General features: G+C 41.1%; 1 pseudogene; it reads right to left on the bottom strand.

Annotated features, from left to right (window-relative positions):
* Window positions 1–39,340: 39,340 nt before the first annotated feature.
* LOC148149915 (uncharacterized) lies at window positions 39,341–122,549 on the bottom strand (annotated as a pseudogene).
* Between the last annotated feature and the right edge of the window lie 21,630 nt (window positions 122,550–144,179).

The following is a 144,179-nucleotide window of genomic DNA, read 5'->3' as shown; positions in this document are numbered from 1 at the left end:
TGTTTTTCTGTGCTATGGTCACGGAATTTGCTGGACCTGAATAAATTCTTGCCAAAAGGAAGGATCCTATGGCAGGATTGAAATTCGAGTAGGTTAAGCAGGTGTAAAAGGTTAAATAATAGTGCACAATGAATGCAATCAAATTGGAGTGAAAATTGTGAAATCAAAAGTACTATTATCTGGATTTGTGAGTTGTCCATAATTAATTTGAATTCATGGCACAAAGATAAATGCATGTGTTCTGATGGTCAATGGGTGACCTTTTCCCTGTAATTATTGGCAATTAAAAATTACAGGTCAATTGATGCTTCAAAATTCAAGCAAACTGGAAAAGAAGTTGGGTGGGAAATTCTACTAGTAAAGGCAGAAGTAAGGACTGTAATGAGAGAGATCCTGGCTTAGAAGATCAGGAAGTGGAAAAGTGGAATCAGAATAGTTCTAGGTAGAAAATAATGAGGCATAAAATATCCATGGGAATAGTTTACGGGCCCTTTAAGTGTAGCTGTACTACTGGATAGTTTAGCCATAGGGAAATGGTTGGAGCATTGGACATTAGAAATGCAGCAGTTACAGGGAACTTCAATCATCTTTTAGGCATTGACAAAACTGGTCTAGACGATAGGTTTATGGAATGCATTTGAGACAATTTGCAAAAACAATAAATCATGGAAACAGTCAGATCTATTGTCCAATGAAATATGGTTAATTATCTCATTAGCAGATTCTCTGAGGTAGAAGGATCGTAACAGGATTTCACTGAGTAGAAGAAATACTCTAATCTGAGTCATAAACTTAAATCAAGCCTATTCCATAGGACTGTGATGAGAATTGGTTTAAGATAATTGGGCATGAAATGAGAAGGTATGGCATTTGATAATGACACACAATTCTCAAAGAATATGCATTGCTTATTAATAACAGTTCCAGAAGGTTGAGGAAAACTCCATCCTCCTTTTACTAAAGAGGCTATAGATATAATTATAGTGAAAAAGAACCTTTGAATGTTGCCAGAAAGTAGAGAGCCCAAGGATTGGGATTATTTGTATACTTGGGATTTAAAAAATGCTACAGGAAAAATAGAAGGTGGGTAAACTAGTAAGACAAAAAGAAGTAGCTTCTAAAAGGTCCTAAAAAATTGTATAATCATCCTCAGAGTTACAAAAGTAAATGTGGATCCTTTAAAGACTTAGGCAAGAACAAATTTAGAGGTGAATAAGGAAATAACATAGAACAAATATCTTGTATCTCTTATAGGTGCAAAACCTGTCAAAAGAGAGAACAACAAATGTAATGAGAGTGAAAAACTTGAAATTATTTCATATCTTTGAAGAAAAGGTGAAAAAAGAAATAAATGACTAAAAAACCGACATCACCGGCACTTGATCCAGTTCTGTACCTGAGGAATCTAGGGGAGGTGACTGAGTGGCTGCACTACTTGAGATCTTCCAAATTCACTGTGGATTTTTGAATAGTATCATGGATTGGAACAAATATTACACTATTTAAGAAAGATGGGGGAGCAAATATAAGAAACTGCAGACCATTTAGCCAGACATTAGTCACAGAAAAAAATTCTGGAAACTTAATTTATGGAAGTGCTCAGAACAGTCAGAAAGTTACATTGAGTAGAACCAAAATAGTTTTATGAAAGGGAAATTGAGCTCGAGAAATTTACCTGCATTTGTGTTTTTGAGGAAAGGGTTAGCAAGGTAGACAAAGGGAAGCCAATGGATTTTCAAAAAGCATTCAATAAAGCACCACATGATGCATTAGCCAAGGTTCACGGGATTAGGCATACAATAGCATGAATAGAAGATTGACTAAAGGACAGAAAACTGCAGGAATAAACTGATCATTTTCAAGTTTTTACGCTATTATTGTTGGGAGCTATAGCAATCAGCACGTGGCTGTATGATTTTTGCAGCCTGTCTTCATGATCTGACATCATTGACATCCTTCCACTTGCATATGTTCATGGACCTGCAGTGAATCAAATCCATTGAGAATAAGGTAGCTCCTCATGGTACACTTTGGCTGATGGTTGACCAATTTTTGAGATGTGTGTTCTGCTGCAAGTATTGTGTGAAATGTAATTATTAGCATCTTCATGAGTGATTGTTTTTTTAGATTAGATTCTCTACAGTGTGTAAACATGCCCTTCGGCCCAACAAGTTCACACCGACCCTCCGAAGACCAACCCACTCAGACTCATTCCCCTACATTCACCCTGACTAATGCACCTAACACTACAGGCAATTTAGCATGGCCAATTCACCTAACCTGTGCATCTTTGGACTGTGGGAGGAAACCAGAGCACCCGGCGGAAACCTACGCAGACACAGGGAGAATGTGCAAACTCCACACAGACAGTTGCCCAAGGCAGGAGTCGAACCCGGGTCCCTGGCGCTGTGAGGCAGCAGTGCTAACCATGTTTTTATTGGTGCTGGTTGTAAATCCCCTTGGGCTATTGATTGTCATGGCAATGCCAGCTGGCACACAGGTGATGCCACTTACCTCTGTCATCAGTCTATGCTTGTTTGCTATGAAAGTTGATGTTTCAAGCCTTCGTGTCATGTGAGCATCTTTGAAGAGGAGCAGTGATTGTCTAACTGAACCTTTGTTTCTAGTTACCTTGCTGTACAGGAAATTATTGGGTAAACATCCAATTTCTAATCATCTGAATGTAGCTGCTGAGTCGTCACTGGATGATTGCCAACATGCTTGAGCAATTCGTCTTTGAGGTGACTGCTGCACTCATTTTGTCCTTCCATGAGATGCCCAGAATACGACAGACAATTGTATGAAGGTTGTTGAGTTTCCTTTTTTGATAACTGAAATATTCCATGTTTCACATAATGTTCCAAGGTGCTGAGCATAGAGTTCTCAAACCAGAATCTTGGTCTGATTTTACTTCATACACATTTTGTGTCTGCCAAAGGTGATAGCAACTTTCCCTATGTGTGTATCATGTTCTGCATTAAGGAACATTGCCTTTGTGGATCTGAGGAAGCAAAATGTGCTAGTGCTTCCAGAAAGGTTGAGATGTGACACACTGGTCCATAATTATGGTTTTCTTGATGCTGATAGTAAGGGAGAGCAAGTTACTGACATGCATTATCTTTATGATGGGCACTGTATCAAAGTTTTCTGACTATATAACACTACAGTCAGAAAAGTGGGTGAGATCAAAGCCCGAGACCCTACACCGTAGGGCCATCCTCCCACACACCTCCTCGAACCTTAGTAAGAGTCTGTAAACTGGGTACATTTTCAGGTTTTTTTTCCTTCTTGTTTGGTCCTGTGCGGGCTTTCAGAATAGCGGGATATGAATGTTAGGGCAGTTGCATGTTCCTCTTGCAGAATGTGGGAGGTGAGAGACACTTCATATGTCTCTGCTGACTACATCTGTGGGAAGTGTACCCAACTCCAGCTCCTTGAAAACCGAGTTAGGGAACTGGAGCGGGAGCTGGATGAACCTCAGATCATCGGGGAGGCTGAGGGAGAAATTGAGAGGATGTACAGGGAGGTGGTCACTCCTCAGACACAGGATAAGGGCAGCTGGGTTACAGTCAGGGAGAGGAAAGGGAACCAACAGATAGGGCAGGGATCCCCTGTGGCCGTTCCCCTCAGCAATAAGTATACTGTTTTGGATACTGCTGGTCAGGACAGCTTACCAGGAGAAAGCCAGAGTTGTCAGGTCTCTGGCTAGGGTAGGGGACTCAATAGTTAGACGGATTGACAGAAGATTTTGTGGTCAGGAACGGGACTCCTGGAAGGTATATTGCCTCCCTGGTGCCAGGGTCCGGAATATCGCCAATTGGATTTACAGGATTCTTAAGGGGGAGGGTGAGCAGCTAGAAATCGTGGTACATATTGGCACCAATGATATAGCCAGGAAAGGGATTGAGGATCTGAAAAGTGATTGCAGAGAGTTAGGTTGGAAGCTGAAGAGCAGGACGAGTAGAGTAGTGATCTCAGGTTTGCTACTGGTGCCATGAGATAGTGAGGTGGGGAACAGTCAGCAAATGCAGCTTAACACATGGCTGCGAGGCTGGTGCAGGAGGGAGGGCTTCAGATACCTAGACCATTGGGATACCTTCTTGGGAAGGTGGAATCTGTTCATGAAGGACGGGTTGCACCTGAACTCGAGGGGCACAAATGTTCTGGGTGGAAGATTTGCTTGTGTGGTTCAGTATGGGTGGAAGTCAGGAACAGCAAGGGAGCAGCCACCTCATTGGGGGTTTTCTACAGACCCCCTAATAGCAGTAGAGAGATTGAAGAACACATAGGCAGGCAGATTCTGGAAAAATGCAGAGGCAGCAGGGTTGTAGTTATGGGTGATTTCAACTTTCCCAATATCGACTGGAACCTCCTAAGTGCAGATGGTTTGGATAGAAAAGTTTTCGTATGGTGTTCAGGAGTGTTTCCTTACTCAGTACATAGACAGGCCAACGAGGGGAGAGGCTATTTTGGATTTGGTGCTCGGCAATGAGCCAGGACAGGTGTCAGATCTCGCGGTGGGAGAACACTTTGGTAACAGTGATCACAACTGCCTAACATTTACCATAGCCTTAGAGAGGGAAAGGAGCAGTTACCGAGGGAAGATATTTAACTGGAGAAAAGGAAATTATGACGCTATCAGAGAGGAATAGGGAAATACAGACTGGGAGCAATTGTTCCACAGAAAGGACACAGCAGGAATGTGGAGACTGTTTAAGGAGCAGTTGTTGCGAGTGATGCACACATTTATTCCTCTGAGACAGATAAGAAGGGGTAAGATTAAGGAACCTTGGATGACGAGAACAGAGGAGCTTACGTAAGGTGGAGGAAGCAAGGATCTAGCACCGCTTTAGAAGATTACAGGCTTGCTAGAAAGGAGCTCAGAAATGGACTGAGGAGAGCTAGGAGGGGGAACGAAAAAGGATTAGCAAGAAGGATTAGGGAGATCCCAAAGGCATTTTACTCATACGTGTGGAATAAGAGAATGATCAGGGAGAAGGTAGGGCCAATCAGGGATAGTGGGGGGAACTTGTGTGTGGAGTCTGAGCAGATAGGGGAAGCTCTAAATGAGTTTTTTGCTTCAGTTTTCACCAAGGAAAGGGACCTTGTTGTAAATGGGAACTTTGAGGAACTGGGATACAGGCTTGACCAGATCAAGATTGATGAAGTTGATGTGCTGGAAATTTTGGAAAACATTAAGATTATAAGTCCCCAGGGCCAGACCAGAGGTAGGTTCTTTACGCAGAGGGTTGTGAATGCATGGAATGCGTTGCCAGCGGTGGTGGTGGAAGCAGAGACATTGGGGACATTTAAGCGACTGCTGAGCAGGCACATGGAGAGCAGTGAGTTGAGGGGTGCGTACGTTAGGTTATTATATTTTACATTAGGATTAAACCTTGGCACAACATTGTGGACCAAAGGGCCTGTTCTGTGCTGTACTTTTCTATGTTCCATGCTCTATGTTCTACATGATGTATGAGGAGAGAACAGTGGATGTGACCTATATGGACTTCAGTAAGGCATTCAATAACATTCCATATGGTAGGCTGATTAACAAAGTTAAATTGCATGAAAAACGGGAGAACTAGCCATTTGGATACAGAACTGGCTCAAAGGTCGTAGACAGGGCGGTAGTGGAGGGTTGCCTTTCAGACTAGAGGCCTGTGACCAGTGGAGTGCCAAAGGATCAGTGGCATCTTTTCATCATTAATATAACTGATTTGGATGTGAACATAGGAGGTATAGTTAGTAAGTTTGCAGACACCAAAATTGGAGGTGTAATGGACAGTGAAGAAGATTACCTCAGATTAATCAGATGGACCAATGGGCCAAGGAATGGCAGATTAAGTTTAATTTAGATAAATGTGAGGTGCTGCATGTTGGAAAGGTAAATCAGAGCAGGAATTATACACTTAATAGTAAAGTCCTCATGAGTGTTCCTGAACAAAGAAACTTTACAGATTCATAGCTCCTTGAAAGTGGAGTCACAGGTAGATAGGATAGTGAGGAAGGTGTTTGGTATGCTTTCCTTTATTGGTCATAACATTGAATATAGGAGTTAGGAGGTCATGTTGAGGTTATACAGGACTTTGGTTAGGCCACTTTTGGAATATTATGTGCAATTTTGGAGTCTCTCCTCTTGGAAGGATGTTGTGAAATTTGAAAGGATTCAAAAAAGATTTGCAAGGATGTTGCCAGGATTGGAGGGTTTGAGCTATAGGGAGAGGATGAATAGGCTGGGGCTGTTTTCCTTGGGGCGTCGGAGGCCGAGGGGTAACATTATAGAGGTTTATAAAATCGTGAGGGGCATGGATAGGGTAAGTAGACAAAGTCTTTACTCTGGGGTGGGGTGTCCAAACCTAGAGGGCTTAGGTTTAGGGTGAGGGGAGAAAGATTTAAAATGGACCTAATGGGCAACATTTTCACACAAGGGATGGTGTGTGTATGGTATAAGTGGTCATAGAAGTTAGTAGAGGTTGGTACAATTACAGCATTTAAAAGGCATCCGGATAGGTATATGAATAGAAAGATTTTAGAGGGATATGGGCCAATGCTGGTAAATGTGACTAGATTAGGTTAGGATATCTGGTCAGCATGGATGAGTTCCCTGCTGTAAATCTCTGACTGATTCTGAATTCAATTCATCTTGAATAATAGTCAATTAGAACTAAATTCATCTTCCCTTTGATATCAACCATATCCTTTTCTCACATTTCCAATAGCCTTTCCTGACTTTTTGATGAAACCATTGGCTTCTTAGTCATGTTACTAAACCCTACATGTTTGATATGACAAAATGTAATTTTGTGTCTCTTCTCAAATGTCTGATAACCAATTGGTTTGTTGTAATCTTGCTTTTGCTTTATGATCCTGAGCCCCTGTGGACTTTCTTTGAGGTTTCTCTTCATATTGACTTTAATATAACCATTCCATGGTCATACACTCATGAATCTTCCACTATTGTTAAATGTCATTTATGCTTGTGGTTCCTTTCCAGCACTTGGCCAGCTGCACTATATTTCAACTATGCTTGAAGCAATGTCTGTCTGACCTTTATATTCTCCTTGTCAGATTTTTGAGCTGCATGAGTTTGTCTGACTTTTTCTTCAGTTGGCAGCAAAGTATTGGTTATTCCTTTAGAATAAGAATCCACAGCCTGAATTTTATGTTTTTCTGACTGAGTCCAAGCAGTACTGATGTTCTTGGACAGATATTTCCCAAGATGCATGGCAAGCCTTCTGAGCAAGATGGCATTCAAACTCACCTCACTAACCCCTATTTTGTCCTCATGGCATCTGCCATGCCTAATCTGAACCCATCTTAGCACATGCTTTCCCCGAAACAACTCATCAATCAGTGGATATCTGCTGAAAGACAAATCCCTAGCACCCACACCAATTTTAAAGACCGCTGTGCATGTGGAAGGGCACTGGCATTCTGAAGCTGCCCTGCTCAGACAAGAATGTTCCCAGAAGATGCCAGAGATAGGGCAGTTGGTACTGTGATTCTCTGACCTCTGAAGCTCCTGGTCAAGGGGATGTAGTGAAGCAGAAGTGTCCTCTTCTTGGATGACCAGCAGAGGAAGCCATGACATTAAACCCTAGCATCCAAGTCCAAAGTTATCACCCAGTTTAATGCTGGTTCCATGGTCTGGATGAATGGACAGCAGTGCTATAAGAATGTTACTGACTTTCTCCACTGTGCCCGGGTAAGTGCTAGACTCTTCTTTCTGTTATCTCAAACTCACTCTATCTTTGCTATTTCACCCACCTCCTACCAAACCTCATGCTCTGCCACTCTCAGTATTGACAACAACACAAGTGGTTAGCACTGCTGCCTCACAGCATCAGGCTCACAAGTTTGATTCAAGCCTCGGGCGACTGCCTGTGCGGTGTTTGCACATTCTCCCCGTGTCTGCCCGGGTTTCCTCCGGGTGCTCTGGTCTCCTCCCACATTCCAAAGATATGCGGGTCAGGTGAATTGGCCATGCTAATTTGCCCATAGTGTTAGGTGCATTAGTCAGAGGGAAATGGGTCTGGGTGGGTTACTCTTCCGAGTGTCAGTGTGGACTGGTTGGGCCGAAGGTTGCCTGTTTCCACACTGCAGAGAATCTAATCTTCCCTCATATGCTCTCATACCTGTAACTTCCCACATTACCAACCCTGCAAGGCTTTTATGCTTGTTCCTCACAATTTTTTGTTAGCCTGCATTAAGACTAACAGCTTGGCCACCCATTTTCATCTCACTCATTCCTTCCCTTTCTCTTACAGAGGAGACAAACCATTACAGGGCAGAGAGCCTGTAGAGGTGGAGTAGTGCCTAGCATTAGGTTCATCTCCCCATACTAGGACAGAATTGTTGCCATCGCAGGAGCAGACTGAGATCCATGTCCTACCAACTGAATAAGTATCACTCTTCATTCCACTGCAACCCCCTCTATCAGTGTCATTCATTGCACCTCATTGGAGATGACTTCTTCTCCCCCTTGGGTATTGCAGCTATCTCCAGTAGGTCTTGGCAGTGAAATATTTGGCCCCCGCAGAAGCCACTCCTCAGCCCCTGAGGATGACAGTACTGAGGCCTCCGAGGGAGCAGAAGGTGATGCCGACTCTACACACTCAGCCACCCATACCACCTCAGACACTGTCCCCTTGCTGTGAATATTCAGCTCAGAAATTGTGATAGGACAACCTGATGAGAGCTTCAAAGTGATAGCTCTGCAGCTAGCCAAGGAAAAAACTCTAAGGCTGCTAGCACATGGAGGACTGTCAGAGACCAGTCATCTGTTCATCCCCAGGAGGACAAGACTTGTCTAGTGTCAGCAATCGGAGGCCATCAAATCCATCAGCCTGTACTTGAATAAAGACTGCTCTGAGTACAATGGATCATGCATTCATCACCACTATGCTGAACATGTCTAGATTGTGATAGGCTAAAGCAATAACAAAAGAAAACTTTTCTTCAATTCTTAGAAAACTGTAATCTATTTGTAACTCCAATATTATTCCTGGCCTTTTTTATGAGCTGGTTAAGGCTTGCTAAGTTCACGATTAAACTTTCTAACTTGATTTACCATGCATAAGAAGAACAGCACATCAGTGGACCATTAAAGATTGCCTACAACTCTCCAGTTTGGAAGGACAATGAAGCCAGACTCAGAAATATATAAGTAAACAATATTTTAGTAGCTTCTTAGCAGAGCAGCATAGAGTAAAAACAGGACTGGAAGATTTTCTCTCTATATCTCTACTTCCCAACATCTTGAAAGTCAACATCAGTGATTAAACAATTTGGAAAAGAAACATGCATTCATTCAGAAATTAAGGATTCCACAAATGTTTTCTCTGACTGAAGACACAGACATCAATTAAACAACCATGATCTCAGATTCAAATTTAACAAGTAAACAACTCTGAGAACTCTTTAAATTGCAGCTTTCTATTCCTAGTTTCCTCAACCCCTCCTCTTTTTGTAAATTTATCTGTGTTTGTGTGTTGGTTGTCACATTCAATTATTTTTCTCAGGTTTAGTAGGTCAGTAGTCAGACGACTCCAGGTTATAGCGCGACAGATTTATTTGAATTCACAAGCTTTCAGAGCTTTGCTTTTTTGTCAGGTGAAGTAAGGGAAAAGCACACAGACACAGAATTCATAGGCAGACAGATCAATGGGCAGAGAGATCAAAAGATCATGCAAATGGTGTGAATGGAGTGTCAACAGTTTGAATAATAGGTGTGTATGAGTGATCAAGAGTGTCAGACAGTGTGAGTAAAGTGTCAACAGCTGAATAACAAGCAAAGGGATAATCTATAATCCGATTAAATAGGCAGAGAGATACTTACAAAATATTAAAAATAAGGTGGTGCTGGAAACAAACCAAATGACTGGAATAACATTATAGGTATAAGAGTCATATGCTGAAGGTTTAACCAAAATAATACATAATCCAAAACTAAGGCAGAGAGATCATGACAATTTGTCAAGGTAATGGTGTCAACACAGGACAATGAGGAGGATTTTACAGATCCAGAACAGTACAGTGGGTTACATATAGTGTGACATGAACCCAAGATCACGGTTGAGGCCATCTTCATGAGTACAGAACTTTGCTATCAGTTTCTGTACTCGACAGTCCTGCATTGCCGTGTGTCTCAAAGGCCACTGCGGAGGATGTTTACCTGAAGATTGGATGCTGAATGTCCTTGACTGCTGACGTGTTCCCTTACTGGGAGGCATCATTCCTGTCTGGTCATTGTTGCACACTATCCATTTATCCGTCTGCTTGGTCTCACCAATAATACCATGCCTTGGGGCATCCTTGCCTGCAGCATATGAGAACATTAGCCGAGTCTCATGAGTATCTCCCATGTACGTGGTGTGTGGTGTTCCCGCCAATGATCTGACATGTCTTGTTATGGCAGGGTTGTGTGGTGTCCTGAAGGCTGGGTAGTTTGTCATCAGGAGATGCATTATCACCAGATTCATCACTTTACTCACACTGTCTGATTCTCTTGATCACCTGCAGAGACCTATTATTCAGCCTCCACTCACTCACACCATTTATATGATTTTTTTATCTCTCTGCCTGTTGAACTGTCTGCCTATGAATTCTGTACCTGTGTGCTTCACTCTAACTTTATCTGATGAAGGGGCAACACTTTGAAAGCATGTGATTTCAAATAAGCCTGTTGGACAATAATGTTGTGTGAGTTCTGACCTTGTTCACCCCAGTCTAACACTGGCACCTCCACATCAGGTTTAGTAGGCAATAAAATTCCCTTTCTTTCAATCAAGAAAGCCTTGTAATTCCTTTCTTAATTTTGACAAGTGCAATGTTTTATTTAAGTGTGATAAAAGCTGCATATCAAAAAGAATCAGAAATCTCTGTAGTCACCAAATGAGTGGTTTAAAGTGGGGAGCTGATTTACCCTTCCTCATTTGGTCATGACAAAATTCAGATTCTTTACATTAACTTCGACCTGATGTGAGATTATAAATCTGCAAATCAGAATGTTGAGCATTCAACTCTCTAATGTGTCTAAGTTCTTTTATTGTTGAAGTGACTTTTTCATTGATCTTTGATTCCACGAGTAAATAAAACAGTAAATATACAAGAAATATTGCAATAAAACTTGTCGTGCATTTGAACATATGGAGGAATATTTATCTACCCAGTTCTAATTAACTTTCATTCAAGAACACTGGGATGAATGATCTGTTTTGTTTTACAGAATAGTTTTATGATTGATCTGAAAGTATTCCCTTCGAGTAAATTCACATCAATACTACTGCAGAACAGCAAGAGTTATGCAATTGTTGTTTCTGCACAATCTTTGATATTAACAAATTGAAACAGTTAATGCACTGCCTATATTTTATATATATCGTATATCATGAGAATGAAATAGTGCTTGCAGTTCTCTCGGAGTCTATACATGTAGTCACTATCAATAAGTTGTAAATATACAATGTCACAAAGAACAAACTATAGTTGCTACAAACTGTTTAAGAGGATTTGACTCATCCAATTATAATGTTTTATAGGCAATTTGAAATAATGGACTTCAAACCACACAAATACTTTAATTAAAAGACAGTAACTAATCCTTGGACTCTACATCATTTGGGTAATATCATAAGATATTAGATTAAATTCTTAACAAATAAGGTGAAATTGCAAAGCAAAATCAATGTGCAATTGAACACAACATAAATGAACTTATAGGTTACATATCACCATAATTAAACAGTCACTTCAGCTTGTCTATTTATGAAACATGCATCCATGCCCGTATTATGTTCTTGACTGTTCCTGGCTGACCTCACATCATCCATTATCTGCAAACTTATGATCAAAACCTCCCTGCCGATAACTGAACTCTTGTTTACTCATGTTCACAAATCACGCTTGTGGTTGCTAACTTACCTTATTTCCCCGGTAAGCACTGATTCAATTTTAAAATTCTTATCCCACTTTTCAAATTCCTCCATGGCCTTGCTCTTCCCTAACTCTATAACCTCCTTGAAACATGTAACTTACTGAGATGTTAATGTACATCAAAATCCTGGTATCTTGCTCTTTGCAGATTTTAAATCTAATCTCTATAGACCTTTGACCACCTAGGGCTTAAACTACTTCTTTGGAAAGCATCATTTTCTCTCTGCCTTATTTTACTTCATAGAAAGTGATCCTAAAACTCTGCAAGTTGAATTTTCCCTTTTTTCTCACAAAGTGCTGTTTCAAGTGAGATTCATGATGGCAGTTCTGCCATGGCCCATGTTAATTTTCTTCTGCAATCTTCTGCTCTTCATCTCATTAATTATAATACAGGCCTCTTTTGAGTTAATCTCCTGAAATCATGTGACAAATATCCACTCCCTTCACCACTGATGCTCAGTAACAGCAGTATGAGTTGTCTACAAGCTGCACTACAGATATTCACCAAAGATCGTTAGACAGCACCTTCCAAACCCACAAGGGTAGCAGATTCATTGAACACTACCACTTGCAAGTTCCTCTTCAAGCCACTCACCATCCTGACTTGGAAATATATTGCTGTTCTTTCATTGGCACTGGGTCAAAATTCTGGAAGTCCTTCCCAAAGGGCATTGTGGGTCAAGCTACAGCATATGTACTGCAGCTGGTTCAAGAAAGCAACTCACCACCACCTTCTCAAGGGCAACTAGAGATGGCCAATAAACAATGTTGGCCAGCCAGCGACGCCCACATTCTACAAGTGAATTAAAAAAGTGAGGCGGAACTGTTTGCCAGTGCCAGGAACTTCCAGTGTTCATGTTGCTGGTGCTAGTTCTAAACTCCAGCTACACATCACTTTGGATTCTACGATCCAGGAACTTCACAAGTTGGTGCTTTGACCATCATTTCGAAGGACATGGTCTAGGGAGGAAAGATGGTCACTGACCTCAGCAACAGGGACTGGAGATGCTAAAGAATGGGCGAGTGGAAAATGGGGTAAGTATCTTTCCTGCTGATGGAAAATGATGCCACACCACAAACTGAAGAAGGGTTACATCCAAAACATTGACTTCTCCACCTCCTGATGCTGCCTGGCTTGCTGTGTTCTTCCAGCCGCCTCTTGTCTACTTTGGATTCTAGCATCTGCAATTGTTTCATCTCCAACACCACCAAACGCAGCCAGCCATGACCTTACAGCTGTCCCACTCAGTGTAGTGCCCTAGGTTAAGAGAATGCACTACAGCGTCAAAAGGTGAATGAACTGCTCTGCTCCACAAGTGTAAGTTGGTTCATCTTCTCTCTGCTACCTCATAATCAGAGGACTGCCACTCACTCTGTCACTGCAAACACATCTCACCAAGAATTATGGAGTAAAGTTCTCAGGATTACATAGAGTATGTGCACTCAATGGCTCTCATCCACCTCATCATCCCAAGCTGCTAAACATTCCTGATCTCTCTGCCTTCCTTCATAACTGCTCAGGACAACTCACTGTGTTTCGTCTCTGCAACGCTACTAATGGCTCTCCCATCACTTTCCATCTGGCTGCAGAATCTTTTTGATTCCATGCAGGAAAGAATGTCTCTCTGGACAGGGCTTTGAGGGTGACCAATGACAGTGAATGGGGGGGGGGAAGATATTGTGGTTGATGGGTTAGTGGGGAAGGGTCATGTGAAAGAAGTAAGATTCCCCTCACCATGTTAGGAGAGAAGGTTTGTTTTGGCTGGAAAAGAAGGCAATCACTCATGTTGGAGGCATAAATCTCCATGGTACTATGTTACACTAGTCCCATTATCACAATACTTAACCTGAGCAAACTTTTATCTTTTTTATGCAACTAATTTCTTCTCTTCACTTATAAAGGCACAGGTAGAGCCCTGACAGCCTCTGTCCTGAGGAGGCCAGCACTGGAGACAATTTGCTCAGCCTACATCTCGGAGGAGAAAGTTATTCCACCCCCAGAGAATGCCTTCATCCACTCCCTCCACCACCTCAGACTTTCCACTCTGTGGGTTCTCTAATAGCTTGGGAGGATAAGGTGGGTGACTGCTATTGAGCGCACATGCTCTATCATAATCCTGAGGACAATCTGACCAGCCCATCATTACCACATCTTTGTCATTGACCAAGGAAGACATGTTCCACTCAAAGAACATCCAGAGGCCAGGCACCTGCTCAGTCCCAGGAAGAAAATAATCTCAAGAACATAAGAACAAGGAGACGTAGGCAATTCAGCACTATGAAGCTGTTCCACCATTTTATACTATTTTGACTGCTCTCATCTCAGCCTCAATTCTACTTTCCTTTCTGTTCTCCATTATGCTTCAATCCATTACTAATTAAAAATCTGTCTTTCTCCTCTTTAAATTTACTCAATATCCCAGTATCCACCACACTCTGAGGTAGTGAATTCTGCAGATTCATGACCCTTTGAGAGAAATAATTTCTTCTTATCTCTGCTACACCTTATCCTAAAACTATGACATCCCCTTCTAGATTGTCCACATGAGAATCATTCTCTCTACATCTACTCTGTCAATCCCGTTTAACATCTTATATACCTCAATTATGTCTTCTTTCATTTTCCTAAACTCCAGACATTATAGGCCTAAACTTCTCAAAGTCCCTTCATCAAACAAACCCCTCACCACTTGACAATCTAGAATCAATTTAGTAAACATTCTTTAAACTGGAGATTGCTATTCTCTGGCACTTGTGTGCCACAAATGTTACTTACCACTTGTTAGCCCGAACTCAGTTATTGCCCAGGTCTTGCAACATAGACTACTTCAGTATCTGACGGTGAGGAATGGTAATGAATGTTGTGCTGAGAGTCCTCATCATTGTACAGCTTCTTCTTACAGAGAGTTGTGTTGTCCACTCCCATTCATAACTGGATGTGGCAGGACGGCAGAGCTTAGATATATTTTTATGTCGATTATGCCATTTAGCACACCAACAGTCCTTTTGGTAGCTTCACCAGTTGGCAACTCATTCTCAGGTATGACTGGTGCAGCTCCTGGCATTCCCTCCTATACTCTTCATTGCCCCTTGTCTTGATGGTACTGGTAGAGTGAGTTTTATGCCAAGCTGTGAGGTTGCAGATTGTTTTTAAGTATAATTCTGCTGTTTCTGATAGCCCTTAGCATTTCATAGATACTCATCTTCAGTTGCTAGATCTGTTTGAATTGTATCCCATTTGGCACAGTGGTTGTGCCAGATAATGTGATAGATGGTATCTCAATGTGAAGGCGAGACTTCATCTGTACAACGACTGTGTATCAGTCACTTTTATCAATACTGTCATACATAAATGCATACGCACCAGACAAAGTGGTGAGGATAGACCAACCATGTTTTTCCCTTCTTTGGTTTCCTTGCCACCTGCCATAGCTCCAGTCTAGTAGCTATGTATTTTAGGACTTGACAAAATTGGAATGTAGTGGTGCTGTTGAGTCACCTTTAATGTTGAGGATGTTGAGGTCCCTCACACAAGCTATATTCTGTGCTTTTGCCATCCTCAGTGCTGCCTTCTAGTGGTATTCAACATGGAGGAATTTTCTGAGCCAAGGTGGGAGATATATACCTTAATCATCACGTTTGATCTGATGCCTTGAGGCTTAATGGGATTTTGAGTCAATTTTGAGGAATCCACAGGCAACACCCTCCTGATTGTTATACCACTGGGTCACCGCCTCTGCTGAAGATGGTGATGTCTGGGACATGGTGAACAAGGCATGATTCCATAAACATGACTATGTTGCTTGACTAGTCTGAGAGACAGCTGTTCCAGTTTTGGCACTAGCTCCCAATTGTTGGTAAGGAGGATTTTGCAGAGTTGACAATGGCAGGTTAACAATTGTCATTTCTGGAACCATATGTTCCAACTGGTTTTATTCCATTTTTGAGACTTTTTGTTTTTAATGCAACTGAATGACTTGCTGAGCTGCTTCAGAAGGCTGTTAACAGTCAACCACATTGCTTTGTGTCTAGACTCACATGAAAGCCAATAAGTTTTCCTCCCTAAGAGGCACTAGTGAAAATCTCTTTATGGCCATAATCAAACTTTTACTTATACATTTTATTGAATTCAAGTTTCACTCTGGACTGTTCTGAGGAAGGATCACTCAACCCGAAACGTTAACTCTGATTTCCCTCCATAGATGCTGCCAGACCTGCTGAGCTTTTCCATCAATACCAGGTTTTGATTCTGATTTTTCCAACAATTGATTCACGGTCATCATTAGATTCAGAATTATAACACTTTTATTGAATTCAAATTCCACCAACTGCCATGGCAGGTTTCCTCATGTCCACATAACATTATCTGGGTCTCTGGATTAAGAGTCCACTGGTACTAACACTAAGCTATTGCCTTCTGTCATTTTACCTGCTATTTAAATTGCTATTTCATCCCATTGCTCTAATGAAGTTGATTCCAGCTTTGTTATCTTTATAAAACTAGTTTAGTGCTCAATTTGGGAAATCTCCTCTGCATTGCCATGAAATCTTTCTAAAGTGTGGTTATTTTTCTCAGAAAAACATTAAAATCCATCCTGAAATGAAGTAAAAAACCAGTTTACTCTTGTTAGGGTTTTTATATAAAATCAGCTCCCAACAACATCTGAAGGTCAATACTGGCTAAGGAGTAATTAACCTTAATTTGTACAAGTTTTGAAAGTTTCCCATTGTCAGTATGTATCAGTCTTACTTAATAACTATTCAAGTACTTAAGTTTCAACAAGCAATCATTTTTCAGACAACAATAAAAAAATTAGATGTGACATTATTTTCATTTCAGTTCCTTTAGAATGCAAAGAGTTAAACTCTCAATGTATAAGGTTTTTGTACCTCAAGGTCTAATTCATATTCTCTTTCATCTGTAAATTCAACAAAGGCTGTAGCTGTACAACATTTACATACATTAGCCACTTTTCAGCTGCACTTCACCCGAAGTTAAGTGGTAGTATAATAGCAGCTCCAAGCAAATTCCTAACAAGTCTGTGCAATACTCACGTAATTCAACTTTGTCAATAAACCTTACTCTTTCACCTTCACTTTTATAACACCTATTCTCTACTCTTAGCCTCCTCTACAGGATAAATTATCCTTTCAAAATCCAGTCTCCAAAACCCCTTAGCCAGTTACCAAACATGATGTTGACAACTCTCTATAATTATTGCCAGCTCTTTTGCTCTCACTTCTAAAAGCCTGTTTGTTGTTCACTCCATAATGAATTTGTCCAAACCTATCTTTCTAACTTCCTTCAGCTGTATATCTTCAAATGGATTATTCCATGTTCACTATCCCCTCAGCTCCATCATTGGCCTATACTTCTTCAGAAACTATGTGTAACATTTTCATCTGCATCTTCTTGATATTAATGTGGAAATCAATGAGATGAAAATCAAATGAGTCCTATCAAGGACTGTTGACTTGCCATACCAAATGAGAATAATAGTGGTACTTTATTCAAGAAGCACCTGAAAGCTGAATGACAATATGACTTACATTGAAAAATTATGTTATACATCAGCATAATCAGATTTAACACGTGAATATTTAGCAATCATGTAGTACCTTCCATGATCTCAGCTTTGGGTCTGTACAAGTCAGATCCAAAGCTGAAATCTGGCATAATAACTTATATTTTGTTTTTAAGTTTAATGATGTGGCCTCTCATTGAAATGCAAACATGCAATGCTCCGACTTGATTTTAAACAATAAAACAGAAGTGGCACGGTGGCACAGTGGTTAGCACTGCTGCCTCACAGCGCCAGAGACCCAGGTTCAATTCCCGCCTCAGGCGACTGACTGTGTGGAGTTTGCACGTTCTCCCCGTGTCTGCGTGGGTTTCCTCCGGGTGCTCCGGTTTCCTCCCACAGTCCAAAGATGTGCAGGTCAGGTGAATTGGCCATGCTAAATTGCCCGTAGTGTTAGGTAAGGGGTAAATGTAGGGGTATGGTGGGTTGCGCTTCGGCGGGTCGGTGTGGACTTGTTGGGCCGAAGGGCCTGTTTCCACACTCTAATGTAATCTAAAAAAAAGAAGCTTATTAAATGCTTTCAACCAAAATCTTTACATTGATGCAGCAATTCCTAACTTCTGAACTCATTTCTCTAGAAGAAATTGTTTTAAATATCGCACTTCCACCAGGACTTTTACAAAGTCAAAGTTCCTCTGTCAAAGTTAAGTGTGGTCAACCAGAAGAAATTCCATAAAAATTGAACCTGTTTTCTGGCCATGAATCTGCTTTCCTCTTTCTTCATCAGGTAAATTTGCACTTTATAGCCACACACCAAGTCAAAATCGATCTATACAATTTTTGTTTTCTGTTTCTCATGTCCTTTTCCTTTCATTTTCTTTGTAAAGTGATCTGAGATGTTCTTGTTTATGTCACTTTCCTATATGCAGAAATAATGAAGTAATGTCAGATGCAACACAAGTGGGGGAGGTAAGAATCAAATTCCTCTTGTCACAGAGCAGTCCATTTGAAAATTTATTTTGACTTAAATCACTGATTTCTCCAAACAAGAAGTTAGTTGACAGATGGTACATTAGCTGCCTGTAACACAGGCAGTTTGTTAATGATAATGTAAGGTATTCCTTCACACCCTTCAATTGCAAAACTATTTGAGCAATGCTTTTCTCTGGTTTATCACACATGGTAATGATTCAAAGTTAATGGTCTCTAATTTTCACTTAATCAGATCCAGGTTAAATGGTTTATCACCAACCCTAAGGGACTGGTAAAATGAAACAGGGAATTTGTGTTCGTAAACCAAAGCAAAATCGCAGAGCAAATCACAGTGGATTTGTTCTTTCAAAAAATAATTTGGGGCAATGGTTTAAGTGTTTCTATAACCTAATTTTAATTTAATTAGTTTAATTTCATTAGTTTACACGATACATGCTTCTTGTATTGCCTGTCATACTGATGGCAATTAAATAACATTAACTTTCAGTACAGTCTGATCCAAATCCTGATTATTTAGAATTTTCAAAGTAACAATAAAACATGTTTATATCGAGTCTTAATAGCCTTAAATAGCTCATTTATAAAGTTAAGGACTTCCCCCATTTACTTCATGTCAGGCAGAATCCAATAAATGAAGGTCGATATCTCACACATCCATTTTGCAAAATGTTTGGCATGTACCATTGATTTCACACAATACTGATAGAAGCTGAAAACAGCTACGTTCACAATTATATTACATTCCCTCGATTTATCATTAGTCACAGTATTCATGAAAAATATCATTTTGCCCTTAGTATTGCTTTAATTTCACCTGTGAAAGAAAAGAATGTCATATGGTGATCATTTATCTTGTTTTTGTGCATTTGATACTTGTCATTTTTGTTAAATAAATTTAAAAATGAGTTCTGGCATTGCTTACTTGTTTTGCTTGTAGAATGTTTCTCCTTGCTACTGATAAATAAATAGATCTCTCAGAAAGATAATGAGACTCCCATCTCATGTCTGATATAAGATCACAGAAACTAGCTCTGCCTGTTCATGTCATGCTATTAAATTCTATTTGCCATACTTCAAGCAACCAGCGTAGCTGAACCTAAGCAGGCGTTTTCTAGATTGTTATCTTCTGTCCCTGTACTTCATAGCTGCCAGTATCAGTGATATGTTAGAAGTAAGATTTGTGACACACACAAAGCTTACATAATAGATATAAAGGGTTACAAATGCAGTTTTAAAGATACCAAATTTCTCAACCACCATTAAACACATGCTTTGAGATCTATAATCATGACATAAATTGTTTCTGATAATTCATTCACACTGAATCCAGACTGACATTGAAACATGATCACAAACTGCTAGAAACAGAATAGACATTATTTTGTTCACTCAAATTGCAGCTCTCTTGGCCAGCAAAGAAGAAGCTGGATTCAGCTTTCCTCCTGGAATGTTCTCGGATTGATGATCTGAAGAGGGTAGGCAATAACGCAAGGGAAGTCTGGAGGCACTTCCTTAAAATCTTTTTCTACAACAGGAGGCTTTCTGACTGTACAGCAGGAGAGCTCCAACCAATGCCAAAAGTACTGACTTTCCTGTTCCACTGTTACAAATGACAATTCATAAGGACTTGACAAACAAGTTTGGGCATTCTGACATCCAACCAGATATTGGAAGGTTCTCGGAAAAATTCAACAAATTTGCAACCATGAGGAAACTCAAGCCACAGTTTGGGTTGCTACCATGAAAGCTGATAAAAAAACTCTACCTCCAAAATATGACACAGCCTTTAATGTGAATCTCAATGTAACAATTGAAATCATCTTGTGAGGAATTCGTATACATTGTCATGAGCAGCTTGTAGATGGATTGATGTACTTTCATTTATGAAATGTTATTGCAATTTTAAAGTAATAATTATTATTAAGCATGTAAATCCATATACAATATATGCAAGGAGAAATTGTCCTTGGACTATGCTTAGGCACAATGGATTGCATTGGATTTGGTGAATATTAAGATGGATTAGAGTGTACAAATGTAAATAAACTCTCTCAGTTAATTTTAACAATGGGAAATCAGTTTGTTTGTTTGGGGCAACTTTCAAAATCACCACCAATCCAAAATTTTGGAGATCTCAGATGAATCTCCATTACAATTACTTCATTTTTAGATTCAAGTTTTTGTAGTTTTTCTTTAGTGCTGAACACAAAAACCATGTTTTCACAGATTGCTGCATTGCATGTGAATTATAACAAGATTCTGTGCACAAAAGGACCCAACAGTTAGCATTCATTTTGCAAAGAAAGAACTTCTTTCTCTGGATAGTGTTCTCTGGACATACATGTAGGGTTTCTTTTATGTCACACTACACTATACCACGATTATCAATATCTATCATGCCAGACAGTTTTGTAACAGAGTAAAGCAGAAGAATGATAATAACTTGTTATGATGTTATGTGGTCATCACCAGAACATTTAGTCTGATTTTAGATCATTTGCAAGCCATTTTGTCTGACTGTTATTCATTGTAAAGCTTAGACTTTATTATCAAAGCAATAGAATACTTAGCATTTTCACACAGACAAATGATATTAAATATAGTCTTCAAATAGAACAGGAGCATTTTTGTCAATATTTAATTTATGAGTCTTCATCTGAAAACCCAGGATAAAACGTTATCAATATAAACTTATTTATTCATTCTGCGATACACAAAGAAAACACATTTTAGACAATTGAGTTCTCACTAAAAAGGTACACTTCAAGATATTGTGGTGCACTACATTCCTTGAACAATGCACTACTGGGAGTGAATGAAGTTGCTTTGCTCATTATGTTGAGGAATGGTAATTATAAATAAATGAACAATTTACATTCTTTTCCTACCCAGTGGAAAAGTACTAAATTATGAGATCTGATTATGTACATGTTAAGTGTTCAGAGATCTTAACAAAATGAAACCAACAATGTGCCTAGAGTTAACTTCACCATTATGAAATTCCCATTTCCACACAATTAGCTATACTTAAAGGATTCAAATTAGATTTTCAATTAAGACCAATTCTAGTTAAATTTACACCACAAATCCAGAGGAAATTTGCAACTGTTTAAATTCATGTCAACTGTGACAAGTTTCTTTGGAATGGATTAATATATTAAACACTAAAATATACAGTATTCCATCATTTAGTGTTACTGCCAATATCATGAATAAATAGACAGAAAGAATGTTACAAATGTCAGGTTTTGTAATGCAATTACATTTTGGGGTTGTCACTTTAATTAAAGGTAAATTGTGGTTGTGAAGATAGCCTTGAGATTTACTCCAAACTCTGCCTGACAACAAAGAGTAAGGGCAGGGTGCCAAATCTTGATAGCCAAAACAAAGGCAACAGCAACTGGGCTGAATTTCGATCTCCAAGGTTTTGGACAGAGAGAAAAAGAGGTTTGATAGGAACACAAAATGCTGCAGTAGGTATGATCAACACACAGAAGAAGATTACAAATTTTCAGTGAACTATCAGGCAGAACTTTGGAGGAAAGATAATCTCTGGTTGAAGGTGCAGATCCACAAATACCTAAAGACTGGAATATTTGCCCTATCAAAGTTGGAGGAGAAATTGCTGGAACTGAAAGCTGGTCAGAAATCCACTAAGCTGTCTGATGTTCAGAAGCAGCTTTCCTTGCTCTGTCAGTTTCTGACAGTTATTTTCATACATATTTTATTGGCTTTAGCTTATTGCTAACCAAATATGTTATTCTTCAAAGTGATTGGGCGAGTGATAATTTCATGGGAATTACATTGATGCAGAGACTGAGCATGATAATGATAAATTAAGGTCCATTGAAATAAGGAATTCTTAAGGACTGTGCTGGGTCCTGATGTATGCTGGTCCTTTTTTGTTTATAGCAGTGTTACACAATGCAACAATCTTCATACTGTGTTTAAAATAATGACAGAAATAGATTGCAGATTTCTCTACACCAAAAGTATCCAAGTGATAACCCAGAAAGGATGATCATTATTTTGTGACTTCTGCAGATGGTATTGTGTTAAGGTTTTGGCTCTGTATAGTACCTCTGGCCATGGCATCATTTCTTATTAATTGCTCACTAAAGCATGCCCTTCAGAAGCAGAAGTAGGTGTGAGAGCATTGGTCAGTAAACAGCTGTCCCTCATTGCTTGAGGCAAAGCCCTGATCTGCTTCTCTGTCTTTTCTTTGAACGAATATGAGTGGTTGAACAAAGCATGAAACTTTTTATAAAGACTAAGGTATGTGGAATTCACCTATGTCTGCAAATGATACACTGATACACTGAAAAATAAATGTTTCTAGTATATATATTTTGTCACTAGTAATGGAAAGTACCTTGTGCTATATTGCAATTCTATTTCCTTTTGGTCTGTTATCCCACTCCGTTAGTCCAATCCCTCTTACACATGTTACTTCTCTTTCAGTACCTGACTTGACATTGAATTGCTCCATTATAATGTATATTTTGCAGACTTTCATCTGTTTTAATTTCACAGTTCTTCAATTTGACTGGTTAAGCAGACACACATTAGCCTGCCCTTTTAATCAAACATCCAATAACCTATTTTTTCACTGTGATATCATCAGCTAGTGCTTCCAGCAACTTGCTGCACCAACAGTGTAAATGAGTAAATCTAACTAACTTTAGATTCAATTCATTACCCTCCTGTAACTTACCCTAACTTTAGTCTGAGTGCAGAGGCAGAAAAATCTTGGTTTTAAGTTTCACTGCAACATTCCCAAAACAGTCCTTATGGGGCAAGGTGTATATTTTAGATAGAGTCAATATTTAAAAGTAAGTTGGATGTTAATACATTCAACAGATCTTGAAAATAATTTGTTCTTGAACCATCAAAGCAATAAGCTGCCTTAGATTTGATAAAGAAATGAACCAGAGCACATCAGGACCAAGATACAGGAATGTTCACAGCAAGAAGGACAGCCTCAACTCCAGTTCAACCAGCTGTAATCGGGTTAGTATAAGCTTTTTAACATCTTGTGCTCCCAAAACTTATTTTAGACTAGTGTGTGGGCATAGACATTTACGAACTATAAGGTTAGTCATGTTATTGGCGGGAAAGACTGGTTTTGTAAATTTGTATATGTATCTATCTTGTATTTCAATGATAGTAAACCATGTCTCCTGGTAAACCCCATCTCACTATCAGTGGAAAGTGAATCGCACTAAGTAAGCAAGTAGATCAGACCATACAAAAACGGAGTTTACGTTTTCGGTGCCCAAAATGCGTTCTCGGTCTGAAGTGGTTTAACATTCTAAGTACAAATCATAACCCTGGGATTTTGCTTTGTTTCATTTTTTAAAAAATTCTCTAGGTCATTTCTTCTTGAGCCAGTTGTTGAGAGGTAGCTGCCCCATGTGAATACCAAGAACCCAATGGACCGAGTGAGAAGCAGTAATTTAGCCATAGGCTGATGTTCTGAAGAGCAGAACAATGGTAGAAATTGAAAAAAATGTGCGTGAAACTCTGGAGTTCAAGACATGAGAAGGGCTAAGACCTACCTCCCGATATTGTTGGAAAGGTTGAACGTAATTTGCCATGCTTCAAACTCAGAGGGACTGGAATGAGAATTTGGCTAAAGCTGGAACCAAAACACAATCAATTCCTACCTCCTTGCTAAGCTCGATAGATTTGCAAGGAGTCAGATATTGGGTGGGGGACTCAGAGTAAAAGAAGTCACGTACTAAGTCAGGGACCTGTAGCTTGGCAAGCCTTTATGAGCAAAAAAAGTGGGTGAGAAAAAAGGATATGTTCAGGAATTCCAACATATATGTCATTGTTAACAGTTTCACAGATCAAGGTCATTTCAATGCTGCTTGACAGGCTGCAGAGAACATTTATGTCATATTCCAATAATAAATTAAGTTCAAAGGTGATGAAGATGGTCAACTACATGCATTACAATCCAACCTCCTACAGCGCAAAAAAGCAGACAGATTGTGTGGCCTCTGAAAAATCAGATTATAACTGCAAAAGCATTATTACAATTTAGGATTGCCCTTCAGGATTATCCTTTAGTGACTACATTAAATTCTCCTTTCCTGTGAACTTCAGTGAAGAGGAAGTTTCCTTCCCTGAAGATAAAAGGGAGGGCAAAGACACAGGTAAGTTACCACTGGTGAGATACTTGACCTCTTCTTACCGCATCAGCAGTCACATTCTGAGTAAGGTGGTTCATTAATAATTATCATCATCTGTCACCCTTTTGTGGTCAAATAACAATTACATTACACTAGACAATCATTTAATTTCTATTTATAGTTCAGTTTGCCAAACACACATTATTAAAAAAAATTATTGTGAACAATGTTTTAGACAAAAAAGTAGATAATATTTTTGCAGTTTCTGTGTATCAGCTTTGAAAATCTTAAATATTTCATTAGACGGAAGTATAAATCTATTTCTTTAAAGTCTATTAATCCAATCCATTTCCAGATCTGATAGATGATTTGAAGATATTTCTTAGGGCTGGATGATGAATTGAGACTTTTTCTCTTTTTCAGCTCCACTTGGTTTGCTCACATACTTGGTCAGTCCCGAAAGCTTTTTTTTTATCATTTCCTCATATTGATTTCATAATTTTATGTGGAATATTTTTGCTTCTCTTATAACTTAAGCAAAAAAAAATGAGTATTATGTTAAAAGCTGTTGAAAATATAGCCCTTTTTGGTCCATGTAATTACATACACTGGGTGAGTAACACTTAATCCTTGTTTACCTGAAGTTGTCAAAAACATTGTGACTTCTAATTCATGTTGCTGATCTTTGCAGTTACTTGTTTGATAACTATAAAAAACTAACTCATGTACATCAGGAAAACAGAAGATTGCCCACTTGTCGATGCTGAGATGCATTATCTTAGTAACAGCTTAATTTACCCCAGGCCTGGAATATTATAAGATATCGTGATGCCGAGATTCGGCAGTAAATAGAACTGTGCTTGGTTATTAAGGTCCACCAAGATAAAAGGTCTTAGCCTCTGCATAAAGACACACCAAGGCCATAGTGGGTGTCAGATAGAAGAGTGAGAATTGGGTTTGAGCTATAGGGAGAGGCGGAATAGGCTGGGGCTGTTTTCTCTGGAGCATGAGAGGCTGAGAGATGATCTTATAGAGGTTTATAATATCATCACTGCCATGGATAATGTAAATAGACAAGGTATTTTCCCCCGGGAGGGGGGAGTCCAGAACTAGAGGGCATAGGTTTAAGGTGAGACAGGAAAGATTTAAAAAGGACCTAAGGGGCAACTTTTTTCTTGCAGTGCGTGGTGCGTGTATAGAATGAGCTGCCAGAGAAAGTGGTGGAGGCTGGTACAATTACAACATTTAAAAGGGATCTGGATAGGTATATGAATAGGAAGGGTTTAGAGTGATATGGGCCAAGTGCTAACAAATGGGATTAGGTTAACTTAGGATATCTGGTCAGCACGGGTGCTGTACATCTCTATGACTCTATGACTCTATAATCTAATCATAGAATCCCTGCAGTGTGGAAGCAGACCATTTAGCCCAATGAGTCCACACTAACCTGCCAAAGAGCTAAACCATCCCTGTAATCCGGCATTTCCCATGGCTAACCCACCTAGCTTGCACATCCCTGGACACTATGGGCAACTATGGGCACTTTAGCATGGCCATTCCACCTAACTTGCACATATTTGGACTGTGGGAGGAAACCGGAGCACCCGGAGGAAAACTATGTAGACTTGGGAAGGATGGAATCAAACCACTGCTGTGAGGCAGTGCTGTTTAGTGAGCCACCATGTTGCCCGATGGTAATGGAACCATCTAGCTAACAGTAATCACAACATGGTAGAATTCAGTACTAGCTTTGAGATGGAGAACGGTAAACTAAGATTTCAAATTTATATCAGGTTGACTTTGAAGGGATTCAGCAACGGTTGGTGATAAAGGAATGGCCAGATTACTTGTTCACTGACACGATCTTATTCTTAGAAAGTCAATGACTGTCTGTCTTGAGCTGCCCTTGCAATTTGCACATAAGTTACCTGGATCCAATTAATTTTCTTGTTGGTTTCCCTCAACCATCCATCAATCTTCCTCTCCATCATGGATAGAATTTCAGTATTCCCCGAAAGAATCATGATCAGAATATTTAGTGATGAAAGAGGAGTGTGTTTCCTTACTCTTGGAATGTGGGACTCAACCAAATAATTCTAGCAGCAGGCTTTTGTGCATTTAAATGCAAAGGTTTTACTTACATACACTATTATCTTGGATAAACACGATGTCTCACACTCACATTGTCTCACACACAAAGATTAGATATAAATGAAGTGAATATATTGTCATAAACTAAGGTTAACTCAGTCTCTGGCTTACAACCTTCATTTCCACTTGGCAGGCCTATAGTTAGTTTCTTGGAAGGTTTCAATTATTAAAGTAAAGGTCATGTAAAGTGAAAGATTCACATCAGACTGTGAGGTTTCTTGTCGTTGAATCTCAAAAATATTAATTCTCCAGAAAAGTTTAACTGGAGCAAGTTGACCCTGTGAGTTCTTTGTTGGAATCCCCTACTTCCAAGGTATGGATGTGAATTACCTTCACTCTCTGGTGAACTTGAGGCTAGTTTGATAGTTTTTTGATGGAAATCCACTGTAAACTGAATTTTACAAGCAGAACAACAACATGGCACTCCAAAGAAGAATCAACTGAGACTCAAAATGTTCTTTTTTGCCACTTATGCTGCCAGGCCAGTTCAGTTTCTCCGGCACTTCTAGTTTGATTTCTGACCTCCACCAACTACAGCATTTTATCTTTATTTTCTTCATTATTTGACTTCATTAAGTTCTCTGTGTGTGTGTTTTGATTCCAATATCTTTTGTTGTTCAGGTCAGAAATTACATGATACCAGGTTATAACCTGTGCTCCTTTGTCAGGTGAAGGGAAGGGAAGCACATGGGCACAAAGTTTATTGACAGAGAGATCAAAAGATAGTATAAATGGTGTGAATGGAGTGTCGACAGGCTGAGTAACAAGTCTCTGCAGGTGATCAAAAGTATCAGACGGTGTGAGTAAAGTGTCAACAGCTGAATAGCAAGTGAATGGATGACCTATGATCCGATTAATTGAGGCAGCGAAATAATTACAAAAAGTTAAAAATAGGATGTTGCTGGAGACAAGCCAAATGACTAGAATAACATGATAGATGTAAGAGTTGCTTGCTGAGGGTGTAACTAAAGTAACAAGTAATCCAAAACTGTGTAGAAGCTAATTACGGTAGAGAGATCACAACAAATTATCAAGGTGATGGTGTCAAAACAGGACAGTAAAGAAAATTTTACAGGTACACAACAGTACGCTAGGGTCACATGTAATGTGATGTGAACCTAAGATCATGGTTGAGGCCGTCTTCATGGGAATGGATCTCACTCTCAGTTTCTGCTCAGCGATTCTGTATTGTTGTGTATCTCAGAAGCCACCTTGGAGGACACTCACCTGAAGATCAGAGGTTAAATGCCCTTGACCACTGAACTGTTCCTTGACTTGGAGGCATCATTCCTGTCTAGCAATTGTTGCATGGTGTCCATTCATCCATTATCATAGCGTCTGCATGGTTTTGCCAATACATCATGCCTCGGAGCATTCTGGCCTGCAGCTGATGAAATAAACAACATTGGATGAGTCATGTGAGTATCTGCTGTGTATGAGGCGTGTGCTGTTCCTATGTGTGATGGTTGTATCCGTGTCAATGATCTGGCATGACTTACAGTGGTTGCCAAGGCAGGGGTGTGTGGTGTTGTGGTCGATGTTGTCCTAAAGGTTGGATAGTTTGCTGTGAATGATGGTACATTCAAGGTTTGGCAGTTGTTTGAAGATGAGAAGTGGAGGCATAGGGATGACCTAACGAACATCTCACCAAGATCATCCCTACGTCTTCACTTCTCACTGTCAAACAACGACCAAACCTTAAACAGACCATCATTTGCAGCAAACTACCTAGCCTTCAGGATAACATCGACCACAACACCACACAACACTGCCATGGCAACTTCTGTAGGACATACCAGATCATCGACATGGATACTACCATCACATATGAGGACACAACCCACCAAATAGATGGCAGATGCTCATGTGACTTAGCCAATGTTGTCTAGCTCATACACTGCAGGCAATGATGCCCCGAGGCTTGGTATATTGGCGAGACCATGCAGTCACTACGATAATGGACACCACGCAACAATCACCAGACAGGAATGTTTCCTCCCTGTCAGGGAACACTTCAGTGGTCAAGGACATTCCGCTTCCTATCTTTGGGTAAGTGTCCTCCAAGGCAGCCTTCGAGACAATGCAATATCGCAGAGCAGAAACTGATAGTCACGTTCCATACTCATGAATACAGCTTCAGTCATGATCTTAGGATCGTGTCATGCTATATGTAACCCCAGCACACTCTTCTATATCTGTGAAATCTTCCTTACTGTTCTGCTTTGGCACCATCATCTTGATAACTTGCTATGATCTCTCTACCTTAAATAGTTTGTACAGCTTTGGATTGCTCGTTACTTTAGTCAGAACCTGGGCATGTGACTCACTTACCTATCATATTATTCCAGCCATTTGGTTTGTCTTTCTGTCTCAGTTAATCGGATCATAGTTCATCCCTTCACATGCTAGTCAGCTGTTGACACTTTACTCACACCATTTGTACTATCTTTGCATCTTTCTGCCCATAAATTTTGTGCTTGTGTGCTTCCCTTCACCTAACTTGAAGAAGGAGCAGTTCTCTGAATGCTTGTGATTTCAAATAAACCTGTTGGAGTATAACATGGTGGCATGTGACTTCTGACATTGCCCACCCCAGTCTAACAGTGGCACCTCCACATCCTTTGTTGTTGTTTCATGCTTTGGAGATTCAAAAATATTGTGATACACTGGATGATTGGTTAGAGTCGATGCAGTTCCACCTACTGCAAGTTGCATTTTCATGCTCCCTTTGGTTGTGAATGAAAAAAGATGGAAAGGCAGGCTGGAAATTCTGCACTCCTTTTCTGTCTCAGTGGGTTTCAACAGTTTCCTCATTTCCCCTATCCCCACATGATCCCAGTCCCAAACCACCAACTCGACACCGCCCTCCTGACCTGTCCATCACTTTCCCCATCTATCCACTTCACCATCCTCTCCGACCTAGCGCCTTCTCCCTTACCTTCATCTCCTATCACTTTCTCATCTACCTTCCCCCCAGAGCCCCACCCCCCTCCCATTTATCTCTCAGCTCTCCCCGGCCCACAAGCCTTACGTCTGATGAAGAGCTTATGTCAGAAACATTGATTTTCCTGCTCCTCGGATGCTGCCTGACCTGCTGTGCTTTTCCAAGCACCACACTCTCAACTCTGATGTCCAGCATCTGCAGTCCTCACTTTCTCCTCCTTTTATGCTGTTCACTACTTAACTAAAGTGATGGCCGTTAGTGTCCATATTTAATTAATTATTTGCTTGAGATTAAGATGGTCTGTAGGTTAAAGGCCAAAGGGCACACTATTTTCAGCAGCTATTTTAATAGTCTGTTTGCATCCAACTTTAAAAATATTGGCTGAAATTTCATAACATACTGGAACTTAACTCTGCTTTGTCTACTGGCCGTTTTATTATGACCAAATGCTATTTTTTCTCTCTTTGATGTTATGCTCTATTTTTCTCCTTTCTACAAACATTTCTAATACTTTATCCATCTTTCTGCCCGTGTAAGATGTGTCCACATCTCAAATGCATTGATCTTATCCATAGTGTCATTGCTTGTTGTTCATGTCTCTGCGGTGTATAAACTGGATGACAAAATTGGGCACCTCAGCATTCTTTTCTTTAGATTTATGTTCAGTCTTTTGATGTTAACACATCCTTCAGTTTGATAAAGCTATCTCAATTCTCCTTCAGAACTCACAATCCAATTTTCTTCATCTGCAAAGATTTCCCCAAGGTATGTAAACATTACCACTTGTGCCATTTACTTTCAATTGTTGCTTCAGGTATTATATCTCCACCACCATTACCTTGATATTCCTCACATTCATTCTTAATGAATGTTAGGAAAATCAAGGTAATGGTGGTGGAGATATAATACATTCTTAATGAATGTTCCTCAATTAATTTTTTTTGTCTTTATTTAAATTTTTATGTGCTATATCTTCTAATACTGGAATTAGGAGACTACCATTTGCGTGTCTGTAGTTGTTTACATTCAATCCTCTAAATGTTACCACAATGATAGATCCTTATTATTTCTGAAGATGACTTCCGTGCACAGGTTTGAGGAGTGTGGGAGGAGGAAGTGGGGAGAGAGGGGGATTTAAGGGAAAGTGGTGGTGTATAAATGGGAGTGGAGGGAGAGCGTAGCAGTTTGGGTGAGGGGCGGATTGGATACAGGAAAAGCAAAGGGAAGAGGAGAATGGATGGAGAGGAGATAGTGCAGATTTATTAACAAGAGTGAGTATATGTGGAGTTAAAGTTACTTTTTGACTTTGATAGGAAAGAGTTAGAAGATAAATACTGTAATGGATTTACACTCCATTGACAGAATGTGATGAGTATTGTCCTCAGGGATTTGAACACAGTTAAGAGCTTTTCACTACCTTTACAAGTGATATGAATGAATGGACAAATGAATGTATATCTATCTGAGTTTACTGATAGCACTAAGTTCAGTGACAAATGGAAATGAGGTAGGCAGGGGCAGAAATCACCGAAGCTGAGTGAAGAAGATTGTGGCAATTGAAGTTCAATTTGAAAGTATTTTGGGTCATTCACTTTGAACCTAAAAAAGACAGATTAGAGAACTTTAATGGCAAGCTAAGAAAGGAGATTTACAGAAATCTACAGAAATCCCTGAAAGCTTGTAGATAAAATAGAGAAAGTGATAATGAAACGTTGCTGTCAATCTCAAGAAACCTCTAGTATACAGTTTTAGATCATGTTGCAGTTGTACTGACAGTTCTGATGTCACAAAGGAAAAAATTGGTCTTGGAAAAGTGCAGTGCAGATTCATAGAATATATTGACACTATATACTTGGACTGAAAAGATTAGCTATTGGTACAGTTTGCACATACATGGCTTTCACTCTCTGCAGAATTAAAAGGTGATCATAATTGGGATTGTTTAAGAGAATTAAAGGAGTGGACAGAGTAGAGAGGAAGTACTGTTTCTGGTGGGTGAGTCAGAACTAGGGGCACAACCTTAAAATAGGAACTAATTTGGTCAGGGATAAGTATTTCTCCACACTAATGGGATTGGGAATTTGAACCTGGTCTCCCTCAAAAAAGCTCTTGAAGTTACGTCAATTAAAAATTGCAAAACTGCAATCATCAATTATTTGCTGAGCAATGGCATTAAGGTTTTAAAAAAAGGTGGGTGGATGGACTTAAGTATTATGAGTTCAATAGAATACAATATTATTTGTTTTGTTTTGCATCTTTATCTAACTGGCTGTATGATGAATGACTGCAGTGAATGTGCCCCCCAGTAGAACTCACATAACTATGGCAAGCCACAAGACACATTGGTTTAGTATTGCATTTCTGTTCCAACTACCTGCTTGCTAATTGGATGCATTATCATTTACTTTGCGAATTATGCAAATTTCCCACAGTGCACACAACCACCCTCATGCATTAGCAACTTGTTTTTCTCGTCAGCCTCTGACATGTGTTATGTGCATTCTGTGCATCATGGTGGTCTGTTAATGGTAAAGGAGCATGTTGTCATTGGCTGTTCATCTGATTGATATTCTTTTCCTGTAGACTGCCATTTCCATAGACATTGTTGCTGTCCATGTTCATTGTTAGGTTGCTGTGAACCACTGTGACTGAAGTGGACCTGTGATCTGTGCAGATGCTGAGTTCACACTTTTCTGATTGCTCACCTGCAGGGAAGTATATCTACTCATTGCTTCCAGTGTGTACAATCCAGGTGAAAACTATTCTTTTGGGTTATAAGTTGTCAACTGGGCTGGCTCTTGTGAGAGTGTTGAAGCTTTCTACCCTGGCTGACTCTCCATTGCTCAAACCTGCCAATAGTTTGACAAGTTTGTCAAATGAAATTTTGCCTTCCCCATGACTTTGTCACTTGCTCCTATTCCTACTTCTGGCTTCAGTAGCTCTTTTGCTTTTGGTAAAATAGTTTGAGCATGATTTAACCTTCATCTTTCCACTGGGCTATGTTCCATATCTTTTGTAGGTATGTTTCGCCACTTGGGAATTGTCTTGTGTTGTAATGTTCAAGTGGCACTTGAAATGGAGAACAATTGGAAGTACAAACTAGGCAATTGTTCTGCAATACAGCATGCAGACAGGGGACATAAAATCAGACCAACTTCCCAATAAAAATTCATCTTACGCATTCATACAATTTACAATCATGTCAGGTACTTCAGCATCCCAATTATTGTCTGACTATAAGTTGCCCGAAACTCTTAACAATCCTTCGTAATTCTATGTGAATCCTGAGGAGTGTCCAGTCAACACATTCTACTCTTTCACATCCTTTGTGAGGCCAATCAATTCCTCTCTGTTGTTCATTCCACAAAGCTTATGGGGTGGCATGGTGCCTCAGTGGTTAGCACTGCTACGTCAGGGTGACTGTCTGTGTGGAGTTTGCACATTCTCCAGTGTCTGTGTGGGTTTCCTCTGGGTGCTCCAGTTTCCTCCCACAGTCCAAAGGTATGCAGGTCAGGTGAATTGGCCATGCTAAATTGCTCATAGTGTTAGGTGCATTAGTTGGAGGGAAAATGGGCCTGGGTGGGTTACTCTTCAGAGGGTCAGTGTGGACTGGTTGGGCCGAAGGGCCTGTTTCCACACTGTAGGAATCTAATTCTAATGTTTTAAAATATTTCTTTACTTTGTACAATAAATTTTCATCTTTTTACAAGGACTACTTCTTTACAACATTAGATGTGTTTTTGACTTATATGTTTTAAGGTGGTCAGGTCATCATAGTGATTTTAAATAATTTTCCATTTTGTCTATTTACTGTGATCATTTCTCCACAAGGTTCATTGACTTCCTATTTTATGCATATTATCGTGGTCATGTACTCCTTTGTGATGTCACAGTTTTGAGTTCGGTTTATCTTGACTCCTTTTGATGCCTGCAGCCATGTATCATCCCTTCAATATACTTTGCTATTAATTTATAAATCAATATTTTCCATTCAATATATTTGTGCTGCATTTCATTTACTTCTTAATGATTCCATTTATAATTCTTACTACTATCTCAGCCATTCCATTTGACTGGGGATAGTGTGGAGATGATATACAATGTTGAATTTCCCAAAGGTCTATGAGATGACTGAATATTTTATTTGTAAACTTAGGACCATTGTCACTATCACATTGTCTGTAATGCTCTTAAGACAGTGTTTTCCTGAACATTCCACAAACTCATCACAAATCAAGTTGTCAATGTCCAAGGAGTCAGAATAGTAGCCTAAACAGGAAAAGGTAATCAGTTCTTGTGAGGGTGAAAAAGCCAACTCCCAACTTCATCCATGATCTTTTTGGGATATTATGACATTGTAGCTTGCTAACCTTAGTACTTGTTACAAGCACTATATTGGTTGATGTGATCCTTGATTTCATCATTCATTTTTGGCCAGTGGAACACTTCTATTGCCTTCCTGAGTCTTAACTTAGTTCCTTAGTAACTTGCATGGATGCATTCTGCATCTATTCCCTCAACTCTTTAGGGATTTTGACTTTATTTCATTTTTACAGAGTGCCAACTTGAGCTGTCAATTCATCAATGTATGCCCAACACACTTCTGTGATCATAGGAGTGCCCTTGATACTTTTAGACAATCCTTTCAATCCTACCTCCAGCAACACTTGGAGAGCTGCAGCTTGTTGGATTATTCACTTGATTTGAATAAGGTATTTGTCCATCAGATTGACTGTCTCTGCTGGCTTCCAGTGTAAATTGGCCGGATATTCAGGTCTGTCTGGAAGATTTCACACACTGTCATAGCATCCTCTACTTTCTGCATGTGAATAATGTGGATGTTCCACTGCTTGTATGCCAAGCACAGATGATTTCTTTGTAACCAGAGTATCATTTGTTGCAAATGCTTTGGAGCATATCATAATGATTTGAGGAAAATTCTTTGTGGTTGGACTCGACTGTCAATTTGTCTCTTCCACACAGGTATCGATGAAAATTTGTACAAGCAAAGACAATGCTGTGATTTACATCAAAGTATTCATCACTGACATTGCCATCAATAGTTAACAAACTCAACAAATTATCCATCAGTAAGTCATTGAATCACTGCTACAGCTGTCATCTTTTTAGAATCTAGGTGGAGATCTTTAGCTGTAATTTTAAACCTACGTACTTCACTTTGCTACCATTAATTGCAATTTACCTTTGTTCAGGTTCATCTGAAAAACTCTTTCGAACAATCACATGATTGCTTTCATCCTGTTTCATATCCCAGTGACTATCCTTCGCATTTAGGGTAGTGAATTATTTTGTCATTGAGAATTAGCACCATGTTGTGAGCAATGTTTCCTCTGAGTGAAGCAGTTGTACATGTGCACTGATGCTGTAGGTCCTGTGAGCAGTGATTGGTGTGCCAAGGCCATTTGCAGCATTGACTTCTGATTTTCGAGGCCTCCACCACATATGGACCTTGAGGTTCGCATGGAAGAAAAACATTAACGGGAACGCTGATAGATCCCTTCAGAGATTTATTTTTATTATCTGAGTCAATGCATGTTCTCAGTTTTACAGACTGTTTCACTACTTTCATACTGTGAATTATTTCATTTTCTTCATTGTTCCCTTGTTTTTAAGCTCTTCTGGATTAGTGGTGCTGGAAAAGCACAGCAGTTCAGGCAGCATCTGAGGAGCAGTAAAATCGACATTTCGGGCAAAAGCCCTTCATCAGGAATACTCTTCTGTCTTGTCTTTTAGGTTGGTATTGAGGGCAAGTCAAACTTTTTTTGTCAGATATCGTATTGGTTTTACACTGTCATCCACTTTGAAATGAGACTACTAGGTAGGCACCCTGAGGCTACAAGCACATCACTGTGCTCCTCTAGAGTCTGATCCTGGGTTATTGGTTTAGTGTGCTACAAGACGTTATAAATCTCTTTGAAGGTTACCATCCAAGCATTAGGCTTCCTTGGCTGGGATGAGTGGCTTGATCTGCAATTCCATATCTTCATTATTGTCATTGTACTGGGCCTTCAGAGTTACCTGCCATCTTGGCACAGGCATTGTGCCATCATCCCAGCTGCATCCTTACCTTCAAGGACTTCAAGGGATAGCCATGTTGAGCCAATTTGTTAAATTCCCTGCAGGCACTGGCATTGTCTGACGCACTGTCTATCTGACCCTTTATGTTTGGCTAATGTTTTCCTTCTGCAGTCATCATTCCAAACGTCACAAATCAGTCATCACTTATTGGCCTGACTGAGTCAACTTCTTATACAGCGTACAGTGATTTGTTAGAACCTTCAGCCGATATCTGTCCAGGTAGCCATTGGTAGCTGCTTGTGGTACTTCCTTATTACCATAACTTGTATGCAAAATTATTTGCTACGTGCAGTGAGAGCAATGATTTCCCCACATGGGAAATGCCTTCTTTTCCTTTGTGTGAGTTCTCTGTAATATTAACATCCTGTCATTTGTCTTGTTTTGTTCTGCCCATTCAGACTGGAATGTCTCCCAGAAAGTAATAACAGTTATACCAGACTGGTAGATATTGACATTGAAATCAGTAGAAAGTGGTAAATCCCAGTTATCCACTGATAGGCCTTTCCCTGGTTGTTGCTGGGTTGATCACAGGTTTCCAATTGCCAGTAGCAGTTGAAAATGGTTGTCACTGGTAATTTTTCAGTAGACCATATGGTACTGGCTCATACTGGTATTTTCTGGTTGTTTTATTCTGGTCACGTTGAGCATATACACACTCTGGTTCTGATTGCTTCCCCAGTATGTGGATTTTAAACATATGTTAATGTGGATAATAAGCTAGATTGATGAAGTAAATTTGATGAAAATTGCAGGATCACGGCAGTGGCCTGTATTGACTTGACGCTAGGCTAAAATATAGTTCATCTAGAATCTTTCATTAATCAATTTGAAAAAAAATTCAAAGTATCAAATTAAATTCACACGCATGGAATAATTCGCATACAACTGCACAAATTATTTAAAGTGTACATGATTCTAAACATTATCGAGTCAATGTCCATGGCATGTTATTCAAATCTTGGAACTTGTTTGGAATGCAAGTGTTCATCTTGCATAGCTCCTTATGGCCTCCTCTCCATGTAGCCCCTGAATGTGCAGGTGGTATCTATGTCATGCTGTGAATGTAAAGGGCAAAGAATTAGCCATGTATGCTGAGCCTGAAGTCTAAATTCATAATACAAAATAAACATCAGTGAGATAAATTAGAAAAGCAGTCAATGTCAGGCCAATAGAGTTGATACCTCTCAGCATTCAACTTGAGAGATGAAAGCGCCAGCTTCGCACTGCCCCCACTGGTCATAAGTTGTGATCACAGCTTGCTGTGTGCGCAATCTACCACAAACCAGCCTTTCCCAAGAGCATTTCTGTTCTTTAGATTCCAACACCAGGCACTTGACAAGCACTGAGTTGGTTGCCTTTCTGCAGACCACTTTCCACAGGTGCTCCAGGATCCCTCCCTAAATTGTTCAGTAAGTTTAAAAAAAGAAAGCAATGTTGGTTGAGGGGTGGGATGCATTGTGACTCACTATAGATATATACACTGTGGGCACGGATCATAGTGTTGTAATACAACAAAATGTAGTGCTATTAAAAAGGACCTCAGTTCCACAAATAGCTGCGTAGCCAACTAAAGAGAATTATTGCTTACCTGATTCTGAGGATGTGAAGCTTAATATTACTCCTTGAGAACATGTACTCTTTGCAGGACTTCCCCCATCACCACTGCAGGGCTGTCTCCTCATATTTCCACCTTTGCCTCAAGATACATCACTTTCTCCTGCAGCTTGACAATCTTCCTGTCCCTCCTTCATAGCAACTGAGTGGAGCTGGGGGCCAGCTACACTACTGAGGGATCGAGCTCTCTCTCCTCACACACGAATCCTGCCAAAGAGGTTATATTTTCACTCAACTACAAATCATTTATTTTCATCCTGTTTTGTAAGCCAACAAAGGAACACTGGTGGAGGCTTCTGTCGATAAAGATGGCACTTCAGGAGAATCAAACCTAAGCATGTTCAATCATCTTGACTGAATCTTGAGGCGTTTACAAAGTAGTAGTCTCAACACATGCTCATGTGCGCTCACCACTCTTCAGGGTCTATATCTGGACCTGGATCATGAAAGTATTCCTGGAAAACTCTGGAGAAGTAGCTGCTGATGTTCGTAAAGATTTTACATGGTGGGATGAGAGGAGGTTACCTCCCATACAGGCTTCTACTTCACTTTTGTTTGCTCAATATGTCATGCTAATGAAAGTGAAGATGTGGAGGTGAAGAGCATTCACCTGAAGGAGGTGAAGGGCTGTCAGATTTTCAGAAGTGCCATAAAGAGCTCCTCTTCTATAGAAATCCAACATCGAAGGCAGGGGAACTATTATTTGCCCGAACTTTTGCCATAAGGCACTGTTTATCATCAGCAGTAGTGATACATCTCATTCAACTTGCGGACATTTTGTTTGAGAGATTTATATTTCAATTTGCCAAAACAATTCTTAAAGAAATGGTCTGTGAAAATAAAGTGCAAATTCCATTTTTATTGTCTTCATTGTAGTACCTTTGTCCAGAGGTCTTGAGGACATACAAACTCAATGCTCTCTTGGTGCAGAGGGATGCGACATTAAAGATGTGAACTGAGGGAACATTTTTGTCACCTCTGATCTCAGGGCACAGGTAAGAATAATGCTTCAGTGAGATACTGCACAAGCAGATGTAGCTTATGGCTTGGAGAGGGTGGACACTAGGAAATTGTTTCCGTTAGGCAAGGAGACTAGGACCAGTGGACACAGCCTTAGAATTAGAGGGGGTAAATTCAGAACAGAAATGCGGAGACATTTCTTCAGCCAGAGAGTGGTGGGCCTGTGGAATTCATTGCCGCAGAGCGCTAAATGTCTTCAAGGCAGAAATTGATGAATTCTTGATGTCACAAGGAATTAAGGGCTACGGGGAGAATGCGGGTAAGTGGAGTTGAAATGCCCATCAGCCATGATTGAATGGTGGAGTGGACTCGATGGACCGAATGGCCTTACTTCTGCTCCTATGTCTTATGATCTTATGGTCTTATGGTCTTATGGAAAACACAGAACTGGTGCAGGCTAACTTTGAGGATAATATGGTCATGCAATTACAAGGAGATGACTTCAGGTGGACAACCACTGAGTAATCTTAGGAATTTGCCATATATCATCAGCTCCAAAGGCCTTCCAGTATTCAACTCTTCCAAGTACACATTGTGGCCAATCTATCTAATGATCAATGAGCTACCTTCAAAGCTGAGAACCACAAATTTTATCATAGCAGAGTATGGTTCAGAAATTTGAAATCAAAATGGCGAAGTTCCTTCTTGAGTTTGTTAAGGAGGCCAGAAAGTTCTCCGATGAGGGAGTGAATGTATTCAGAAGCAGAATGTTTACACTGTGAGACTGCATTGCTTTCGCACTGTGAGCTGCAAGCCAAAACAATGTGTGATTCATTAGTTATCTCCAAGATGGTGGTGGAGTAGGTCCCTACAGCTGGAGCTCATCCACCCGCTCATTTTCTGTTCTTCTTTCTCTTCTCTTTTTCTTCCATCAAGTTTTTTTTTCCTTTTTCTTCCACTTCTCATTTTTTTTTCCCCAAAACTTATTGCTTCCAGTGACCTCTAGCAAGGAGCAATGATTCCTGGCTTCGATGACAGTTCTCAGGCTCCAGTGATGATTCACACCCTCCAGCTAACGGTAATTCCCGGCCTCTGGCAACGATTCCCAGTGATGGCACAGGGGCCATCTCATAGCAGCCTCTTAGCCTGGCCCAACGACCTCCTCTTAAAGCAGCCTCCCAGCATGGTGAGGTGGTCTCCCGGCTTGGCGTGGCAACCTCCCGGCCTGGCATAGTGGCCTCCCAGTATGACATGGTGACCTGCTGGCCTGGAGTAGTGGCTTCCCCGAATGGTGTGGCGACCCCCTGGCCTGGAATGGTAACCTGCTGGCCTGGTGTATCAGTCTCCCAACATGGTGTGGTGACCCCCTGACCTGGAGTGGTGACGTCTTGGCCTGGAGTATCAGCCTCCCAGTGTGGTGTGGTGACCTGCTGGCTTGGCGTGGTGACCTCCCGGCCTGGCGTGGTGATCTCCTGGCCTGGCGTATCGGCCTTTCAACATGGGATGGTGACTTCCTAGTCTGGAATGATGACCTTCTGGCCTGGTGTATCAGCCTCCCAGCCTGGCGTGGTGACCTGCTGGCCTGGCGCAGTGGCCTCCCAAAATGGCGTAGAGTGTCGCCAGTGTGATGTGGGGCCAGAGCCAGGTGCAGACTGGAAGCTAAGTGCCAGCATGGTCTGCTGTATTGAAATCTTTTCTGTAACGCTGGACACTTTATTTCTGTATTATCTAAAATCTTTTAACAAAAGAAGCTGTGCCGAGGTACATTTGTATCTAAGTTGGCATTGTAACTGGCGTCATATTGACTTTTTTTATACTCATTGAGTATGTGTGACAAAGGCTATCCAATTCTGTTCTACTCTATAATCGATGTGGCTTGTGCTACCATCCCAGAAAAATGGTGGACTGGCTGTCAAATACCCAATAAACATTTGAGTTGCCATGGATAGGACAGACGAATTGGTAAAGCAAGATATGCAAAGGGTACAGGTATAGGGGAGGAAATTGAGAGGTGGAAAAGGGGCCTTTAGCTTTTGTCAACTTGCTGCATTTGTTGCTATGTTCCCTCTGATATTCTGAACTATCTTCCACTGGGCATGGTTAGAAGGTTCACTGAACTGAGCAAGCACCAATTTTTATGTTGCACTCTCTTACTGTAGCTGTGATAGATAGCCACGTGAGAATCCATTTGGCCACCACTTGAAAACTACCTTTTACTTCTAATGTTAAGACAGGGAAAAATTAGATACATGAGTTGTACAGCATGAACATTTTCAATAAACCATAAAGTTTCTTTGCTAAAACATTGAAGTAAAAATCATATTGTCATGACTTAACTGGAAAAAACTCACACCAATAACCAAGTCCAACTGTTCCACAAGCTGTCACATCCTGGATAAGATCCCAAATAAATTACTAACATGACCAACTTGTCTGTCTGTTAGCTACTCCAGGCAAAAGCAGTTTGCACCAGGTTTTATTATTAGTAGAAAATAACTATTTATTGCAACACACTTAGCTGTGACAAATGGCAGAGAAAAGAAAGATCTAATATTTGTAATTGAAACTTTACAACTCTGAATATATGCACTCATTCACAACCAAGACAGACAAAAGATAGAAGGTTTGACGCAGACATTATGGGGTAATAATATAAACTGGCATCAAAATTCTGTAGGACAAAAGATGGTGTGGTGGCTCAGTAGATAACACTGCTGCCTCATAGTGTCAGGGATCTGGCAACTGTAAGTGTAGAGTTTGCACATTCTCCCATGGCTGTGCAGATTTCTTCCCACAATCCAAAGATATGCAGGTTAAATGAATTGGCTGTGCTATATTGCCATTATTACTCTTTACAGTAATAAGAAATGACATTTATATATTACAACACAATTACTATGATAGTATCAAATACACCATAAGGTAGTAAGTAATGCTATAAATCTAATTAACTAACTTATACTTTACCTTAACTTTGAATGATCATATACCACCACACCAGATCTTAGCATTGATCCATGTGGCAATGATCATCTGGTTTCTTCTTCTGGTGGTCCCAGGGTCATCTTCTCTTCACAGTTTTTGGTCTCGACTTACCACTCCCAAGGTTGGTGTTGCAGTTATTCTTATATCTGGAAGCTTTTGCACCCCTTTGGGAGGGTCTTCGATTCCGACTAATGGATCAATCAGGGCTTGATCACTCTGATCAATCGGGCCCAATCAGTCATTGATGTGTTGATGGCACGATGGTCCTTGGGCCTCCATTCTTGAAGGTATTAGAGGCACGTGGTCAGGTAGCCTTTCGCAAATAAGGGTTGTGAGGCACCCCTTTGTTCTGCAAAACAACTTAATGTGTGGGCGGCACGGTGGCACAGTGGTTAGCACTGTTACCTCACAGCGCCAGAGATGAGGGTTCAATTCCTGCCTCAGGCGACTGACTGTGTGGAGTTTGCACATTCTCCCCGTGTCTGTGTGGGTTTCCTTCGGGTTCTCCAGTTTCCTCCCACAGTCCAAAAATGTGCAGATTAGGGGAATTGGCCATGCTAAATTGTCTGTAGTGTTAGGTGAAATGTAGTGGAATGGGTCTGGGTGGGTTGCGGGTCGGTGTGGACTTGTTGGGCTGAAGGGCCTGTTTCCACACTGTCAGTAATCTAATCTAATGTAAGGTTTCCTATTGTCCTGGGAATGGGCTGAGTTAATTTTATATTGTGCTGTCTGCAGCTGTAGCCTGTCTAGGTTTGTAGCTTGTTTATTTCAGTGTTTTTAGCACAGGTACTTTTGGCCAATGGTTGGCTCGATTTCCCAGCATGCTTTATTTAGTTTTAGTATTTTGACCATCTTGTCTGGCCACAGTTCCATGTGAGAAATGGGGTGTAGCAAGTTTGGGACCATTAGAAACATAGACGCTTATGAAATTGAATCAGGAGTAGAATATTTAGCTCTTTACAATTCAATATGAACATGGCCAATAATCCAACGCTCTATTCCTGCTTTCACCCCATATCCTTTGATCCTTTTAGCCCTAAGAACTATATCTAACTGCTTCTTGAAAACATTCAAAGTTTTGGTCTCAATCACTTACTGAGGCAGAGAATTCCACAGGCAAATTGGGATACATGGAGGAAAGGCCTTCAGATTAGATGAGGCTAGTAATTTTCTTGGGAATTATTAGTAAGGTCATAGTTCAGGAAGAGATGGGAGAAAATACCTGTGATTTCACATTCAGCTCTATGCTCCAATCCTCAACCATACCGAACTTGTGAACAAATTCAAGGACAATTGAAAGACTGGACCTGAAAGAATCAGAGTGCTACAAATTTATGGCGAGGGAGATTAGAGTGAATGAGAGAGACAGAAAGGAAATTTGTCATACTAGCAGTTGCTAGCAACAAAATTCTAGAGAGGGTAAAGAGATCAGAATAAGACATCTTATTGAATTTTGAATTTTGTATGTTAGAGGAAAGGTCTGTTGTACAGCAAAGAGAAGGACTGATGTTTTGGTGAGTAGTCGGGTAGGGAAGTAAAGGGGATCAAGGTTTGTGGGGAAACAGTGGGAGAATGGGGTTGAGAAACTTGTCAGCCATGGTTGAATGGCAGTGCAGACTTGATGGGCTGAATGGCCTAATTTCTGCTCCTATGTCTTATGGTCTTATGGTCTTATAAGTCTCCTGGTGAAGAAGTAAAGGTGACAGAAGGAGTCATCCTTTTGTTGAGGTCAAAGCTCATTGACATAGAGTATTTGGGAATGAAGAGGAGGCATGAGTTGAAGACTGATCATTTAGAGTCTGAGAGGAGATAGTTAAAACATGGCAGAGGGTAAGATTGGAAGAAGGGATGGGGTCAGAGGAAAGTGAAGGGGAGAAACATCTCCAGAGGGGTGTTGACATCCTAACATTTCAATATTATTCCCAAAGGCACCTGGGAAATGCTCACTTTCATTGAAGCACATCTGTGGTATTTTCTGCAAATAAATCTTTTTTGCATAACAGAAAGTGTCTGGTCTGTGAATCATTACACTGGGGTTAGTTTTCAGATTGAATTAAGATCACTTGCAAACATTTGGTTGTTTTAATTAAGAAAAGATGTAAGAACACAAAAGTCATGTCAGCAGTCACTCCTCTGCTTTCTGCTGACCTTCCAAGGAAGATTGTCTCTCGAGAGGGCATTCTGTTTCCTGCAATTTATAACTTGAATCTGTTAAAGCATTCAAAAGTATAGTATAGTTATATACTTTGAATGACAAAATGCATGATATGAAGCTTAAGTTTCATAAAGCTGAACAAAAAGTCTTTTTAGAACTGCTTCGATGGTTTTCATTGCAATTTCCAGATGGGGTTTTTCAATAAAGGTTCAGTTATTAAAATGGCCATTAAGTTTCATTTTCTGCTTCAGAATTGAAATTCTTTGAAAAAAATAATAAAATTAACTACAAAGGGCTAAATCACCCCTGAAATTGGCTATGTGTGATTTTTGGAGGGTTTTCATTTTGTTTCAAGGAGGGTTTCTCTCCATGAGCCCTAACGGGTTTTCTCATGCCATCTTCCCAAACTCACCTGATTAGCTATGTGCCTCATTTGTTGTATTTTTCTACTCATCCCAGGCAGGAGTACTGGTCAGTGCCAGGACCTCCTTGGTTTCCTGCCACTGAAGCCACTTTGCAGCTCAGCCTCATACCCAGTCAAATGCTGACACTCTGCAGCAGCCTTGCAATATTTTATTGTTTCACCCGGGATGTTGGGCAGTGGGCAATTGGCTTTCCAATTTGTCAATGGTGATCTAGGTATCCTATTTAATGAGGTATGCATTTAGTCATGAAGTGTACTCTGATGTCGATGACTGATGGAAATCCGGAACAACCAGCAGTGAGCTGGAGTCACCAGTAACTGCTCTGACTTTCATGTCAGGAATTGTCACTGTCTAATTTCTACCTAGGAATAGGAGAATGGGAAACTGCATATCAATGAAGCAGGATGATATCATAATAAGGATGTTAATGGATGCAAATAGACCTCTCACTACTCACTGGAGAGAATCTCATCTCACTGTTCAACACTTGGTTTGAAAATAGGACATTTGTTCTCGATAGTGGGAAGCTTCTCACTGCTGATCTCCTGTAATTCTCCCAATTTTATCGCCAATGCCTGAATCATTTATGGGTTAGCAAGACTCTGCCCCTAATCTCCTTAGAAGTCAAATGACTGAAAATTTCTTAAATTAAACTTCTCTCTTTTTAAAACACAATTAATATTCTGTGACATACCAACACCATATGTTACAGCTTTTACTCAAAAAAAATCATTGTTGTACTTGGAAAATGAACATTATTTATTGTTAACAAAGGAAGTTACAATGTTAGACAAATAATTGCTGTGACAAAATATCAATTAATGCTTTTAGAAACGTTCCTTTTTTAACAGAGTAAAGGTCATTCTTGAGTGGAAATATTTATATTTCTTTTTTCACTTGGATGTCAATTATATTTGATGGATAAAGCAGAAAGATGAAATGTTATGTAAAACAGAGAAAAGGAAATAGACTATAAGTGAAGAAAGAACAAAAGCACAAAGAACAGTATAACACAGGAATAGGCCCTTTGGTCCACCAAGCCTGCACTGACACATGATGCCTTTCTAAAACAATAACTTTTTGCCTCTATGTGGTCCATGTCCCTCTAGTACCTGCATATTCATGTACTTGCCATGATGCATCTTAAGGAGGATGATGCATCTTAAATGTTGCTTCGACTACCTCCTCTAGCAGCGCTTTCCAGATACTCACCACACTCTATATTAAAAAAAAGTGCGTCTCACATCTTTAAACCTTCCCCCCTTTTTATCTTAAACTTACGTGTCCTATTTTTCAACCCTTGGAAAATGTCTCTGACTATCCATTCCATAACTTTGTAAACTTCTGCCATGTTGCCGCTCAGCTTCCAAACTTCAAATGACAACAAACCAAATTACTCTCCACAAAAAGGTAACATCCCAGTGAACCTTTTCTGTACCCTCTCCAAAACCTCCACATCCTTCTCGCAGTGTGGTGTACATAAGTGGTTATGAATTATTAGTATTCAACTATTTTAAATTAAACTCATCCTGAAACACACTAATTATTGCAATTAAAATATTTTATTTTGGCTAAAAAAATTGCTTCTTCCTGGGACTCAGTTATTTCATTGCACTAGACTGTTGACAGGATTTATCAATGAAGCACTTGTTCTTGCGTACTGTCAGTGAACTCTTGCAGAAATGCACAGGTAATTAACCGTCAAACCACCAGACTCAGCTGAGATGTACTTGAGCAACCAAACAAGAATCTCTTCCTGGGGGCCCTCTTGTGGCAGAGTTGTAGTGTCCATAGACCAATGCTCTAGGTTCAAATCCCACTTGCTCCAGAGGTGTGTAATGCTATCTCTGAACAAGTTGAATAGAAAAATGGGTGTTAAAAAAAGCAGACTAATGAGGCCCTCTTGTTGCTTAGTGGCAGTGTCCCTATCCCTAGACCAGTAGGCTCAGGTTCAATTTGCATCTGCTCCAGGGGTGTGTAATAACATTTCTGAACATGTTGATTAGGAAAATAGGTTAATAAAAATAAAAGAATCTCTTCTGAGGTTCATATATTAAAAATGGTCACTGATTAAGAAGAAAGTGGCAAGTGTTCACTGAACAGTGAAAGGAACGAATTTGCATTTATATCGAGTCATACAGCATGGAAGCAGACCCTTCGATCTAACCAGTTTACACCAATCATGTTCCTAAACCAAAGTAGTCCCTCTTGCCTGCGTTTGGCCCATATCCCTCCAAACTTTTCCTATTCATGTACTTATCCAAATGTCTTTTAAATGTTGTAATTGGCCCCGATGCAACAATTCCTCTGGCAGTTCATTCCACACATGAACCACTCTCTATGTCAGAAGGTTTCCCCTCATGTCCCTTTTAAAACTTTCTCCTGTCATCTTAAAAATATGCCTCCAAGTTGTGAACTGCCCCACTCTCAGGTAAAGATTCTTCCAATACATTTAAGCTATGCCCCTTGTGACTTTATAAATCTCCACAAGGTTTTCTGACAACCTCCGACACTTCAGTGAAAATGTCCAACCCTTTTCAGCCTATCCTTATAACTCAAACCCTCCAATCCTGGTATTTTCCTGGTAAATCTTTTCTGAACCCTCTCTAACTTAATAATCTCCTTCCTATAACAGGGTAACCAGATCTGCACACAGTACTCCAGTAGAGGTCTCATCACAACATCCTGTACAAACTCAACATGACGTCCCAACTCCTATATTCAAAGGTCTGAGCAATGAAGACAAGCTTAACTACCCTGTGATATAAATTTCAAAAAACATTATGTACCCGAACCCCTAAATCTGTTCTACAACATTACCCAGGACCCTACCATTAATTTATATGTCCTGCCCTTGTTTGTTTTATCAAAATGCAATATCTCACATTTATCCAAATTAAACTCCAGCTGCCACTCTTCAACCCATTGAACAAATTGATCAAGATCTCTTTGTAATCTTAAATAATCTTCTACACTGTCCACTATGTCACCAATCATGGTGACATCCACAAACTGACTAAGTATGCCTCCTATATGCTGATCCAAATCATTTATATAAATGACAAACAGAAGTGGACCCCATACCAACCTCTGTGGAACACCGCTGGTCGCAGGCCTCCAGTTTGAAAAACAAGCCTCCCACCACCTTCTGTCTCTACTGTCAAGCCAATTTTTTATCCAATTGGCAAGCTCACCCTGAATCCCACGTGATAGAACTTTACTAATTAGTCTACCATGCAGAATCTTGTCAAAGACTTTATTAACCTGCATATGAACAATCGCCTTTCCCTCATCAATCTATTTGGATACTTGATCAAAAAGCTCAATCAAGTTTGTGAGACATGATTTCCCTCACACAAAACTGTGCTGACTGTCCCCAATCAGTCGTCACCTCTACAAATGCATATAAATCCTATCTTTCAGAATCACCTCCAATGCCAGGCTCACAAGTCTATCGTTCCCAGACTTCTCCTTATTAGCCTTTCTTAAATAAAGGCACAATATTAGCTACCTTCAAGTCCTTCAGCACTTCATCCAGGTTTATATATGGCACAAATATTTCTGTTTGGGGCCCCACAATTTCTTCCCTCACTTCCCACAATGTTCTGGGATACACTTCATCAGGACCTAGAGGTTTATCCACTTTACATTTCTTAAGACCTCCAGCACTTCCACTTCTGTAATGTGAACTGTTTTCAAAACATCAATGTTTATTTCCCCAAGTTCTCTTGCCTCAATTTCTTTCTCCACAGTAAAAACTGACACAAAATATTCATTTAGTATCGTTCCCTTCTCCTAAGATTCAACACATAACCAACTTCATTGATCTTTAAGGGACCCTATGCTCTCTCTAGTTGCTCTTAATGTACTTGTAGAATCTCTTTGTATTATCCTTAACCTTATCGGCCAAGGCTATCTCATATTCCCTCTTTGTCCTTCTGATTTACCTCTTAAGAATGCCTCTACATTCTTTAAACTCTTCAAGAGGTTCATTTGATCCCTGTTGTCTATATCTAACATCTGATTATTTCTTATTCTTGACTAGAACCTCAATATCTTCATTTATCCATTGTTCCCTTCTCTTATGAGCCTTACCCTTCACTCTAACAGGAACATAATGCCTCTGAACTCTCATTATCATACTTTTGAAAACCTCCCAATTGTCACGCATCCCTTTACCTGTAAACAAGCTACTTCAATCAACTTTTATAAGATCATAGGACATAGGAGCAGAAATTAGGCCATTTGGCCCATCAAGTCTGCTCTGCCATTCAATGATGGCTGTTGGTTTTTCAACCCCAGTTTCCTGCTTTCTCCCTGCAAGCTTTGATCCCCTTAGCAATCAAGAACCTATCTATCTCTGTTTTAAATATACTCAATGACCCAGCGTACACTGCCTTCTGTGGCATTGACTTCCACAAATTCACCACTCTCTGGCTAAAGAAGTTTCTCCTTATCTCCATTCTAAAGGGTCTTTCCTTTATTCTAAGGCTGTTGGGGAAAAGTTAACACTATTTGCCTGGAAGTCATTTTCCTGATTCGGCTGAGAGTTCCATTTTGTGTCCCCAGCCAGAACTTTGCTGGCTATGCATTCCTTACTATGAAGTAATGTGAAAGGTTGTCCTTAACTTCCTTCTCAAGATAGTGTCTCCTCCCTTTGCTGAATGATCAGCACAGGCTGTGGAACCAGTCAAGCTGACATAGACTTTCCAAATAGTACCCCTTCCTTCTCTAGTTATTGCCTCTTCACAGTCATTCAGCCAATTAGGGATATCTCTGCTTAGTGTTAGCAATCTGTGTAACTAGAGCAGGTGGTGATACCATTTGATCTGTCCACTTGCAGAATGCATAATAGTGCTTCAGTTTTAAACTTAATGACTAACTTTTAATTTAGTACTAACTTGTAAGCATGCCAAACTGTGTAATTAACGATCATCTTCTAGCTGTTTTCTCTATATAATCCTGTAGTATCCTGATGTACTTTGGAATAACACCGAGCCACAGTTAGGACGGTGAATTCCCCATGATATATTGCATAATAAACTAATCGGTTCGCAAGGTCCGAGTCTGAGAGTTTTCATCAACAAAGGCTGTGCCTTGAGGTCATCGTCTTTCCTGCTAATGGAAACATTTTACCAACGTCCACTCTGTCCAGTTCAGTATTCTGTAACTTTGAAAGTTTTTGCCTCACACTGTTAGCATTTTCCTTACTCCAATTAAGAACTTTAATTTTTATGGAAGGCTTATCCTTTTTCATGGAGAAAGTGAGGACTGCAGATGCTGGAGATCAGAGCTGAAAATGTGTTGCTGGAAAAGCGCAGCAGGTCAGGCAGCATCCAAGGAACAGGAGAATCGACGTTTCGGGCATAAGCCCTTCTTCATTCCTGAAGAAGGGCTTATGCCCGAAACGTCGATTCTCCTGTTCCTTGGATGCTGCCTGACCTGCTGCGCTTTTCCAGCAATACATTTTCAGCTCTTATCCTTTTCCATAGCTATTTGAAAACTAATAGAATTATGATCAAAGGCGACTTTCACATCCTGAGGACACCTGAGCATTCTTTTTATTGAGTGAGTTACTCTGAAAGTTTAATCCATATTGTTTTGTAAGCAAGCATGGCAGTCAAATTTCTAAAATATGTCCCTTTAAATCACCTGAGTTTAAAAAATGTTGGGCGGAGTTTTTCCAGCTCCCGAATAATTTGATTCATGGTGAGGAAGTTTGAAAAATTGTCTGAGATATCTTGAAACTTCTTGAAAATGAGAGCAAGAAATCACATTTTCCCCCAAAGGGTTAGACAGTGACACTAGATATTCAATAGCAAGTGGCAAGAGGCCTAGTTGCTTGGATTATTGCTTGTTATCATCCTCATTGCTACCTAATTTCACCTCGTTAATATGAAATTTCTTATTCTCACGGTTGTAATTAGAAACTAGATGCCAAAAATTTCCTCATGACAGTTGATGCGGTTACTTGGAATCTCATTCCAAATGCTGCATTTTGGAGTGCACTGGCAACTCTTATTTCAATTTGCTGCAGGGATGCTATGCATTGAGGGACAGGCATCCAACTCAGGGTGCATCTCACGGCTCCTCACTTGCTCTCTTAGAGTCGTTCTCATTCAGTCTATTTCGATGCTTGTCTAGCCTTGCCTTTTAGTACAGACAGAAAGCCAGGTAACTCTCATGATTTTCAGCAAACATTAGTCAAAGGCTTGGAAATGTTGTTTTATGGCACCATACCACATAAATCTCACACTTTCAGCATGCCTCTGTATACTGCATGTGCTTCAACCAAATGGTCTTGTCTCAAAGTTGAAGGGATGCAATGGTCTGTCAGTTCAAAAGGGGTGCTGCTGTCAGTAAATCTCGGTCCAGCCAATCAAGGTTACCTTCTGCAATCAGTTCAGGGAGTTGGTCATAGGCAATCCTTTCATTGGGTTTGTCTCACTACAGTACAGGAAGTGGGTCATTGCAAATCCAGTGCAAGCAGTTTGGGATTTGTGGCTAATCAGTTACGGAGATGCATGGAGAGCAGTCAGTGGTCAATCATCAGTATAGACTGTTTCTTCAAGTTGTTCAGAGGGTTTGGCCACAGACAGTTCCTGAGGGTCAGCAGAATCAAACTCAAAGGGTATTATCAGGGATATTGTGGTAGTCGGGAAATGGGGAAGTTAATGTTGAGGATTGGAGGCAAAACTGAATAAATTCTTAATTATTTATTGAAATTTTCATATCCTTCCAGTTCAAAACTCATCCTTTAAGTTTTACTGTGTTTTTGTTCTTGTTTTAGCACTGTTGCCTCACAGCGCCAGAGATCCGGGTTCAATTCCCGCCTCAGGCAACTGACTGTGTGGAGTTTGCACGTTCTCCCCGTGTCTGCGTGGGTTTCCTCCGGGTGCTCCGGTTTCCTCCCACAGTCCAAAGATGTGCTGGGTCAGGTGAATTGGCCATACTAAATTACCCGTAGTGTTAGGTAAGGGGTAAATGTAGGGGTATGGGTGGGTTCGCTTCGGCGGGTCGGTGTGGACTTGTTGGGCCGAAGGGCCTGTTTCCACACTGTAATGTAATGTAATCTAATCTAATCTGTTTTAGCTTTCCATTCATGAAATCACACAGACTTTGATGTCATTTGCCTTTACATAAACCACATTGTTTTTGTGCAGTCTCTTTTTCCAACATAACAGCCACTCCGTTTCATCGAATTTCGACAGTGTAGAAGCAGGTCATTTAGCCCAATGAGTCCACAATGACCCTTTGAAGGGCATCCCACTCAGACCAACCCCATTTACCTCATCCCTGTAATCCTTCATTACCCTTGGCTGACTTATCTAACCTACACATTCCTGGAGTCTATGGACAATTTAGCTTGGTCAATCCACCCAACCTGCACATCTTTGGACTGTGGGAGGAAACCGGAGCACGCGGAGGATACCCACACAGTCACAGGGAGAATTTGCAATCTCCACACAGACAGTTGCCTGAGGGTGGAATCAATCCTGGGTCCCTGGTGCTGTGAGGCAGCAATGCTAACTACTGAGCCACCGTGCCGCTCCCTTTCCTTTATCTATGCACTCTTATACCACATTAAACAATCATGTTAAGTTTCTGAGATATAATGTGCATTTTATAAATTCAAGTTGCATGATTTGGTTAATTTTCATGGTTTTATGGAACATTATTCAATAAAACCACTGAATATATGAAGTAAAATGCAGCAATTGGTGATTGAAGATAGGGTCGGTGAATGGAATCCAGGCAAAATGACCAGCTATGGAAGCCAGCATCCCCTCTTGATGTTTAATTGATGTTGATTCTGATTTGTGTTCAAGTGAAAACTACAAAATATGAAACCTTGTTGGTAATTTCTTGTTTGGAAGTCATTTAGTAAACGTGATTATTTTGGGTCATGGTTTTCCAGTGGGATTTGTAATGCCCACTCTTGCAGCTAAAATATTTATGCTTTGTATACAGCCTTGGTTCAATAAATGCTTCCAAATCTACTTTTGGACAGATTAAAAAAAAACTCATGAAGACTTGTATAAAGGACATTAGATTGATGTTTCCCTTCCTGCATTTACTGAGCAGCTGGTGAGCAGGATGATGACATTCCCTATTTCCTGAGAGGTCCCAGGGCCCTGTACCAATTTTACAGTGACTAGAATGATATCAGTGAGCTGGCAGTATCGAAAAAAGCATGACAAATAACTTTTGACTGAGTTAGTTCTAAACTTGGCTGCTCCTCAAAGTATCTGAGCCAAAAATCAATGTTTAAGGTTGATGGTGAGTAGGAGAAAGTTCTTCTGGGTTGGAGGGGGTGTTGTTAGAGGCAATGGTGCAGAGAATGAGGGTACTGACAGTTGTGGGAAAATTTCTGTGATGCCACAATAATTATGGAAAATGTTTGGTGAATAAGCAATGTAGTGGCACTAATTTTAATTCACTTTATTTTACCTGCCTATCAAAGAAAATCTAATACATTTATAATGGTTTATTCTGCAGGGAGCTTGCAGAAAAGAGCAATGACAATGTCAGGAAAAAAATGCAGAGTGGAAAATAATATTTTAATATCATCGAATAAGCATTTTGAGGGATATATCTGGAGGTATCTAATTTTAAAAGATCAGAGTCCAAATGTACAGTATGTAAAACAAAACCTAGAGTATTAACTATTACTAGGTGTGGACCATGTGTTAATTAGGGCTGGTAAATTCTGGAATGCTGAACTAGATTAGATTAGATTAGATTACAGTGTGGAAACAGGCCCTTCGGCCCAACAAGTCCACACCGACCCGCCGAAGCGCAACCCACCTATACCCCTACATTTACCCCTTATTACCTAACATTATGGGCAATTTAGCATGGCCAATTCACCTGACCTGCACATCTTTGGACTGTGGGAGGAAACCGGAGCACCCGGAGGAAACCCACGCAGACACGGGGAGAATGTGCAAACTCCACACAGTCAGTCACCTGAGTCGGGAATTGAACCCGGGTCTCTGGCACTGTGAGGCAGCAGTGCTAACCACTGTGCCACCGTGACTGTGGTGCCACCGTGACTATAGAGACAATGATTCTGCAAGTTTTTCATGGGTCTGCCAATAACAATGGATAAACTACCTATTCATTCTGGTTTGAATATGATGCAGATAAAGCTCAGGAAGGAAAGATAATGTACTTGGTATTTTGAGAATTTACAGTTTTAAATTTTCTTTTTCTTTTTGTCTCCAATCAATTTATTTCTCTATTGAAACCTTATATTTTAGACATCACTTTGTGAAGTGGTCAAAGCAGAGGGAGCAAATATATTGTGTGGTGATACAATGGCTTTCAGAGGTGTATTTCATCCTGGTTTTTTCATGAAGAGAAGTTGAGACAGAGGTGACAAGCAGACTGCTTCAAACCAATAAACAGCTTGTGATGCCTTGGGTTTTTGTTTAACATTGGAACAATAGAAGCAACCTTAATGGGTGAGGTCAAGATCCCACAAATATTTAGTTGAGCTTTCAGTAGCTGTTGGGGTTGTGAAAGCTGTTGCATCTCTCTCTTTCTCTTTGCTACAGCTAAAGGGTTCTCTTCCTGCTACGACAATTGCCTGTGAGGTAATGAATTTTACTGATTTTGCCTTTGCTCGGGGTGTGTTTATAGAGTGTTACCATGCTTATTATTTTGTTTAACATTTCAATAGATTTACAGTTTAGCCAATTCCTTTCTTTTATTTTTGTTTTGTTTGTATTTTAACTACAGTGCATGGATAAAGAGAGTTTTGCTTCAGATTTAGTAGTTTGACCAATTGAATTGCATCTGGAATTGTTTTGGCATTTACCTGTAAAATAAGAAAAACTTCGGGTCGAGGCTATCTCCTTGACATGTTTTATGAGGTTTGGTCTGGTCCACAACAATCATGAGTGTTCTAGAATGTTTACTTGACAGATTCCTGTGATGAGCTGTTTATCTTATGAGGAAAGATTGGACAAGTTGTGTTTGTATACACTGGAGTTCAGAAGGATGAGAAATGACCTTATTTAAGCATATAATGACACTTTATCTGGTGGATACTGAAAGAATGAGTCAATGCAAGAGAGATACTGTGTTATTGCTTTCAGGGCGAAGCATGCTAATTGGACAAGGACCAGGATGACACCACATGACCAGCAGCTATGAAGACTCCCAAGTAGCTGCAACTGACCTAAGAATGTGTACGTAAGTTGTTCTCTGTAACTGCAATTTTGTCTGTTCGGTAAACCTCATTGAGAATTTCAACGAACTTGAACCAATGCTATTTACAAATCCAGCATGAGAGTGTTATTTCTACATTAAGGAAAACAACACAAGAATATGACATGGTGATCAGTGGTGATTTTTCTTTCAAAAAATGAAAGCAGTGATCCAAATTTGAAAAGCTTCAGACAAGATTTGGAGCAATAGAGAAGTTATGTTTAAATCAAAACACCAGAAAATTCCCGTCAAGTCTGTGTGGAGTTTGCACATTCTCCCCGTGTCTGTGTAGGTTTCTGCCGGGTGCTCCAGTTTCCTCCCACAGTCCAAAGATTTGCAGGTTAGGTGAATTGGCCATGCTGAATTGCCCATGGTGTTAGGTGAAGGGGTAAACGTAAGGGAGTGGGTCTGGGTGGGTTGCTCTTCGGAGGGTTGGTGTGGACTTGTTGGGCTGAAGGGCCTGTTTCCACACTGTAAGTAATCTAGGAATCTAGTTAAAAAAAAGTCACTATCCAAAGGACGCTGTCTGAACAGTGAGTACTGAATTTGTAATGCGGTCAGGTTGGGAATCCATGCTAGTGGTGAGTTGATTTTGAGTTCACTTGTCAAAACTGCAGGGAAACTGAGATAAACCTGAATGACATTTATGCGCAAAAGTGAAAAAAAAAACTGCATGAAAGAAAAGACTGAGCCTTTGCTGAAAACAACACACAGAAGAATTGTTCTTAAAAAAGTGAAATATGCACAGCAATTGTATTCCTGATTCATCACATGGAGTAACCTTATAGATTTTCTGCAATAAATTCCCTATACATTGATAACATTTGCAACAGTCAGTGAATATCAGGAAAGTGACTATCAAATTACCTCGTATGAATTGGAAGGTCAAAGATGTCTTATCCAAAGTTAAGCATCTAAATTAAAGGTTGCAGCTATGCCTTTTAGATTTAGCTATTGGAGAAATGGGCAAGCAAGCAGTGAAAATGAAGGACACCACTGGAAATGAGGGATTGTGTAGAGTCAACTCTTCAGGCCTACCTAAAGAGGATCAGAGAGATCGTGCTAAGCTATGAGAAATGCTGGATGATCAGCTTTCTGTAAAAGTGAACTTTAGAATTCACTGTCTTGTGAAAACCAGCCATGAGCATCATTTGACCAGTTTGTCAGTTGGTGCTGTGACAAGGGTAATGACAGTAATTTCTCAACTGTGATAATTGTGAGCTCTCAAAGTAAAAGAAAGCTAATGACATTGACAGACTGCTAAAGTATTCTAGAAAATATGAAGACACCATAGCTAGACAAAAGGCATCTGCTAGTATTAGCTACAAATGCCAGTATTGGTATAATAGTCAAGAGACAGAATAGAAGCTGTGTGGGAGGTGATGTTGATTGCACCTTTTGTGAAGCTGTCCTATGCTCAAAAATGCTTGCAAATCACACAGTACATAAGGACACTGGGTCTACCTCTGCATGTAATCTGTTTCGAGAGATATAATCAGAGGCTGCAATAGCATGCAACCAAATAAAACGCATGTGCTGTACCTTGGCATCAGCAATGGGGAATGTACCAGCACCAGCACCAGCACCTGCACAATGAAAGCAATTATGTCAACTTCACAATAAACAGACCAGGGCCAAGGTTCACCTTGATAGAACCTTCAACCACTTGGCAAACAGGCTTTCCCACATTATGTATTTGACATAATGTGTGGATTATCAAACAGTTAGAAGCTTCAGGCATTATTAAAATTCATATGTCCCCCCAAAAATGGTAAACATGTGCTCAAAGCCAATGGCAACATGGGAGCATAATGCAAGTCCCTTGTAACCATATTACTGGAGGATCTGTAGCTTAATTGTTGGGAGGTTCAGAAAAGACTTACAAGAATGTTGTCAGGAATGGAGGTTTTGAGCTATAGGGAGAGGCTAAATAACCTGGGGTTGTTTTCCCTGGAGTGTCGGAAGCTGAGGGGTGATATTATAGAGGTTTATAAAATCAAGGGAGCTCATTTAGAGTAAGTTGACAAGGTATTTTCCCTGGTTCAGGGGAGTCCAAAATTAAAGGGCATAAGTTTAGGGTGAGAACAGAAAGATTTTAAAGGGACCTAAGGAGCAACTTTTTAATGCAAAGGGTGGTGCATGTATGGAATGAGCTGTCAGAGGAAGTGGTGGAGGCTGGTATAATTACAACATTTAAAAGGCATCTGGATGGATATATGAATAGGAAGGGTTTAGAGGCATGCAGGCCAAGTCCTAGCAAATGGGACTAGATTAATTCAGGATATCTGATCGGCAAGGACGAGTTGGACTGAAGGGTCTGTTTCCATGTTATACATCACTATGAATCTATGACTCTAAGTCAATAGAAAAACAAATTTTCCTGCATATAGTGGGTCACCTATCCATTATTTTGGTATAAAAATGATGAAATGCAGCTATGTTAATGGTACATGGAAAGAACATTCTACTTGGTTGATATGAGTGGACTGGTAATGGCCAATTCTGAGCTGACTGGTCACAGCCAGTGTACTGTTCACATGTATGTAAAGGGTGACATGGTGATAGATACTGGCTTCTGAGCAGTCATGATTTGGAGATGCCAGTGTTGGACTCGGGTGTACAAAGTTAAAAATCACACAACACCAGTTATTTCACAATAATTTACTGTGAAAATTGATCACAAGCAATTGGAATGATTTTACAAGCAGTCTGGAGAGGAATGCAGTGGTGTTTGTCAAGGTTCATCCCAAGCAGCGCCGTGACGCGGGACTCTGCTGTACGGTCTGTTCCCCGGGATGCACACCGAGACGAACATCAACTGTGCCTGGAGGATCATCAACACGGTGAAGGACGCTCTCTGGGCGGTCCGAAACTTGTTGATCTTCCAGCTGAAGGAGTTGACCCTGACTGAGTGTTGCAGACTGGCACATTCCAAGGTCCAGGACTACATGTTGAGGGACGCGCTGAAGCTTGGGGCAGCTGCCACCAAGGCGCGGTGGGGAAAGACCACTGTGTAACATCTGCCTGCCTAAGAAGAACAGGGGGCCCACGCAGTCATTTGGGCTCCGCTGACGCCTCAGCTAAATATATGGATATATGATTGATAAACGTACAGACCTGTATATATGAATGATAAATCCTGATCTCTGTATGCAAATGTTTACATATGTATGGCATGACCAATTGTACAGACCATCAAATTATTTTATGAATAAAGTATATTTTAGAAATAAACAAAAAGATTTTACAAGCATGCACACTAATCAATATTGTACAGACCATCCACAATGTCACCCAAAATAGCAACTACAATAGAAGAGTCAAATTATACCACATTGAAATGGATCAGGATTTCAAAAGTGATACCGTATTACACCTCAGATGATTCTGCAAAATTGACCCTTCCAAAACATGCAGTGATTATATACAAGAGAAACTGAAGAGTGAGCTGAATGATGTATCCTTCATATACGTAAGTACACAGACTCGTGCAAATTCTATTCCAGGTGTGCTAAAGGAAGATGGCATAATCAGGATATATTTGGACCCAAGATGGTTAAAGGGATGCCCTCACAATATTAACTCCTGTGACTTTAAGGGTATTTTTTTGACTTGCTTTCCAAGCATAGATATTGGTCAGTTCACTTGGCAAAGGGATGTCAAGAAATCTCGACTTTCAAAGTACTTCTTGCAAGATATTGTTTCCAGAACCTACTTCTCAGTCTATGTGCCATTCAGGATCTGTTTCAGCAGCATGTGGACAGAACTGCTGCAAATAATCCTGGATGTGTCTGCATTGCTGATGATATTGTGTGATGGCACAAGCAAAGAAAAGCATGACTAAATTGATACCAGTAGTTGCAGCTCACTGTGAGAGACGTGTCTTCAATAGCAAGAAATATTATGAACATGGAGATATGATCAATCTTTTTTTGAATCTATTCATGCAGGTTATGGGTACTCTCTAGATCTGGGAGAAGTTGACATATTACAACATGAGCCTATTCCCCAAGGCAAAAAAAAAGACCTGCAGAAAATATCAGCTTTTTTAATTTCATAGCACGTTTTCGATCAAAGTTATATCCTTATGAGAGCTCTTAAGGAAAGATGTCCCATATTTTTGGTAGGGGGACGATTAACACCTTTTTAAATCACTCAATCAAGAATTCTCAAATGAACATCTATCCGACAGAGTTAAGGATGAACACAATCATGGGGGTCAATGCATCTCAGAAAGGGCAGAAGCATATTTCATATAAGGTGGAAACCAATATCATTTGGATTTAAAGATCTATTGCAATCACAATCCTAATATTGAAATATTCCTTGTATTTAATATTACATGATTTGATGCATACCTGTTTAGTCAATTGTAGTGAGTAGAACCAGGTGGATCGTATTGACTATGACATCCTTATTTATGGTTGTTAACCTGGTCCAATCAGGAAGCCTGGCTGACAGGTATAAACAGGGGATTCTTCGTGCACTTTGTGTCTCTCACTGTGTCTCCCACCTGCACACACACACACACACACCATGGGTGCTGGGGATAAAATAAGCACTACCGCATTTAGGTGGTAGTGTGGGGGTTAAATTTAAAAAAAAAAGAAAAAAAAAAGAAAAGAAAAAAAAATAAATAAATGGGACATTAGAGGTGGGCGCCGCAGGGAATGGAGTGCATCATTTCTCCAACAAAAAGAAAAAAATAAAAATAAACAGGGGATTCAGAGAGTCTCCTGACTTCAGGGACTGATTCTGAGCTGGCTGGTGATAGCCAGGGTATCTGCACATGTAAGTAAAGAGTGACTCGGTGATGGGATACTGGCCTCTGAGCGGTTATTTCACAAACAATTCACTGTGAAAATTGATCATAAGCAGTTGGAATGATTTTACAAAACTGCTGATAAGTATACTACCAAGACAAACATTACTTCGATTAAAAATACAGGATCATATGTTTACAAGTGATCTGATAAATTTTGGTCAGCAGAAAAGCAATGAACTTCAGGAAAACTAAACTGATAATCCCCAACTGAAGTTATTACAGGGCAGTCTGGTACCAGATAGGAACCTGGCTTGATAGATCGTATTTTGATTTGCCTTGGCTTTAATGATGTGGTTTTCACTGAAACACATGCACACAATGCTGCAGATTTTGCTTTAGCAATAAAACAGAAGTTTAAAATAAAAGCAATGAGGTTAAAGTAGAAAAATACAAACAATCTAGTTATAATAAAAAACCAAAACATTTAGACTCACAATACTCCATTATAAATGGGAAAGCATCAAAACAGCTTTTGTATAGTATCCAAGACTCTTGGTACAATACTCAAAACACTATTCAGGCAATTCTGACACCCTGTATCTTATACCTAAGTCACTTGTGACTTCACCTTTTAAACTGGAACTGCAGATAACTTCTTCCTGGAGATATTATAGACCTCAACTTCAATGTATTCAGCTTTAAGGAACTTGTTCAGGATTTATCCGAATGAATCTTGTCTGGAACTTACACTTACGCCGAACACTCGTCTGGAACTAACACTAAGCTAACCTAATTCCCCCAAAATCCTTCTTTTCGCATGGGCACTTTTCTACACCTCATTCTATTCTAAGGACTTCCCAGGACTGCTCCACTGAATGTCAACACTGAACTTAAAAGTTTCTCTCTCTCCCTCAGCTGAGGCGATTCCCTTCAACTTAAAAACAAAAAATCAGTACTCTCTTACCTTGCGGCCCCATTATTTATCTTGCTGAGTTGCAAAACCATTTAAAAAACTCCATTAGTACTGTACAAAATCCATTCACTCTAACGCAAGGTTTCAAAAGCTGCTGTTGAAATAAATCAGCGTGGCTTCAGAAATACTTTCATATTAATCATGAACTCAGACAAAGAAAAGCCACTGGCTACTAAGTCAAAAATCAGAAGCACAAGCTCACAACAAGCAATCTTAAAAACGGAATATATTACTACACAATTTCAACAACATAGGTTGTTGGTCTGTAGATGTCACATACATGGACTTTAGTGAGGCATTTGATAGGTTCCCCATGGCAAACTAATGGAGAAAGTGGAGTCACATGGTGTGCAGGGTATTCCAGCTAGGTGGATAAAGAACTGGATGAGCAACAGAAGACAGAGAGTAGTAATTTAAGGGAATTTCTCGAAATGGAGAATGGTGACCAGTGGTGTTCTACAGGGATCAGTGCTGGGGCCATTGTTGTTTGTAATATACATAAATGATCTGGAAGAGGGCATTGTTGGCCTGATCAGTAAGTTTGCAGATGACACGAAGATTAGTGGAGTTGCAGAAATCATAGAGGACTGTCAAAGAATACAGGAGAGTTGGGTGGAGCAGTGGGAGGTTGAGTTCAATATAGACAAATGTGAGGTGATGCATTTTGGGAGGTCTAATTCTTGAGCGAACTATACTGTAAATGGAAGAGCCTTGGGAAAAGTTGATGAATAGAGAGATCTGGGAGTTCAGGTCCATTGTACCCTGAAGGTGGCTGCACAGGTGGATAGAGTGGTCAAGAAGGCACATGGTATGCTTGCCTTCATCAGACAGGGTATTGAGTATAAGAGATGGCAGGTCATGTTAAAATTGTACAGGACATTGGTTCGGCCACATTTAGAATACTGTGTACATTTCTGGTCTCCACATTCCCAAAAGGATGTGGACGCTTTGGAAAGGGTGCAGAGAAGGTCTACGAGGATGTTGCCTGGTATGGAAGGTGCTAGCTATGAAGAGAGGTTGAGTAGGTTAGGATTGTTTTCATTACAGAAAAGGAGATTGGGGGGGGGGGGGGGGGGCCTGATTGAGGTCTACCATATCATGAAGGGTATAGACAGGGTAGATAGAGATAAGCTTTTTCCCAGGGTGAGGGATTCAATAACGAGAGGTCATGCTTTCAAGGTGAGAAGTGAAAAGTTTAAGGGGGATACATGTGGCAGGTACTTTACACAGAGGGTGGTAGATGCCTGGAACGCTTTGCCAGCAGTAGAGGCAGAGGCATAGTAGATTCATTTAAGGTGTGTCTGCACAGATCTATGGGTAGGTGGAGAGCAGAGGGATACAGATACTTAGGATTTGGGCGATAGGTTTAGATGGTGGATTTGGATCGGCTCAGGCTTGGAGGGCCAAAGGGCCTGTTCCTGGGCTGTAAGTGTTCTTTGTTAGGATTGGCTTGTTGGTTTCAGTTCTTTCATATGTAAATCCCAGAACTTCCTTAAAGTTACATTCTCAAATGAACTTTAACAATATGTGCCATGTCGGCCCAGATAATGCATTGAAGGTGTGAGGCTGCCTGTGCCTCTAGTTCTAATTCTAATCTAAAAAAGAGATTTACAGCACCTTACATGGATTCATGTAGGTGTGAAAAACTGTCACAGCAACAACCAATGGTTTAATAACACAGAAGAGACCAAAGAACAACCAAGTTTAAACTCCAGTTCTTTCAAAGCTTATATACTACCAGAAGATCCAGAAGAATTGTTATAACACCTTTATGTTATACAGACACTTAAACACATGCATATTTCAATTGCTGTTTATTAGATTAGATTAGATTAGATTAGATTACTTACAGCGTGGAAACAGGCCCTTCGGCCCAACAAATCCACACCAATCCGCTGAAGCGCAATCCACCCAGACCCATTCCCCGACATTTACCCCTTCACCTAACACTACGGGCAATTTAGCATGGCCAATTCACCTAACCTGCACATTTTTTTGGATTGTGGGAGGAAACCGGAGCACCAGGAGGAAACCCACGCAGACATGTGGAGAATGTGCAAACTCCACACAAAGCGTTGCCTACGGCAGGAATTGAACCCGGGTCTCTGATGCTGTGAGGCACATTTTGCAATGAACTGATGTATATGTATTTTCATTCTTAATTTATTTTGTTTTGAGCAAAGGGGATGATGCATCACTCTGTTACAGTAAAGGATTCCAACCAGCAGCATGATAGATGGAGAATGCAAGGGCCAGCCTGACCTCCCAGTCACTGCCCATTTCAACTCCCCTTCCCATTCCCTCTCCGACATGTTCATCCTTGGCCTTCTCTATTACCACAATGAATCAAACTGCAATTTGAAGAGCAACATCTTATCTTCTGCCTGGGCAGCCTACAGCCAGAGCACTCAAGATTGAGTTCTCCCCTTTCAAATAACCTCCCTCCCCATCCCCCAGCCCCCTTTTCAGCCCCTCCCCCTCCCTTCCATTCATCTGACTGACTCTTCCTTCCAGCTACCAACCGGATTCCTTTTTCCCATCGACCAACCATTTTGTACCCACTACCTAAATTAATCTATCATGACCTCACCACTCTGCCCCTCTCTCGACTCGTAACCTTTCAGCCCCTCTTTATCTGCAGCTCCCCCTACCCCACTTCCATTCCTGAAGAAGGCTTATACCCAAAAAGTTGGCTTCTCCACCTCCTGACGCTGCCTAGTTTGCTGTGTTTTTCCAGCCTCCAGCTTGTCTGCTTTGGATTCCAGCATGTGCAGTTTTGTTTGTCTCTAACTGGATGTGTATGTTATTAGCAGTTCTAATTTATACAAGTACAATTATTGGTTTGTCTGTGAAGCAAACCTCTTTGAGACTTTCAGGTAAACTAAAGCTACTGTACTCACCATTCAGTGTGAATGATAATTCTGTGCTAAGGATGACAACACATGAGTGCAATAGGAGTGATTAGAACAAAAGGGCGCACTTTAAAAATAAGAGATCTCTCATAGAGTTATACAGCACAGAAACAGACCCTTTGGTCCAACTCAGCCGTGCCAACCAAATATCCTAAATCAAACTAGTGCCAGCACTTGCCAGAATTTCGCCCATATCCCTCTAAATCCTTCCTATTCATAGACCCATCCAGATGCCTTTTAAACGTTGCAATTGTGCCAGCCTCCACCACCTCCTCTGGCAGCTTGTTCCATACATGCATCACCCTTTCAGTGAAAACGTTGCCCTTCAGGTCGTTTTTAAATCTTGCCCCTTTCACCTTAAATCTATCCCTTCTGGTTTTGGACTCGCTCAGTCAGGGAAAAAGACCTTGGCTACTCACCCTATTCATGCCCCTCATGATTTTATAAACCTCCATCAGGACATTACTCAGCCTCTGACACTCCAGGGAAAATAACTCCAGCTTATTCAGCCTTTCCCTGTAGCACAAACCCTCCAATCCCAGCACCATTCTTGTAAATCTTTTCTGAACCATTTCAAGTTCAACGCCATCTTTCCTGTAGCAGGGAGACCAGAACTGAATGCAGTTTTTTCAAAAGTGGCCTTACCAATGTCCTGCAGCATGACATTGCAACTCCTGTACTAAATGCACTGACAATAAGTGCAGGTGTGCAACATGCCTTCTTCACCACCCTGTCTACTTTTGACTCCACTTTCACGGAATCAAACACCTGCACCCTTTCATTTAAGGTGAGAATTTTTCTATCAAAGGGTCACAAATCTATGGAACATTCTTTCCTTTGAGAATAGTGGAGGCTGGATTATTTAATATATTTTAAAGGCCAAGGGATAGATCTGTGACTAACAAGGATGTCTAAGAACATTTGTTTAAGCAACTAAGTAGAGTTGAGGCCACAGTCGAATCGGCCATGATAGGATCAGATAAGGGCAGACTGATAGACTGATTCCTGAAGAAGGGCTCATGCCCGAAACATCGATTCTCCTGCTCCTTGGATGCTGCCTGACCTGCTGCGCTTTTCCAGCAACACATTTTCAGCTCTGATCTCCAGCATCTGCAGTCCTCACTTTCTCTGAGAAGATTTTAAGCTACTGTGAATCCTCTTGCAAGGATGCCTTCCTTGAAGAAGGTCTCTTCCTCCTTCTACAAGGATTTCAGTGAGTCCCTCTCTCACTGCACACCCCAGGTCATCTCCTCTGCCCAGAAGCTCTTCAGCCTCATTCTCAAACAGACTCGCTACCACAGCCACATCTCCTTCCTCAGCACCTGCCTACGAAACCGACTGACCCCACATGGACTCCAGTCTCCCGAAGAATGGCTCATGCCCGAAAGATCGATTCTCCTGCTCCTTGGATGCTGCCTGACCTGCTGCGCTTTTCCAGCAACACATTTTCAGACTGGTTAATCCTAGTTCTAATTTTTACGTGTAATATTTAATAATTTGCAATATACCAATGTTCTTTTTTTCTCAGAGTATCACTGAGATCATTTTCTGTCTTCAATCTTGTATTTCAGTGTATAATCTGAAGATTAGGCAAATTCTGCAGGTGACACAATGATTCTAGTGCTTCTAAGATAACAGGATTGAGACAGGGATTCCTGTCAATATAAAACTACATTTTAATAAATGAAATGATGCTATACAGGTCTTTTATGCAAGAGATGACATTGTTAGGGGTTTAAAAGCTTTGGATTGTGGGAAGAAACCCACACAGACATGGGGGGAATGTGCAAACTCCACACAGATAATTGCCTGAGGTGGGAATCAAATCTGGGTGCCTGGCACTGTGAGGCAGCAGTGCTAACCACTGAGCCACCTTCTCAGTGTATGACTCAATAATTTTCAGTGAGACTCAATCTGTGCCCTGTTCTAGGCAGAACAATGAAAGACAAATTTCAAATAACCTACTCTTCACACCATAGTTATATTTAACAAATATATATTCATTTATATTTAAATATGTTTCGGGTGTTATTCACCCACAATAAATTATAAAAAAGGAATATTTGAATACTCCAAAAGATGACAAATTGTGTTAATATTTTATTTGATATTACATTAATTTTAACTTCCATATTAACTTCAGTAAGATATTTAATCTTAATATTTCATGAGGTAAGATGAGGGAAATGGTCATTTTGATATTTCAATTGCTATGTGTTCTGGATGTTAAGTTTTCTTATTTAAATTGTTTTAGAATATTGCTAATCAACAGAAATGTTGCAAATAGACTCAATAAGACGGCTTTTCATTCTGGGGTCAGAAAAGGAGATGATGGGACTATTTCCCGAGCCTGACTAGACTAATGTAATCACAAGGCAAGCCTCTAATTGGTTGTAGGACAGGTTAAACAGTCAATTAGCAACTGTAAGGACAGTATCAGAGGTAGGACATGAAGAGATCAGTCTGGATTGAAACAGAGTATCACAGTCATTATATGGCATCTTGCTGTTCCATGAAACTATCACTATTGTTGATGGAACAGGAGTGACACCTGCCATTTCCTTATTTTCTATTATTAATATATAGTCTCAATTTCTGTAAGAACAACACTCTCACTTTGATAACTGTTTCACACTGCATGCCAATGGCTAAGTCTCCCTTCGAATTACATTCCCTCTTATGGGCCCTATTTAATTCCCTGGGATGGCCATGACTGGCCTCCCTGTAGGATATATGTCTTATATACCTGGTCATCTCCATACAAAATGCTTGAACTCCAATGAAAGCTATAATATATTACACAAGAAGTTCGGAATGAGCTCTCCAACAGCCTTCTTTGATGGTTGATGGATCAGGTGGGCTTTCTGGATTGATGCTCCATACTCTTGATCAAATGGGCTGATGTGCTGATAGTAGTAGATGGAGTTTAATTTATATCAATGTGAGGTGCTGCACTTTGGAAAGGCAAATCAGAGCAGGACTTACACACTTAATGGAAAGGTGCTGGGGAGTGTTGCTGAACAAAGACACTTTGGAGTGCAGGTTCATATTTCCTTGAAAGTGGAGTCTCAGGAAGATAGGATAGTGAAGAAAGCATTTGGTATGCTTTCCTCTTTTGGTCAGATCATTGACTCTAGCAGTTGGAAGGTCATGTTGCGTCTGTACAGGACATTGGTTAGGCCAGTTTTGGAACATTGCATGCAATTCTTATCTCCCCCCCTATAGGAAGGATTCAAAGTTTGTGAGAAGATTTGTAGCTCGGGTGCTCGTTGTTGTGGTTCTGTTCGCCGAGCTGGGAATTTGTGTTTTGTCCCCTGTCGAGGTGACATCCTCAGTGCTTGGGAGCCTCCTGTGAAGCGCTTCTGTGTTGTTTCCTCCGGCATTTATCCAGGTAATGATTACAGACGCTCACAACAGACTTCACAAATACAGACAAGAAATTGCGCGCCAAAAATCGTTAATGTCAAAAACTACCAATCAGAAATGGACCCGGACCATAGAACAGGCCATCACCATAGTACAGAACAGGACCACACACCGCAAAACAAAACACTAAAAGAAAAAAATGGCCAAACTAACACACAACACACACCTGGGTTAGAAACATCTCCCACAGACAACTCACAGATATGGAAAGAACAATACTGGCCAAGGGACTCAACTACAACCACAGGGACGCCAAGACAGCAGACTTCCTAGCAGCACTAGAATGCACACTCAGGAACAATGGACTGACAGAAGAGACACAACAACCAGTGAGACAAAGTATCGTACCCCTGATAACAAGGAAAAGACAAACACATAACCTCAACACCAAGGAGAGGGAAGCACTAAAATCACTAAGAAACGATAAGAACATAATCATACTACCAGCAGACAAAGGCAGAATGACGGTCATCCTGGACAAAGCAGACTACATCCAAAAAGCACAACAACTACTTGCAGATACCAACACCTACCAAAAGAGGGAGTTTGACCCCACCCCACAGCTCACCAATAGGATAAACAACACACTGAGGAACCTACAAAAAAACGGACAGATAACCAGGTCGGACCTACAAAGAATGAAACCTGAAAGCAACAACACCCCCAGATTCTATGGACTGCCTAAAGTGCACAAACCAGACATCCCACTCAAACCCATAGTATCACTACCAGGGACACCATCACACAAACTGGCTAAAGAACTACAACAGAAACTGAAACACCTGATCAGCGGATCCAGACACTCTGTACAATCAACACAGGAATTCTTGGACATCATCAGAAATATACACATAGACAAGGAAGAAACTATGGTCTCATTCGATGTAACGGCACTGTTCACCTCTATCGACAAAACCCTAGCCAAAGAAATAATAGCCAACCTGCTGGACATACAGATCAGACAACAAGACGGGGAACCTATTAACAAAGACTGCATACTCAAACCACTGGACCTGTGCCTCACAACACACTACACATTCAAAGACCAAATATATGAACAAATCAACGGCACACCCATGGGCTCACCCATCTCTGGACTCATAGCAGAAGCGGTAATGCAAAGATTAGAACAAGCAGTCTTACTGCAAAACAACCCAAACTCTGGGTCAGATATGTGGATGACACCTTTGTAATCATTAAAAACACAGAAATAGAGAACACACACTGGATCATCAACGCCACACTCACAGGAATCCGATTCACTAGAGAGGAAGAAAAGGACAACCAACTTGGTGGTACCAGGGGACTGGAGAGTGGCGAATGTTGTGCTCCTGTTCAAAAAAGGGAATAGGGATAACCTCGGGAATTACAGGCCAGTTAGTCTTACTTTGGTGGTAGGCAAAATAATGGAAAGGGTACTGAGGGATAGGAGTTATGAGTATCTGGAAAGACACTGCTTGATTAGGGACAGCCAGCACAGATTTGTGAAGGGTAGGTCTTGCCTTACAAGTCTTTTTGAATTCTTTGAGGAGGTGACCAAGCATGTGGATGAGGGTAGTGTAGTGTACATGGATTTTAGTAAGGCATTTGATAAGGTTCCCCATGGTAGGCTTATGCGGAAAGTCAGGAGGCATGAGATAGAGGGAAATTTGGCCAGTTGGATAGAAAACTGGCTAACCGGTTGAAGTCAGAGAGTGGTGGTAGATGGTAAATATTCAGCCTGGAGCCCAGTTACAAGTGGACTTCCGCAGGGATCAGTTCTGGGTCCTCTGCTGTTTGTAATTTTTATTAATGACTTGGAAGAGGGAGTCGAAGGGTGGGTCAGTAAATTTGCAGATGATACGAAGATTGGTGGAGTTGTGGATAGTGAGGGGGGCTGTTGTTGACTGCAAAGAGACTTAGATATGATGCAGAGCTGGGCTGAAGAGTGGCAGATGGAGTTCAACTCTGTCAAGTGTGAGGTTGTCCATTTTGGAAGGACAAATAAGAATGCGGAATACAGGGTTAATGGTAGGGTTCTTAGTAAGGTGGAGGAGCAGAGGGATCTTGGGGTCTATGTTCATAGATCTTTGAAAGTTGCCACTCAGGTGGATAGAGCTTGTAAGAAGGCCTATGGTGTATTAGCATTCATTAGCAGAGGGATTGAATTCAAGAGTCATGAAGTGATGTTGCAGCTGTACAGGACCTTGGTTAGGCCACATTTGGAGTACTGTGTACAGTTCTGGTCGCCTCACTTTAGGAAAGATGTGGAAGCTTTGGAGAGGGTGCAGAGAAGATTTACCAGGATGTTGCCTGGAATGGAGAATAGGTCGTACGAGGATAGGTTGACAGTGTTAGGCCTTTTCTCATTGGAACGGCGAAGGATGAGGGGTGACTTGATAGAGGTTTATAAGATGATCAGAGGAATAGATAGAGTAGACAGTCAGAAACTTTTTCTCCGGGTACAACAGAGTGTTACAAGGGGACATAAATTTAAGGTGAAGGGTGGAAGGTATAGAGGGGATGTCAGGGGTAGGTTCTTTACCCAGAGAGTGGTGGGGGCATTGAATGCGCTGCCTGTGGGAGTGGCAGAGTCAGAATCATTGGTGACCTTTAAGCGGCAATTGGATAGGTACATGGATGGGTGCTTAAGCTAGGACAAATGTTCGGCACAACATCGTGGGCCGAAGGGCCTGTTCTGTGCTGTATTGTTCTATGTTCTATGTTCAATGTAACTCCCATTCCTAGACGTGATGGTACAGAGAACACCGAACGGAGAATTCACCACAAAGGTATACAGGAAAGCCACACACACAGACCAAGTCCTGAACTACGAAAGCAACCACCCCAACACACATAAACGAAGTTGCATCAAGATACTATTCAAAAGGGCCACAACACACTGCAGTACACCAGAACTGCAAAAAGAGGAAGAAGAACACCTATACAATGTATTCGCCAAAAACGGATACCCCCGCAATTTCATCAACAGATGCCAAAGGGAAAGACAACGGAATGAGGACATGCCGCAACCCAAAGGACTAGCCACACTACCATACATCAAGAGCATTTCCGAACTGACAGCCAGACTACTGCAACCACGAGGACTCATAACAGCATACAAACCAACAGCCACTCTCAGACAACAACTCACCAGAATGAAGGACCCGATACCCAGCATGAGCAAAACCAATGTAATGTACAAAATCCCATGCAAGGACTGCACAAAACACTACATAGGGCAAACAGGAAGACAGCTAATGATCCACATCCATGAACACCAACTAGCCACGAAAAGACACGTCCAGCTATCCTTAGTAGCCACACACGCAGATGACAAGCAACATAAATTCGACTGGGACAACACTACTATTATAGGACAAGCCAAACAGAGAACAGCCAGGGAATTCCTAGAGGCATGGCACTCATCCACGGATTCAATCAATAAGCACATCGACCTGGACCCAATATACCGACCACTGCAAAGGATAGCTGGAACTGACAACCGGAAGTGGCAGATTCAAACCACTATAAATGCCGGAGGAAGCATCACAGAAGCGCTTCACAGGAGGCTCCCAAGCACTGACCATGTCACCTAGACAGGGGACGAAATGTCAGCAACACAAATTCCCAGCTTGGCGAACAGAACCACAACAACATAGGAAGGATGTTGTGAAACTTGAAATGGTTCAGAAAAGATTTACAAGGCTGTTGCCAAGTTTGGAGAGTTTAATCTATCAGGAGAGGCTGAATAGGGTGCGGCTGTTTTCCTTGGAGTGTCAGAGGCTGAGGGGTGGCCTTATAAAATCATGAGGGGAATGGATAGGGTAAATAGACAAAGTCTTTTCCCTGAGGTGGGGGAGTCCAGAACTAGAGGGCATAGGTTTAGGGTGAGAGGGGAAAATGTTAAAAGGGACCTAAGGGGCAGCGTTTTCACACAGAGGGTGGTGCATGTATGGAATGAGCTGCCAGAGGAAGTGGTGGAGGCTGGTACAATTACAGCATTCAAAAGGCATCTGGATGGGTATATGAATTGGGAAGGGTTTAGAGGGATATTGACCAAGTGCTAGCAAATGGAAATAGATTAGGTTAAGATATCTGGTTGCATGGATGTGTTGAACATGCTGTAGATCTCTATGACTCTATGAATCTGGTGAAACCCACTGGTGGCAATGGCATAGGGAACTGGCATTCTAGCTGGTGCTGCTATTTTCATCACTTAGCCACCCCCATTCCTGCCACCAGAGGGTGCCCAAACTTAGCCCACAGACAGAATTGGACCCAACTGGGCCAGCAGTATATGCATCTCACCCACCATCAGGAGTTGAATGGCAGTGTTCCCAGAGGCTGCCTATAAATTGGGTGCCAGTGGGTAGATTGCCAGTCTCTCTGTCAGCAAGTGCCTGCTCGATAAGTCTATTTAGCCCTGATGTTGTTGCCCATGTGGGGAAATGAAAAGGTATAAATAGAAAATGGGAACAGGGTACTGAGTTGGATGATCAGCCATGATCATATTGAATGGTACAGCAAACTTGAAGGGCTGGATGGCCTACTTCAACTACTATTTTCTATGGTTTTATTAAATCTTGCCTAATCTGCTTAGTTTTCGCAATCAGTTTCTACCCAATGATGACTTACAGAGGAGTCATCATTGGTGTCACCAATTTGCTATTAACCTTACAAGGGAGCTGCTTGTTAATGTAAATTCCCAACTTCCAGAACATTCCCAGATACATGTAGATACCAACAGCCCTCCTGTAATTGATTTATCCCTTTATAAATCCTCCTCTTCTTCCAATCAAACTAAATAGGATATTCTCATTATTTCAAGCTATGAAACTGACAGCAAAATAGAATTGACTCAAATGCTGTGAAGAATTTAAATGATAAAAATAAAATAAAACAAAGAAGTTTATAATATAATTAAAACAAATTTTCTTTGTAGTGCTGTGTCATTCCATGGCCTACAAAACATGTACACAATGAGCAACTTTCAAGTCAAATGGAAATGAGAGAAATTTAATAATTCACAGCCAAACTGAAGGGAATTATGTGCAATTATCTGATATGCCCCACATTGATATTTTATGAGGGGTATTCCAGCTTAAAATGGATATTTCTTTTCAACTGATCTGGAACTCCAGCAGATTGTTTTCTGGAAAATGGACCACCATCCTCTTCAGTGTATCTGGGTGTCCATTTTATGTCATTACAATGGGAGGCTGAGTAGAGAAAATTGAAGCCCAGAATGCAATTTTTGCATTAAAGCCTTTACTTCCAAGTGATTTATAACTTCTAACTTTGACTTTGCCAACAAGTTTTTGTGAAATGCTAATTCATGATAACAGTTTCACTTGAAATATTAATATGTCACAATTTTAACTAAGCCATTTAATACTTGGAGGGCAGAAAATTCCATTACACCATAAACATTTCAAAGTATGTGGTTAATGAATGCATTATCGGAGTTATTGGAGAATTGTTCACAGTTTAGTCCCTCTTGATGATTACTTTACAGATCTATGGCTATGGCTATGACATTGTACTGAATAATTCATGTACTTGAAGTTCTAACAACTGGTTGTTTTAGCAGATCTTTGAAATAAACTTGGCATTAGTCAGTATTCAAGCATTCTGCTTTTGCCATTACTGCGGTACGTTATGTTAATACTGTCCTAAAATAAGTGGAAATTGAAATATCCTTTTCAGTTAAAGTTGGAGTACTGACTTCCTCCAGGCATCATTAACTAATAAACATTTGCATTATTCACAGAAGATTTGAACTGTAGGAACAACTAAATGCATAGGGTATGAATAGACAGTGTGCTCCATAAGCAGTTGAAACTATGTTCATTTTGAAAAAATAAACACTCTGCACAGTGTTGGTCTTTGTGTTAGTAACTTAACTAATTACAATATTTTAAAATATCTATTCTTGAAATTAATGTGTTGACTAACACTCTCTGGCATAGATAATTTCCTTTATCAAGAAGTCTTAATTACTTAATAACAACTCACTTCTGTTAAATGCATAATAGGTTTGGTTTAATTTTATAACATTGTAAGTGAGAGGTAGGAATAAAATATACTGTTCAACAAGCAAGGGAAAAAGCTGTGTCACCAGAAAATATTCAGTATGGAAACAACAGATGTACGGCTTCCATGATAGTTCACAGAGTTTATCTCAATGAGTAGCAGAGTCATTCAGACTTGAAAGCTGTGACCAATTGCAGTCCCTGGTTATATGCTGATTTAGTGGATCTCAGATGATATAGTGATAGGGGCAATACACACAGCTTTATTGTTCTTGATGTAGGAAGAGAACACTCAGGCAGACTCCTTGATCACTGGAAGCTACATTTGCAAAAATTGAAGGAGAGTAGATTCAGAGTTGGCTTATAGTCAATTTGCCAACTTCCATTATCACAAGTCACAGGAATCATGATCGCCAGGATGAGACACCATAGGGTATTTGAATATTGTGGATTCATACGTTAATGGGAAGAAAATGGTAAAGCTGAAGGGGGGGGGAAAGAAATCTTGTTTTACACTGGCATGCTCATTTTAAGTTTAGATGGGGTAGCCAGTTGAAAACTGATGTGAATGCTCTCCTCTATTGAGGTAGGTTATATTTTAAACAAAATGGGAAATAGTAACTGATCATAAATATGAAGATCAAAATATAGAATGGTCTACATTGCTGAACTGCTAATCAGAGTGATCTGACTATCTTTCTTTTATGATGAAATGATCCTGTGTTTAACTTATGGATATTAAATCATTGCTGTTTATTTGTAAAAAAGACAGTTATTACTTTCAGAAATGTAGCGATTCAGATTTAGATGTGAGAATTGAAATCACTTAAGCATTTGACACACACAAAACCTGCTGCGAGCCTTATAAAATTGATGATCATGAGACAATATGAAACAATAATTGTTTTTCTCCACTCCGGCCAGCAAAATCAGAGTTTCATTCCTCAGGCATGAATCTCATAAATGTTTTGATCTTTGATATTTGAGAAAGAGTAACCAATGACCTTCTTCACAATAAATAAGCAACCTTAGTTTTATGGCCTATAAAAAAAAGGTTGTACATATCCCACCTTCTACTTCTATCACATCTGGCACAGATTTATCAGAATATGACATTCACTTTGTTTGTACATTTCCTCAGCACAATGCCTTAGGACAAACCTGGAATGTCATTCTACAAATCACCAATGTGGCATTTTACTTTATATGTATATAGCACAGGTAGACAATAATATCGTAACATTTTTGCCATCAGATCTAATAAATGATATCTATTTTAACCCACAAGGATCTATTCCCTTTTCATCACAAGGTCATTCCAGATATTTCAGTCCTGTCTTTCTTAGTCATAACAACAAAGGACAACTCTTATAACATGCATAGCACTGAATGCATCACAAATACCCAACCTTCTGCACGCAACAGAAATCCTTCAGACATTGCTAAATCACTGGAACAAGGAATTGAATTTTTTGCCCACCTCACCTTTAGTAAATCTCCTGGGCTCAAGTTAATTTGCATGCCTTACATAGACCTCTGCCAGTATTCCAATAAGTACTCAGGAAAACAGGATGTGGTTATGAATGTGGAGAATGCTTGCTGCAGACTTGTCCACCAGTAATAGCAGAATGATGCCTCCAGGACAGTGTAAGCCCTGTTCCTTCTCTCTCTAACATTTACGAACCACAGTAATTGAACCATTCCTAGAAAGGAAGACTTTAAGAATAAAAGTCCACCCTCCAACCATAGCAAGGGAAGATGTCTTTTTGACCTGTTTGCATTACCAAGCACTAGTCTTGCTGCAACATTAAGGATACACTATTCAGCATCACTAGTATAATACCTACTTTGAATGTTCCCATAGTTATTGAATGTGCAGCTGCATTAACAATGGGAAATTCAGAAAGTTTCATCAATTAGCACAGACCTCCAAAACAGCTTGATGCTCAACCTTCACTCATAGTAACACCATCTAAAATTAACAGCAAAACACAGGAAATGCAAAACAAAAAACTGACGAGAGAAATGTGAAGCGGCAGTATTCAGAGCTGGAGTGAGAGACCAAGGGGGAATCAAGAAAGTCTTGATGGGGTAGTGAGCTAGGGTGATAGAGAGCAAGGAAATGCAGAAAAAGCAAGTGCATACATACATGTGTTAGGGTTGAGCAGGGAGAAGAGCAAGAAGTATTAAAGCCTTTCAAGGGCCAAAAAAGAGAACAAAAAATAATAAGCAGAGAGAAAGGGAATAAAGACAGCCAAATCTGAATTTCAAAAAGTAGTCCAGTGGAAAGTGGAAGTGTGAATACCTAATCTGAGAAAGAAAGGAAAAGGATGAAGAAAGGCAAAGACAATCAGGAACAAGTGAGAGATACAAAGGAGAAAAACAAACTAAATTCAGGAAGTTAAGTGTTGTCTTTTTCCTGTATGTACTTGTGTGCATTTTTTTATATATGTCAATCTGTGTAGACTTTCATTCAATGATTATATGCAGAGTTTTCATATTTGCTTTTGCATTCACAGTCACGGGTAAAATAAAACTGCCAAGGGCATATAGAAAAAAAGTGTAGATGAAATTGTCTCAAAACTGGTTATGGTCTTTTATCAGGAAAACAAAGGACAGTGCACTTTGAAAAGCCTCTATTATCTGATTCTGGGCTCTGTGTTCTTTTCTAAATCCAGGCATGCTGCCAAAGCCATCCAAAGCCATTTCCTTACTGTGGCTTGATATGGTTTGGATTGTTTAAGTAGCTCCTGGACAAGTTCAAGAAGACAATGAAGTGAGGGATCATGGTTTGTGGATCCAGCAGATCCTCAACTTGACTCCGCAGCAAGGAAATTGAAAAAAATCTTTTTGATGGCAGCTGCTTAGGCCCCAACAGTCCCACGAAAGCCTCAGTGGACAGACAAATTTAAATGACTGCTCATTAAACAGGTGTTCAGCCTTATATTAACATGTGCGAGAGGCTGAGCATCTACTTAAGGCAGCCACTCGGGATCTCTAAAGATCATTCCAAGCCACGATGACATTGTAAGATTTTCATGTGTCTTTGGGGCGCACTGACTGACTTTGTGAAATTACCAATTCTTTGGCTCTGTTTTCTACTTGCAAAGATGAAGAAAGTGAAGAACTATCTCTACTCCAAACTGATAACAATCTTGGAATGGACAGCCACTTGCTCACTAAATTATTTAGATCCTGATACATATAATCTTGTTTATTGCTACAGAGGTACTATCATTAAGGAGAACGTTCTTGTTCTGTTAACATTTATTAGCCTATTAAAATGCAAGTGTCAGAATGAATTGTTGTATGTCCTAGACTGAGACAACATGAAAGGCTAGCAATAACGATAGCAGTTAATAGCAAAATGGGAAAATGTGCAAATGTTCATTCATGAAACATCAGGATAACTTCAAAACAAAGATATGTTTTAAAGTGAGTATTTTCTGCAGAATTCAACATTCTGTGAAACATTATATGTTTAGACTACAGACTGCATGGAGTCATAACTTCCCTCTGAAACGTTAATTAGAATGCATTGAGCGAAGGAATCACAAAGTGGTCCCCAAGGTGTAACATTTCAGACTGGGCTGTATCCACAATGCTGTGGAACACAAACGGTTGGTTGTGTTTATAAACAAATTATGGATTTTTATAATCCTTTAGACAAATGGAAACCCTTCTCAAGAAAAGCAGAGTTTCAATATCTAAAAATCAACAATCTGCATATGTTTTCGTGAGGCTGAAAGATGATAAAAGTCTTTAGAGACTCTTTTGAATAAATTTAACTATGGTTTGGGTTTAGTTCAAATTTTAAGAAAATATTGTGACCACAATACTGTTAAAAACATTCCAGAGTCCCCCAACAAAGAGAGTTTGAATGTGGTAATAAAATGCAAGTAATATCTTTGGCCACGTACAGCTGTGAGAGACAGAAAAATCAAATCAACAATAATTAAAATTTGTACTTAGAATCAGATAGTTTTAACCAATATAAGTTAAGTCACTCCGGTTGAAAACTTTATATCAATGCTAAAGACTTTCTGTAGATGATTATCTTCTCCATGATCACTGTAGTAACATAGCAGAGAACATCTCTGGGACGCACGCACCAATCAACCCCACTACCCTGTGGCTGGCCACCACAACTCTCCATCCCACTCACCCACAGACAAGCAAGTCCTGGGCTTCCTCCACCACCAAATCCAAGACACCCAACAAATGGAGGAAGAGCACCTCATCTTCTGCCTTAGGACCCTTCAACCACACGGCATCAAAGTCGACTTCACTAGTTTCCAAATCTCCGCTCCCCCACTCATCCCAGATCCAACCCTCCAACTCAGCAAAACCTTCTTGACCTGTCCTACTTGTCCATCTCCCTTCCAACCTATCTGCTCCACTCTCCCCACTGACCAATCGCCATCACCCCCCCCCACCTGTATCTAACTATTGCCTTCCCAGTTACCTTCCTCCCACCCCCACCCCCATATTCCCCCCCCCCCCCCCCATTTATCTCTCAGCCCTCTTCCCCCTCCACATTCCTGATAAAGGGCTTATGCCCGAAGAGTCGACTCTGCTGCTACTCAGATGCTGCCTGACCTGCTGTGCATTTCCAGCGCCACATCTTTTGACTCTGACTCTCCAGCATCTGCAGTCCTCACTTTCCCCCAACATAGAAACATTGTAAAAGAGGAACAGGAATAGTCCATTCAGTCCTTCAAGCATACTATATGATTATAGCTAATCATCCAACTCAATACCCTGTTTCCGCTTTCTCATATCCTTTGATCCCTTTAGCCTGAAGAACTATACCTAACTCATTCTTGAAAATATTCAATATTTTGGCCTGCACCATAGAGTCATAGAGTCGTAGAGATGTACAGCATGGAAACAGACCCTTCGGTCTAACCCGTCCATACCGACCAGATATCCCAAACCAATCTAGTCCCATCTGCCAGCACCCAGCCCATATCCCTCCATATCCTTCCTATTCATATACCCATCCAAATGCCTCTTAAATGTTGCAATTGTACCAGCCTCCACCACTTCCTCTGGCAGCTCATTCCATACACGTACCACCCTCTGCGTGAAATAGTTGCCCCTTAGGTCTCTTTTATATATTTCCCCTCTCACCCTAAACCTATGCCCTCTAGTTCTGGACTCCCCGACCCTCAAATCCTTTCTGTGCCAGAGAATTCCACAGGCTCATTACTCTCTGGGTGAAGGAATTTCTCCTCATCTGTCCTAAATGGCCTATATCATAATCTTAATCTGCATCCCCTGGTTCTGGACTCCATGGTCATAAGGAATATCCTTCCTGTTCAACAGAAACATCCTTCCTGTTTTTAGCATGTCTAGGTCCTGTTTGAATTCTATATGTTTCGATGAGATTCCCCTTTCATCCTTCTAAACTTCAGTAAATATGATCCTTCACTGAGATGGAAAGTATGATTGATGACCAGAACAGTGTCACATGTTTCAGACTGTAATTCACTTTTGTGAATCCTCACTGCACAGACATAGATTACTTCTCCTAAGCAGCTTCTGGATATTGCAGGATGCTTTGTACATTTACAGATGAGTTGATGATGCTTAGGAACAATATTTCTTCATGGATAAATGTTGGCTGAAAGTTATTCTGGAGCCTGATCGCCATGGATGGCTTTGTGCTGAACCTCTAGGCCACAAGTTCCTTGATGCCACCTCTTCTCACTCCCTCACTACAAAGTCCGTCACCTCAAAATCTTAATCTCCCAAAATAGATCCATTTACACTGATTTGTATGATATGTTGATCAAATGATATGATATGCTGTGGATATTCAGACGTTTTAGTATGGAGATTTGTGGCTTTCTGGGAAATAAATGAAAACAGGCTTGAAGAGGCTATCAAGAGCACATTGCTTGTCACACATATAACTTATTACCTACGGAGATGTACTTTCCAAATTTCCTGCTGTTGTAGCGTTGGCTACTTGTTGGCCCCTTCTCCTATTTTCCAAACCTCTGTGTTGTGTTGGGTAATTTGGGAATACCTTATGGACAGAGAGAATTATGGCATAATTCTCCCCCTTTCTCACCTCTCAACAAGATGAATTTTAGAGAAGAAGTATTTATACCTTTTTATGTCCTGTAACTTCATACAATTGACATGAACTTTTTTTTTGTGAGCTTAAAATCAAAAGAAACATGAACTTCTGTTTTGACAACAGCCAGAAAGTACATGTAACAGCATACCGACTCCCCCAACATTCTGACGCATGGAAAGATGATTTCCATAGATGTAACATGCACTTGGATTATTAACAGCATAATAGGAAACAAGTCATTTCTTAATGGTCCTTATGATGGTGATTGAAAATGGTGTAGGCCTGTAGAACTCCCAGAAAGATCCTTGAAGATAAATAGAGGTTAGAAGTAAGTGTGTTTTGCAGTCAAAATTGCGGCCAAGCAGGTAAAATGATTTGCATCTGCAGTCCTCATTTTCGCCCAGGTAAAATTATTTTTACCATTTTCATGACTGAGATTCCCATCCTTATGAAACAACATTCTTTCCTTTAGCTGGTCAGTGTTTCCTTAAGGTGGGTTGGCCTCAGACTGCATTGCTGGGCCTGCTTGTAATTAATAAATATTGGCTGCCTTTTGAACCAATTTCTATTACGAGTTGGCAACATCACTATATTCCCTTCACTACACAATGGGTTGGAGCCGATGTAATTCACATCCAATGGGGAAATACTTGTTATCTCACCAAACATTCTACATCTCACCAAGAGACTTTCTTTGAAATTCCGTCTTCTTATGATGTCATGTCACCTGACAGCCTTTCTGGTGAAATGGTGAGGGGCAGCCAATTGGAACCTGTGAAAGAAATTTACATTTCAATTAATTTCCCGGACTTTACTCTGTCGCTAAAGGAAACACAATCAAGTGACATTATTCCATGTAGCTGTGTTCTCTTTTCTGAAAAAAAGTGTCTATTTTGTAATTAGCTTAACAGGCACAGCATGATAATCACAAATGTTTCTCGGACCTTTGCAGTTTTACATTTTTTTTGCCATCATAGAAAAGTTTTTGAGACTCAGACTTATTCTGTTTTACTGTACTCTAAACCTCATGGAATAAAGAGGTAGGGTGGGATTTCCCATTGCTTCTTTCCCCCTGCTATCGGTCAGCCTTTGCAAGTAACATATGATGCTTCAGCTGCATTTCTTGAACGACTTCCATCAGCCAGAGGGGTGAGTCCTGAACAATTGTTTCCAAGAACCTTTTGGGATTTACTGTGGAATTAGAAAAGTTAAGTGTTTCGTTCATAGCATCGCTGCTCATGATATGTGGTTCAGCAGGAGTTTCCCAATTGATGGGACGGAAATTCCCACCTTCCTGGGAATATGACCAAACAGGATGATTAATGCTAATTTTGTTTGATCTCTTGTAGTGCAGTAGGAGTATCTTTATCTCTGGACCAAGGACGTCTGAGTTCAAGTCCAATGGTATGTCATAATATGTCTGAATGGGTTGATTACAAGTTACAGGCTTTTGACATTGTGAAAGGAATCCCGACAGAATTATAGAATCTCTGCAGTGTAGAAACAGGCTCTTCAGCTCAACAATTCTATACTGACCCTTCGAAGAATAACCCACCCAGACCCATCCCCCTACCCTATTATTTTATATTTACCCCTGACTTCTGCATCTCACTGACACATCTCTGACCACTATGGGCAATTTAGCACAGCCAATTTACCTAGCCTGCACATATTTCGATTGTGAATCAAGGAAGAGGTGCTCATCCAAATATCTAGAAGTAATATAATTAATCCACATTGTTTCAGATATTTTCTGAGGTCATGAAATGATGGATATGAATTGCAGGCCTCTGCATAGATGGTCAAGGGCAGGTGGGGTTTACGTATGCTTTGGTGGGGACCTCTGATGTCACCATGCTGGTTTAGTATTTAACCAACGATAATTGAGAGCTTGTTAAGTTAATTAAATATCTAACTGAATAGAATTATTCAGGCTGCTTCAAGTTTAATGAGGCACGCACAAGAACACTTGTGTTTTTAAGGGCAGCAATGGGTGGCAGCTGAGGTCAAAAACTATGAGTGGTAACTGTGGGATTGTGCTCAATAATGACTGCGATCGGTGAGTGGTGAAAATAGCCTCTTTATTGACCATCTGCATTAGCACAGTTTGAGGTGGCAATGGAAACCAAAGTAGACGTTTTACAGTAGCCTCTGTGTACATAGTTCTTACATACACTAAAATGTTAGCACCATGGTGTTACATAGTTGTATCTATTTTACACAAACGTTTGCGTGCCATCTGCACTGCTAGGATGAGAATGTCTTTCTGGCTTGAGCTTGCATAATTAAGAAGTGTAAACCCTCTTGCTTTTAAGTTAGTAAACTAAACCTACATGATCTAAATACATTAGAAATTATACATAAACTAAGTAACAGTACAGAGAATATTAAATTGATCTCCCGCAGCCAGGTCATGAGATTTCATTTACTATTGCTGGTTTGGATAGTTCTTACACATTCAATCATGCATTTCACAGAGGCACTGTTTTGATTATATGTTTCTTAAAGGGGGTGGTGACCCTAACTAATATATATTTAAAAGGTGCACGCTAGTGGAGGAAACTGACATTCTGCAATCTATTCAGGTCTGGAAAGTTGGTTATGAAGGTCAGATTAATATTATAATGTTTCCATAGTTTTGAGTAAGTTATGGAGACATGATTATGGAAAAGGCATTGTTCTAAGTAGGTTGCAGTATTAACACTTATTCAGCGATGGCGTTTGATACAGAACCGGGTCTAAAACTGCTTGCAGCATGGGACTGATAAGAACTGAAAGGTGTAAAGAATTAGTAATAGGTTGGAACAGATGTTAATTTAGTTTATCTTGTAATAGTGAAATGTACTATGAAAATGCAGTTTTAAGAATGAATAAATGGAAACACAGGTATAGTAAGTATAGTGCACTGATGAGTGAGTTAGTAAAGTGAATTCATATTACAATATCTCACATAGCTGTGGGGGACCAGAGGTTTTGCCTTCATTGAAAAACTGGTGTCCTGTGTAGTGTGTCATAGGGTTCAGTCTGCAGGAGGGAGAACTGAGGAGTCAGAGATCTCAGGCTGAACCGCTTCTTGCCAAATTCTCCTGGCATAGGGATTCATTGATGGATTCTGAGGGGGTTGGTGGGGAGAGGTGGTAAACATTATGGAGACAACTGGCAGCAAGGTTCTTCAGACTGGCAATGCCATTGGAGGTGGGCCCTCCAGTGAGTAGAGGAACATAGGGAGGGATTGGGTTTGCAGGAGGTGGGGGGGTGGGGGCAGTGGGCAAGGGTTTTGGTGACAATGATCCAGACAGGAAAGGCATCATGGCGCCCTATGTATTCTCATGTGGAGAAACAACAGAAGGCTGCAGAATGACCCCCTCCACTGCCAAGAGGAAGATACTCTATACAACAACCAGGACAATACAGATAGAAGATGAGCTACAGATCATTCTGCTTTAACGTGCATTTCATTAAAGTGAATTTGCTGTAATGCGATTGATGAATTGGGGACACTGTTTCTAGAGCATGAGCTTTTAAACTGTGTATTAGTTATAACGCCATTCTGGCCCCACGAGATTAAATGGTGCTGCTATTACACAATTTTTTTTATAACACAGGATTGCATGAGAACGGAACTTCTGCATTATAGCAGAACTGACTGGATCTCCAGATAACAGCATGACAGTGTAGCCTCAGACCACCACCTATTTATTGGGTTCATCACAGATGTTTGTGCTATAATAAGTTTCATTGTACATTGAGTTCCCTTTGTTACCGTGGTTGCTTGATGCCAGTGCTGGTAAAGATCATTAAGGACTCTCATTTCTGAAAATGTTTGATGACACCAGCAATTACACGTACACTCATTCAGGAACACACAGTTCCAAACACTGATGTCATCAAGTAGACCAGTGATTCCCAACCGTTTTATGACCACGGCCCCCCTAGGAGCTGTTCTCAGGTTTCAGGGTCCCCTATCAAACAGGGAAACAACACAAACAGGAGATGTGAGGAAACCATACAATAAGTATTCCACTGAACACTGCTGACATTTTTTTTCAGCAAGGAACTCATGAGTAGAATTATTTCTGAAAATAATAAAAATAATCATGAGGCACTTCTTACAAGGAAAATAATGAAGAAATGTAGACTGGTTAGCAAGGGTAAATCTCACAGAATACAAGGAGAACTAACCATTTGGATACAGAACTGGCTCAAAGGTAGAAGACAGAGGGTGGTGGTGGAGGATTGTTTTTCATACTGGAGGCCTGTGACCAGTGGAGTGCCACAAGGATCAGTGCTGGGTCCACTACTTTCGTCATTTATATAAATGATTTGGATGTGAGCACAAGAGGTACAGTTAGTAAGTTTGCAGATGACACCAAAATTAGAGGTGCAGTGGACAGTGAAGAAGGTTACCTCAGATTACAACAAGATCTTGATCAGATGGGCCAATGGGCTGAGAAATGGCAGATGGAGTTTAATTAAGATAAATGCGAGGTGCTGCATTTTGGAAAGCAAATCTTAGCAGGATTTATACACTTAATGGTAAGGTCCTAAGGTGCGTTGCTGAACAAATAGACCTTGGAGTGCAGGTTCATAGCTCCTTGAAAGTGGAGTTGCAGGTAGATAGGATAATGAAGAAAGCGTTTGGTATGCTTTCCTTTATTGGTCAGAGTATTGAGTACAGGAGTTGGGAGGTCATGTTGTGGCTGTACAGGACATTGGTTAGAGGAGAAAGTGAGGTCTGCAGACGCTGGAGATCAAAGCTGAAACTTTATTGCTGGAACAGCACAGCAGATCAGGCAGCATCTAGGGAACAGAAGATTCGACGTTTCGGGCACATGCCCTTCTTCAGGAATGGTTAGACCATTGCTGGAATATTGCATGCAATTCTAGTCTCCTTCCTTATGGAAAGATGTTGTGAAACTTGAAAGGGTTCCGAAAAGATTTACAAGGATGTTGCCAGGGTTGGAGGATTTGAGCTAGAGGGAGAGGCTGAACAGGCTGGGGCTGTTTTCCCTGGGGTGTCGGAGGCTGAGGGGTGACTTTATAGAGGTTTATAAAATTATGAGGGGAAAAGATAGGATAAATAGGCAAAGTCTTTTCCCTGGGGTAAGGGAGTCCAGAACTAGAGGGCATAGGTTTAGGGTGAGAGGGGAAAGATATAAAAGAGACCTAAGGGGCAACTTTTTCACGCAGAGCGTGGTATGTTTATGGAATGAGCTGCCAGAGGGTGGAGGCTGGTACAATTGCAACATTTAAAAGGCATTTGGATGGGTATATGAATAGGAAGGGTTTGTAGGGATATGGGCGGGTGCTGGCAGGTGGGACTAGATTGGGTTGGGATATCTGGTTGGCATGGACAGGTTGGACCGAAGGGTCTGTTTCTGTGCTGTAAATCTCTATGACTCTAAAAAAGGTCGAGCAAGACATGCTGATCTTCTGGTAATGAAATATGGTGGTAATGGATGCGAGAACCCTTGATTGAATATATTGAACCAGTGCAGTCTGATTCACGACTGACCCTGGTGAGGCTGTGTGGGAGGAGCTTAAGCAATTAATTCACCAGGTGCGTTGAATTCAAATGGTGTGTTGGAAAGATATTATAAAGAGGAGGGAAACTATTGATGCCAATGAAGGTCACTGCTAAGGTATTTCATCGGTTCTGTTACCAGGGCCCCCATAACCCCTTGAGGCTCCCCTTCTTAGAGCTTTCAGTCTGTGGCCTCCTTCAAATGTGCCAGGGGCTCGAACGAGACCATATGGCCCCCATTGAGAATGGCTGATGTTGATTTCACATGTGACGTCATGTACATATGCATCATGCATGTGTATAGAATAGTGTGTTTGACTTTGAACTGGGCTTCAGTGGATGGGGGGAAGCCCCTGGAGTGAGAAGGAAAAATGGCCCAGAAGCCAGGGAGTTGTGGTTGACAAGCAGGGCCTAGGATCTGGGAGGCTGTCCCCCCACCCGCCCCTTCTGTCTTTTCTGCGGTCTCTCCATCTCTCCAACTCCCCCAATCCCCCTTCCTAATCTCCCTGCCTGAAATCTGCACATGCACATTTAAAGTGATGCATTGCTTGTCTTCATCAGTGTTAGCAAATGCTGCCTTAGTGTCTGTGACTCCCTTTCAGGCCAGGACCCATTGGAATCATTTCCTGTAAAAATAATGTACCTAGGAGCAGACAACTAAGCCCACAAAAGTCTGTTCTACCATTCAATGAGATCCTGGCTGATTTGATCATCCTCAACTCCACTTTCCTGATCTTTCCCCACCACCCTTTATTCCCTTACTGATTAAAAATCTGTCTATCTCAGCCTTGAACATGCTTAATGACCCTGCTTCAACAGACATTTGTCATGTAGAATTTTGTATATTCTTTGAGAGAAGAAACTCCTGTTATGGACTGGGCCAGACCACTCAAATCATTCTTAAGCAGGCAGCCCTAGACCTAACTTTGCAATGTGTTTTGGTAAGTGGAGAGTGAAAATTACCTGGAGTAAGATAGCTGGGCTGGCTACTAGATTTTAAAGCAGACAAAGCATTTATTCACAAAATAACACGATGAAACACAAAGAACAGAATAAAGAACCCCTACAGAACTCAACCTGTCCAGCTAGACTTAATTATGCTGTTCCGAATACATACAACAGTCCCAATAAGCAAACTCCATTTAAAACCCAGTATAAATGGAACATATGTTTACAGGTTGAAGTTGAAGGGCAGAAAAGAGAGAGAGTTTCCACACAGCTCCCTGTTGAACTTCCCAATTCAGACTGAACTAAAACTAGCTCAGCTAGCTAAAGAGCTGATCACTCCCCTTTCATTATACATATCACTTCTAAAACATGACCACTTTGGCCTGAAGTCTTCCCTGTTTACATATAAATAAAAGGCCTCTCAAAAGCCTTTTCATCTCTGTACCAAACCAGACTGATTGGAGCCCGGCCCGGCTTTTTGTCCCTCTGAAAAAAATCAGGGACAGAGTTTCCTTGAGCCAAGGAACAGCTCTTTGTAAAAAGGGACTAGCTTTTTGTCACTCCTCCCCATCTCTGTCTCAAATGTGCCAAGTGTGCTCCAGTGTGACATGACAGCAATCAAGACCATTTATGAAGCCTTCAGGACTCAATATTGAGTTCAATAATTTTAGATCCTCAGCAACTTTTTCCATATCCTTTACTTACCTCTGATGACATGGGCTGCTTTCATCACAGCCAAACCATTTTCACCCATCAATGGTTCCCATGAGTGGCTTTTTTTCTCCCTGGCTCACCATAATGACTGTTGTCACTCCTTCTGAGCTCTATCTCCACCTTTTGTTTAGTCCATCTCCACCTCCCTGCACCTTCAGCATACATTCCACCTCATCCAAGGTACAATAGGTTCTAAAGAACGGTCACTGGACCCAAAACATTGACTCCGCTTTGTCTCCACATTTGCTACCAGACCTGTTGAGTTTCCTCCAGACATTTCAGTTTTGGATCAGAAGTCCAGCATCTGCAGTTCTTTGTTTTTGTTTTTGACTCTTGTAAAGGTACCTGGTCATGAGAAGACATGGCGTGCAGTGTTTCCTTCTTGTATGACACATGGTGTTTACAATTAAAGCTGTTTGCGATACTAAAACAGAAAACTTACCTCAAAGACAAATTTCAGTGAGTCATTGTCATTCATGTTCGTGGGAAAGGCGTGATGAATGAAATGGTTACAAAGATGAATGGAAGACGTGTGGAGTTTGGGACTGGGCGGACTATGGAAAGAAAAAAGATGGAGGGGAATTTCTTCTCTCAGAAAATATGCAACATTCTTGACAACACATTTCTACCGAAGATGGGTCATTAAGTATATTCAGGGCTGAGATAAGCAGATTTTTAATCAGTAAGGGAATCAAGGGTGGTGGGGAAGGGACAGGAAAGAACACATGAGGATTATCAGACCAGCCATGATCTCATTGAATGGCAGAACAGACTTCATGGGCTGAATGGTCTGCTCCTAGGTCTGTTTGTTTTACATGTTGAAGTTCCATTTTGTTGAGGTGTGGTCCATAGATTACTCACAGACACATAGGGCAAAATCTTTTTGGGGTCTGAGTGATATGGGCTATGGTGAGATGTTTGATGAAGCCTATTTCAATATCAAGATCATCTTGTCACATCTTGTACACATTTCTCAAATAGTGTGTCAAGATTTTCACTCAGCAGTGATGAGTTTTCAAATGAGGCTCATTATTTCTTGGTAAACATGTTGTTAACCAGTCCAACTCACCACATCACTATTCCAGTTGCAGTCTTAGCAAAGTTGTCAAACAAATTAAATATCAGAAAAATGCGAAATGGAAACCAGAGTGGGGTCAATTGCCACTTGGATACCAATTGCCAATATCTCAGGGCACACTCCATAGGCACCATGATTTATTTAGAGTGTTCTCTCAGAGCCCTCATGACACATCTCTAACCCACTTACAGGACACTTGTGCACTTCAGGCTGTATCAGTAACTAATATTGTAAATTAAAGATCACACAACGGCAGATTATAGTCCAACAGGTTTAATTAGAAGCACTAGCTTTCGGAGCGCTGCTCCTTCATCGGGTGGTGACCTGATGAATGAACGGCACTCCGAAAGCTAGTGCTTCCAATTAAACCTGTTGGACTATAATCTGGTGTTGTGTGATTTTTAACTTTGTACACCCAGTCCAATACCGGCATCTCCATATCATAATAATGTAAGGACACTAAAGGACATGTACCCAGCTCACGGATTCACCCAGTCTGCATTTCCAGGCTCCTTAGTTACTGTCATAGTGCCTACCCATTTTGACCTAACTAGAATGCTCATAGCATCCTTGCCATGCCTTGCACTATTGTGCATTGCCCACTCAGTCAGTTATGAAGCTCATATTAATATGTCTTGTTGTGCCATTTGGCATAGATACAAAGCCAGGAAGCTTGTCACAGTTGTCAGTAGGCCTCATTCAGTCAAGAAGTATCGCCCTTGCTTAAGAGATACCAGCACCAGCAAGGGTGGTCTTTGATATCAGCCCAGGTCCTGATTGGGAGGTCAGCGTCAGGTTCCTTTCTTCATAAGGGATGAGGAGCCAAATGACCAGCACCCATCTTGTGGATGTTGTTGGCTAGGCCAGCATTTCTTGCCTATCTCTAAGTCTCAATGTCTCAGGAATCTAAAACTCCTCCCTCTCCAGCCATGTTTTCATCTGGTTTATCCTTCTATTCTTACGCTCGCTGTGGCATAGCACTGGGAGTAATCTGGATTGCTACCTAAGCAGTCCTGCTTTTCAATTTCCTACCCAACTCCTGAACGTCTGCCTGCAGGACCTAATTTCTCTTTTTTTCCCAACGTAATTGGATCCAAAGTAGACCATGACCTCTGGCTGCTCCCCTTTCAGAATGCCTTGCAACCATTCCATGACATTTTTCACCCCGGCACTTGGGAGGAAACATATCATCCTGAAGTCATGTGTATGTTTCTTACTAATGCTTGTCTTCCATCTTTCTTTGTCCTGTCTGGAGCAGTGAGTCCACCTTAGTGTCCTGGCTATGTCTCTGACTGGCCTCCACTGAGGACATTACATTTGGACTGGTGATGCGCAAGTTACCATTATTATCAGAGTTAATATGATGATCTTAGGTATCTCAGCTACTTGAATAATTTTTTCAATGATACGGATAGTGACCAGAAGAATTTCAATGTGAATTGTTGTAATTAATTCATTCTATTGGATATTTATATTGTGTGGAGTGAAATATATATCATTTGTAATGTTATAAAATAAATAATGAAGAAGAATTGATATGAATTATTTAGTGCTGTTGGCTTTTTATTGCATTGCAATGATCTTCTTTGAGTACAAATCAAGTACGCATATCAGTCCCTCAAAAACAAACATCAACCCCCTGACTTCTGGCAGAAACATTTGGTCTCAAAAATTCAACTTCTACACAAGTATTATATGATAAGTCACAATTTCATTTCATTCATCATTGTGAAGGCAGAGAAAGGAGCTTTTAATGCCATCGTGTAATGCTAGATTCTAATACATGTTCCTGAGATGGAACGTGAAAATGGATTTGAACCAGACAAAATAAGTTTTCTGAGATCTGTAAATTGAATGAATTGTCGAAATGTCAGTAAACTAGTTATATTTAGTGTGAGATCCTCTACTGAATCCAAAATACTGGCAACATATGAGGAAAATATAAGCATAAATTGGTTACAGTAAATAAATTGGAACACAGTTTATAAAATATTTGCGGGTAAAGTGCATCTGCCCAGTTTTTAAAATAAGCACATGTTAATTACTGAATTACCGATAAATAACCCTCATGGCATCAGTTTCTAAGTACAACAGTTTTTAGTTAAATTCTGATCCTGCCAAGAAATACTGTGTGAAATCAGCAGATTATGGAATTATTATTCATTCAACCGACACTACAATTAGACAAATCTAGGTCTGATCATATTCAATCTTTGTACATCTCTGCTTTTCAGTATTTAGTTCTTCTTCCTAACCTCAACATGAATGTCATCTCCTAAAGATTAACTGAAAGGATTTAAGCATTGTTTCTTTCAAACCGAGTATTGCAGGCAATCTAGTGCACATACACTGGTGTTGGTTACATAATTCTTTGTGCACAGGATTAATGCACCACAGGTTTATGCTTATTTGTGTCAACAGCAAGACCGCCTGAAAGAAAATAATGGAATACATTGGAAATGAATTAAAATGGAGATTTTAGTTTACTTTTACAACAGAGCATGCTGATTCAAAATGGTGATTTTAAAAAAAAAATCTGTCTCTGACTGACATAAGCCAGGCAGTACGTGCATGGAGTCCAGATGAATTTTTGAGTATGAATTTTTGAAGTCCCTGGCTTTCACTCGGGTTCAGGAACACTCTTAGGTTACAGATGACAACTTGTTCCTTATAAAAGGCTGTAAAGACACCAATTGCCACTGGCTTAGGGACCTTCTGTATGTGGTCAAACATTTCAGCTAGGCAGCCTCCAGCCCCAATGTTTCTACTTGCTGGCTAAGAAAATGATAAGGTAATACATCCCCTGATTTGGCAATAATGGCTGGAAGCACCCTTTCAGATGTTCTACTCCGAAGGGACTACATCCAGAGTTGGCACAGTGTCATTTAACTGAGCTGAGCATGGGTGTTGTCTTGGCTTCCTCAGAGTTTATCAGTTGTTCAAACTTGTTCTGATCAGGTGAGGTGCAGTTGAATGGATCACTTCTTTGCCCTCCCCTCAATTGTTTACAATGGGTTTTTTTTTTAGCTTGAAAAGGCTAAAATTGCAAATTTAATTAACTAATTTATATAATATGATCATGAAAAAAGGCAGTTTTTCCTGGGTTTAATAAAGAATAAGATAGGTTGGTTATACTTAAGTGGATATAAGCAAAAAATAAATTATACATCACCTTTGCGCACAAACACTCAAAGTTCATATATGAACAAACAAAGATTATAAAGTGGGAAGTAGAAGTTGACTAAATTAAAAAGCTTTGAAAGTGTACATAATCTATAGCGTGGGTAACTTGAGTTGAATTGAGCAGTCTTAACTTTTGATTTGTGTTTCTTCTGTTTAAACTGAAAGTGGACAATCTACTTGTACTCCTAGCAACATGTCTGTTGAGTTGAAATCTTTCATTAAAATCTCTGTTGCTGTACAAGGAGAGAGAGTAAGACAACAAAAGATAGGGCCCTTAAGCTTGCAAACTGAGTGAAGAGACAAAACAGGGATCACTCTCTGCTTCTCTGTTGCTTGCTTAATTCTGTTGAGAAAATATATATTTAAAACATACAAAGTTTTGTTTTGTTACATGAACTGAATGGTAATTCAAACATGATCATACTTTCCAACTGTAAATGGAGTTGGTTAAGTTTGTGAATTTCTGTATTTTGTCCGGTGTCCCATTGTTCAAGTGATTAAATTTAATGGTTTGTCTCAACCCATCTGAGTGCCTGGATAATGTTGAATGAGTAAGAAATATGGTTCATTCACATTCTTCTGAGTCATAGAGTCATAGATATGTACAGCATGAAAACAGACTCTTCAGTCCAATTCATGCATGCCAACCAGATATCTTAGATTAATTCAGTCCCATTTGTCAGCATTTGGCCCATATCCCTCTGAACCCTTCCTATTCATATACACATCCAGATGCCTTTTAAATGTTGTAATTGTACCAGCTTCTACCACTTCCTTTGGCAGCTCATGACATACACAAGCCACCCTCCACATGAAATATTTGCCCCTGAGGTCTCTTTTAAATCTTTTGGTCATTGTCTTTGATGAACTTTTGTAGACATGTCATCTCTGCCTCAATGGAAGTTGGAATATGGAATGTAGGGTAAACTAAATTAGGTTAGCATCTTGACTGTAAGTTGAAGTCACTCCAATCTGTCTTTTAAAAAGTTAATTTCTTTAAGTTCGATTCATGTTTCCAGCCAGTGTATTCCAATCATTGTTCAGCATGAAATATATCTTCATGACAATCTGAAATTCCTCGTAAAAGACCTTTTTGAAAGACCTCTGTCGATTTTAGACCTACCTGAAGACTTCAAGGTTTTTGTACTGCTGATTTCCTAATGAATCTAATATCCAACTGGTTGCTGATCAAAGTTGAACACCTCTTAGATCTGTTCAGGCCCATGTTTGATCCAATTTACAAGCACAAGACACATTATTGGTCTGACTGGAGAGGAACGAAAATTCAACTTCAACAGAGCACTCAAATTGTACAAATGACCCAGGACATTTTAGGTACACTGTACCTTTTGCAATCAACAATGAAAAATCCTTGTCATATATTTTCTCAGTATACTTTCAGCTTTCTGATTTAATTAGCATCAAAAGGGAAATTAAAAGTATGAGAAAACTTATTAACATGTACACCATTAACTTGAGATAAGAAAGCTTGAAACAGAGTTATACTTAGAGCTTCAAATGAAAGGTAATGAAACAAAGATGCATCAGTCTGTTCAACATGAAGTATCAGCAGACAGATATATCTGATATTGCATTAACATGACAATATTGCCAACGTCCTAATTTTCAGCAATGACTCCAGAAGTGCTGTGCTGGCAGACCCATATAATCTCATTGTATTATCTGTCTTTGGCTATGAGTGGGCAACTTTACAGGAACACTGTAATGAGGATTACACCCAGAAGACCAGTTTCCATTTTATATGGTTTCTGACAATATAAGCTTTCTTCCAATCCACTGCATCATTTTCCCAACTTCCTCTTTTAAATGGCATTTGTTTGAAACCCACCAAATGGGTAAATTACGAAGAAACGACTCTTTACATCAATGGGAGTTACTTCTTGTCAGATTAATGCTGGGAGATGAAGGTTACCTTCACACGAATTCAGACTCCTCCTCAGCCTTGTGTTGAAACCACCAACCACTCCAGCCCACCCCACCTTCCACAACTTTGGAGGAAGTAACTGCGAAGGTGAGAGACCCATACGTCACCCGAAAATGGGAGAATGCTTCCTCCAACTTGTTGGTTCTGCAGCTATGGCTTTTTTTAGATGACACATTTAGAACCATGTGGGTACCCGACCTGAAGAGGCAAGATGTTATGCGCATTGCCATGCTTATTTATACTCTTCTGACTTCCTCTTAAGCATTGAGGCCATTACGCCGGTGCTGTTTATAACATAAAGAATTCTCTAACATTCTCTGACAGCCCACAAGCTTATGCCTGCTGGCTTTTCGCAGACAGGCTGATGGTGAAGATCCTGTCTGTTTAGTGCTACTGCATTGCCAGCAGCAGATCTCAATAAAAGGTGGAAACAATCAAGTGAGACAAAGAGTAATCAGGGTGAGGGGTGGGGGAACAGCAGGAAGCTGGAGGATTAACTGGGCAATTGGGAGGTGTAGAGTCAAGAAAGAGCATGAGCTAGGCCAGGGAAAGCAACCAATGACTGGCACCAGTCTGGAACTTGAGCATGAAAGTTGAAGGAGTAGCTTTGCAGTTCCGTTATCATATTTTCATGAATACATTTTAAAGTAGATGCTTTCTTTAAGGACTACCACATATGTCACATATTCAACCCTGCAGCGCAATTAAACATAGAGCATGCCAGACCTGCAAGTGTCACCCATATTTCAAGAATAAATTAAAAAACAGGTGCACTCAGTTGCAGTTGAGAGGCTGATTTTCATTACAGTTAAGAGAATTATTTCAAAGTCCAAGATTATAATTCAACAAAGGATTCCCACTTACAGTCAGTACATACTGTATTAATGATGAATTTCAATATTCAGGCTGTCCTTCTGGGAAATTAATGTGAGATTAAAAAAAAACTCATCCTATGTCGTGGTTGGTCTACATTGGGATTTTTCTTTTCCTGTGGGACTGCCAGCAGTGAGTTGTCATCTGTAGTTATCATCATTTCTACATTATCATTTTCTACTCATTTCAACTTAACTAACCTTGCTGATATATTATTTCTCAATATTGCCATGGTATGTTCCTCCATGCTCAAATTTAAATTAGAATTCAGAGTTTTTATTTCTGTGAGTTAAACTTAAGGGAACAGTTCTTCCTGCATTAGAGCCAGACGTCCAAGTGAGAAAGAGTCCTGCAGATGCCCAAGTTGGAAATACAATGTTGTGGTTCTGTTCGCCAAGCTGGGAATTTGTGTTGCAGACATTTCGTCCCCTATCTAGGTGACATGCTCAGTGCTTGGGAGCCTCCTGTGAAGCGCTTCTGTGATCTTTCCTCCGGCATTTATAGTGATTTGTACCTGCCGCTTCCGGTTGTCAGTTCCAGCTGTCCGTTGCAGTGGCCGGTATATTGGGTCCAGGTCGATGTGCTTATTGATTGAATCTGTGGATGAGTGCCATGCCTCTAGGAATTCCCTGGCTGTTCTCTGTTTGGCTTGTCCTATAATAGTAGTGTTGTCCCAGTCGAATTCATGTTGCTTGTCATCTGCGTGTGTGGCTACTAAGGATAGCTGGTCATGTCATTTCGTGGCTAGTTGGTGTTCATGGATGCGGATCGTTAGCTGTCTGCTACAATCTGCAACGGCTGATTAGCCTGCCTTTGGTGCAAGATGCCTTCTTAAAAAATGTTATGTGGGTGCTAGGAAAGATCATACTAAAGAATAGTTAGACTTCTGATTACCAGTTAATTTGGCTTTCAATGTTCATTGAATTATCTGGCCACAAATTTGTTGACTGGCACTGTAACGACCAAGTTCTTCCATCAGTAACCTGATGAACGGGAAAAAAGAAGACATTGCTGGTGATTTCAAGCACTACTTAATGCCAAAGACAATGTTCAGTGTTCATTTGCTGACTGAGATTGATTGAGCACATTATGTTTGACAAGAATTTTTCATAACACTGGGTGATTTTCTGAACACTATGGCAAGATATCACTAACATTTATTCCAAACATTTTCTGCAGGCTTTGCCTGCACAGAGTGAGCCCTGTAATATCCTATTGCATTGAAGGTCTCATAGGAATTACCAGAAGAAATGCAATGTTCGGTCATTGCAATGCTGGGGGTCCCCCTTGGTTTGGAAGAGGAATGTTATGAAGATATCCAGTTAGGTACAATTGCTGTAGGTGAGGAGGTTGAGGAAGAAATCTCTAACATTCTCCGACAGCCCACAAGCTAATGCCTGCTGGCTTTACCCAGACAGGTTGATGGTGAAGATCCTGTCTGTTTTGTGCTGCTGCATTACCAGCAGCAGATCTCAACAAAAGGTGGAAACAATCAAGCGAGACAAAGATTGACTTGTGATCCACAATCTGGATACATGGAGGAACAGCCATAACAAACAGCAATTGTGCCAGAGGTCAATCTCGGAAGGGGAAAAGGTATGTGTATTGGGTGATTCACACTTGAGAGGTATTCACTGCTATCTAAATTAAAAAGCTTTTAAAAGACATCTTTCACCATCTGACTTTGGAGTATTGTTGTCACATGCCTGACCGTCCATAAGTGAGGATCCATCAAGAAGTTTATTCTCTGCACTCAATCCTTTCAAACCTCTCCTCATAAAGAACACAATAATGAAAGTCACTAATTCCATTGCTACATAATCACTGAAATTGCTCCTTATCTGGAGCAAAAAATGTAAATGTGACACAAATACCTACTTACAAATCTTAAATATCCATTATATGTTCTGGCCACTACATTAATGATGATCAAGAAGTCCGCTTGTCCAATCAGATGTACAAAATGCAACCACAGTGTGAGTGACAGTCAAAGTGAATGGCTGCTGGAAATCTGAAGAAGAAAGTTCATATATATCCTTGTGAATTACTCTCAAGAAACTCTGGATCATTATGGTCCTACCTAAGGGACACCATCTCAGCATGAGCTTCAAAACACTGATCCATGTTACAGAGTCAGGGAAGGGTGAAGGAATACTGCCAAGCAGAGAAAAGGCCCGGATTCCTGTTGCATGAATTCCACCCCATTACCTATACTTCTGTTCAGACATCATAGCGATCTGCTGGAGATTGGATCCCTGGGGAACTGAAGCACTCTGCAAGAACCTTTCCATTGAGCAGCCGCCAGGGCAGCTTCCTGAGTTTCTCTTGCAACATATTGCCATTATATGTGAGAATGCTTAGCATTCCATGGATACTCTTGTGCTGTCAATGGCAGTTGTGCCCTCAATGATTAGACGCTGAATGTTCCACAATCTGCTGGATGAAATTGACCAACGTTTCCATATTAGATTAGATGGGGCTCCAGCGTTGAAAATAAGTCAAATTGAAGGCAGACTCCTGCATCCCCTTGCTCAATGAATAAACTAAATATGCTTAAAAATAGAATTTAAAAAAGTCCCTTCAACTTTCAGAGAGATTGCCTGTTGCATTAAAAATTTGATTTACCAAAACCCTCTGATCTCCACTGGGAGGTCCTTATCTAATTTTTCAAAAGGAGGACTAGTAAATGACTTGGTGCTATTCACCACCCTCTACCCACTTGATCCTCCCTGATGGCTGCTGTCTGTCAGTGTCCAGTTAATTTCCCCGGTAAGCATCCCTCTTCAAGTCTAGTAATGTTTGATTCCTTTCCCAGAGCTAGAGCCGTGACAGTGGCGTGATGGGCATGAACACTTCTTCCTCAGTTTCTCCTTTTCCATTTCTGGGTGTGTGGATTGAAGGGGTTGATGCTCATCCTGAACTTGGTCTGGTAGCAGGAAGGTAGGTCTTGCTCCTGAGATCCTGCAATAATAGAACTAGAAGGGTTCAGGTGGGGTGCTTGAGACCTTAAGGAGCTTTTGAGTCAGGATTTGTTTTGGGGATGATAACAGCCACAGATGGCTTGTATTTATACATCACCTTTAACATAATAAAGCATTTCTAAAGTGCTTCATGGAGCATCACAATGAAAGAAAATTGAATTACATGAAGAGATATTTGGTCAGATGACCAAAAGCTTGGTCAAAAGCCATCAATATTGAAAAGATTGAAATTTGAGATGAACAAGGGGCCAGTATTAAGGGAGTGCAAAGACCTCTGAAGATTATAGAACTGGAGGAGATTAGAGAACCAATAAATGGGTAAGGCCATGGAGGGATTTGAAATTGAGAGGGATAATTTTACAATCAAGGTGTGGTTGCTAGGGAGCCAATGCAGATCAAAAGACTGAAAGTACTACAGATGCTGGAAATCATAAACAAAAACAGAAGTTGCTGGAAAAACTCAGCAGATCTGGCAGCATCTGTGGAGAAAAATCAAAGTTAGCATTTCGGGTCCAATGACCCTTCTTCAAAACCGCCGATGCAGGTCAATGAGCACATGGATGATCTCAAATTGATGGAATGTAGAAAGGGAAGTATGGTCAGCAGGGTATTGAAGTAGTCAAGTCTAAAAGTAATACATTCATGAATAAGGGTTTCAGCAGCAGGTGAGCTAAGGCAGGGCAGAAGGTCGAGGAAGGTTACAGTGGTGGAAATAGGTATTCTCAGTAATGACACAGATTATGGTTGAATTCGGGATCAGGAATCGATATGGATACATGTAGAAGTTGAAGTAGTCGCACACCTCTTTGTGGGATGTCTCCTGATCTACCTCTGACCATGTCGCTTCTCCTCCCAATTACCACTATCACTGCCCCCTAAAATGAATAAAGTCACAGAGTTTTGCTGAGCTTTTTACAAACAGGTCCTGCTGGTACTGTTATATACTACTTTGCCCTGGAAGAGAAAGCATGTTTGCTGTATGTGACACCTCACATGATTGTAGAGCTGTGACTTGTTCCTGAGGCATGAGTAGTGCTCGTGAAGGGTACAGCAGCATAGTTGTATGTAAATATAGATGTGCACTTCGATTGCAGCTCAAATATGTTTAGACTGTGATGCTGACGGTGGTGCAATTATTGAGAAGTTATTGTGTAGTGAGATTGACTTTTACCTTGTTCACCACTATCATTTTTTTTGTAACCCTGGAATGATATGCTTGAACAGTGTTCCTGAATGGCTGCCTTAGCAGACCCTTCTCAATTCTTTTTTATTCATTCACAAGATGTGTGCGTCACTGGCTGAGCCAGCATCTATTGCCCTTTTCTAATTGCTCAGACAGCATTAAGAATAAACCACATTGCTGTAGGTCTAGAGTCACATATAGGCCAAGCAATGACAACAGATTTCTTCCCTAAATGACATTAGTGAACCAGATGGGTTTTTCTGACAATTGGCAATGGTTTCATCATTAGCATTAAACTCTCAATTCCAGAATTTTATTGAATTCAAATTCCACCATCTGTCATGGCAGGTTTCAAATCCAGGTCCCCAGGCCATTCACTGAGTCATTGTTTTTTTTTGTGGTTTCCTTGCTCTGTGGATAGAAGATGTCCCAACCAATACTTTCACCGCTGCCTTTGAGAACCAGTGAAGACTTCTCTTAATATCTGAGCCTGAAATGTCCCTTTGTGTGTCTACCAGCATACTGTACACCTTTAATGGTGCCTGTGTGGAAACTAGATGTGCCACTACAGAATAGTTTTAGTACTATCATGCATGTTTAAATTTTCATAATTAGCAATTAATTCCAAAATTCCTGACTAAAATCAGAATTTTAAACAGTTGTGTCTTATTATCCTGTTTTCACCCTTTCCTCAACCCCTTTAATTTTTCATAAACCTCCACCCTTATCTTTTTCAAGACCTTTAAAAGTCTCCTTCATCCCACTTTAGAAAATCTGAACCATTTAAGAACTTATAAAACAATGTCGTAGTTCTCTGAAAAACTATCTGATTTGAGTCAACAGGGTATACTCACAAATACTTTTTATCACACAAAGGTTCTCTCATTAAAAGGGACACAGTCATTAATGATCGACTGAGTCAATCAATTTAATCATACAGAGCTTTTTCTTGGTATCATTTAGATCTTTGTTAAAAACTGTAATTACCAAGTACGAACAATTTAATGACAAACAGGTTACCAATTAGGGGCAATACTGTTTTAATTGCCAGCATCAAAGTCTTAAAACGAAAACATTACTTCTGATATCAGGTTTGCTCAAGGTTCTTTTAAGCCATTAAACTCCCCTACTCACTGACTGTAACACATTAATCAAAGCACATTAATCAGTCTATTGGACTGCAGCCTCAATTAGGTGCTAGTAATCATGCCAACACAATCTTAATTATAAAAACCTACTGATTCTGTGATGTTTGACCTCGTGTATGTGTCAAAGACATTGTTGCAGCCTCTGTAGTATGCATCCATCAGCTTTGAAAATATGAAAATGTGACACAAGATTTCTGGCCTAGGAATATGCCTGAGTATTCCTGAAGTGATTATCCAATCCTAAGTACAGTGAGAAGAGTGCTGGGAGGGGAGAATTGAACTGGACCAGAAGATAAATGTCAACTTCTCACTTTCACATTACACTTCAGTGATTGAGTTCACCCTCAACAAAAAAAAAACAGAAATTTCTGGAGAAACTCAACAATCTGGCAGCATCTGGGGGAGAAAAATAGAGTGGCAAGAAGCATGTATTTTCATTAATGGCACAACTTGCTGGAGTCAATTTGGCCTTCCTTAATAACCATACGCAATTGAGAAATGCAATACCTCAGTGAAAAATAGGCTTGTAACTAAAGATGTTTTTTTCATTCATTCATGGATGTAGGTGTCACAGGCTGGACAAGAATTTATTGTCTATCTTTAATTGTGTAAAGAACAGTTAAAAGGCAACCACATTTGTGTGTCTGGTGTTACAGACCAGGTTAAATTCCTTCCCTAAAGGATATTAGTGAATCAGATGGGTTTTCAATAACAATATGAAACTAGCTATTTTTAATTCTAGATTTTCTTATTTGAAGTCAAATTTTATTAGTGAAGGGAAGGAAAGATAAGTTGAGCAAGGGTACATTCCAATCAATCTGGGGATGTTATGCTACAGTCAACCCAAACTTTGTGCTCAAGTCAGGCTGGGGAATCTTAAGTCAGTCCAGGTTATAGCAGATTCTGTCCAGGGCATCATCCATACTGAGGATGCAGTGATGGAAATGACCACTGGAATAGGGAGCAGTTGAATATTATAGTTTGAGATTTGAATGCTGAAGTGTGGGAAGAAAATGGTTGAAATGATGGGGGAATGGTGAAGGAATGTGAGGGTGCTGGTGTCCTCGATCAGTGGAGGGATAAGCCTCAGCAAGGTCAATGGCAAATCTGATTCAGCAAGAGCCCAGTGGTAGAACAATCATATTCAGCTGTCCTTGATTGATCGATTGCCAATACATCAATAGTACTCAGCAGTGTTTGTGTCCCTCTCTCTGGGCCAGAAAGTCTATGTTCAAGTCCCACCTGATTCGGAGTGCTTTATGACCAAATAGCTTAATGAAAATAATTTGAGTGCTTTAGGTACAGTGGTAGTGTCACCATCTCTGGGTCAGAATGCCATGTGCCAAATGTTGGACAAAAGCCTGCGTCCTCAATCCCATTCTGGTTACCGTGTTGTTGACAGCGGCCTCTAATTACTGAGTGTATCATTTCAGGGAGCCAATGGAGACCTGTACAGAATCTCAAATACGTCCACTTACAAACCTATCCAGGAGATTATTGATGGTGTCTTTGCTAACGCACACAAGTTTATTAATTTCCCCTTAGATGCAAGGTGTCAGGCAGCTAGGACAGAGACAGATTTGCTGCCTTTGCAGGATTTCCACAGGAACAGGGTACAATCGATTGTATTTACAAAGCCATCAAGCATCCTCTCAGCAACCAGCAGTCTTCATGAACAGGAAAGGCAGCAACTTCATGAAGATCATCAGTGACCATACCAGTCTGCTCATGTTACCCAGGGAACTGTTATAATGCTTATATTCAGGAATTCAAAAAGGTGTCAGCACCTTTCTGCTCCCGCTCAGTACGTATAGAGATGGTCAATTTGTGACAAGGGCTACCCTCTCAAAACCTGGAAAGCTGGTTCAAGTAATTTTCATAAGTTCCTAAGTTCATAAGATATAGGAATGGAATTGGGCCATTTGCCTGTAGTGTCTGTGCCACCATTCGATCATGGCTAATATTCTACTCACCGCCATTTTCCTGCCTCTCCCCATAATCCTTCAACCCATTACCAATTAAAAATCTGTCTAAGTCCTCCTTAAATTTACTCACTATCCCAGCATCCACTGCACGTTGGGCCACGAATTCCATAGATTCAGAACCCTTTGGGAGAAGTAGTTTGTCCTTAACTCTGTTTTAAATTTGCTACCCTTTTTCCTAAGACTATGGTCTCTCAACTTTGATCTCCAGCATCTGCAGACCTCACTTTCTCCTCTCATCCTAGAATGCCTAACAAGGTGAAGGATTCACTCCACATCTATTTTATCCATACCCTTTATCATCTTGAATACCTCAATTTGATCTCCCCTCGTTATTTCCTTACTCCAGAGAGTATAGGCCTAAACTGTTCATTCTCTCTCTTCATACAACAAACCCTTCATTACTGGAATCAATCTAGTGAACCTCCTCTGAACTGCCTCCAGTGCTCCTACATCTTTCCTCAAATAAGGGGACCAAAACTGTGCATAATACTCCAGGTGCAGTCTTGCCAATGTTTTACAGTTGTCCCCCAAAAGTAGAGCATTCCTGTGAAACCTTTCGTCAACAAAGAAGCAATTACCATTAATTTGTAGGGGAAAAATGTTTGAGCATTCCCAGACCCAAAACTTAACCTACCAAATCTTACCAAATAACACATAAAACCTAAACTAGCACTAACATATGGTAAAAGCAGGAATGATATGATAAATACACAGCCGATATAAAGTAGAAGTAATATATATAGTGTAGTTTCACACACCAGAATTGGGAAGACAGCGAGCACATTGGAAGGCTGAGAGGTGGTGGTGGTGATGATGGTATGTTAGGCTGAGTCGACGGTGGTTGGGGTGGTGGGAGGTACAGGAGACTGGGGTGTAGGAGAGATGAAGAGGGAAGAGGAAGAAATCTTCTCAAAAATCACAACCGCAACTCAGCCAGAGAGGAAGAGGGTCATCTATTAACACTTCCAAGAAAGATACTTGGTGGCGCCATTCTCGCTGCACGCACTTTTTCATAAAAGTGAAAATCTTTTCTCGGTTAGTGAAAACAGGTACTAATGTAGGTTTTTCGTAAAAGCGAATTGGCGTAAAGCGAACATTCAAAAAGTGGAGGATACCTGTATATAGTTGCAGCAATACTTCCTTACCTTTATATTCTATTTCCTTAGCTTTAGCAGCATGTTCTGCAGGATTCGGTGTTGAGACCCTTGCTGTTATTTTATACATTAACAATTTGGACTTGAACATGAGGGGCACAATTCCAAAATGTGCAGATGACAGAAAAAATAGTCATGAAGTGGATAGGATAAAGGATATCTGTAAGCTCCAAAATGATATTGATGGGTTGGTGGAGTGGACAGAAAAATGTCAGATGAAGTTCAACTCTAATAAGTGTGATGTAATGCATTTAGGGATGCCAAACAGTAAAAGTGAATACACAATAAATGAGAATATACAGTGAAGGGTAGATAAAGTGAGAGATCTTGGCGTGCAAGTGCACACGTCCCTAAAGATAGCAATACAGGTAAATTGAGATTATAAAGATTGTAAAGAAGGCATATGGAATGCTCTCCTTCATTGGCACAGGTATAGAATACAATAGAATTGGGGTTTGCAATTGGGATATAACAGTGAAACTGCACAAACACTGGTGAAGCCACAAGTGAAGTATTGTGTGCAGTTCTGGTCAGGAACTACAGGAAGGGTGTAGTTCCTCTGGAGAAATTCCAGAGAAGATTTACTAAAATGTTGCTAGGAATGGAGAATTGTGGCTATGAGGAGAGCTTGGAAGGGTTCAGGTTGTTTTCCTTGGAACAGAGAAGGCTGAAGGGCAACATGATTGAAATTTACCAAATCATGAGAGGTACAGACAGGGTAGACAGGAGAAACCTGTTCCCTTGGCAGAGAGTTCAAAAACTAGGGGTCATAGATTCAAGCGAAGTGACAAAAGGACAAGAAGGGATGTGAGGAAAAACATTTTTATGTAGAGGGTGGTGGGTTTCTGGAATTCACCAGCTGAGTTAATGGAGGAGGTAGAGACCTTAACTCTTGTAAAAGGTACCTGGATCTGCACCTAATGTGCTGTAAACTGCAGGGCTATGGGCCATGTTCACGAAGGTGGAATTAGAAAGGCATCTGTGTGTCATTGGGTCAGCATGGATAAATTTGGCCAAATGGCCTCATCTAGGTCTGTATCATACCTATGGTTTTCCATGGCTTGAATTAAAACAAGACTACTTTATTTCAGTACTCCAAATCCCTTGTTATTAAGACCATCATGCTATTTGCTGTGCTAATTGTTTACTCAGCTCCTATTAAAAATGTGATAAATGGAGCAATAAGACCATGGTAAATTTGGAGATTGATACTTAAATCCAGCTGGTGCAAATTTGGCATCTGTGAAGCTTTAATGGGCTGGATTTCTTTCTTGGCAGGATTACAAAAACAGTTACTCCTAGCCCTTCCAGCATTCTTTACCTGACAGACACCAAGAAACCATATCCATTTTATGCTTTACAACTTGTCCTTTTTCTCCACTCCTCACCACAGTAACAAAGTGGATAAAAAGTTAAATAATGACAGCAACATTGCAAGGGATAAAATGGTTGATAGCTAATAATCATTTACAGAATAAAAAAGCAAAGCATTTATAATTTGGATGTTCCTTCCAATTGATACAATCTATCCAATCAGATTTCTTTTTCAAATGTAAACTGCAGCCAAAATATGCATTAGACATGTAAAAAACCTCAAAGCATACAAAGTGACATCCTGCAATTCTAAACAGATCTTAATAAATTCAGCTCCTCCACAAGGCTCATGTGGAAATTTTGACCTAGAACTTACCACCATTTGAAACGTATATTGGGAATTGTAAAGGCTCAGTGGGCAACATTGATTCTGGTTTGACCCACACTGTGCTGAATTAAAAACAAATAATATTACAAACTAAAAGGAGGTTGTTTGGATTTGTTGTTCTCTCTGGAAATCAGAAATAGTTTTGCAATATTTGTAAGAGCACATTTGATTCCTGGACTCTGACGGCAGTGCAAAGGCAATTTGCAAGCTTCATGGGGAGACTGTGCAGATGAAAGATATAAGTAAAGTTTATGGGTCATACTTTCTGATGTCAATTCGATTGGATCATTACATTTTTCATTGTGATATTTTCATCTCCCAGGTCACATAACTGATGAAAAATGCACCAGTGTGGCATGATCTCAAGTTGCCCTTAAAATGTCAATGTCAAAATGGAATTTGGATCAGCCAGAAGGTGTTGAAGTTGGATTTTAAAGAAAAGTACAAAGACTACATAGAGATTTCATGAATGCTTCCCCTAAAATTACGGCTGGGTACAGTCAGATTCAGGAGGGATATATAACTTCCTGCTGCAATAGGAGAAGCAAACTCATTTTGATGCCAAGACTCATGGCTGGAGGTGCCCTCAGTGCTCAGCACACTAAGTATTCAGCCTATCAATATCAATTTAAAATTTGCTGAGTTAGCTAATGTAAAATGAAATGAAATGATGAGAAGAAATGAAGTCTAGTGGTGGCCTAGTTTAAAGTGGTCACTGAGTTTAAAGTGTTTCTGTGGTTTGCTGTTTTGAGAGTGTGTTTCTTTACATTAAATCTTTACATTAGATTTAATACTGTTATGAAATGTCACAGTAACTGGGGAAAAGCTGGTTTATTTCAGACACAGTGAATCAGAAGTGTTTATTAGGACTATTAATCAGCTGAATTTGTGATTGCCATAGAATTGTGTGTAATTATCAAGCAGTCGATTAGACAACATAAAAGAGGTGAACTGTGAGTGCTAGTTAATACATGAGGTCAGAATTCATTAAAAGCAAGGGATAAATCTCTTTGTAGGGAAACATAAGCAAGTCTTAATTGATTAAACTGGCTATGGTAGATGACATGTTTTTAATGTTTGCCAATGGTCAAACTGATCATTTGCTGGAGACTGGACAGTGTCAAGACTTGGAAAACATAGCTTCTTTGTATGGAAAGAGCAACAATCTCTTGTCTCACAGCACAATTTGTTAGCTTGCATACAGTCATCTGATCAATAGCTGGAAGTTGAGTTGGTACATGCTGATCACCTGTTCTAGTCTGAACTCCAGATAAATCCACGTAAAAGGGTTCACTTGTAATTGCAAGCATTCAATGTGTAGGATTTTAGCAGTACTTTGTTTTTGTGGCAATCTTTGCTGTATAAAAGCTATTGGATATATCCTGTTGTTAGAACTGCTTTGGCTTATTGATATAAAGAGTAAACTAGATGAAAATGGGAAAGTGGGAATAAAAGCCTACAGACCTGAGTGTTGGATATAATCCAGGAAACCATTTAATGGCCCAACCAGTTAGGTTTGCTGATTCTTCAACAGACTGTGAAGCAACTCACACCTTTTGCACCTTATCCTTATTCCATTACTTCATTCTTCACATCCGTTAACTATCAGCACCATGTATCATTTGCTTTCTATTTACGTTCTCACCTCCCTAGTTATCCTTCTAAGTCTTCTTTTACCTAAATCAATGTGTGATGTGTTGCATTGATCTGACAGATACCTTACCAAATGTACTGCATCCATCACTTGAAAAGGTGGCCTTCACTCACCCACAGATCCAGTTTTGTCCTCTTTACAAAAGATGTGAATACAAGGGAGAGGATTTCCAGTCATGTGTGTGCCTGTTACAAAAGCCAACATTTCTTGGAGGAGGTCAATAGCCTCCTACCTGAGACTATCCACCTGAGACATAGCTTGAGGGTGTCACTTCACATCAAGCATGGCTGACCAGGAGGCTCTTCCCTCTCACTTGGTGTATTGGAAAAATTTATAGATTTAATACTGTTATGAACACATCTTCTCTGATAATCAAGTCCTGGCGTGGCATTTGAACCTGGAACTTCTGGCACAAAGAGAGAGCTTCAACCCATTGAGCCACAAGACCTCACCAGGTGAAAAATAATGGAGTTAAGTGACATATCTACTTTCTTTAATTTGAGATGGAGAGACTACAAAGTCGTGGATAGCTGATGACAGAATTGCAAATATTGCCGACTCACATGGCAATTTGTAATAGTTATATGTTCACCATTATGCGAGTCTTTTCTCAACAATTTTTATTGAATCCAAATGTCATCATCTAGCATGGTGGGATTCAAACCCATGTTCCCAGATCATTATCCCGGTGTTCTGAATCACTAGTCCAGTGCCATTTTCAATACCTCTCTACCACCCGATTAATGATTGAAACATGAGATGCTTGTGTACAGTGATTATCAAGATCACAACTTTGGCGTGACAAATTCATATTGATTTATTTAAGTTCCAAAGCCCTCAGAAAGTTTTGTGTGACATTCATCGGTAACAATATTTCAGAAGCCATTATTCCTTCTGAGGATGCACTATCCCAGCACAAGTAGACATGCACCCTTGCAAATGCTTGACTTCAGTGAGAAAATTAGCAGAGGTTATCCCTGGTAATTAGCAATTCAGGAATTAGAATGAGTAGATTCTAGTGTTGTAACAAGCCCTGGGCAATTATCATTGAGAGGTACAATCCACTCTAAGCTCAGCTCCACTAGGCATCAATACCATCCCCAGGGGCTGCCATAAGAACAGCATTGGAAGCACTTTAGAATGTTAATTACGGACTGAGAGATGTGTTATATATACTCTCCACAAAGCTAGAATTGATGGAGAGGTTCAACTTGATTCCCAGTGAATTGGTCACAAAGGCAACTGTGGGAATATCTGCAATGCAGAAAGCAGTTGTCTCCATGAAGCTTTGAGCACTGCTTTCAATGAGATTGTGCAGACCATGACCATGGAATTGCAGGCTTTGCATGCCAATATGTCTGCTTTCTTAACCAAGACGACTGTTAATCTATTAATTTATTAATCACTGTTCTTTTCCAATTTGGTGTGTAGCAAAGAGGTAGGAGTGAGGTTGTGCTGACCCAGCACAGAAATGATCATGAAAGAGAAATACCCTTAAAATGCTGCCACTGTTTATCCTCTGCTACCCCACCCTCACTGCCTCAACTCCCAATTGCTGAATCTGCTGTGCACCGTTGAAGGTGGAGCAAATTCTACCAGGACCCTCAAAGGTTATTAAACTCAGAGACTGTATATCTTCACTGCTGTGGATGCCTCTGGACTAATCTAAACACCCAAAACACATCTTCAACATGCCAAACACATGCTCAGTGACACATTTCACAGCATCCCTGCAGTGTGGAAACAGGCCTTTGGTCCAAGTCCACACCAACCCTCCAAAGAGTATCCCTCCCAGACCCAATCCCCCAACCTATGGGCAATTTTGCATAGTCAATTCACCTAACCTGCACATCTGTGGACAGTGGGAGGAAATCAGAGTCACCTGGAGAAAACCCACACAGACATGGGGAGAATATGCAAACTCTACACAGACAGTCGCCCGAGGCTGGGATTGAACCCGGGTCCCTGGTGCTGTGACACAGCAGTGTTAACCACTGAGCTACAATGCTGTTCTCTCACTTTAGCACTCCTGTGTCTCTTAGGTGGATGTACTTAGTGTGGGAGGAATGTGGATTATCTTCCAATCAGTCAAGTTGAAGGATTTCTTATGAGTCAACCCTTCAGCCTGCTTTCTACAGTGAAGTAAATGGAAATGTTGGACTGCTGCATTTTGAGAGCATTCTGACCGCATTGAGGGATTCTGATACACACCTGCATGAGTCTCTTTCTGCATACCGGCTGCACATTCGTTTAAATCAATTCTTGCAATTGCTCTGATGGATTTAGATGATGATGTGGAGAAATTGTTGACATTCTAAGCGCAATAATAACATTGATAAAGATGGATAATGTATGACCACCAGTCCAATAGGAAGCTGTTCTCTTTGTAGGAGGTTATGGATGGTTATGGTTATGGATTGCCACCCAACTTGGTGATAAAACCAAAAAAGAACTGCAAATGCTCAAGATCTGAACCAAAAACAGAAATTGCTGGGGAAACTCAACAGGCCTGGCAGCATAATTGGATAGAAAGCAGAGTTAATGATTCAGGTCCCAGTGACTCTGCTGCCAGATGATGTTGAGTTTCTCCGAAAATGTGTATTTTTCTTCCACCTCAATGATATCTGTTTGAAAGTTTCCAAACTTCTCAATAATCTATACTATTGTAAATGTGAAGCAGAAATTAGAAGTGGCAGTCCAAATCACAAATGAAACTTTTACATTTAAATATTGGGTGGTGACCTAACAGTCATGGAAGGCGTGAAATGTACCAGCAGACAGTGCCTGCTTCCTCTCCGAGAACACCGAGATGGGATGTAGGATGGAAAAGGAGCTGGCAGTCAGGTGTAAACATGAAACCTTGAGATATTTCTAATCAACCCATGCAGACATGTCGTGACACAGGCTCTGAACAAGGTGGGACACTACCAGCACATCATAAGAGCCCTGAACAGATTTGCTTACAAGAACTTTCTGCTAATCATTTGCCACAAGGATCTGACACATTAGCTGTCAGTAATGGTCTTTTATTAGGCAATCAGAACTCCAACTACCTCATAAAGTATACCTTGGTCCCATTAACATTTTCTTGGCAAGATGCTCAAATCCAGTTTTGGGATGCATTAACTTCAGTAGTGGATTAAAAAGAATTAGAAAACCTCTCAGTTCCATGTGAATATGATGTTAAGTGCTGATTTGTTTGCGTCAGTGCTTGTGCTGACCCTGATGAGCAGATTATTTGGACATTGCCAAATGTGTTAAATGGAGAAATTGGTGTGTTACAATCAGGTTGAACTTGTGTTTCCTTCCACTATTTTAGTTTATCCTCAGATCACAACTTACTTATTCTTGGGTACTCTCTCAAGAGCAATACGTGTTGTCGAAGATTTTTGCCAAGCTTTGTTTACATTTTAAATCAGGCAGGTTGATCCTGATTGATCAGGGTATTGCCCTGAGAAATGATGCAGCAAATGGCTGTTATCTAATTCTGTTGGTTTGAAACAGGTGCAATGTGTGCACAAGTTCTTTCTGTCTGCAAGGGACAAGGTCCTGTGTCGTAACATACGGACCTGCCAGTACATGTAAGGATGCCCAAATTGTTTTTATTTGTGTGTGGGATGTGGGCACTGTTGGCTGGCCAGCATTTATTTCCCATCCCTAGCTGGCCTTGAGAAGGTGGTGGTGAGCTGCCTTGTTAAACCATTGCAGTCCACCTGCTGTAGGTTGGTCCACAATGGCATCAGGAAGGGAATTCCGGGATTTTGACCAGGTGACAGTAAACGATAGCAAAATATTTCCAAGTCAGATTGGTTAGTGGTTTGACAATCCTAAATTTTTTTAATGTAATTCTTTGCACATGGGTTTATCCAGCAAATGCTATTCAGAATCAGCTCTAACATTGGACACTGAGGGCAAAGTCTGATAGGGGTCTGGGTGACTTGGAGAGGTATGGCAGAATCAGGCAATATGTTCAATGAGGACCATCTCGACATTAAAATCATCACACTACATCACCCAAGTGATGTTACGAGATTCTCACTGGGCTGTGTCGAGTTTCCAATTAATTCTCTTTATTGCATTTTAATCACCTTATGAATAGCTCAACTTGCCACAATAATATTCCGGATGTGGTCTTGTGAAACTCACTGAACTAACTAGTTTTTGGGAAAATATGACATAGAAACCAAAATGAGTTCTTGATGGGTGAAACTCATTACTTTCTCCAAATGAGCTCCATCTTGGACACCAGGCACCAATATCTTAGGGCATGCTCCATGGTTACATGTCCCTCATGTCTACAGACGTTGGCATCCAACATGTGTCAGCGCCTGTGAATCCTCATTGCATATGTTCAATCCACTTGTACGATGTTTCTGCAATTCAATGCTGTGCCTTGGGATTCACCTGGATGTCATTGAAATGTTGCAGCAAGGACACTGTGCACTAAGGGAGGTCCACCCAGCTTATGGACTGGTGCATCTCCGGGCTGATCACTCACTGTCATTTTCAGCTAAGGATGCTCATAGAAGTTCTGCCTTGCCTTGTTTTGCCTTTTTGTGTTTTGACCCCTCAATCAGAGAGAGCAGGCTCTTATTTCTAATAGAATTATAGAATTTTACAGTACAGAAAGAGGCCATTGGACTCATTGTGTCTGAACCAGCTCCCAAAAGAACTGCCAGCTAGTACCATTCTCTAGCCCTATCTCCAAAGCTCTCTAAGTTCATCATTATCTCTTTCAAAACCTCATTTGGAATTTGCCCCTACCATTCTCCCAGGCAGCGCATTCCAAATCCTAACAATTCTCTAAGTAAAGAGGTTTCTCCACATCTCACTCCTAATTCTCTTGCTGACAATCTTAAAATTGTGAACTCTAAATACTGGCATTCCAATTAGTGGAAACAGGATATTTGATAGATGTCTTGGCATGATATTTGGCAAAGGCTAGTAAGCTTGTTATAGTTGTCAGTAGTTCTCATTCACTAAGCAAGTTCCAGCACAATTAGTTAATGGTAATTTTTAATTACAGTCCAGGACCTGCTTGGGACAATTAGGGTCAGAAGTCTCTCCTCATTGGATGTGAAGAACCCAATAATTGGCAACACAGCAGCCCTTTTGACTTATTCTGTCTTAGCGTGGATTGTCTACCTCCTGGATTGAGGGAGAGGGTAGGTATTGCCGAAGATGAAAGTGGTTGGCACAGCTGTTACTGTTTCTGGGAGCTGTCCCAGTAATTTCCCAAGTGACTGACCAGGCAGCACAGAGGGCTTTGCAGGGTTAGTCATATTGTGGGCTGGGGTGCAGGACAGTGGTTGAGTGACGATGCTACAGGCAAAAGAGAGACTGCAGGACCATGGGGCTTGATGGGAGTTGGGTACAGGAGGAAAGACAGAGTCAGTGCAAACTACCAGAGAGAAGATAGTGACATTATCCTGGCTGAGTATAGATTGTAATTGACCTTCTTCTCAGCATTTCTCCAGGTGTGATTTATCAAGGTACAGCCTTGTACCAGATTGGCATGGTCTGGTGTTGAGGCTTCTGCTGCTGGTACTGGGGGAAGAGGAAATCCCACCTGGGCACCACCCTGCCTTTAGGTCACTGCCTGCACAGCAGGGAACCAATTTCTTCTGCCAGCTATGTACGGGGCAAATGTCACAAACCATACAGGGCAGCTCCAGACCTGATAATGCTTGTCCCCAAGGGCACAACACATTTTTAAACATAGTGCCTGTCCTATGAATGCTGGTAAATTCTGAGATATCCGGTGAGTAGCAAATTGTTCCAAGAACAGTGTGTGGTAAGAATTAGCAGAGATCAGACGTGGGACTTGCCAAAGGGGTGGGAACAGCAATTAAGGCAGTGAGCTCGGTAAAATTCGGTGAGGACACTCGCAGAGAGAATCACTGCACCAATCTCAACATAAGTTACATTCAGTCAACAAAATGTACGATTCAGACCAAAGTTGTGAGTGTTAAAAGTGTGGGCTGGATTGCTAAGTCAGTATCTTGTTTGTTGCAAACAGCTGAAAGGATATACTGTAAGATATGATTCATCAGCCTATGAGTGTAAAGCCTAAATACCTGGCATGACAATGGCACTACAATAATTTTCAGCAATACACAAGTTCTGTACTGCAGAACATAAGCATTCTGAATCTTATTAAGCCTTGGTTTACTCTGATAATTTTGTCAGTTTTAATTTTGCCTGGTTATATAAGTGCCAAATTATGTTCAAATTCATCATAATTATAATTTGTGTCAAACCTCCTTAAACAACCAATTAGATGCTCAATGTTGCATGTATTAAACATATCAATTCTAACTAAAAAAAAATCACAATTTGTGTTGAATATGAGAAAATTAAATGTATCCTTTTTTACAGCCAGTCAAGGTAAATCAATTTCAGGTCAATACAATCACACGGAGTTTTTAGCTGTCAAATAGATGTTTTAAAATTTGTATGTAGAATGAGTAATAAACCTGGAATAGTCCATCAAGTTATACAGGACTCAAGAGACTTCATACAGATCTGTTATCCACTGAAACATAACTATCCCTTTGAGCTTAGAACCGAGTGTGCTCTTTATGACTATCCTTGTCAGTAGCAAATGTGCCCTCCAGCACATTTTTACAGATAGGTTTTCCCTGAGGTCAGCGATTACTGTTGTTGCAGTGCTCAAATTCACATGACCTTTAACACTAGTCATTGGAAAATTGCATGGCCTCAGTTACTCAAACATCTCCCTGAATGTCTCTGTTAACTGAAGCCGCATGTGCGCCAATGTTCTGCTTCTAATCTGGTATGTTAGAAACACTTCTGTTTAATTATTCTTAATAGAAACTTCTTGATCTTTCATATTGGTCGAATACACCTATATAAAATAAGTACATTACATAACCTAAGTTGCCTAAATTATTCGGTAATGGACAGTAGACATTTTAATATAAGAAATGTTATTTTCTCAGAATTAAAACAACATTGCAAGTTATTTAGCTATTCCAAACACTATTGACTGAGGAACTAATCTCTACATGCTTTACATTCAGAGCCATCAAGTTTCAAACATCTGGTTTAAAAATGTAATCAGTTTTTATGCAAACCCATTGTTAAAAGTAAATCCATCTCTATTTGGTTGGGCTGGGCTTCAAAATAACAAATCTCACTTCCAAACATTACAAACAGAAAATCCGGAATTAAGGTTAGATTTCAAGAGGCTTTTCACAGAAAGTTTGTAAATGTTGCTGGTCTGTAAGTGTTCAAAACATGAACTGGATAGGTTCTGAGCAATCATTGATTTTACTGACATTGAATGGGCTCCTCTGTGCCATTTCAATTCTGCAATTCTGTGATTGTACAACATGTAATGCATTGGTTTAATAACAGTTGCCTGACGCAGATCCTGGAAGGAGGTGACATGATCAGGCTGCCAGTCTTTTTCTACAATATTTGTGGAGTCCTTGAAAATGTTTAAGGTAGAAATAGATTTATATCAAAAGGTATGGTGCTTGTAAAGCACAGCAGGTCAGGCAGCAACTGAGGAGCAGGAGAGTCAACATTTTGGGCATAAGCTCTTCATCAGGAATGGGGGTGGTAGGGGGTGCACAAAGGAGCTGAGAGATAAATGGAAGGGAGAGCGGGGCTGGGGGGAAGGTAGCTGGAAATGTGATAGGTGGATGGAAGTGGGGGGTGATGCTGATAGGTCAGAATGGAGGGTGGAGCGGATAGGTGGAAAGGGTGGACAGGTAGGACAGTTCAAGAGAGTGGTGTCGAGTTAGAGGGTTGGATCTGGAATAAGGTGGGGCCAGGGAAAAGAGGAAACTGGTGAAATCAACATTGATCCTGTGTGGGTCCCAAGATGGAAGATGAGGCGTTCTTCCTCCAGGTGTTAGAACATAGAACATAGAACATAGAAAAATACAGCGCAGTACAGGCCCTTTGGCCCTCGATGTTGCACCGATCCAAACCCACCTAACCTACACTAGCCCACTATCCTCCATATGCTTATCTAATGCCCATTTAAATGCTCATAAAGAGGGAGAGTCCACCACTGCTACTGGCAGGGCATTCCATGAACTCACGACTCGCTGAGTAAAGAATCTACCCCTAACATCTGTCCTATACCTACCACCCCTTAATTTAAAGCTATGCCCCCTTGTAATAGCTGACTCCATACGTGGAAAAAGGTTCTCATGGTCAACCATATCTAAACCCCTAATCATCTTGTACACCTCTATCAAGTCACCCCTAAACCTTCTTTTCTCCAATGAAAACAGCCCCAAGTGCCTCAGCCTTTCCTCATACAATCTTCCTACCATACCAGGCAACATCCTGGTAAACCTCCTCTGCACCCGTTCCAGTGCCTCCACATCCTTCCTATAGTATGGCGACCAAAACTGCACACAATACTCCAGATGCGGCCGCACCAGAGTCTTATACAATTGCAACATGAACTCAGGGCTCCGGAACTCAATTCCTCTACCAATAAAAGCCAGTACGCCATATGCCTTCTTCACCGCACTATTTACCTGGGTGTCAACTTTCAGAGATCTGTGTACATGGACACCAAGATCCCTCTGCTCATCCACACTACCAAGTATCCGACCATTAGCCCAGTACCCCGTCTTTTTGTTACTCTTACCAAAGTGAATCACCTCACACTTACCTACATTGAACTCCATTTGCCACCTTTCTGCCTAGCTCTGCAACTTATCTATATCACGCTGTAACCTGACACATCCTTCCTCACTGTCAACAACTCCACTGACTTTCGTATCATCCACAAACTTGCTCACCCAACCTTCTAGCCCCTCCTCCACGTCATTTATAAAAATGACAAATAGCAATGGTCCAAAAACAGATCCTTGCGGAACACCGCTAGTAACTGCACTCCAAGATGAACCTTTACCATCAACTACTACCCTCTGTCTTCTTCCAGCCAGCCAATTCCTAATCCAAACCTCCAACTCACCCTCAATGCCATACCTCCGTATTTTTTGCAGTAGCCTACCATGGGGAACCTTATCAAATGCCTTACTAAAATCCATATACACCACATCTACCGCTTTACCCTCATCTACCTACTTAGTCACCTTCTCAAAGAATTCAATAATGTTTGTGAGGCACGACCTGCCCTTCACAAAACCATGCTGACTATCCTTGATCACATTATTCCTATCCAGATGTTCATAAATCCTATCCCTTACAATTTTCTCTAAGACTTTGCCCACAACAGAAGTGAGACTCACCGGCCTATAGTTACTAGGGTTATCCCTACTCCCCTTCTTGAACAAGGGAACCACATTTGCTATCCTCCAGTCTACTGGCACTATTCCTGTAGACGAGGACATAAAAATCAAGGCCAATGACTCTGCAATCTCCTCCCTTGCTTCCCAGTGTTGGGTGGCTAGAATTTGGTGGTGGAGGAGGCCAAGGACTTGCATGTCCTTGGCGGAGTATGAAGGGGAGTTGAGTGTTTAGCCACAGGGCAGTGGGGTTGTTCAGTATATGTGTCACCTCCCACCTTTGCCTACCTATCTCATTCCCAGCTACCTTTCCCCCAGCTCCACTCCCCCTCCCATTTATCTTTTAGCCCCCTTGCCCTCTCCACCCAACCCCCCCACCCCCACATTCCTGATGAAGGGCTTATGCTCGAAATGTTGATTTTCCTGATCCTCGGATGCTGCCTGACCTGCTGGGCTTTTCCAGCACCACAGGTTTTGACTCTGATCTCCAACATCAATTTCTCCTAGAAGTAGAGTTATATTTATTCAGCAAAGTGTTCAATGGTTATCAGGGGTTGATAGGAATAGGGGTTTGAGTAATATTCAGATCAACCATAATCTCATTGAATGGCAGAGCAGACTTGAGGGGCTGAGTGATCTACTCTGCTCATGATATCTGTGTTTGCATGTTTGTATTATATGGTGAACTAGCAGAATTATAGTTGTGAACATTTACACTGAATCTTCTGACATTAAGATCCACAAATTACTCATTTTAGGAAGTAGTGATGAGCATGTACGCACAGTACTTAACTGGGAAGTTTTAAACTTCCAATTGCCTGTTTCACTGTGCCCAGACTCCACAATTCCCTGTGGCAATTGATATGAAGACCATACCTATGCAGACTTAGTTTGTTTGTCCTATTTGTACCCTATCATATACACAAATTTACTCAGGTCTGTTCCTAGCAGGGATGATATCTGCTTTTATGTGTATCTCTATGTCAATCAGATGGTGCATGCAAACACTCCAGGACAATGGTTACATACATATAAGAATATACACCTTGAATAATGCTCAGCATGCCCCAATAATGCTCACTCCCGTTGTCAATTCATGATTTAATTATGATTCACCACTCGGCATCCGCAGACTAATGCTGGATTCCAGTGAAATGGGAAGGTTTCAGGCTCCATGTAAAAATATAAGTGGCCCATTTAAATCATAGTCAGCAGCAGACTGGATGATCTGGATATTCTTTGAATACTTTATAATATTGAACCATATCATTGCTGTTTTCAATGTTACATACAAAATCTTACCACTAACCAACTGAATATCGTGGTAAAATTTCACATTCATCCGCACATGATCTAATTGAGGCAGGCAACCTCCTTTTGCCTTAATATTTGCGTGATTGTAATATATAGCTAAATACAACCCATGCTGTTAGCTGAGTGCATGCTCAACAAAAAGTGGTTCAGCCAGCCTGCAGCGGGCTGTTTCTGTTAAAGGGAAGTTGTGCTGACATAAAAGGAAGCTACTGCTGAATGCTGCTATTGCAATAGGTTGCAACAGGGAACAAAATGGTAGAATAGCAGATTAGAGAATGGGCTCCCAGGATCACAGATACAACACTACTCACCTTAGTGATGGAGGCCCATATGTAGGGAAATGCCATACTTTCTTGCAGCAAGTCAGAAGTCCCTCAAGGAATGCTGTATAAAGGGAAGGGAAACAAGTGACCAGTAAGGTAAATTCAAGTGGTCTGATTCTGAGGACCTATTGTAGTTATGTAAAGGTTCAATGATCTCTCATCATCTCACCTTTGTACAACGTCTCATGTCTGTCAAAGCACCAATCTCTCATACAATTTAATTTGTAAGCTGTCAGGACTCAAAACTAGCATTCACAATATCTACAACATTCTCACACACTTTTCAACATTGTCAGGCTCACATCTATTTCTCATCACCTCCACATTCCTCCTGCTATTCAACTACGGCAGGCACATCACACAGAGTGCAACACAGTTCCTGACATTTCTGCCGTCTCCCTCCTCCTGCACAAGGTTGCCTCTCGGAAGCAGAACGGAAGTGGCTGGGAAACAGGCGTAGTCAAAATCTCCGAACACTGCGGAAGGAATGGTGAACTATCGGATCTGATCAGGCATCACAGAACCCATTGTATTCAAGGACACTTAGGATGACAATATGTTCGTATTCTGAGCACCTTTTCAAATCCTAACTCCCCCTCATTGTCCAATTGTCCATGAAGTGCAATCTGCTAATGATGTGCCCTTGGAAAACATGAGTTCACCATATTTCTCTTCCCTTACCTTAACCTTCCCCTTCTGAACACAGGTATCCAAGAACTGTTCATGTGTCATTAGCTTCAGGGGAAAGGAAAATCTGGAGGACAGTGTTGACACAAAAGCAGCATCATTTGCAACCATCAGTTCAGCTATTGGCACTGCATGAACTTTAAAGGGTAGAATGGAGTCAGAATTTGTCAACGCTGACTCAGCTACAATAAGGTCAGGCTGAAAGTATGGGCTGTGGGGCAATTACTAAAGGGTGAGGTTTTGGTTATATTTTACTGCATGGAACTTGGCTGAGGATTTCGCTAAGCTGGTTATTGAAAAGATGTTTATTCTAAGAAGCTTGCATGTACAATTGGGAAGGCAAATGGAATGTTGGCTTTTAGAGTTATAGAGATGTACAGCACAGAAACAGACCCTTGGGTCCAACACATCCATGCCGATCAGATATCCTAAATAAATCTAGTCCCATTTACCAGCATTTGGGCCATATCCCTCCAAACCCTTCCCATTCATATACACATCCAGATGCCTTTTAAATGCTGTAATCGCACCCGCCTCCACCACTTCTTCTGGCAGCTCATTCCACACACACACACCATCCTATTCAAGAAACAAATTGCCCCTTCGGTCCCCTTTAAATCTTTCCCCTCTCACTTTAAACCTACGCCCTCTAGTTCTGGACTCCCCCACTCCAGGGAAAAGACCTTGTCTAATTATCCTATCCTTGGCCTTCATGATTTTATAAACCTCCAAAGGTAATCCCTTAGCCTCTGACTCTCCAGGGAAAACAGCCCAGGTTTACTCAGCCTCTCCCTATAGCTCAAACCCACCAGCCCTGGCAACATCCTTGTAAATCTTTTCTGAACCTTTTCAAGTTTCACAACATCCTTTCTATAGCAGGGAGACCAGAATTGCATGCAGTATTCCAATAGTGGCCAAGTCAATGTCCAATACAGCTGCAACATGACCTCCCAACTCCTATACTCAATGAAAACTGAAAGAACTGGGGAATGCTGTAAGTCAGAAACAAAAACAGAAGTTGCTGGAAAAGCTCAGCAGATCTGGCAGCATCTGTGAAGAGAAATCAGGGTTAACATTTCAGGTCGGATGACCCTTCCTCAGAACTCTGAGGGTCACTAGACCTGAAACATAAACTCTGATTTCTCTTCACAAATGCTGCCAGACTTAATGATCTTTTCCAGCAACTTCTGTTTTCGTTCCAAGACTCAATGCACTGGCCAACAAGGGCAAGCATACCAAATGCCTTCTTCATTGTCCTATACTAGAAAAGGAAAGGAGTATAAAAATATAGATGTCTTGTTAGCCCATCAGTTCAAATATTGGCACTGCATGAACTTTGAAGGGTAGAATGGAGTCAGAATCTGCCAACGCTGACTCAGCTACAATAAGGCCAGGCTGTAAGTATGGGCTGTGAGGCAATTACTAGACGGTGAGGTTTTGGTTATATTTTACTGCAAGGCTTTAGTTAGACCACAGTTGTTATTCTGTGAACAGTTTTGGGTCCTTTATCTGAGGAAAGATGGACTCATATTGGATGTAGTCCAGAGAAGGTTCACTTAGTTGACCCTGAGTATGGAGGGATTTTCGTATGAGGACATTTTGACTAGATTGGGCTTGAAGTCATTGAAGTTTAGAAGAATGAGAGGCAATTTTATTGAAACATGCAAGATGCTTAGGTGATTGGTATTGTATATGTGGAAAGGTTGTTTTCCCTTGTCAGAGATCCTCGGACCAGAGGCAAAATTTCAGAATAAAGAATCACTCTTATAAGATAGAAATGAGCAGAGATTTCTTTTCTGAGAGTAGTTTATTTACCACAGAGAGCTTTCGAGGCTGGATCATTAAGTTCATTCCAGGCTCAGATATAGATTTTTAATCAGTAAGGGAAGCAAAGGTTGTGGGTTAGAAGCAGAAATGTGGTGTTGAGGATTATCAGATCAGGAATAATCCTATTGAATCTCTGGGGTGTCACTAAGGACCTGAGTTTGATTTCACCCTTGGGTGAATGGGTGTATAGAGTTTGTTCCATATCTGCATGGGTTTTCTCCAGGTGCTCTGGTTTCCTCCCACAGTCCAAAGATGTGCAGGTTAGGTGGATTGACCATGATAAAAATGGCCCTGTAGTATTCAGGAGTGGCAGTGGCACTATCCTGCATTAGACTGCTAACCTCTGACAGGATGACAATACTTGTGTTCTAACCCACTGTCACTCTATTGGTGCCCTGGCTCTTGCTTGTAGCCCGTCAGACCTCCCATAGTCAGGTAGTGTAGTCTAAAGCTGGGCTCGCAATGTTGAGAGTTGCTCAAGGGAATCTGACAAGGCCATGTGTAGTCTCTTTCATTGAAAGTCAATAACCTTCCACCAGCTATTTTGCAGGTAATGAGGATAGTCCTGCACTGGAGAATTATGACAGGCAAATGCACCAACATGATAGGCACTAAGGCGATATCCAAGGGTGATTTGTTCATTTTCATTTGAAGAGATCATGTACAATTTGATGAAGATGTTATAGATAGCTTAGAGTGGTGCTTTTTATTTAAGAACCTTAGCCAAGGAGATGTTGTAATTGGATGTCGGATATGAATGATAAGGTGCAAAATGCTGGCCCCATAGTATTGAGGGATATTCCCCCACACAAAGTATAGTTTGAGCAGGTGCTCTAATACAACCTGTCCACGTCAGGCTGGAGACTCTGTCAAAAGAGGATGTCTAGCTATGTGGCCACCTCCTTACTCAATCTGAGCAGCTGCAGGTGTTGGTAGACCTCAGGTAGTGTTCGAGTGAGGCGGAGGGAGGAGAAGTCCCACCGTAAAACTCAGGATAGCTAGGACCTTCTGTTGAGAACTCATCTCTTTCTCCATCTGTACAAATGCTCCCCACTCTGCAACCTCTGCTCCATTTCTCTGTCATTCTGCAGGCACAGAGGCACTGCAACTCCAGCCCCCAATACTTCTTACATACTTGATGTGTAAAGGTGATCTCTCTCTACTCTCCCTGAATGAATGATCCAACTCACCAAAACTCTCTAAAGCTAATTTTGTCAAACATTGCCATAACAAAACTAACTCAAAAACAGCTCACCTACAGCTGGATGACCACCCTGTTAAATAACATGATTTGGGGTGGTGTTGGGTGGGGGTGGAGGGGATTGCAAGTGGTCCCTGATGCAACTGAGAATGATTGACATTAAAAAATGGACCAGGTTTCCACAAAATGCATCAAAACTCAGCCCCAACTGCTAATGTGCTAGGCTAACACCCATTTGCTATACTAGCCAGCTCCTAATGTGTTACTTAAATCTGTTACAGTTCCATAGCAACTTTATGTAGCAAAGAACACGAATGAGCAAGATGAATAGTAATGACTTACTGCTACCTAGTGGAGAAGTTTGGTGTTGCTGCCTCTTTTGGAAAAGTATCATCAAACTGCAAGTCTAAATTTGTTGAATATATCAGGAAGTATGATACAAGCACAAATAACAAACAATACAATAGGAAGTAGCCAAAACTCTTGATCTTAATTATTGCTCCTAAATGGCTCCTCATGGAATATCTTATTATTTCAGAGTTAGTGCTGTATTTTTACCACAGACCTGTAAAGTAAAGAACGATTTGCACTTACGCAACAGAGTTCACAAGGTCCTTTAGACAGCACCTTCCAAACCCATGAGAACTTCCATCCAGAAGGAAAAGAGCAACAGATGAATGGCAACACACCTGCCATTTCCCCTGCAAGTCACACACCATTCTGACTTGGAAATATGTCCACATTTATTCAGTGTCACTGGATCAAAATCCTGGATCGCCTTGTGGCTTTATGGGATTAATTTGGCAGCAATAGTTTCAGAAGGCAGGTCACCAGCACCTTCTGTAGGGCAATTAGGGATTGACTAAAATGTTGGCCCAGCCACAGACTCCCTTGTCTCTTGAATGAATAGAATAAAAACACTGGATGTCTCACAATGTTTCACAACTGATGAATTTGAAGTGTAGTCACTTCTGTGACATAGGAAATGTTGCAGCCAACTTGAAGACAGCAGAGCATCATAAACAGCAGGATGATAATAATCAGCTAATCTGTTTTTCTGTTGATTGAAGAAGAATTATTGGTCAAGACACAGGGAACAGAGGAGTTTAGGGCCAGCATGTGAAAGAGTAAGATTTTGGGGCTGTAATAACAGCGTGAAAAAAAGTGAAAGATTGAGCCAATTAGAGCAGCTACTAACCTGTACCAGAAAGCCTGCCTGTGTTTGAAAAGTTAAAAATCACACAACACCAGGTTATAGTCCAACAGGTTTAATTGGAAGCACACTAGCTTTCAGAGCGCCGCTCCTTCATCAGGTGGTTGTGGAGGGTTCAATTGTAAGGCACCGAATTTATAGCAAAACTTTACAGTGTGATGGAACTGAAATTATACATTGAAAAAGACCCTGATTGTTTGTTGAGTCTTTCATCTGTTCGAATACCATGATAGTTTCACTTCTTTCATGTGTAAATCACAAAACTGAATTCATGCAGATTTTGAGCAAAGTACAATGTAACTCTGCAAGTACAAATTCACCCCACAAACATATATGTATATGTGTGCATGTAGGTCTTTGTGTCTGTGTGTGTGTGTGACTGTCTGTGGGCCCAACCCCCCCCCCCCTCCCCGTGTGTCTGTCTGTAGGCCCAACCCCACCCCCCCCCACACACACACACACAAAGACCCACATGCACACATATACATATACGTTTGTGGGGTGAATTTGTACTTACAGAGTTACATTGTACTTTGCTCAAAAACCGCATGAATTCATGTAAGACACTGTTATTTCACTTTTTAGATTAGAATCAATCTAAACATCATGGCACAGGCAGAAGAACACAGGGGGCTAACACCTTCAACATATTGTCTAGCTAACACCAATGGTTACAGTTAACCTGAGAATGCAACTTTTTAAAAAACGTTTTGTGATTTACACATAAAAGAAGTGAAACGATCATGGTATTTGAACAGATGAAAGACTCAACAAACAATCAGGGTATTTTTCAATGTATAATTTCAGTTACATCACACTGTCAACTTTTCCTATAACTTCTGTGCCTTACAATTGAACTCTCCACAACCACCTGATGAAGGAGCGGCTCTCCGAAAGCTAGTGTGCTTCCAATTAAACCTGTTGGACTATAACCTGGTGTTGTGTGATTTTTACCTTTGTACACCCCAGTCCAACACCGGCACCTGCAAATCATAGTTCACCAGGTTTATTTATAAAAAACAGCTTTTGGAGCACCCCGAGCAGTGCTCTGAAAATTAATGCTTCCATGTAAACCGGTTGGACTCTGACCTGGTGTTGTGTGACTTTTAACTTTGTCCACTCCAGTCCAACACCAGTACCTCCAAAGCATGTGTTTGAAAAGACATTGCGTTGAGCTGCCGATGTTGGACTGGGGTGGACAAGATCAGAAATCACAGGTTATAGTCCAACGGGTTTATTTGAAATCACAAGCTTTTGGAGTGCTGCTCCTTCAACAGGTGAAGTGAAGAGAAACACAGACACAGAATTTATAGGCAGAGAGATAAAAAGGTTGTACAAAGTTTAGTGTCGATAGGCTGAATAATAAGTCTCTGCAGGTCATCAAAGGTGTCAGACAGCATGAGTAAATTGTCAACAGCTGAATAGCAAGTGAAGTTATGACCTATAATCCAACTAACTGAGGCAGAAAGATCATTACAAAAAAATTAATGCTGGAAACAATCAGATGGCTGGAATAACATGATAAGTATAAGAATTGCATATTGACAGTCTGACCAAAGTGACAAGTAATCCAAAACTGCATAAATTAAGGTACAGAGATGATAACAAGTTATCAGGGTGATGGTGTCAAAACAGGACAATAAGAAAGATTTTACAGATACAGAACAGTGTGGTGGGGTCACATGTAGTGCGATGTATGCCCAAGATCAAGGTTGAAGCCACCTTCTTGGGTACAGAATTTGGCTATCAGTTTCTACTCAGCGATTCTGCATTGTTGTCTATTTTGAAGGCTGCCTTGGAAGACACCTACCTGAAGATCGGAGGCTGAATGCTCTTGACTGCTGAAGTGTTCCCCGAATGGACTGGAGCATTCTTGTCTGACAATTGTTCTGTAGTATCCATTCATCTGTGTCATAACGTCTGCATGGTCTCACTAACATACCATGCCTCAGGGCATCATTGCCTGCAGCATATGAGGTAGACAACATTGGTCGGTTCACATGAGTATCTGCTGTGTACGTGGTGGGTGGTGTCCCCACGTGTGATGGTAGTATCCATGTCAATGATCCAGCATGTCTGGCAGAGGGTGCTGTGTCAGGGTTGTGTGGTGCTGTGGTCAATGTTGTCCTAAAGGCAGGGTAGTTTGCTGCAAACGATGGTCTGTTTAAGGTTTGGCAATTGTTTTAAGGCAAGAGGTGGGGGACCTAGGGATGGTCTTGATGAGATGTTCTTCATCATCATTGGTCACATGTTGAAGGCTTCGACAAACATGGTGTAGCTTCTCCACTCCAGGAAAGTATTGGATGATGAAGGATACTCTATCAGTCCTGTCCCATGTCTGTCTCCTGAGGAGGTCATTCAGATTTTTCACTGTGATACATCAGAACTGGCAATCGGTGAGTTGAGCATTGTATCCTATTCTTATGAGGGCTTCTTTCAGCATCTTCAGGTATCCGTAGCATTCCTCCTCATCTGAGTAGATCCTGTGTGTGCGCAGGGCCTGTCCATACGGGATGGTCTCTTTGACAAGTTCAGGGTGGAAGCTAGAGAAATGCAGCATCATGAGGCTATCCATGGGCTTGTGGTAGAGTGAGGTACTGAGTTATTCATTTTTGATGGAAAAGCGTGTGACCAAGAATGAGACTAATTCTGAAGAATAGTCCATGATAAGTCTGATGGTGGGATGAAACTTGTTGATATACAAAGAACAAAGAACATTACAGCTCAGGAAAGGCCCTCCAAGGCTGTGCCAAACCATATCGTCTATCTAAATCTGTCATCTGTTTTCTAAGAATCTGTATCCCTTTGCTCCCTCCCCATTCATGTACCTATCTAGATACATCCTAAATGACGCCATCGTTCCCACTCCTACCACCTCTGCTGTCAACGCATTCCAGGCACCCACGACGCTCTGCGTAAAGAACTTTCCACATATATCTCCCCTAATCTTTTCCCCTCTCACTTTGAATTCATGACCCCTAGTAACTGAGTCCTCCACTCTGGGAAAAAGTTTCTTGCTATCCAACCTGTCTACACCTCTCATGATTTTGTAGACCTCAATCAGTTTCCCCCTCAACTGCCTTCTTTCTAATGAAAATAATCCTAATCTACTCAAACTCTCTTCATCGCTAGCACCCTTCATACCAGGTAACATCCTGGTGAACCTCCTCTGCACCCTCTCCAATGCATCCACAACCTTTTGACAATGTGGCAACCAGAACTGTATGCAGTGTTCCAAATGTGGCCAAATCAAAGTCATATATGATTGTAACATGATCTGCCAACTCTTGTACTCAACACCACGTCTGATGAAGGAAATCATGTCATATGCCTTCTTGACCACTCTACTGACCTGCATTGCCACTTCAGGGAACAATGGACCTGAACACCCAGAACTCTCTGTGCATCAAGTTTCCCCAGAACTTTTCCATTTACTGTATTTGCTCTGGAATTGCATCTTCCAAGATGCATCACCTCACATTTGTCTGGATTGAACTCCATCTACCATTTCTCTGCCCAACTCTACAATCAATCTATCTATATTCTGCTGTATTCTCTGACAGTCCCTTTCACGATCTGCTACCCCACTAATCTTCATATCATCTGCAAACTTGCTAATGAGGCAACCTACATCTTCCTCCAAATCATTTATGTATATCACTAACAATAGTGGTCTCAGTCCAGGATCCCAGTGGGACACCACTGGTTATAGGTCTCCATTTTGAGAAGCTCTCTTACATTACTACTCTCTGTCTCCTGTTGCCCAACCAGTTCTCTTTCCAACTAGCTAGAACACGCTGGATCCCATGCGAACTTCACTTTCTTCATCAGCCTACAATGAGGAACCTTATTAAACACCTTACTAAAGTCCATGTATATGACATGTCCATCTCTTCCCTCATCAATCAACTTTGTCACCTCTTCAAAGAATTCTATTAGCTTTGTAAGACATGACGTTCCCTGCACAAAACCATGCTGCCTATCACTGATAAGCCCATTTTCTTCCAAATTGGTATATATTCTATCCCTTAGTATTTTCTCCATAAGTTTTTGGATACTCATGATGTCAGGCTCACAGTTCTGTAATCAACTGGATTATCTCTGCTCCCCTTCTTAAACAAGGGGACAACATTAGCAATTCTCCAGTCCTCTGGGACCTCCTCCATTTTCAAGGATGCTGCAAAGATATCTGTTAAAGCCCCTGCTATTTCCTCTCTCACTTCCCTCAGTAACCTGGGATAGATCCCACCCAGTCCTGGGGACTTGTCTACCTTAATGCCTTTTAGAATACACAACACTTCCTCTCTCCTTATACTGACTTGACCTAGAGTAATCAAAGATCTATCCCTAACCACAACATCTTCCGTGTCCTTCCCCTTGGTAAATACCAATGCAAAGTACTCATTAAGAATCTCACCCATTTTCTCTGACTCCATGCTTATCTTTCCTCCTTTGACCTTGAGTGGGCTAACCCATTCCATATATATGAATAAAAGGCTTTGAGGTTTTCCTTAACCCTGTTCACTAAGGATATCTCATGACCTCTTTTATCCCTCTAATTACTCATTTCAGATTGGTCCTACATTCCTGATATTATTCCAAAGCTTCGTCTGACTTCAGTCACTTAGACCTTATGTAGACATCCTTTTTCCTCTTAGCTAGTCTCACAATTTCACCTGTCAACCATGGTTCCCTAATCTTGCCATTTCTATATCTCATTTTCACAGGACCACGTCTTTCCTGAATTCGAATCAACCTCTCTTTAAAAACCTCCCACATACCAAATGTGGATTTTTCTTCAAACAGCTGCTCCCACCCTACATTCCCAAGCTCCTACCGAATTTTAGTATCGTTGGCCTTCCCCCAGTTTAGCACTCTTCCTTTAGGACCACTCTCGTCTTTGTCCATGAGTATCCAAGACCTTATGGAATTGTGATCACTATTCCCAAAGTAATCCCCCACCAAAACTTCAACCACCTAGCCGGGCACATTTCCTAACACCAGGTCCAGTATGGCCTCTTTACGAATTGGACTACTTACATATTGCTCTAGAAAACCTCCTGGATGCTCCTTACAAATTCTGCTCCATCCAAACCTCTGACACTAAGTGAATCCCAGTCAATGTTGGGAAAAGTAAAATTTCCTATCACCACCACACTGTTGCTCCTACATCTTTCCATAAATTGCTTACATATTTGTATCTCTATCTCATGTTCATTGTTGGGAGGCCTGTAGTACAGCCCCGACATTGTTACCGCACCCTTCCTATTTCTGAACTTTGCCCATATTGCCTCACTGCTCGAGTCCTTTATAGTGGCCTCCTTCAGCATAGCTGCAATATCTTCTTTGACCAGTCATGCAACTCCGCCATCCCTTTTACCTCCCTCTCTATCTCACCTGAAGCATCTATATCCTGGACATTTAGTTGCCAATAATGCCCTTTCCTCAACCAAGTCTCAGTAATAGCAATAACATCATACTCCCAGGTACTATTCCAAGCCTAAGTTCATCTGCCTTACCTACCATACTTCTTGCACCTCAGACCACCAGTCCCTCTGCGTGCATCTGCCGCTTCCTGCATACTCTTCCCTTTAGTCACACTGACTTCATTATCTAGTTCCTTACAGGCTTTCATTACTATCACCTTCCTGTCCACTAACCTCCTCATTTGGTTCCCATCCTCCCTGCCACATTAGTTTAAACCCTCCCCAAAAGCATTAGCAAAAGCACCCCAAAGACATTGGTTCCAGTCCGGCCCAGCTGTCGACCATCTGATTTGAAATAGTCCCACCTCCCCCAGAACCGGTCCCAATGTTCCAAAATCTAAACCCCTCCCTCCTGCACCATCTCTCAAGCCACGCATTCATCCTGAATATTCTATCATTCCTACTCTGACTCGCACGTGGCACTGGTAGCAATCCTGAGATTACTACCTTTAAAGTCCAACTTTTTAAACTTGGTTCCTAACTACCTGAATTTTTTGTGTAGGACCTCATCCCATTTTTTACCTATAGCATTGGTTCTTACATGCACCATGACCACTGGCTGTTCACCCTTCCCCTTGAGAATTTTCTGCAGTCAATCCAAGACATCCCTGACCCGTACACCTGGGAGATAACATACCATTCGGGAGTCTCATTTTCAACCACAGAAATGCTTATCCACTCCCCTTACAATTGAATCCCCAATGACTATAGCTGAATCACTCTTTTTCCTGCCCTTCTGTACAGCAGAGCCAGCCACAGTGTCATGAACGTGGCTACTGCTAACTTCTCCTGGTGAGCCATCTTCCTCAACAGTATCCAAAACCTGTTTTGGAGGGAGATGACCGCAGGGGACACCTGCACTGCCTTCCTGTTCTTTCTCTGCCTTTTAGTCACCCATTCCCTTTCTCCCGCAGCAATCCTAATCTGCAGTGTGACTAGTTCTCTAAACATGCTACCCACGACTCTCTCAGCATCCCGTATGCTCCAAAGTGAGTCCATCCACAGCTCCAGAACCATCATGCAGTCTAACAAGAGCTGCAGCTGGACATACTTCCCACACACGAAGGAGCCAAGGACACCAGCTGTGTCGCTGAGCTCCCACGTTGAGCAAGAAGAGCATAGCATGGGTGTGAGATCTCCTGCTATTTTAAATCTTAAGCTTAAGTTGAGACCGAAGTTACAAAAAAGGAAAGAGAAGTTTTTTTAAATCAACTTACCTTAACTTACCAAAATCCTTACCTTATCAACACACCACAGTCTTTTTTTTGGTTAGAGGAGGAGGGCAGGTGGGAGACACTACACATGTAGTGTCTCGGGTTCAGCCACTGCCCAATGATTTCAGCTTCTTAAATTGTTTGCTTACCTTCCCAGCAGCCCCCAGTCATCGTTCTCTCTGCCCTCGCTGCAATTAAAATGGAGCTTTTTTAATTCATTCATGTGTTGAGGACATTCACTGGTCAAGCCAGCATTTATTGCCCATTCCTAATTGCCCAGAGAACTGTTGTGCGGTGCCCATTCATCCATCGCCGTAGCTTTTGCTCGGTTTCTCCAATGTACCATGCCTCAGGGCATCCTTGCCTGCAACATATAAGATAGACAATATTGGCTGAGTCACCTGAGTACCTGCCATGTACATAGTGTGAGGTGTCCCCATGCATACTGCTGGTATCCATTCCACACTCTGACATGTCTTGCAGCACCTAATGTGATAGGGTTGTATGGAGTTGTATGGGCACCGCACAATAATCAACAGACAGGAGTGTTCCCTCCCAGTTGGGGAACACTTCAGTGGCCCAGGACATTCGACCTCAGACCATCGGGTAACCATCCTCCAAGGCGGACTTCGGGACAGGCAGCAGCGAAAAGTGCCTGAGTGGAGGCTGATAGCTAAGGTCGGTACCCATAGGGAGGGCCTCAACCGGGACCTTGGTTGTATGTCACACTACAGGTGACCCATTGCACTACACACACACACACAAACACATACACACACATACAGAGGCACTCCTACATACACATGGACACACATATACTCAGACAATCACACACACCCACACACACACTCCCACACTCACACATACATCCTCTCAGAGACTTAGACCACTCTACACTCAAGCACACACATATACGTTCTCTCACAGACACACAACCCCCCACCCCAGACACACACACACTCCGACAGATACACACACTCCCACATTCAAGAATGCACCCCTTCACACACTTAAGTTACTCTACATTCACATACACACACATATCCACTCTCTCTCGCACTCACAAACCCTCAACCCAGACACACACACACAGCTACATGCACACATATACATATATGTTTGTGGGGTGAATTTGTACTTGCAGAGTTACATTGTATTTTGCTCAAGAACTGCATGAATTCATGTAAGACTCTGTTATCTCACTTTTTAGATTAGAATCAGCCTAAACATTATGGCACAGGCAGAAGAACACAGGGGGCTAACACCTTCAACATATTGTCTAGCTAACACCAATTGTTATAGTTAACCTGAGAATGCAACTTTTAAAAAAATGTTTTGTGATTTACACATGAAAGAAGTGAAACTATCATGGTATTCAAACAGATGAAAGACTCAACAAACAATCAAGTATTTTTTAATGTATAATTTCAGTTCCATCACACTGTAAACTTTTGCTATAAATTCTGTGCCTTACAATTGTGTCCTCCACAACCACCTGATGAAGGAGCGATGCTCTGAAAGCTAGTGCTTCCAATTAAACCTGTTGGACTGTAACCTGGTGTTGTGTGATTTTTAACTTTGTAAACCTAGCAGAGTCTAAGTAACGTTTTATCATAGGCTAAATAGTTTCCTAGGGAGAAAATGCATTCATTCTTTGCAGTAATCTTTTCTATTCCTTACCTCTGCACAGCAGAGACTTCAATTTCCCAGGCAATTGCTTTGGGGGTGTGCTATAATGGGTATTCTGCAAGGTCCCAGTTACATGCTGGAATAATGTCAGTCGGGTCTTTGGAAATTCCAGACCATAAGTTATTAAAAATTCCACATTATTTGTTAAAGGTAGTGAATTTGCCCTTCTGTTTTCCAATGTCTTAATAAGTGCTGTTACATCCACAGTCCCACTTTTGCCACAGCTCAAGCTCTTAAATAAATATTGTCCTCCTCACCACGGCCCAGTCAAGAGCAATTTCTTAAAGACACTCCATTGTTAAAGTTAAGGTTTCAACAGCAGCTTAATACCGCTTGTGGGCGGCACAGTGGCGTGGGCGGCACGGTGGCACAGTGGTTAGCACTGCTGCCTCACATCGCCAGAGACCCGGGTTCAATTCCTGACTCAGGCGACTGACTGTGTGGAGTTTGCACGTTCTCCCCGTGTCTGCGTGGGTTTCCTCCGGGTCCTCCGGTTTCCTCCCACAGTCACAAAGATGTGCGGGTCATGTGAATTGGCCATGCTAAATTGCCCGTAGTGTTAGGTAAAGGGGTAAATGTAGGGGAATGGGTGGGTTGCGCTTCGGCGGGTCGGTGTGGACTTGTTGGGCCGAAGGGCCTGTTTCCACACTGTAAATAATCTAATCTAATCTAAACCAGCAATCCAGTAAATTCGTGCCATTGCTATTTAAATTTATAATTACAACTTTGGCTAAAGCAAAGGCAGACGTCACATTTTCAATATTACCAGACTCTTCAATCTTTATATTATTAGAAACAGAGACATAGATGATTATGAACCCAATATAAAAGGGGTGCTGGGCACTGGAACTGAAATTACCCTGGGTCTGTTTTTAGTGGAACAATATTGCTTTCAGTTAGCGTCAGAGTGTAACTTTCACGTCTCTTCCATTCAATAAGAGGACGGCAGGAGGTCTGTTTCTTAGCAACACAGAGGAGGAGCATGTTTTAGCTTCTCAGCTTTATTGTTTATTTTATCAGCAGTTAACCTTGGTGATCCTCGTCCAAACATTTGCTGATATTGTAATTTGTCTGGTTAGTACTAATTATGTTGAGTTATTTACTTTAGCTTTCTTTGTTATGCTTAGAAAAAACAGACGTGGTGGCACTGAGATTTTGTGGTTGGTTTCTGAGTCTGTTATCTTGTTTGTTGCTAGGACTATTATTTATTTGCGACCTTTCAGAAGGCCACCAATGTAATTATAGCAGTTTCAAAAGAAAATACAATTGCAAAGAACTATTGGAGAGGGGGCTTAAAATAACTGTTCCTCAGTGGAAGTTTGATGTTTAATGCATTTTCTTCATCTCAAATCAAGAGCAAAAGCTTTTCATCTGAAAGAACTGCTTTGTTGATGGTAACAAGTTTATATTTTGCAGGAGCCGGTGTTGGACTGGGGTGGACAAAGTGAAAAAATCACACAGCACCAGGTTATAGTACAACAGGTTTAATTTAGAAGCACTAGCTTTCAAAGCACCGCTTCTTCATCAGGTAGTTGACGATGAAGCAGTGCTTCGAAAGCTAGTGCTTCGAAATAAACCTGTTGTACTATAACCTGGTGTTGTGTCATTTTTAAGTTTATATTTGATAGTTTTGTGCTAGCTTTTCTTTACATTGTTGTATTGATTGATTTTTTTTATAATCCATTTTCTCATCCTTCAATGCTTGCGTGATAGCGTTTACATTTCTATTAAATCTATTTTAGTCTTTTTTAAAATTTGCATACCTCACATAATAATGATTAAATCTGTAGTATTTCATATTGCATTAACATTTCAGATCAATTCAGATTAAAAGTTTTGTACTAAGAGTTTTCTGTGACATTAATTGATTGATGAATGACTGTTGTGAGGTCTCTTCTGGAGTAGTGTGTGCAGTTTTGGTCACCCTGACATATAGGAAGGATATTATTAAACTAGAGAGGGTTCAGAAAAGATTTACTCGGTTGTTGCTAGGAATGAGATATAAAAATATACTGAATGACTGGAACTTTTCCCACTGAAGCATAGGAGGTTGGGGGTGACCTTATTGAGGTTTATAGATCATGAGGGGCATAGATCAGATGAATGAAAAGGGTCTTTTCCTTATGATGATGGAGTTCAAAACTAGGGCCATATTTTTAAGGCGAGAGGTGAAAGATTTAAAGAGGACATGAGGGGCAACATTTTTACACAGAGAGTGGTTCGTGTATGGAATGTACTGCCAGAGAAAGTGGTGGATGCTGGTACAGTTAAATTGTTTAAATGACATTTGGATAAGTTCATAACGAGGAAAGGTTTAGAGAGATATGTGCCAAAATGCAGGCAAGTGGGACTAGTTTAGTTTGCGAACATGATCAGCATGGACTGGTTGGACCTAGTTTCCATCCTCCCATCCTCTATGACTCAGTGATGCTATGACTCTATGTTGCACTATTCCTTTATATTCTGTTGGGGTCTGTATTCTTCTCTACTGTCTGTTTTCTGTGGCCCACCTATGGTTCCATTATTACCTGTAACAGGGAATTTGAGTTCACACTTTGAAAAGGTTCTCAGCTGTTCCCATATGGCTCCTGATGAGCCTAAGGCAGTACAATTCTTCCTTTTCCTAAAACAGGCTTTCTTCAAGTCATCAGTTTGACAGCATTTCCTGTGAGCAGACTAAATTTATAGATGAATTTTTATTCCCTGCCGCCCAAACCTAGCAGGGTCTAAGGTCTAAGTAAAAATTGATCAATAGGTAAATAGTTTCCTAGGGAGAAAATGCATTCATTCCTGTGCTCGGTTGGTTGGTGGAAAATATCATAGATTCTAGATGGAATTTAATTAAGCTCACTTGAGAAGGCCAAAAGGCAGTGGGGAAATAGTATAGTTAGCGTGCAATGGAGTTGAGAGGGTGTTGAGTCTGCATTACACCAGCAGCAGGGAACACAGTAGGAAACCAATTATGATCATTGACCACGGAGTTAATGCTCACTTCCATGATTTTATGTGTGATTTGGTGTTGCCTTGTTGAATTGAATAACAATCAGCTAGTGGCATCCAAACAAGGCCCCAGGCTCCAAACTGGAAGTTATCCATTTCAGAATTTCCCTCACTATGAGTTGGAATTGTTGTGGAAAGGGAAGGGAGGCCATTGTTTTGGGAAGGCTTGAGGCCTCTGAGAAGCACATGGGCAAGAAACTATGTCAACTCTGAGATGCTGAGGGGTTTCAGACTTTAAAGGAGCACTGTGTGCTTGCTAGGTAGCTGCTTAGAAATGGTTTAAAGCTTTCTGTCAGCTGATGCTGAGATTAGTGTCTCACTAGCAATCGCCACCGCGTGATGGAAGACCCCCCAAACTTTCAGTATGCCAACTGATTGGCCACCACAAAATGGTGTAAATTATATTTTATATTGGTCATGTCGCGCATATTGGGACAATGTTGCTACAGTTGGGCAAAGGTACTGGACTATGTTGTTATTTTTACAGACCATAATGCTACTTGTAAATTTTAAAAATTTGGTTGACAAACAAAAACTTTTAAACATCACAGAGCAAATCTACATAACTTTTGATTCTACAAACTTCATGGAAAAAAATAACTCATCGATATAAAATCTTTTGTTTTGTACTGCTAATGAAAACCAATATCTCCCCCAAGGACTTTTAAAATAAAGATTGGATCTTCTTGCAAATTTTGCAATCAGACAACAATGCCTATTGAAAGGACGCTGCTTTCATCACCTCCTGCATTTTGATTAAACCTCAGGGAATTAGTTTCAGAGCTACAGAGGCTTGTTAGTGTGTGAAATGAAAAGGATTACTATGGACAGCCAAACTGTGAATATGTTGGTATCATGCAGCAATCATTTGTCAATAAATAAGTGAAATTCTTGGACTGGAGCATGTCCACTCTCAATTCACCAATGATTTATTTCTTATGCAATTGGATAATTACATTTGCTTTTAATGCATTCTCAAAGTTAGCACATACCCTGTTACTACTGGGAACAAGTATTATAAAATCTATTGTAAGGACCACTAGAGGTTTCTTGGTGCCTAGGGATCCCACTTTGGGGTGAAGTCATTTACCTGCATTCTCCGAAGCTCATCTCTCAGAAATGTGATTGTGGTCATCAATATCAGTAGCCATCTGGGCAAGTAACACTACTTTCTGGTCAGGGCTGTCATCACTTGGTATCCTGGCTGATCATGAACTGTTATTAATGCTTGACATTTGAGGCTGTTGGGAAAGATGAGTTGCTTCACCTCTTGCTCCTTGTCATGAACCAGGTGATTATGGACTTGATCCTTCTCCTCCCAGATCCTCTTCCTACTCAACAGTTCCTGTTTAGACTCTCTCATCAACTGGCACTAGGTCAGTGGATGTTGGGCCTTCCAGTAATGGTGCAGTCTATTAATATCTGCATCAATCAGCTGAAGCTGTTTAAGGTCCTCATTCCAGATAGGTTTCAAAGGTGAAAACCCAGACCTGGCAGTAAAGGAATTAAGGGTTATAGTGAGAGGGTGGGTAAGTGGAGCTGAGGCCGTGAAAAGATCAGCCATGATCTTATTGAATGGCAGAGTGGGCACGAAGGGCCAGATGGCCTACTCCTGCTCCTAGTTCTAATGTTCTTACCTGTTTTAACCTGGTTGGCATTTCAATCATAAGTGGTTCAGTGACACTTTGCTGAAGCTTCGTGCAAATATCATTGGGAATTTCCTGCCTTTGACTCGGGATTGGCCTGGCATCAGCTGTAGCCCCCTTCATTTGGGTTGGAGTAAGTTCTGTTCTGTGGTCAATCTTCTGATTAAGAGCTTCAGCATTTGCATTACTTTTGTCTTCCTTGTATCTGTTTTATTGACATGAGCTTTCAAGTACAGTGATGGTCTAATTGTGTAAAGGAACAGCCCCTGATTCTCTGCTACTCAGACAATTTTAGCTCCGGTTTATAGGCTGAGACACCTTGAGTATGTGAAGCAAGGTTAAAAACTCCTGAAGCTTATTTGCTGACCTTGTAATCTGCTGTTCAGAGCAGTCACTATATCTGCTTTCCAAGGATATTTGGATATTTCTTCACATGTTCAACTCCAACGTCATTAGAATTTATTCCCATTATTTCCATTAGAATATTGACCAGGTCACAAACTGCCAGAAATTCCAGGCTATGAAAAGTATGGCTGGGTTCAGTTGGGGAAAGCTCGATGTAGACATAGAGTCACAGGGTCATAGAGATGTACAGAATGGAAACAGACCCTTCGGTCCAACCCGTCCATGCCAACCAGACATCGCAACCCAATCTCGTCCCACCTGCCAGCACCCGGCCCATATCCCTCCAAACACTTCCTATTCATATACCCATCCAAATGCCTCTTAAATGTTGCAATTGTACCAGCCTCCACCACATCCACTGGCAGCTCATTCCATACACGTACCACCCTCTGCGTGAAAACGTTGCCCCTTAGGTCTCTTTTATATCTTTCCCCTCTCACCCTAAACCTATGCCCTCTAGTTCTGGATTCCCCAGCCCCAGGGAAAAGACTTTGCCTATTTACCCTATCCATGCCCCTCATAATTTTGTAAACCTTTATAAGGTCACCCCTCAGCCTCCGATGCTCCAGGGAAAACAGCCCCAGCCTGTAGCTTAGATCCTCCAACCCTGGCAACATCCTTGTAAATCCTTTCTGAACCCTTTCAAATTTCACAACATCTTCCTGATAGGAAGGAGACCAGAATTGCACACAATATTCCAACAGTGGCCGAACCAATGTCCTGTACAGCCGCAACATGACCTCCCAACTCCTGTACTCAATACTCTGACCCAATAAAAGAAAGCATACCAAACACCTTCTTCACTATCCTATCTACCTGCGATTCCACTTTCAAGGAGCTATGAACCTGCACTCCAAGGTCTCTTTATTCAGCAACACTCCCTAGGACCTTACCATTAAGTGTATAAGTCCTGCTAAGATTTGCTTTCCCAAAACGCAGCACCTCGCATTTATCTGAATTAAACTCCATCTGCCACTTCTCAGCCCATTGGCCCATCTGGTCCAGATCCTGCTGTAATCTGAGGTAACCCTCTTTGCTATCCACTACACCTCCAATTTTGGTGTCATCTGCAAAGTTACATGAAAGAGGATACTGACCACAGTGAAGCAGAGGCCTGGATGATGGAGGGGACATCAATGAGCTTTAACTTCTCAGCAAGATTGCCAAACTGGTTAGCAATGTTTGACGCCTCCTCTCCTGTCTCAGTTAGGCATTATCTTTCTATCTTGGTAAGTTTCATACTCATTGTAAGCACGTTCCCATTGCTGTACATCGGACTGAGCCTTGAGCAGAAGGAAGTTCACCCTGCCTTGGTCACATTGTTGGTGAAGGGCCTGGTCGAAACATCAATTCACCTTCTTCTCGGATGCTGCCTGACCTGCTGCGCTTTTCCAGCGCCACAATTTTTAAATCTGATCTCCAGCAGCTGCAGTCCTCACGTCCTTCTCTCAGCAGGCAGCCCAAATAGTTTAATGCCTGACGGGAAGGGCTTTGCTCTGGGTGGTGTCTCTGTGCCTGATGGCAGTGGTTGCTGAGGGCAGGCTCATTTGAAGTGCCCAGTCCAGTCACAATTCCAACTCTTCTTTTGAGCATTCCACGACTGGGATCTGTCATCAGGCTTACCGTGGAGCTAGGACAGCAAGGACAGGATCTGTGGTTGCTGTGAAGTTATCTGTTCCATCTGTCTCTTCAGTCTGAGATCTACATCCACATCTGCACTGAGAGTCATCTCCCTGATTGTAGCCTCTTTCGTGGTCTTGGAATCTGCTCTTCTCCTGTGATCTGACCTGGATGATGTCATCCTATTCGTCAAAGAAAGACAATTGAGTTTTGTTACCCTTAATCCTCCTCAACTCCACCTGGGCAGTCCCATTGCTGCTGGGTGTTCCTTCAGCTCTCTGTCCCTGGGCGAGTCACAGGATGATGATGTGACAAACAATTTCACCAGCTCCAGGGACACAGAGACCAGGTCGTCCCTTCAGCTGTTTGTACTCTGCTGAAACTGTGCCAAGCTAATGTTGAGCCAAAATCCCTTGTCAATATCTGAAAGATCAGCTCTGGGCTTCTTAAAAGATCAGTACCACTTCTCTGAATTTCCTGACAGGCTTTCCCACAGTGATGTTACATCACGAAAGCGGTCTTTTCACTCAGAGTGAGGCTTATAGATGTTATAATCAAGCTTGCATCCTCAATTCATTCACCTGTCACTGGATCATTAGGTGTTTCCGGTATTACCCTGAATCTGTCCAGCTTAGAGCACTTGGGACTTGGGTTCAATTCTAACCACAAGTGAGTGGGTGAGGTTTGCATGTACTCTTTGTGTCTGCATAGGTTTCTGCCAGGTGCACCAGTTTCCTCCCACAGACCAACGATGTGTATGTTAGAGGGGTTAGCCATGTTAATTTACCTCAGAGTGTCCAGGGATATATAGGCTAGGTTGATTAGCTTTAGTAAATGTGGGGTTATGGGCAAAGGGTGGGAAAGGGATGAGTTTGTGTGGATGCTCTTCAGAGGCTTGGTGCAGACTTAGTGGGCCAAATGGCCTCTAACTGCACAGTAGGGATTCTATAATTCCACATCAGCTAGTAGAATCACTGGTTGGGATACTACTTCCTTCCTCCACAGCATCTAGAGAACAGACATGGGGAGCCTCTTCCTGGGTTTGCCCTGAAATTCCTTGCATCAGTGCTCGAGGCTCCAATGATGATACTGGAGTAGCTTTAGTGTTCCTTCATGGATATTGTCATTTTCAACTCCTCTACCCTCTACTTTGCCTTATCCGGGCACTGTCTAACCCCATCCTGTGGAATCCTGCTAACTATAAACAAAAAAAGTAACATGAAACTTAAACACACAGATGTCCCAAATATCATGACGCAGGAATTCTTTACTCCACTGCATTGAGTCACCCCAATCATGAAAGGAAATCAATGATAAATAAAGCAGATGCAATATGTCCAAGGAATCAAGCACGTGGTTAACCTCTGGTTGAAGAAATCCTTTATCTGTCTGATACTTGCTTCATCAGAGCTCTTGCCCCAAAAGGCACACCCAGACAATCCACTCAGCTGTTCCAGTTAGTGTGCGTGGCACCCTCCCTCACTAGCACCATCTGCAGGTGGAGGTCTAGCACAACTGCTCCAGCCATCCTGATCAGTGACCTCCCACACCATCGCCACCTGCTGGTGGAGTTTCTGTTACACAATAATTGTGTAAAGCAACCAGCAGCTTCAATCTTCCTCATCCCAAAATGTCTATGGTCCTCTGCAAATCCTTATGATTAGATTTTCCCATGTAAAATGGCTGTGATGTAGATTCTACAGCAAAAAAAATCTGTAGAAACAGTTTGCTTTCATCACCCAGGCATAAATGAACGTGCGGACATATGAATTAGGAATAGGATAGGCCACTTGTTCCCTTTAACCTGCTCTATCTTCAATAAAGTTATGGCTGATCAGACTACTCCATGTTACTGCCTACCCCCAGTAGCCTTTCATCCACTGATTTATCATGAATCTATCTATCTATGCCTCAGAGATATTCAATGACTCTGCTTTCACTCTCTTTTGGAGAAGAATGTTCCAACAACGGTGAGAAAGATGTCTCCACCTTTCTGTTTTAAAAGGGCAACCAGTGATTTTTAAACAGTGAGCATTGTTCTCGATTCTCCCACGAGGGAAGCATCCTTTCCACCCCTTACAACCCTCCTCCAGAAGTGGCCATAGATTGGAGTTAGGAATAAGGACACTGCGGAATTTCCATGAGAGCACTCTCCAAAGGACTTGCCCAGGAAATTAAAATTTCCTACTGGCTAATTCCTCCAAACCTGGAACCTTCTGAAAGTGTTCATAAAAGCTGGAGACTTTGAAAGGTTCTGATGAAATTAAGTACAATAGTTACAGTTAAATTCTTGAATACAGAGTAGGACTCCTGAAGAACTATTTAATGGACCCTACACTAACCTCACTCACAACCCAGACCCCTCCTTCTTGGAATCTGACCCCAGCCCCGTGGGGACCAACTACCGCATCCCAACTGTAGGATTCAGCTTCTCCCACACTTCTGCTTTGATGCACATCAAACCTTGACTCCGTGGGACCAGCACACTCTGTCTCTACCACTGGACTCAATCTCCTTGTCTAGCACTGTTGTTGGACTGGAACCTTCCAGCTGACCTGACCCAGCCACTCCTCTCCCAAATTGGAGCCAACCCAACCACTACTGCTGCCGTGATCCAACACCTACTCCCCCGAACTCCAACCTCTCAACCCACCCCGACTGCTGGATCTGATTTCTCCATCCCATCCTGACTTACCCTGAACACTGAATGTCCGTTAGGGAAGGTAACATCTGTCCTTACCTGGTCTGGCTTAATGTGACTCCAGAACTCCAGAGTGTGGTTGACTCTTAAATTTCTCTCTAGGCAATTAGGTATGGGCAATAAATGCTGGCATAGCTAGCGATGCATGAATGAGTGAATCATTGAGGATTCTGGGTAATCCAAAATGGAGGACAGGAAGAATTTCTGGCTGTAACAGCTGCTCCTTTATTGAGGTATTTTAGATGTTGGAAGTGATTTCCTCAAATTCCAGGAGCAGCAATTACTGTTTTATATGCTGTTGCATTGTTTTGGAACTATGGGAAAAAAAGTCAAAACAACAACAGTTTTAAAAGGGAGAAGAACAGACAAAGGAAGCACATGGTGAGATCAGTACAGGAGAGAGAGAAAAAAAAACTGACACAGCAGTGAGCCTGCACAGTTACTGCCTTTGCTGTTTGAATTCATGTATCGTTGGATATTGGAGTGTGTCTGGGAAAATTAACAAACAGTAAAATTCACGATTGATCTTGGACGAACCTGTTTGGGCAAAGTTCACAGCACAGAAGCAGATAAGTGTATAGTTTTTAAGTCTGCAGTAGTGAGTAGAGTGGGTTCTTTCTTGATTATATGTTTTTTGAGAAATGTCTCTTGATTAAATTTAAAATATAAGCCATAACTATTAATTTAACCTGGGGCAGTGTTTTGTAGAGGAATAAGGTGGTGTTATTTTCTGGGTCTATGTGAAGGAGCAAAAATTGCCTTTAGTAGAGTAATATGTGCTTCTTGTCAGATGTGGGAGTTTAAAGAGAGTTTAAGGGTTACTGCGGATTATATCTGCAATAAATGCTGTTGGTTGTGAATCTTATCAGATCGAATGGATCAGTTGGAGAGATAATTAGAAGCGATGAGGAATTTGCAACAGCCACAGTATGTGATGGATGGCAGTTATAGGAAGGGGGTGAAGTCTCAGATACAGTCACATAGATGGGTTAACTCCAGGAAAGGTAAGAGATGTAGGCAGCTACTGCAGGAGCTTTCAGTGGCTATACCCATTTCAAACAGGTATGCTGTTTTGGAAAATGTAGGGGGTGATGGATTCTCAGGGGAACGTAGCACGAACAGCCAAGTTTCTGGTATTGAGACTGTCTCTAATGCAATGAGAGGTACGTCGGCTTCCAAGAAATCAATTGTGTTAGGGGATTTTCTAGTCCAAGGTACAGACAGATGTTTCTGTGGCCAGCAGTGAAAAATCAGAACGGTGTGTTACTTCCCTAGTGTCAGGATCAAGGATGTCTCAGAGAGGGTGCAGAATGTTCTCAAGGGGGAGAGAGGCCAGCAAGAGGTGATTGTCCGCATTGGAACCAATGACATAGGAAGGGAAAAGGTTGAGATTCTGAAGGGAGATTACAGAAAGTTAGGCAGGAATTTAAAAAGGAGGTCCTCGAGAGTAGTAATATCTGGATTATTCCCAGTGCTGCGAGCTAATGAGGGCAGGAATAGGAGGATAGAGCAGATGAATGCATGGCTGAGGAGCTGGTGTATGGGAGAAAGATTCACATTTTTAGGCCATTGGAATCTCTTTTGGGGTAGAAGTGACCAGTATAAGAAGGACGGTTTGCACCTAAATTGGAAGGGGACTAATATACTGGCAGGGAGATTTGCTAGAGCTGCTCGGGAGGATTTAAACTAGTAAGGTGGGGAGGGAGGGTGTGGGCCCTAGGAAGATAGTGAGGAAAGAGATCAATCTGAGACTGGTACAGTTGAGAACAGAAGCGAGCCAAACAGTCAGGGCAGGCAGGGACAAGGTAGGGCTAATAAATTAAACTGCATTTCAATGCAAGCGGCCTAACAGGGAAGGCAGATGAACTCAGGGCATGGTTAGGAATATGGGACTGGGATATCATAGCAATTACATGAACATGGCTCAGGATGGGCAGGACTGGCAGCTTAACGTTCCAGGATACAAATGCTACAGGAAGGATAGAAAGGGAGGAAAGAGAGGAGGGGGAGTGGCATTTTTGATAACAGATGGCATTACAGCTGTGCTGAGGGAGGATATTCCTGGAAATACATCCAAGAAAATTTTTTGGGTGGAATTGAGAAATAAGAAAGGGATGATCACCTTATTGGGATTGTATTATAGACCCGCTAATAGTCAGAGGGAAATTGTGAAGCAAACTATAAGGAGATCTCAACTATCTGTAAGAGTAATAGGGTGGTTATTGGACAGGATTTTAACTTTCCAAACATAGACTGAGACTACCATAGTGTTAAGGATTTAGATGGAGAGGAATTTGTTAAGTGTGTACAAGAAAGCAAATCTTAGCAGGACTTATACACTTCATGGTAAGGTCCTAGGGAGTGTTGCTGAATAAAGAGACCTTGGAGTGCAGGTTCATAGCTCCTTGAAAGTGGAGTCACAGGTAGATAGGATAGTGAAGAAGACATTTGGTATGCTTTCTTTTATTGGTCAAAGTATTGAGTACAGGAGTTGGGAGGTCATGTTGCAGCTGTACAGGACATTGGTTAGGCCACTGTTGGAATATTGCGTGTAATTCTGGTCTCCTTCCTATCAGAAAGATGTTGTGAAACTTGAAAGGGTTCAGAAAAGATTTACAAGGATGTTGCCTGGGTTGGAGGATTGAGCTATGGGGAGAGGCTGAACAGGCTGGGGTTGTTTTCCCTGGAGCGTCGGAGGCTGAGGGTTGACCTTATAGAGGATTACAAAATTATGAGGGGCATGGATAGGATAAATAGACAAAGTCTTTTTCCTGGTGTGGGGGAGTCCAGAATTAGAGGGCATAGATTTAGGGTGAGAGGGGAAAGTTATAAAAGAGACCTAAGGGGTAACTTTTTCACGCAGAGGGTGGTACATGTATGGAATGAGCTGCTAGAGGATGTGGTAGAGGCTGGTACAATTACAACATTTAAAATGCATTTCGATGGGTATATGAGTAGGAAGGGTTTGGAGGATTATGGGCCAGGTGCTGGCAGGTGGGACTAGATTGAGTTGGGATATCTGGTCGGCATGGACGGGTTGGACCGAAAGGTCTGTTTCCATACTGCACATCTATATGACTCTACCCCATGAATTAATATAAAACTAGATGCTCCCTTTTCACCTCTCACACCTGACCAAACTGACAGCTTACTTACCTGGCACCCTGTTCACCTGGCATCAAAACATCTCACCAGCTCCCCTCTCCCCAGCTGGTACCCTACTGAACTGGTAACCTTGCACCTGGAACTCTACCCACTAGGCATTCCACTTAGTTTACATCCTATATAATTCACTGCCACAGAAGGCTGTGGAGGCCAAGCCATTGAGTATATTTGACATCTGACACCCTACTCTGCCAACATTCTAACATCACATTTACCTTATGTGCTTACCTTTTGGCAGTAGCTGTTAATGTGAGTATCCTGGCCCTTTAAATTTCTGAATAAGTTGGTTGATTGCTGCGAAAGGGGGACATGGTTTTCCTTCCTGTGATGGTTCTGTCCTGACAAAGAGCTGTCAAAATGGAAGCTCCATATTTCTGAGGGTGTCCTGAGTGGAATGTCCTGTCAGAAATGTGGAGTTCCCTTTTTTCTTAAAAAAGAAGGGCCGGAGGAGTAATCCACCTGAAATTGCAACATAACCCAGAGTATGTTGGCAGGGATTCTAACTGTGCTAGCAGTTTATTTGTCACCCAGGCCTTATTCTTGCGCATTAACCTTGCCAGTGGAAGTTATAATCCTTGATATCATTAAATACAGCCTGGGATCCACAATAAGTCAATTCTCTTGGATAACAATATTCATTTTATGGGCAGCTAATTTTCTCTGGTCTTCCTGCAAACTTTAAGCTCTGCCTTTTAAATCATTCCTTTTTCATCCATAAGACTATAAGACATAGGAGCAGAAATTAGGCCAAACATCCCTTCAAGTCTGCTCTGCCATTCAATCATATCTGGTAAGTTTCTCAACCCCATTCTCCCACTTTCTGCCCTTAACCCTTGATCCCCTTGATGATCAAGAACCTGTTTATCTCAGTCTTAAATATACTCAATGACCTGGCCTCCACAGCCTTCGGTGGCAGTGAATTCCATAGATTTGCCACTCTCTGGATGAAGAAGTTTCTTCTTATCACTGTACTAAAAGATCTTTCCTTTCCCTTAAAGCCATACCCTCCGGGGTCCTAGTCTCTCCTACCAATGGAAACATCTTCCCAAAATCCAGTCTGTCCAGGCCATTCAGTAGATCACTCCTCATCCTTCTAAACTCCATCAAGTATAGACCCAGAGTCCTCAAATGTTCCTCATATGTTAAGCCTTTCATTCCTAGGACCATTCTCATGAACCTCCTCTGAACATGTTCCAGGACCAGTACATTTTTCCTGAGATATGGGGCCCAAAACTCTGCATTATACTCCAAAGGTGGTCTGATCACAGCCTTATAGAACCTCAGAAGTGCATCCTGCTTTTATGTTCAAGTCCTCTCAAAATAAATACCAACATTGCATTTGCCTTCCTAACTACTGACTCAACCTGCAAGTTTACCTCGAGAGAATCCTGGATTCGAACTCTCAAGTCTCTTTGCACTTCAGACTTCTGCATTTTCTCCCCATTTAGAAAATAGTCCATGCCTCTATTCTACCTACCAAAGTGCATGAGCTCACACTCTCTCACCTTGTACTCCATCTGTCACTCCTTTGCTCACTCTCCTAACCTGTCCAAATCCTTCTGCAGCCTCCACACCTCCACAATATTACCTGTCCTTCTACCTATCTTTGTATCATCTGCAAACTTAATGAGAATGCCCTCAATTCCTTCATCTGGATCATTAATGTATAAAGTGACAAGTGGTGATACCAACATGGAGCCTTGCAGAACACCATTTGTCACCAGTTGCCATTCTGAAAAAGACCCTTTTATTCCCACTCCCAGTCCACTTGAGAGATATGGAAAGTCTGAACGCTGTTTACTTTCTTTTTTCTTCTTTAGAATTCACATTTTTACCTGTCTTAATGGAGTTACAATGGAATCACAGCAGGTGGTGGTGTTGTACAGTGTGTCCAATTCTACATTCTGAAGTGTCACCCTCTGCTGGCAGAAACCACATTCTTTTGTGTGATAAAATGATTCTTTCCCTGGAGTGGTGTGATTAATGTTAAGAAAGGTGGGAGATCATAGTGAAAATGAAAAAAAAAATTGATTCTCAATGTTGAGAACGACTCCAAGTTTCCCTTCAACTTTTAAATCACAGAATCTCACTGGGTGATGGTTGCATAATTTCCATGTATTTGCATGTCACGAAAACTAGATGGCACAAATTTCCAACATGTTAATCAGACCGGGTGCCTGACTGGTGCATACAGTTTGTCCCAGCTATTATTCAACTATTTTTCTGAACAATGTCCCTGCATGGTCCATGGCAACCGACCTCTTTGACACTACATCAGTGCAAGTTACCATCAACAAACCACACCATCAAGGCTGCTCTCAACCTGAAAACACCACTTCATTCTTCAGTATATTACTGTGGAGCTTAGGAATACCTATGACTTGCGTACTTCTGCTTTCCACTCAACTTTGTAAATGCATTAACTCAAGATGCACCTTATGACTCTCATTTTACTTTCTTAGTGCTCACTCACTTTGCATTTCATTGAAGGCTGTCTGCTAGCTTCTGTCTACTTAAGATTGTTTTCGTAGAACTCAATCAGTTTGCCTCTTACCTCAAGGCTGCCAGCCTCTGTGACTTCCTTTGCTTTTCAGGAAGTACGTGTGTCGTTGTATTACGCTATGTTCCATCAGCAGCATAGAATCACTACAGTGTGGAAAGAGACCATTTGGCCCATCGAGTCTGCACTGACCCTCTGAAGAGCATCCCACTAAGAACCAGCCTCATCCCCATAAACCCACATTTCCCATGGCTAATCCACCGAGCCTGCACATCTTTGGTCTGTGGAAGGAAACCAGAGCACCCAGAGGAAACACACACAGACAGTCACCCAAGGTTGGAATCAAACCCGGATCTCTCACTCTGTGAGGCAGCAGTGCTAACCACCGTGTCAGTAATTTGCATAGCAACACATTGCATGTGCTTCAAACAAACAGCCATGTGTGAAAGTTGAAGATGAACAGTCCTTAGTGGGATGAAGGAAATCCACAGACATTCAGAGGCTATTACCACAATCTGTCCATTTGGATTGCCCAGTTCCAGTTTAGGGTTGGCTATGGTTA

The sequence above is a fragment of the Chiloscyllium plagiosum genome, unplaced genomic scaffold (assembly GCF_037043375.1).
Source record: "Chiloscyllium plagiosum isolate Xiang-an unplaced genomic scaffold, Cpla_swu_hap1 HiC_scaffold_5, whole genome shotgun sequence".
Lineage (NCBI taxonomy): Eukaryota > Metazoa > Chordata > Chondrichthyes > Orectolobiformes > Hemiscylliidae > Chiloscyllium > Chiloscyllium plagiosum.
Note: the sequence above shows the minus strand (reverse complement) of the source record. Positions and strands in the feature narration are given on the sequence as shown.